General features: G+C 45.7%; 20 protein-coding genes across 20 annotated transcripts; 5 read left to right on the top strand and 15 right to left on the bottom strand.

The window, feature by feature from the left end:
* Nucleotides 1-763: 763 nt before the first annotated feature.
* On the bottom strand, nucleotides 764-1,216 carry JR316_0001260 (uncharacterized protein; the record flags this gene model as incomplete). The annotated part of the gene is made up of 1 exon (XM_047887070.1): nucleotides 764-1,216. The coding sequence occupies one exon, from the start codon at nucleotides 1,214-1,216 to the stop codon at nucleotides 764-766; it is 453 nt and encodes a 150-aa protein (XP_047754816.1).
* Nucleotides 1,217-41,056: 39,840 nt separating this feature from the next.
* Nucleotides 41,057-42,295, top strand: JR316_0001259 (uncharacterized protein; the record flags this gene model as incomplete). Its single annotated transcript, XM_047887069.1, has 1 exon — nucleotides 41,057-42,295. The coding sequence occupies one exon, from the start codon at nucleotides 41,057-41,059 to the stop codon at nucleotides 42,293-42,295; it is 1,239 nt and encodes a 412-aa protein (XP_047754815.1).
* Nucleotides 42,296-60,257: 17,962 nt separating this feature from the next.
* JR316_0001258 (Vacuolar protein sorting-associated protein 27) lies at nucleotides 60,258-62,814 on the bottom strand (the record flags this gene model as incomplete). The annotated part of the gene is made up of 6 exons (XM_047887068.1): nucleotides 60,258-61,231; nucleotides 61,286-61,884; nucleotides 61,935-62,205; nucleotides 62,262-62,481; nucleotides 62,536-62,702; nucleotides 62,760-62,814. 6 exons carry the CDS (start codon nucleotides 62,812-62,814, stop codon nucleotides 60,258-60,260), a joined length of 2,286 nt encoding a protein of 761 aa, XP_047754814.1.
* A 1,745-nt stretch (nucleotides 62,815-64,559) lies between these two features.
* JR316_0001257 (Putative multidrug export ATP-binding/permease protein YgaD) lies at nucleotides 64,560-67,153 on the bottom strand (the record flags this gene model as incomplete). The annotated part of the gene is made up of 9 exons (XM_047887067.1): nucleotides 64,560-64,668; nucleotides 64,744-64,840; nucleotides 64,895-64,992; nucleotides 65,049-65,350; nucleotides 65,406-65,585; nucleotides 65,637-66,035; nucleotides 66,093-66,223; nucleotides 66,275-66,848; nucleotides 66,905-67,153. The coding sequence occupies 9 exons, from the start codon at nucleotides 67,151-67,153 to the stop codon at nucleotides 64,560-64,562; spliced, it is 2,139 nt and encodes a 712-aa protein (XP_047754813.1).
* Nucleotides 67,154-67,379: 226 nt separating this feature from the next.
* JR316_0001256 (Mitosis inhibitor nif1) lies at nucleotides 67,380-69,179 on the bottom strand (the record flags this gene model as incomplete). The annotated part of the gene is made up of 1 exon (XM_047887066.1): nucleotides 67,380-69,179. One exon carries the CDS (start codon nucleotides 69,177-69,179, stop codon nucleotides 67,380-67,382), a length of 1,800 nt encoding a protein of 599 aa, XP_047754812.1.
* A 562-nt stretch (nucleotides 69,180-69,741) lies between these two features.
* On the bottom strand, nucleotides 69,742-71,179 carry JR316_0001255 (Pre-mRNA-splicing factor ATP-dependent RNA helicase PRP16; the record flags this gene model as incomplete). The annotated part of the gene is made up of 7 exons (XM_047887065.1): nucleotides 69,742-69,892; nucleotides 69,964-70,093; nucleotides 70,148-70,237; nucleotides 70,290-70,414; nucleotides 70,468-70,611; nucleotides 70,670-70,983; nucleotides 71,042-71,179. 7 exons carry the CDS (start codon nucleotides 71,177-71,179, stop codon nucleotides 69,742-69,744), a joined length of 1,092 nt encoding a protein of 363 aa, XP_047754811.1.
* A 69-nt stretch (nucleotides 71,180-71,248) lies between these two features.
* On the bottom strand, nucleotides 71,249-74,690 carry JR316_0001254 (Pre-mRNA-splicing factor ATP-dependent RNA helicase PRP16; the record flags this gene model as incomplete). Its single annotated transcript, XM_047887064.1, has 14 exons — nucleotides 71,249-71,610; nucleotides 71,662-71,872; nucleotides 71,922-71,983; nucleotides 72,036-72,167; nucleotides 72,213-72,285; nucleotides 72,339-72,496; nucleotides 72,550-72,750; nucleotides 72,837-73,194; nucleotides 73,253-73,282; nucleotides 73,332-73,837; nucleotides 73,898-74,032; nucleotides 74,082-74,253; nucleotides 74,301-74,485; nucleotides 74,540-74,690. The coding sequence occupies 14 exons, from the start codon at nucleotides 74,688-74,690 to the stop codon at nucleotides 71,249-71,251; spliced, it is 2,736 nt and encodes a 911-aa protein (XP_047754810.1).
* Nucleotides 74,691-80,650: 5,960 nt separating this feature from the next.
* Nucleotides 80,651-82,588, bottom strand: JR316_0001253 (54S ribosomal protein L35, mitochondrial; the record flags this gene model as incomplete). Its single annotated transcript, XM_047887063.1, has 7 exons — nucleotides 80,651-80,733; nucleotides 80,816-81,186; nucleotides 81,300-81,351; nucleotides 81,506-81,584; nucleotides 81,700-81,861; nucleotides 81,922-81,995; nucleotides 82,054-82,588. 7 exons carry the CDS (start codon nucleotides 82,586-82,588, stop codon nucleotides 80,651-80,653), a joined length of 1,356 nt encoding a protein of 451 aa, XP_047754809.1.
* Nucleotides 82,589-83,422: 834 nt separating this feature from the next.
* Nucleotides 83,423-84,560, bottom strand: JR316_0001252 (Lateral signaling target protein 2-like protein; the record flags this gene model as incomplete). The annotated part of the gene is made up of 3 exons (XM_047887062.1): nucleotides 83,423-84,238; nucleotides 84,288-84,359; nucleotides 84,414-84,560. 3 exons carry the CDS (start codon nucleotides 84,558-84,560, stop codon nucleotides 83,423-83,425), a joined length of 1,035 nt encoding a protein of 344 aa, XP_047754808.1.
* A 6,396-nt stretch (nucleotides 84,561-90,956) lies between these two features.
* On the bottom strand, nucleotides 90,957-93,100 carry JR316_0001251 (uncharacterized protein; the record flags this gene model as incomplete). The annotated part of the gene is made up of 5 exons (XM_047887061.1): nucleotides 90,957-92,380; nucleotides 92,442-92,636; nucleotides 92,721-92,882; nucleotides 92,951-92,996; nucleotides 93,056-93,100. The coding sequence occupies 5 exons, from the start codon at nucleotides 93,098-93,100 to the stop codon at nucleotides 90,957-90,959; spliced, it is 1,872 nt and encodes a 623-aa protein (XP_047754807.1).
* Nucleotides 93,101-93,914: 814 nt separating this feature from the next.
* JR316_0001250 (Transcription initiation factor TFIID subunit 3) lies at nucleotides 93,915-97,289 on the bottom strand (the record flags this gene model as incomplete). Its single annotated transcript, XM_047887060.1, has 6 exons — nucleotides 93,915-95,687; nucleotides 95,822-96,464; nucleotides 96,772-96,895; nucleotides 96,937-97,008; nucleotides 97,062-97,127; nucleotides 97,178-97,289. The coding sequence occupies 6 exons, from the start codon at nucleotides 97,287-97,289 to the stop codon at nucleotides 93,915-93,917; spliced, it is 2,790 nt and encodes a 929-aa protein (XP_047754806.1).
* A 435-nt stretch (nucleotides 97,290-97,724) lies between these two features.
* Nucleotides 97,725-98,607, top strand: JR316_0001249 (protein CWC16; the record flags this gene model as incomplete). The annotated part of the gene is made up of 2 exons (XM_047887059.1): nucleotides 97,725-97,740; nucleotides 97,799-98,607. 2 exons carry the CDS (start codon nucleotides 97,725-97,727, stop codon nucleotides 98,605-98,607), a joined length of 825 nt encoding a protein of 274 aa, XP_047754805.1.
* Nucleotides 98,608-98,846: 239 nt separating this feature from the next.
* On the bottom strand, nucleotides 98,847-101,011 carry JR316_0001248 (Histone-lysine N-methyltransferase, H3 lysine-79 specific; the record flags this gene model as incomplete). The annotated part of the gene is made up of 7 exons (XM_047887058.1): nucleotides 98,847-99,041; nucleotides 99,091-99,197; nucleotides 99,247-99,929; nucleotides 99,984-100,092; nucleotides 100,149-100,231; nucleotides 100,334-100,436; nucleotides 100,489-101,011. The coding sequence occupies 7 exons, from the start codon at nucleotides 101,009-101,011 to the stop codon at nucleotides 98,847-98,849; spliced, it is 1,803 nt and encodes a 600-aa protein (XP_047754804.1).
* Nucleotides 101,012-101,132: 121 nt separating this feature from the next.
* Nucleotides 101,133-105,189, top strand: JR316_0001247 (DNA polymerase gamma, mitochondrial; the record flags this gene model as incomplete). Its single annotated transcript, XM_047887057.1, has 3 exons — nucleotides 101,133-101,199; nucleotides 101,244-102,715; nucleotides 102,766-105,189. The coding sequence occupies 3 exons, from the start codon at nucleotides 101,133-101,135 to the stop codon at nucleotides 105,187-105,189; spliced, it is 3,963 nt and encodes a 1,320-aa protein (XP_047754803.1).
* A 209-nt stretch (nucleotides 105,190-105,398) lies between these two features.
* Nucleotides 105,399-106,825, bottom strand: JR316_0001246 (Golgi to ER traffic- protein; the record flags this gene model as incomplete). The annotated part of the gene is made up of 9 exons (XM_047887056.1): nucleotides 105,399-105,589; nucleotides 105,644-105,782; nucleotides 105,844-105,951; nucleotides 106,002-106,152; nucleotides 106,205-106,298; nucleotides 106,354-106,492; nucleotides 106,555-106,622; nucleotides 106,677-106,694; nucleotides 106,753-106,825. The coding sequence occupies 9 exons, from the start codon at nucleotides 106,823-106,825 to the stop codon at nucleotides 105,399-105,401; spliced, it is 981 nt and encodes a 326-aa protein (XP_047754802.1).
* Nucleotides 106,826-106,963: 138 nt separating this feature from the next.
* JR316_0001245 (Signal recognition particle subunit SRP68) lies at nucleotides 106,964-109,084 on the top strand (the record flags this gene model as incomplete). The annotated part of the gene is made up of 5 exons (XM_047887055.1): nucleotides 106,964-106,991; nucleotides 107,045-107,111; nucleotides 107,165-107,281; nucleotides 107,334-108,105; nucleotides 108,164-109,084. The coding sequence occupies 5 exons, from the start codon at nucleotides 106,964-106,966 to the stop codon at nucleotides 109,082-109,084; spliced, it is 1,905 nt and encodes a 634-aa protein (XP_047754801.1).
* Nucleotides 109,085-109,768: 684 nt separating this feature from the next.
* JR316_0001244 (ATP-dependent DNA helicase II subunit 2) lies at nucleotides 109,769-112,983 on the bottom strand (the record flags this gene model as incomplete). The annotated part of the gene is made up of 14 exons (XM_047887054.1): nucleotides 109,769-109,792; nucleotides 109,826-109,985; nucleotides 110,059-110,084; nucleotides 110,140-110,678; nucleotides 110,743-110,963; nucleotides 111,025-111,203; nucleotides 111,264-111,479; nucleotides 111,531-112,103; nucleotides 112,150-112,210; nucleotides 112,261-112,432; nucleotides 112,481-112,612; nucleotides 112,660-112,714; nucleotides 112,764-112,916; nucleotides 112,963-112,983. 14 exons carry the CDS (start codon nucleotides 112,981-112,983, stop codon nucleotides 109,769-109,771), a joined length of 2,532 nt encoding a protein of 843 aa, XP_047754800.1.
* Nucleotides 112,984-113,228: 245 nt separating this feature from the next.
* JR316_0001243 (Chromatin structure-remodeling complex subunit snf21) lies at nucleotides 113,229-118,318 on the top strand (the record flags this gene model as incomplete). The annotated part of the gene is made up of 12 exons (XM_047887053.1): nucleotides 113,229-113,333; nucleotides 113,391-113,484; nucleotides 113,552-115,215; nucleotides 115,270-115,567; nucleotides 115,635-116,073; nucleotides 116,134-116,317; nucleotides 116,376-116,599; nucleotides 116,671-116,893; nucleotides 116,957-117,298; nucleotides 117,353-117,631; nucleotides 117,686-117,856; nucleotides 117,914-118,318. The coding sequence occupies 12 exons, from the start codon at nucleotides 113,229-113,231 to the stop codon at nucleotides 118,316-118,318; spliced, it is 4,428 nt and encodes a 1,475-aa protein (XP_047754799.1).
* A 3,269-nt stretch (nucleotides 118,319-121,587) lies between these two features.
* Nucleotides 121,588-123,574, bottom strand: JR316_0001242 (AP-1-like transcription factor yap1; the record flags this gene model as incomplete). Its single annotated transcript, XM_047887052.1, has 5 exons — nucleotides 121,588-121,710; nucleotides 121,767-122,885; nucleotides 122,951-123,043; nucleotides 123,106-123,167; nucleotides 123,229-123,574. 5 exons carry the CDS (start codon nucleotides 123,572-123,574, stop codon nucleotides 121,588-121,590), a joined length of 1,743 nt encoding a protein of 580 aa, XP_047754798.1.
* Nucleotides 123,575-125,279: 1,705 nt separating this feature from the next.
* On the bottom strand, nucleotides 125,280-126,783 carry JR316_0001241 (uncharacterized protein; the record flags this gene model as incomplete). Its single annotated transcript, XM_047887051.1, has 3 exons — nucleotides 125,280-125,456; nucleotides 125,670-125,865; nucleotides 125,993-126,783. The coding sequence occupies 3 exons, from the start codon at nucleotides 126,781-126,783 to the stop codon at nucleotides 125,280-125,282; spliced, it is 1,164 nt and encodes a 387-aa protein (XP_047754797.1).
* Nucleotides 126,784-134,064: the final 7,281 nt, after the last annotated feature.

Raw genomic sequence — 134,064 nt, 5'->3', positions numbered from 1 at the left:
GCAATATAATGGAGGTATTGTTGTTATTGAATAAGTTGGTATTAATCAATAGTGGCTCTTACATGACACTAGTATTACTTTCTATTGGTATGAGTAGGTGTGATCTAAATACTATATTAAGTATTCCTAACTCCATCCTCTTTTAATATTACATCCCATGCAAATAGAGATGATTAAAAACATCCAATAATTTTTTTTAAAGAATTGATAGGATTTTAGTTATTTGATACTCCAAGCTTCTACTATCCTACATGTTGTTGAGAATATAGACAAAATTATGAATCAAAGAAATTAGGTTTGGTTAAAGCATATCTTATTATTTGGAATATATAGTATGCAGTCAAAAATAAATAACAAAAAGAATATAATTCTTATCAAAAAAGCATGCCCAAGACTAATACTATAGGGTTACATATGCTGTGTATGATTTGCACGTAATCTGGCCACTATTTGGTATTAGTCTTAGGAGCATAATACTCTTGTTTTCCATACAAGTACAACTTTATACACCAAAATTAACTTTGGTTTGAGGGGGAGTGTTGAATTACACACCTTGTCATTATTGTGGTGGCAAGACCACCACAGATATTTTTTATACATACAGCACAAGGAAGAGTAGGAAAAAGAGGAATGGGGTCTACATGACATTGGGTAGAAGGAATAGGAAGGTTTATCTTAGAGGGTAATGTGGTTTGATGGTGAGGAAACCATTGTATTGTGGCATGACATACAGACAGGAACTCATTAACTGTCAAAAACATATCTAACACTCGGCAGCTTGTACAAAATCCTTGGGAGTGACCTCCTTCTCCTCATCCTTGACGGCTTTAAAAATCTCCTCTCTCTCCTTGTCTGGGAGTGAAGCAAACTCTTCAATGAGGTTGCGGGCTTGCAAGAGACGGTTGCAGGCGTTGCGATAAAATTGGGCATTGTAAAGGCGGGGGCAGTTACGAGCAAAGTGGCACTGGGTGCCACAGTTGTGGCAGTTGACAGTTGCCGGGTCAACGTGGAGGCGCAAGGTGTTAGTGGCGGTGGTTGGTTGAGGTAGAGTTGCATGTGGGGTTAGGATAGGATTGTTGGTAATAACAGATGGTTTAGCTGGGGCAAAGGAGGGTGGGGTGGTGTTGGTGAGGGTGGAAGTTGTGGAGGCATTTCTGAGATGTGGAGGGCGGTACGTGTTGCGTTGTGCATGTGCAAGGGTTGCATCAACTTCCATTCCAACAAGCGATAAGATTGTTTAAGAGCAACCCTGTGCCATTCCGCCCAGATTGTGGGGGCAGGAAAGACTCAAGTGCACTCCCTTAGCAAGTCAGGGCGTAGAGCTTGCTTGAAATGGAAGATAAAAACTGTTCGAATGACTTAGCAAACTGTATATGCTCCTGTTTGGTCAATTCTTGGAAAAATCACATGATCAGTGTGCCATCCTTTAGCTAATACCATATAGTATATCTGTGAATAATCTCATATTTTTAACATTTTTAATTTCAAAGTTATAAATTAATCTTTTCATATGTGACCAACACTCAAACAGTTTTTTTGCCCACTGTATCTTAGATTATCTATCAGATAATGATTATCTAACAAGCTATCTTATTAGATAGTACCTAGTTATTTTTATAAAGATCTGATCTAGGCATCTATATCAATGACATCACTGCTTAGCCTTCTCTTTTGCCTCAGCCCCTGGCTCTATAAATAGAGCTCATCCTATGCTACTTTTGGGCATTGCTGGCAATGGATTGGGCGCTTTTGGGAGCATTTCTAGACCGTTTCCCTTGGTTTTCTTTGGTAGACCTATAGTTTTAAAGTGTCCCAATCCAATTCTGAAATTAGAATTACAATATCTTTGCTTATTACTGTGCAATTAAGCGTACAATATTTTGTTCAAAAAGCGCACTTTGAATAGCACCCTCCAGGGGCTGGCATGTACCCTTTTGACTATGCCATTATTTATTATTTATGTTGGACGGAGTACATGCCAAGTTACAGCTCAATTGGAGCACTAGAACCTATTGAACTAGAATATGCACCCTACCCCTCCTCCTACTCCTTGTATGAATGCCTTCCTGATTAGATAAATTCAAGCCCAGCTAGTATTGGTTATGAGCCTATTATACTAATTTTTAGAGCCTAAAACCTTGGTGCAACTCTAAGATTTACGGGTACTACTCCCCACTCCCTCCAGAACTTGTGTATTTTATTATGGGATAGGATAGACTCTTAGACCATTGAAAGACATGTAGATCTACTACTAACAGTATATAAAATACAGAATTTAGCCTTGAAAGCCATCTTCAACAAGGAAACATACTGATTTAAGAGAGGGTATGAGAAGAAGTATGGTAGGTTATTGATCAGGCCATATTTCTATAAATACTTCATCATAAATTATATTCTTGATGTCTACATATACCTATAAACGCCTCCTAAATATCATTCTTAGTGCTCAAAAAGATCCATCCATCAGATGAGATACTGTAGAGAGAATATCATTCTTTATTAAAATGCACAGTATTTTTGCATTTACCATAAATAAATGTTTATGATTAGGAAATATAAAAGCAGAATAGTATAGCCTCAAATTGTAGCTATCTAAAACATCAAGGATGTTGTGCATCGGACCAGTGGTTGTTGAAATATGGAAAGAAAGGTATTGAAGAACCCATCAGAGACCCAGATGGATATTGGCCTTTATTTATGCTTTGTTTGTGATCACCTCTTTGGCCTTTCTCCGAGATACATTTTGATATATCTCAGCTTATACTCATTGGATTTCCATGAGTCTATATACCACAGATAGGCGTAATTTAGGGCTACACAGCTGTATAGTTTATGTATTTTATAAATGTTATTTTTTACATCAATTTTGCTTTTTCTCCATTTTTGAACAATAATGCTTATTCTTCTTGTACCATCTTGTTAAGCGTTCTGGCCATTTAACAGGATGAATATAATATGTAGGGAACCTTAGTAGCTATCTGTGAATGTAAGATATGTGCATTTTGGTGAAGTATAAGCAGTGATATGGTCATATTATGTTGCATATCCAATACTATCTTATTAGCCTTATCACCAAGGTGTTCTCCTTCATTCTGAATGTTTCAAAGATATGTATTACGTCTGTGGTACTATATAGAGCAGATTTACATACCTATATGTGCTAGAAATGGCCATTCTATCCCATAATAAAACATACAAATTCTAGAGAGGATAGGGGATAGTACTCTTAAATTTTGGAATTGCACCAAGATTTTAGACTCTAAAAATTGGTATAATGGACGCCTACCCAGCCCTGGTTGGGCATAAATTTATCTGATCAGGAAGGCATTTGTACAAGGGGTAGGAGGAGGGGTAGGGTGCATATCTTAGTTCAATAGGTTTCAGTGCTCCAATTGAGCTGTAACTTGGCATGTACTCCGTCCAACATAAATAATAAATAATGGCATAGTCAAAAAGGTACATGCCAGCCCTTGGAGGGTGCTATTCAAAGTGCGCTTTTTGAATAAAACATTGTACGCTTAATTACATAGTAATGAGCAAAGATATTGCAATTCTAATTTCAGAATTGGATTGGAACACTTTAAAACTATAGGTCTACCAAAAAAAACCAAGGAAAATGGTCCAGAAATGCTCCCAAAAGCGCCCAATCTATTGCCAGCAATGCCCAAAAGTAGCATAGGATGAGCTCTATTTATAGAGCCAGGGGCTGGAGCAAAAGAGAAGGCTAAGCAGTGATGTCATTGATATAGATGCCTAGATCAGATCTTTATAAAAATAACTAGGTACTATCTAATAAGATAGCCTGTTAGATAATCATTATCTGATAGATAATCTAAGATAAGATAAGTATAATTTAGCTAATATTGGCTATATCATTTGCTAATGATATATTTTATGGCAAATAATGATAAATCTGTCTAATAGACCCTATATCATAATTTTCATATCATTCTATATCATAATATTGCCATGTGTTTAATGATATATATCATTAATTTCCATATCTAATATCTATCTATATATGATAAATTTATGGCAAGTTATGATAGATTTATAGCAAAATATGATAAATCTGTCTGACAAGAATGAAAAGAAAAATTTAATTCATATCATAACTTGTTATTAGAATTTTATATTAATTAACCCTTGGCTAGAAAAATAAATATGAGGGTGCTAGCATCTGCTTATATTTTATCATAAAAAGTGGTAGGTACTAGTGGCTTAACAGCAGTGCTTCTGGCTGCTACATTGATTCCAAATTTGCTGCTCACCTCAATACTGAACTCACGCCCCTGCCTCACCCCATCACAGTCTATAATGTTGATGGTTCACACAATAGTGCAGGTTCAATCACGCATACAGTTACACTCCAAATCACTATTGGAGACCATGTCAAGAATCTGTGCCTCTCTATCACCAATACAGGCTCTTCCAATGTCATTCTCGGCCTCTTGTGGCTCCGCTTCCACAACCCAAACATTGACTGGAAGCTTGCCAGACTGTATTTCTCCCACTGTCCCCTGTCCTGTGGCTCTGATATTGTTTGTCAGGCCCATCCTGATGCTAACGTGCAGTGTTGCATTGCCTCCTGTGCGGAGCATGATGACGGCTGTGATGACGATGATAAGGCTGCCCCCAAGGAAGATGCGCCAACCGTGGAGGAATGGGCAAGAGCTATCTGTGAGTGAGTCCATTGACCCTAGCAACAAGTTGCTTTGTGTCAACATTAATGAGCTAACAAAACTACACACACTTTGCCCCAGTGTTTGAGAAGTCCGAATTTGATAGACTGCCACCCCAATGTCCCTGAGACCATACCATCAACCTCCAACCGGATGCCCAGACCATCAAGGCTAAAATCTACCCCCTTTTTCCAGTTGAATCCACCGCTACCAATGAGTTTCTTAACAAAGAGTTATGCATAGGTAGAATCCGGCCGTCAATATTACCCTTTGCTTTGCCCTTCTTCTTTGTCAAGAAGAAAGACGGTTCCCTGCGCTCTTTCCAAGATTATTGCAAGCTTAACGAGATGACCATCCGTAATTGCTATCTGCTGCCTCTCATCTTGGAGCTAATAGACAAGCTCAAGGGGGCAAAGTACTTTACTAAGCTTGACATCAGATGGGGCTACAACAATGTTTGCATTTGCAAGGGCAATGAACATAACGTGGCCTTTATTACCAACTGCGGTCTTTTTGAACCCTTGGTTATATATTTTGGACTGTGCAACTCTCCGGCCACATTTCAAAACATGATAAATGATCTCTTTAAAACACTCATCAACAAAGGGCATGTCATAATCTACATGAATGACATCTTAATTTTCTCTAACGACCTAGTGGAACATTGATGTCTGGTCAACAAAGTGCTGCAGATACTGAAAGACAACAACCTCTATCTAAAGCCAGAAAAATGCAAGTTTGAGAAGTCGGAAGTAGAGTTTTTGTGCATTATTGTCTCTGAAGGCTGCCTTTACATGGACCTAAAGAAGGTTGTTGCAATCAAAGAGTAGCCGGTCTCCAAGTCAAAGAAGGATGTCCAACAATTCCTTGGATTTTGCAACTTTTATTGCCAATTCATCTGCTTGTTTGCAAAGCTGGCGGCTCTCCTCAACTGTCTCTGTTGGAAATCAACTTGGGAGTAGTCCAACTCACACAACCTTGCCTTTGACCAGCTACGTTCCGCAGCCACTTCGAGTCCTGTACTTGCCCTCCCCCTCAACCATACCCATTCTGCATCGAGGCAGATAGTTCTGAGTTTGCAATAGGTACGGTCCTTTTCCAACTGCAAGATTCTATATGGCGCTCCGTTGTTTTCTCCTTTAAGTCGCTTTCAGAAGTTAAACACAACTACAACATTCACAATTGTGAACTGCTATCCATTATGCGCTTGTTGGAAAATTGGCGTTATTATTTGCATAGCTCACTTACTCCTATTGAAATCTTGTCTGACCACTGCAACCTGCAATATTTCATGACCAACCAGAAGCTCAACCATTGTCAGGCCCGTTGGTTCCTCAAACTTTTGGAATACAACTTCATTCTTGTCCACAAACCTGGTGCCAGGATGATGTGCGCCAACGCCCTATCTTATTGTCCTAACTATGAGAAGGGTCACGATGACAATGCTGATGTGACCCTTTTAAAAGTGCACCTCATCTGCCAGACCCATGTTGACCTATCCGATTCCCCATTCCTGACCAAGATCAAACAGCACAAACACCAGCTCTCTAAGATGTACAATTGTCACTATAATTCCAACGGCTGGGCATTTGTCAATGGTGTCATTATCTGGCACAACAGGATCTATGTGCCGGACAAAGGCAATCTCCATCAACGTGTTCTCCAGGCTAACCACAATGCCATCTCTGCAGGTCATCCTGGTTGTGCAAAGACAGTCAAATTAGTGCTCCGGAACTACTAGTGGCCGACTCTTGTTGTAAACTGTGTATTATGAGCAATCTGAATGAATGATCAAGCATAAAGTACGAGAGCTATGTTTGAAGAGTTTGAGTAGTTTGTTCCCTCTGAGAGCAAAATAGGCTGCCTAATAGGATATATGGAGTGCTTCAACCGTAGTGTTTCTAGTGCAAAGCAGTAGAAAGACTATCGGGTTTATAGTAGTTTTGACTTAGCACGAAGCAGTAAGTTACAAAAATATACTAAAGGTTTTATTGGTGATCGACTTGTTTTGAGTTGTGAAAAGATGTATTCTCTAACTAGATACATGCTCTGTATTTAAGCAGATTGGGGATGTATAGCTACATTTACTGCCCTTTGTCTTAGACTTACTCGGCCATTGGGGATGGAGTCATAAGTGCTAGTAGCTTTTGACTTGAGTAGAGCGCCTTACGCAAGCTTGAGGATAGAATTATGGCCAAGTTTGTGTTTGTATGTGCAAGTTCAGTGCTTGTGGGAATAAAGCTTTTCAATTTCCAAGTCCGCCGCTAATGTCCGATCTTTGGCTTGGTAATCTGATGTTGATTAGTGCGTGTATGTCTTGATTCGTATACGTGTGATCTAAACCGCATGCATGTTTTGTGTGCACGTATTTTGAGTCGCATTGACTAGATTGAGAAAGATGGTGACATGGGTAGTACTCGGATTACTCGTAGAAGGGTAGTTAAAGATTAAATGAGTGGTAAAATAAACAAAAATATATAGATATTTTTATGAAGGTGGTTTTATATATATTAAAGGAGTTGTCAAAGGCTTGTTTAAAAGGGTGTAGGAAGTGTAGGAAATTTATTAATGAAGTGGGAATGAAAAGGATTTATGGGTTTCAAAAAAAAAGCATTATGAACGGGTTTAGGGGCCTTGGTACTTGAAGTAGCTGTGATAGTATCGCCCACTGCTATGTAGACAGCTGTGTAGCCTATCAATGTTGCAAGCCACTTTGTCAAAAACCCCACAGCTTCCTAATACCAAACACCATTTTGGATTGAAACTGGGATGTTATCTTGGTCAACCTCATTGTTGACTTTCCCAGATTATCAGGCTATATAGCAATCTTTGTTGTAGTGGACAGACTTAGTAAGATGGTTTGTATTATCCCTTGCCGTAAAACCATTACAGCTGAGGGTCTGGCTAGGCTCTACCAGGACAATGACACATATTAGTAATCTCCTGCTTAGTGCTTAGTGAACACAATAGAAATACTTATAAACAACTACCCAATGCTTATGCACTCTGCCAAAATTAGCCAGAACAATAGAAATGGATTGGTAATGAGGTTTAGAGTTTAGTCAGCCTATCCCTATATAGAAATTGCTATTATAATTATGTAAGCATAGGAAAAGGTATATAAAGGCTCAGAAATTTTTGGGCAGTAGTGAAGTTTCCCTTTTTAATAGCACCCCAAACTTGCTCAAACCCTGTAATTGCTAGTTATTTTTTGCAATATACTTATACTACCTAAACTCTGCTTGTCTGTTATAAAGAGTATTGAATCATTATAAATACAGTATTTCTTTCTAAAGCAATCAGCTTGTTTAAACTTTCAGTCAGTTCAGTCTAACCATCTGTCTGTCCGTCAATTCCGTCTGTCAGTTCCATTCAATAGTCTAAACCGCCCGTCAAATTGCTACTCTAAATACAAGCTTTAGGTGTGTAACTCAAACATATAAATTACTAATAAATATTTTTTTCAGATTAACTTCTTCAAAACACATTTCCAATATTCCCAAACATACCTGCCTCTATTTGCACTTGAGGAAACTTGTGGAAAACATAACAAATTGATTAAAATCTTGAATTCATTGAATAACTAGAATAACTCAATATTTGACTATCTGGTGAAACCCAAGTGAACTTAAAATTCATGTTAAAAGCAGCCAATTATTCCACATTATTTTGCTCTAACTTTTGCTATATTTTTTATAACAAGCAAACCTGGATTGGATACATACATGTTACATCAAACAGCCTCTATTGCGTGGATCACAAAGAGTCCGTTTCCAGTGCCATTACACTAACCACAAAGTTATTTTGATATAAATGTATTGCAGGATGGATCACATCTTGCAGAACACCATGAAGAGGCTGGTGAAGGAAAAGCAATTTATAGGGGTAGAATTGGTAGATGAGGAGAATATAAAGATGTGTGATTTGTGCAAGTATACAAAAACAACATGGAAGACAATTAGAAAGGCAAGGGTGGAGAAACAGGCAAAGAAATTTAGAGATGAGATCCACTTGGACATATAAAGACCGGTTGAAATACAGACCATCAAGCACAAAAAATATTATGTCTCATTTACCAATGATAGCACCCAATACACCCAACTTGTGCTGCTTGCTGGAAAAAATGATACTTTTCAGGCGTACAAAGATTTCAAAGCATAAGCGGCAACTCAATATAGCACAAAAATCAAACAATTACATAGCAATTGTGGAGGAGAATATCTCAGCAGCAAATTTTGCAACCATCTTAAGTCAAAAGAGACCAAGCACCAATTTACTACTCACAATACTCCTGAGCACAATAGTATTGCGGAGTCCTTAAACTGTCAACTCTTCAAATGTGTGCATGCCATGCTCTACCAGAGTGGTCTCCCTAAAAATCTATGGGGAAAAGCTATCATGCATGCCATCTGGTTAAAAAATCAAACATTAATACAAGCTCTCAAAGATTTGACACCATTTGAGGCATTTAATGGTTGCAAACCCAACTTGGCCAACCTACTGGAGTGGAGAAAGAAAGTATGGGTACACAAGAAGAATAACGGAAAATTGGAGGGGCAGTTGGATGTTAGAAAATGTGTAGGATTTGATGAAGAAAATACATATGCGCATTGCATATACTGGCCATCTTAGCATACTGTTTCTATTGAATACAACATCAAATTTGACATGAACAAAGCCATCATTTCTAATACTAATAACACTCTGTTTGAGGGGGGATTGATGAAAATTCAAACTCTCCTGTCATAAAACCATCACCAGAATCTGCATCACAATCTCCATTACCTATATCACTACCTGTTACACTATTATCTGCCAAACCTCATTGTTCTGGACACATTCAAAGTGACCCCAATTATCAAAACGGCTGAGTCAGCTACAAGGAAAATAGACACAAGAATTACAAAGTTGCAGCCACCTTGGATGACAAAAAAGACTTAGAGTTAGAGGGAGCATAATTTGCTATGAGAATAGCAATGATGGGGGCAGAAAAATTGGATTCAAGGACTGTGGAAAAAGCAAGGGAAAGATTAGACTGGCCAATGTGGGAGGAGGCAATGAAAAAGGAATTGGATTCTTTCAGTGCTATCAACACCTAGACCATTGTTTCACACCCAAATAGCAAGAACATTGTTGGGTGCAAGTAAATTTTTTGCATCAAGAAGGACTCAGCTGGCTGTATCAAAAAATATAAAGCATGACTTGTTGCTTGTGGCTTTACTCAAGTCTATGGAGTCAATTACATAGAAACCTTTGCACTAGTTGCCAAAAGGGCAAGTTTACACACTATCTTTACCATTGCCGCTTGCAAAAACTGGCCTATCAAGATCTTTGACTTTAACAGTGCTTTTTTCAACAGAGAACTTGGGGAGGAAATATACATGGCTTTACTATCTGGTTTTGACTTCAATACTTAAAAACATATTGCTTAACTCAAGAAAGCATTATATGGCCTCAAACAAAGAGGCTATACTTAGTACAAATCTTCATATACTGCACTTAACAATCTTGGGTTTCAATGAACTGAATATGACAATAGGATTTTTTTGGCAAAAAGACCACAAGATTCTGTCATTTTTGCCATCCATATCAATGACTGCACAATCATGGAAGCATCTCAAAAACTATTTGACACTTACAAGGTTTACATCAATGACAAGTACACTATGATGGACTTAGGACCCATCAGCTGGATTCTTGGTATTCAAATCACACAAGATTGCAAAAACCAAACCATTAGTCTCTTGCAAAGCAGCTATGTATCTTATCAGATTAGATTACTTTCTTCTTATCTTCATTTGCTCTCCAGACCATTCTAGACACATGATATTTATCAGTCCATAGACTGGTCTGGACCGGACCAAAGTAGACCTAGGTAGACCAGAGTACTTGAGTCTACATAGTATATAGTCACTCTAGTTTACATCCTGAAGTCCCCAGTTACTCACTTCGGACTTCAGGTTAGTTTGTTAGCACTTTGCTCAATTCACTTAGTTACTCACTTCGGACTTCAGACGCTTCGTGCTCGCTTATCCCTGCGCCCTACGTTCTATAACTAGGTCTCCGAGTAGCTCACACTGCCCCGAGCTTGCCTGCTTCAACATATGGGCCCCGTGCTCTAAGCACTCCAATTCCGTGTTTTGCGAACCAAGTTGCTTTCTGCATAGTTTTCACAAAACGGTCATTTTAGTCTTTTTTGCTTTTTATCCTCTACCAGGCCCGGCCATACATTGCCGCTGCTAGTAGGGTTGAACGAGCACGCCTTACGCGACTTGTTAACCTCAGTTGAGCGGGCCCCCGTTGCCTAATCCCTGAGTTATTTCTAGTTAAAAGTACACCTTTTAAATTAGGCTAGTTTAACTTTGTTTTTTCAACTTGCGCTCACATCACACCCCAAGCTCCGAGTAATGCCTAGTTTGTTTCCACACATTATTACACATTTGTACACATTACTACCAACACTTGTATCCATCTACTTATGTGTTCCTTTGCAATTCACAATAATGACTTCTGATTCCCAAATTACTCCTTTGAATACAACCAACTACAACACATGGGCAGGCCAGATGACCGCCTATCTCCAGTCTAAAGGGATATGGTGCATTGTCAGCGGTGCTAAAGTACAGCCAATGCTCTCAGACAAGCCCACTGCTTAGGAGGAAGCTTTTTTTGAAACCTACTTTGAGCAGAGAGACAAAGCATGTGGTTTAATCTATTTCAGTTTGGAGAATGATCAGAGGGTTCATGTGGAAACCATCAATCCTGGATGAATGATTCTATCATGATGTGGAATAGCCTCACCACTTTACACTAGCAGAAGCGCCCTGGCAACCGCTTTAATGCATATAATGATCTGTTGGAGGAAGATAAAAACCTTCAAATCCTGATCAATAGAATTGAGCAAGCCATGTTGCTAAGCTTTTCACCAAGGGGTTTGATTTGGCTAAGCCTGATAAAGAGCTTGCTTTGCTTGCTCTAGTCAGGGCACTCCTAGAAGAGTACAGTTCATTTGCATCCTCACTTCTTCTTTTGGACAAGTTGGACAAGGCTACAATGCATCAAGCCTTTGTCACAGAGGACATACAGCAACATCGCCGCGCTTTGGAGTTGTCTATATTTGCCGCTGCATTCCAGACTGCTCCAGCCCCTTTTGCATCCAAGCCCAAGTGCGCATTTTGTGATATGACCAACCATGCAATAGACAAGTGTCACAAGTTTATTGCTGCGCAAAAGGATGCAAAGGAGCGTGTCAAAGCGGCTCGCAAAGGCAATAGAGCGCACAAGGCCTCAGAGGCATCCAGTAAGGAAAAAGAGTCCAAGGACATGGAATTTGCTGGAAATGCAAGTGCTCTTAATACCGATGTTCCCTCTTCCATTTCACCCCAAACTAATGACGATTGGATTGCAGACACAGGGGCAACTTCTCATATGACGCCCCATCGCAATTGGGTTAGAAATTATACCCCCCTTCGCATTCCAATCCGATTAGCAGATGAACGAGTTATTTATTCTGCAGGGGTAGCACTGTGTTCTTTGAACCAGTTGTAAATGGAATAAAGTCAAGAGGCGTCGAGTTAACTAGAGTTTTACATGTACCAGATCTCCGAAACAATCTACTGTCTGTTCTATACCTCACAAAGCACAAAGGCTTCAAAATCACCATTGATGCTAATCTGATGGAGTTTCATCGCAAAGGAGCTTGTCTCTTCTCTGCAGATGTTAGTACATCAAACTGCGCTTTATTGAACGGTTATACAGTTCCTATTTCAGAGTCTGCCTTCATTTCCTCCAATTCCACTCTACCCCTTGATATCAGTCTCTGGCATCGTCGCTTTGCTCATCATAGCTACACTGACATCCAGAAGATGATTAGAGAGGGTATGGTCACCGGACTCAAGCTGAATTCACAGCAACAGCCTGACCCCATTTGTGAACCTTGCCTTGCAGGCAAGATGCATTCCAACCCATTTCCTTCTTCACCCAGCATGTCAGATGTTCCGCTTGCGCTTATCTTCTCAGATCTGAAAGGTCCTATCTCGCCCCCTACTCCTGAAGGCTATTGCTACTGGATAACCTTTATTGATGACCATACAAAGAGTAGAGCTGCTGTGCTTCTTAAACGCAAAAGCGATGCATTCAGTGCGTTCCAAACGTACAAAGCATGGGCTGAGAACAAATTAGGCTTTAAGATCAAAGCGCTGCAGGATGACAAAGCTGGTGAATACATGTCAAATGCTTTCATCAAATTCACTGACCAGTGTGGCATTGAGCGTTGTCATACAACGCGAAATCGCCCACAACAGAACAGAGTTGCAGAGCGTGCAAATCGCACCATGGCAGAACATGTTACTTCCATGCTCAATGAGGCTCGTATTCCACCTTCGTTTTGGGGTCGCTGTGTTGCAGCATACATGCATATATGGAATCGTTGTCCTACAGCTCCTCTACCGGACAAGACTCCGTATGAAAGCTGGAACAAGCGCAAACCTGATGTTAGTCATTTGAGGGTTTGGGGTTGCCTTGCATATGTTTATGTTGAAGCAGGCGAGCTCTGGGCAGTGTGAGCCACTCGGCGACCTAGTTATAGAACGCAGGGCGCAGGAATAAGCGAGCACGAAGCGTCTGAAGTCCGAAGTGAGTAACTGGATGAATTGAGCAAAGTGCTAACAAACTAACCTGAAGTCCGAAGTGAGTAACTGGGGACTTCAGAATGTAAACTAGAGTGACTATATACTGTGTAGACTCAAGTACTCTGGTCTACCTAGGTCTACTCTGGTCCGGTCCAGACCAGTCTATGGACTGATAAATATCATGTATCTAGAATGGTCTGGAGAGCAAATGAAGATAAGAAGAAAGTAATCTAATCTGATAAGATAGCAAAGTGAGGGAGACATAGAGAGCAGTTTTAACACTCCCCCCTGTTCTGACAAGTCTCCAGAACAAAGAAAAATAAAGCAAAACAGAGAAAGAAAGATTAAAGTTTGAGACCCATTTTATCTCTACAAAAGTCCACTTTAGGAGGTGAGAGGGGTTTGGTAAGAATATCAGCAGCTTGCTGATCAGTAGGAATATAAGAAGGAGAAATCTTTCCAACACCAACAGCATCCCTAAGCCAATAATAGCGCAAATCAAGGTGCTTCATCCGTCCATGGTGCTCTGGATTCTTGGAAACACTAATAGATGACTGGTTGTCCATATGCAGCACAGAGGGCTCAGTGACTGTGTAGCCAAACTCCTCAAGGATATTGCGCATCCACACAATTTCCTTGGCTGCCTCCACCGCAGCAATGTACTCTGCCTCAGTAGTAGACAGAGTTACAACAGTTTGGAGTTTGCTTGCCCAGCCAATAGCACCTCCAGCTAGAACGGTCAAATAACCACTCGTAGAGCGTCCAGTATCTACACAATCACCATGTGCAGCATCAGTGTAGGTGACAAAGTTATCATGGCCCACAGCGCCAGAATAAGTCAACTTGTAATCCAGAGTGCCTCTGAGGTAGCGGAACAAATGTTTAATTGCAGCCCAATGCTTAGGCCCAGGATTGGAGTTGAAGCGTGCCAGATAGGACACAGTAAAAGCAATGTCAGGACGGGTCATGGTGGCTAGATACTGCAAGGAGCCAACTGCATTGAGGTAAGGAACATTTCGCATAAATTCCACCTCATCTCCATTCTGAGGTCCATCTGCCTTGGACAGAACAGTGCCCACAGCCATAGGTGTTTTGACCGGATTAGAATCAGTCATGCCATATGTATCAAGCATATCAAGGATATACTGACGCTGATGCAAGGAAATGGTTTTAGCAGCCATATCTCGCTTAATGGCAACACCAAGTAAATACTGTGTAGGACCCAGATCACGGAGTTCAAAACGCGCAGCTAGCTGCTTAACAGCTCTATCTATGGCAGCGTCCGATTTGGAGGCAAAGGTAATGTCATCAATGTAAATGGGAACAATAATCTTCACATCTCCATCTGAATAGATGTAGACAGAGCGATCTGATTCTATACGCTTGAACCCCATATCTGACAATGCCTCATGCAACTTGAGGTTCCATTGACGTGCAGACTGCTTAAGACCATAGAGCGACTTTTTGAGTTTCAAAACCATGTTAGGACCACCTTGGTGAAATCCTTCAGGTTGTAACATGTAAATCTCCTCGTCAAGGTCACCTTTAGTGAAAGCAGCTGTAATATCAACAGAGCGCAACTTCAAGTCTCCAATGGCGGCCAGAGCCACAATCAAGCGGAAAGTAGCAGGGCGGAAAGTAGGAGCAAAGACCTCATGGTAATCAATGCCAGGGCGCTGACTGTAGCCCTTGGCAACAATACGAGCCTTGTAGCGCTCTATACTGCCATCTGCATTTCGCTTGATTTTAAAGACCCAACCACAGCCAATTGCCTTTTGACCCGGAGGGAGCTCAACTCGCTCCCAAGTTTGATTGTGCTGCAACAGATTGAATTCTGTGTTAGCAGCCTCTTCCCACATGTGCGCATCAGGCGCTTTCATTGCCTGTTTGAATGTGCGCGGATCTGCGCTTGAAACAAGCCCAGCAAACTCCACCTCTTCAAATCCAGGATCATTGGCTTCAGGTGGTTCAGGATCATGTGAGACCTTCCACCATTCACCAGGCTGCTTAGGAACGCGAGTAGTGCGTCTCAACGTTGCAGGATCAACTGGAGCACGCTGGCGGCGTGCAGGCTTAGGAGGAGGTGCAGGAACGGCCTCAGGCTGTGGCGGTTCAGCTGGCTGTTCAGGAGGCGCAATAGGCACTTCTGGCTCAATGACAGGACTTCGAGTAGAGTCATCCTCATCATCATCAAAATTGAAGCCATTAGAGTCCCCCCCTGAATTGGGAGGTGGTGCACTTGCAGAAGAAGTGGGAAGAAGGTCAAACTTTGGCATAGGGCCAGTGGACACCCCAGGGAAGCACCTTTCGTCGAAATCAGCTCTCTCAGAGATAATGAACCTTTTGGTGACTGGGTTGTAAAACTCCCAGCCCTTGTACCCAGTAGGATACCCAACAAAGATACACTTCTCTATATGAGGCTGCAACGATTTGCGCTTATCTCCCTGAACATAAACATATGCAAGGCAACCCCAAACCCTCAAATGACTAACATCAGGTTTGCGCTTGTTCCAGCTTTCATACGGAGTCTTGTCCGGTAGAGGAGCTGTAGGAACACGATTCCATACATGCATGTATGCTGCAACACAGCGACCCCAAAACGAAGGTGGAACACGAGCCTCATTGAGCATGGAAGTAACATGTTCTGCCATGGTGCGATTTGCACGCTCTGCAACTCCGTTCTGTTGTGGGCGATTTCGCGTTGTATGACGACGCTCAATGCCACACTGGTCAGTGAATTTGATGAAAGCATTTGACATGTATTCACCAGCTTTGTCATCCTGCAGTGCTTTGATCTTAAAGCCTAATTTGTTCTCAGCCCATGCTTTGTACGTTTGAAACGCACTGAATGCATCGCTTTTGCGCTTAAGAAGCACAGCAGCTCTACTCTTTGTATGGTCATCAATAAAGGTTATCCAGTAGCGATAGCCTTCAGGAGTAGGGGGCGAGATAGGACCTTTCAGATCTGAGAAGATAAGCGCAAGCGGAACATCTGACATGCTGGGTGAAGAAGGAAATGGGTTGGAATGCATCTTGCCTGCAAGGCAAGGTTCACAAATGGGGTCAGGCTGTTGCTGTGAATTCAGCTTGAGTCCGGTGACCATACCCTCTCTAATCATCTTCTGGATGTCAGTGTAGCTATGATGAGCAAAGCGACGATGCCAGAGACTGATATCAAGGGGTAGAGTGGAATTGGAGGAAATGAAGGCAGATTCCGAAATAGGAACTGTATAACCGTTCAATAAAGCGCAGTTTGATGTACTAACATCTGCAGAGAAGAGACAAGCTCCTTTGCGATAAAACTCCATCAGATTAGCATCAATGGTGATTTTGAAGCCTTTGTGCTTTGTGAGGTATAGAACAGACAGTAGATTGTTTCGGAGATCTGGTACATGTAAAACTCTAGTTAACTCGACGCCTCTTGACTTTATTCCATTTACAACTGGTTCAAAGAACACAGTGCCCACCCCTGCAGAATAAATAACTCGTTCATCTGCTAATCGGATTGGAATGCGAAGGGGGGTGTAATTTCTAACCCAATTGCGATGGGGCGTCATATGAGAAGTCGCCCCTGTGTCTGCAATCCAATCGTCATTAGTTTGGGGTGAAATGGAAGAGGGAACATCGGTATTAAGAGCACTTGCATTTCCAGCAAATTCCATGTCCTTGGACTCTTTTTCCTCACTGGATGCCTCTGAGGCCTTGTGCGCTCTATTGCCTTTGCGAGCCGCTTTGACACGCTCCTTCACATCCTTTTGCGCAGCAATGAACTTGTGACACTTGTCCATTGCATGATTGGTCATATCACAAAATGCGCACTTGGACTTGGATGCAGAAGGGGCTGGAGCGGTCTGGAACGCGGTGGCAAGTGCAGGCAACTCCGAAGCGCGGCGACGTCGCTGTATGTCCTCTGTGACAAAGGCTTGATGAATTGTAGCCTTGTCCAACTTGTCCAAAAGGAGAAGTGAGGATGCAAATTGTTAAAACTGCTCTCTATGTCTCCCTCACTTTGCTATCTTATCAGATTAGATTACTTTCTTCTTATCTTCATTTGCTCTCCAGACCATTCTAGATACATGATATTTATCAGTCCATAGACTGGTCTGGACCGGACCAGAGTAGACCTAGGTAGACCAGAGTACTTGAGTCTACACAGTATATAGTCACTCTAGTTTACATTCTGAAGTCCCCAGTTACTCACTTCGGACTTCAGGTTAGTTTGTTAGCACTTTGCTCAATTCATCCAGTTACTCACTTCGGACTTCAGACGCTTCGTGCTCGCTTATTCCTGCGCCCTGCGTTCTATAACTAGGTCGCCGAGTGGCTCACACTGCCCAGAGCTCGCCTGCTTCAACATAAACATATGCAAGGCAACCCCAAACCCTCAAATGACTAACATCAGGTTTGCGCTTGTTCCAGCTTTCATACGGAGTCTTGTCCGGTAGAGGAGCTGTAGGAACACGATTCCATACATGCATGTATGCTGCAACACAGCGACCCCAAAACGAAGGTGGAACACGAGCCTCATTGAGCATGGAAGTAACATGTTCTGCCATGGTGCGATTTGCACGCTCTGCAACTCCGTTCTGTTGTGGGCGATTTCGCGTTGTATGACGACGCTCAATGCCACACTGGTCAGTGAATTTGATGAAAGCATTTGACATGTATTCACCAGCTTTGTCATCCTGCAGTGCTTTGATCTTAAAGCCTAATTTGTTCTCAGCCCATGCTTTGTACGTTTGAAACGCACTGAATGCATCGCTTTTGCGCTTAAGAAGCACAGCAGCTCTACTCTTTGTATGGTCATCAATAAAGGTTATCCAGTAGCGATAGCCTTCAGGAGTAGGGGGCGAGATAGGACCTTTCAGATCTGAGAAGATAAGCGCAAGCGGAACATCTGACATGCTGGGTGAAGAAGGAAATGGGTTGGAATGCATCTTGCCTGCAAGGCAAGGTTCACAAATGGGGTCAGGCTGTTGCTGTGAATTCAGCTTGAGTCCGGTGACCATACCCTCTCTAATCATCTTCTGGATGTCAGTGTAGCTATGATGAGCAAAGCGACGATGCCAGAGACTGATATCAAGGGGTAGAGTGGAATTGGAGGAAATGAAGGCAGATTCCGAAATAGGAACTGTATAACCGTTCAATAAAGCGCAGTTTGATGTACTAACATCTGCAGAGAAGAGACAAGCTCCTTTGCGATAAAACTCCATCAGATTAGCATCAATGGTGATTTTGAAGCCTTTGTGCTTTGTGAGGTATAGAACAGACAGTAGATTGTTTCGGAGATCTGGTACATGTAAAACTCTAGTTAACTCGACGCCTCTTGACTTTATTCCATTTACAACTGGTTCAAAGAACACAGTGCCCACCCCTGCAGAATAAATAACTCGTTCATCTGCTAATCGGATTGGAATGCGAAGGGGGGTGTAATTTCTAACCCAATTGCGATGGGGCGTCATATGAGAAGTCGCCCCTGTGTCTGCAATCCAATCGTCATTAGTTTGGGGTGAAATGGAAGAGGGAACATCGGTATTAAGAGCACTTGCATTTCCAGCAAATTCCATGTCCTTGGACTCTTTTTCCTCACTGGATGCCTCTGAGGCCTTGTGCGCTCTATTGCCTTTGCGAGCCGCTTTGACACGCTCCTTCACATCCTTTTGCGCAGCAATGAACTTGTGACACTTGTCCATTGCATGATTGGTCATATCACAAAATGCGCACTTGGACTTGGATGCAGAAGGGGCTGGAGCGGTCTGGAACGCGGTGGCAAGTGCAGGCAACTCCGAAGCGCGGCGACGTCGCTGTATGTCCTCTGTGACAAAGGCTTGATGAATTGTAGCCTTGTCCAACTTGTCCAAAAGGAGAAGTGAGGATGCAAATTGTTAAAACTGCTCTCTATGTCTCCCTCACTTTGCTATCTTATCAGATTAGATTACTTTCTTCTTATCTTCATTTGCTCTCCAGACCATTCTAGATACATGATATTTATCAGTCCATAGACTGGTCTGGACCGGACCAGAGTAGACCTAGGTAGACCAGAGTACTTGAGTCTACACAGTATATAGTCACTCTAGTTTACATTCTGAAGTCCCCAGTTACTCACTTCGGACTTCAGGTTAGTTTGTTAGCACTTTGCTCAATTCATCCAGTTACTCACTTCGGACTTCAGACGCTTCGTGCTCGCTTATTCCTGCGCCCTGCGTTCTATAACTAGGTCGCCGAGTGGCTCACACTGCCCAGAGCTCGCCTGCTTCAACAGGTTATGGGCCCCGCGCTCTAAGCGCTCCAATTCCGTGTTTTGCGAACCAAGTTGCTTTCTGCATAGTTTTCACAAAACGGTCATTTTAGTCTTTTTTGCTTTTTATCCTCTACCAGGCCCGGCCATACATTGCCGCTGCTAGTAGGGTTGAACGAGCACGCCTTACGCGACTTGTTAACCTCGGTTGAGCGGGCCCCCGTCGCCTAATCCCCGAGTTATTTCTAGTTAAAAGTAACCCTTTTAAATTAGGCTAGTTTAACTTCGTCTTTTCCACTTGCGTTCGCATCGCACCCCGAGCTCCGGGTAACGCCTAGTTCGTTTCCACACATCATTACACATCCCCACATATTACTACCAACACTCGTATCCATCCGCTTACGCGTTCCTTCGCAATTCGCAATAATGACTTCTGATCCCCAAATCACTCCATTGAACTCAACCAACTACAACACCTGGGCAGGCCAGATGACCGCCTATCTCCAGTCTAAAGGGATATGGCGCATTGTCAGCGGTGCTAGAGCACAGCCAACGCTCTCAGACAAGCCTACTGCTCAGGAGGAAGCTTTGCTTGAAACCTACTTTGAGCAGAGAGACAAAGCATGTGGTTTGATCTATCTCAGTTTGGAGAATGATCAGAGGGTTCATGTGGAAGCCATCAAGGATGATCCTATCAAGATGTGGGATGCCCTCGCCGCTGTACATCAGCAAAAGCGCCCTGGCAACCGCTTTAATGCATATGATGATCTGTTCTCCATCCGAAAGGAGGAAGGTGAAAACCTTCAAACCCTGATCAATAGAGTTGAGCAAGCCATGTTGCTAATTCAGCAGCTTCGCCCTAAGGGGTTTGATCTGGCTAAGCTTGATGAAGAGCTTGCTTCGCTTGCTCTGGTCAGGGCACTCCCAGAAGAGTACAGTTCATTTGCATCCTCACTTCTCCTTTTGGACAAGTTGGACAAGGCTACAATTCATCAAGCCTTTGTCACAGAGGACATACAGCGACGTCGCCGCGCTTCGGAGTTGCCTGCACTCGCCACCGCGTTCCAGACCGCTCCAGCCCCTTCTGCATCCAAGCCCAAGTGCGCATTTTGTGATATGACCAATCATGCAATGGACAAGTGTCACAAGTTCATTGCTGCGCAAAAGGATGTGAAGGAGCGTGTCAAAGCGGCTCGCAAAGGCAATAGAGCGCACAAGGCCTCAGAGGCATCCAGTGAGGAAAAAGAGTCCAAGGACATGGAATTTGCTGGAAATGCAAGTGCTCTTAATACCGATGTTCCCTCTTCCATTTCACCCCAAACTAATGACGATTGGATTGCAGACACAGGGGCGACTTCTCATATGACGCCCCATCGCAATTGGGTTAGAAATTACACCCCCCTTCGCATTCCAATCCGATTAGCAGATGAACGAGTTATTTATTCTGCAGGGGTGGGCACTGTGTTCTTTGAACCAGTTGTAAATGGAATAAAGTCAAGAGGCGTCGAGTTAACTAGAGTTTTACATGTACCAGATCTCCGAAACAATCTACTGTCTGTTCTATACCTCACAAAGCACAAAGGCTTCAAAATCACCATTGATGCTAATCTGATGGAGTTTTATCGCAAAGGAGCTTGTCTCTTCTCTGCAGATGTTAGTACATCAAACTGCGCTTTATTGAACGGTTATACAGTTCCTATTTCGGAATCTGCCTTCATTTCCTCCAATTCCACTCTACCCCTTGATATCAGTCTCTGGCATCGTCGCTTTGCTCATCATAGCTACACTGACATCCAGAAGATGATTAGAGAGGGTATGGTCACCGGACTCAAGCTGAATTCACAGCAACAGCCTGACCCCATTTGTGAACCTTGCCTTGCAGGCAAGATGCATTCCAACCCATTTCCTTCTTCACCCAGCATGTCAGATGTTCCGCTTGCGCTTATCTTCTCAGATCTGAAAGATCCTATCTCGCCCCCTACTCCTGAAGGCTATCGCTACTGGATAACCTTTATTGATGACCATACAAAGAGTAGAGCTGCTGTGCTTCTTAAGCGCAAAAGCGATGCATTCAGTGCGTTTCAAACGTACAAAGCATGGGCTGAGAACAAATTAGGCTTTAAGATCAAAGCACTGCAGGATGACAAAGCTGGTGAATACATGTCAAATGCTTTCATCAAATTCACTGACCAGTGTGGCATTGAGCGTCGTCATACAACGCGAAATCGCCCACAACAGAACGGAGTTGCAGAGCGTGCAAATCGCACCATGGCAGAACATGTTACTTCCATGCTCAATGAGGCTCGTGTTCCACCTTCGTTTTGGGGTCGCTGTGTTGCAGCATACATGCATGTATGGAATCGTGTTCCTACAGCTCCTCTACCGGACAAGACTCCGTATGAAAGCTGGAACAAGCGCAAACCTGATGTTAGTCATTTGAGGGTTTGGGGTTGCCTTGCATATGTTTATGTTCAGGGAGATAAGCGCAAATCGTTGCAGCCTCATATAGAGAAGTGTATCTTTGTTGGGTATCCTACTGGGTACAAGGGCTGGGAGTTTTACAACCCAGTCACCAAAAGGTTCATTATCTCTGAGAGAGCTGATTTCGACGAAAGGTGCTTCCCTGGGGTGTCCACTGGCCCTATGCCAAAGTTTGACCTTCTTCCCACTTCTTCTGCAAGTGCACCACCTCCCAATTCAGGGGGGGACTCTAATGGCTTCAATTTTGATGATGATGAGGATGACTCTACTCGAAGTCCTGTCATTGAGCCAGAAGTGCCTATTGCGCCTCCTGAACAGCCAGCTGAACCGCCACAGCCTGAGGCCGTTCCTGCACCTCCTCCTAAGCCTGCACGCCGCCAGCGTGCTCCAGTTGATCCTGCAACGTTGAGACGCACTACTCGCGTTCCTAAGCAGCCTGGTGAATGGTGGAAGGTCTCACATGATCCTGAACCACCTGAAGCCAATGATCCTGGATTTGAAGAGGTGGAGTTTGCTGGGCTTGTTTCAAGCGCAGATCCGCGCACATTCAAACAGGCAATGAAAGCGCCTGATGCGCACATGTGGGAAGAGGCTGCTAACACAGAATTCAATCTGTTGCAGCACAATCAAACTTGGGAGCGAGTTGAGCTCCCTCCGGGTCAAAAGGCAATTGGCTGTGGTTGGGTCTTTAAAATCAAGCGAAATGCAGATGGCAGTATAGAGCGCTACAAGGCTCGTATCGTCGCCAAGGGCTACAGTCAGCGCCCTGGCATTGATTACCATGAGGTCTTTGCTCCTACTTTCCGCCCTGCTACTTTCCGCTTGATTGTGGCTCTGGCCGCCATTGGAGACTTGAAGTTGCGCTCTGTTGATATTACAGCTGCTTTCACTAAAGGTGACCTTGACGAGGAGATTTACATGTTACAACCTGAAGGATTTCACCAAGGTGGTCCTAACATGGTTTTGAAACTCAAAAAGTCGCTCTATGGTCTTAAGCAGTCTGCACGTCAATGGAACCTCAAGTTGCATGAGGCATTGTCAGATATGGGGTTCAAGCGTATAGAATCAGATCGCTCTGTCTACATCTATTCAGATGGAGATGTGAAGATTATTGTTCCCATTTACATTGATGACATTACCTTTGCCTCCAAATCGGACGCTGCCATAGATAGAGCTGTTAAGCAGCTAGCTGCGCGTTTTGAACTCCGTGATCTGGGTCCTACACAGTATTTACTTGGTGTTGCCATTAAGCGAGATATGGCTGCTAAAACCATTTCCTTGCATCAGCGTCAGTATATCCTTGATATGCTTGATACATATGGCATGACTGATTCTAATCCGGTCAAAACACCTATGGCTGTGGGCACTGTTCTGTCCAAGGCAGATGGACCTCAGAATGGAGATGAGGTGGAATTTATGCGAAATGTTCCTTACCTCAATGCAGTTGGCTCCTTGCAGTATCTAGCCACCATGACCCGTCCTGACATTGCTTTTACTGTGTCCTATCTGGCACGCTTCAACTCTAATCCTGGGCCTAAGCATTGGGCTGCAATTAAACATTTGTTCCGCTACCTCAGAGGCACTCTGGATTACAAGTTGACTTATTCTGGCGCTGTGGGCCATGATAACTTTGTCACCTACACTGATGCTGCACATGGTGATTGTGTAGATACTGGACGCTCTACGAGTGGTTATTTGACCGTTCTAGCTGGAGGTGCTATTGGCTGGGCAAGCAAACTCCAAACTGTTGTAACTCTGTCTACTACTGAGGCAGAGTACATTGCTGCGGTGGAGGCAGCCAAGGAAATTGTGTGGATGCGCAATATCCTTGAGGAGTTTGGCTACACAGTCACTGAGCCCTCTGTGCTGCATATGGACAACCAGTCATCTATTAGTGTTTCCAAGAATCCAGAGCACCATGGACGGATGAAGCACCTTGATTTGCGCTATTATTGGCTTAGGGATGCTGTTGGTGTTGGAAAGATTTCTCCTTCTTATATTCCTACTGATCAGCAAGCTGCTGATATTCTTACCAAACCCCTCTCACCTCCTAAAGTGGACTTTTGTAGAGATAAAATGGGTCTCAAACTTTAATCTTTCTTTCTCTGTTTTGCTTTATTTTTCTTTGTTCTGGAGACTTGTCAGAACAGGGGGGAGTGTTAAAACTGCTCTCTATGTCTCCCTCACTTTGCTATCTTATCAGATTAGATTACTTTCTTCTTATCTTCATTTGCTCTCCAGACCATTCTAGATACATGATATTTATCAGTCCATAGACTGGTCTGGACCGGACCAGAGTAGACCTAGGTAGACCAGAGTACTTGAGTCTACACAGTATATAGTCACTCTAGTTTACATTCTGAAGTCCCCAGTTACTCACTTCGGACTTCAGGTTAGTTTGTTAGCACTTTGCTCAATTCATCCAGTTACTCACTTCGGACTTCAGACGCTTCGTGCTCGCTTATTCCTGCGCCCTGCGTTCTATAACTAGGTCGCCGAGTGGCTCACACTGCCCAGAGCTCGCCTGCTTCAACACAAATGAACTGTACTCTTCTGGGAGTGCCCTGACCAGAGCAAGCGAAGCAAGCTCTTCATCAAGCTTAGCCAGATCAAACCCCTTAGGGCGAAGCTGCTGAATTAGCAATATGGCTTGCTCAACTCTATTGATCAGGGTTTGAAGGTTTTCACCTTCCTCCTTTCGGATGGAGAACAGATCATCATATGCATTAAAGCGGTTGCCAGGGCGCTTTTGCTGATGTACAGCGGCGAGGGCATCCCACATCTTGATAGGATCATCCTTGATGGCTTCCACATGAACCCTCTGATCATTCTCCAAACTGAGATAGATCAAACCACATGCTTTGTCTCTCTGCTCAAAGTAGGTTTCAAGCAAAGCTTCCTCCTGAGCAGTAGGCTTGTCTGAGAGCGTTGGCTGTGCTCTAGCACCGCTGACAATGCGCCATATCCCTTTAGACTGGAGATAGGCGGTCATCTGGCCTGCCCAGGTGTTGTAGTTGGTTGAGTTCAATGGAGTGATTTGGGGATCAGAAGTCATTATTGCGAATTGCGAAGGAACGCGTAAGCGGATGGATACGAGTGTTGGTAGTAATATGTGGGGATGTGTAATGATGTGTGGAAACGAACTAGGCGTTACCCGGAGCTCGGGGTGCGATGCGAACGCAAGTGGAAAAGACGAAGTTAAACTAGCCTAATTTAAAAGGGTTACTTTTAACTAGAAATAACTCGGGGATTAGGCGACGGGGGCCCGCTCAACCGAGGTTAACAAGTCGCGTAAGGCGTGCTCGTTCAACCCTACTAGCAGCGGCAATGTATGGCCGGGCCTGGTAGAGGATAAAAAGCAAAAAAGACTAAAATGACCGTTTTGTGAAAACTATGCAGAAAGCAACTTGGTTCGCAAAACACGGAATTGGAGCGCTTAGAGCGCGGGGCCCATAACCTGTTGAAGCAGGCGAGCTCTGGGCAGTGTGAGCCACTCGGCGACCTAGTTATAGAACGCAGGGCGCAGGAATAAGCGAGCACGAAGCGTCTGAAGTCCGAAGTGAGTAACTGGATGAATTGAGCAAAGTGCTAACAAACTAACCTGAAGTCCGAAGTGAGTAACTGGGGACTTCAGAATGTAAACTAGAGTGACTATATACTGTGTAGACTCAAGTACTCTGGTCTACCTAGGTCTACTCTGGTCCGGTCCAGACCAGTCTATGGACTGATAAATATCATGTATCTAGAATGGTCTGGAGAGCAAATGAAGATAAGAAGAAAGTAATCTAATCTGATAAGATAGCAAAGTGAGGGAGACATAGAGAGCAGTTTTAACAGTTTATGCTCAGGGAGATAAGCGCAAATCGTTGTAGCCTCATATGGAAAAGTGTATCTTTGTTGGGTATCCTACTGGGTACAAGGGCTGGGAGTTTTACAACCCAGTCACCAAAAGGTTCATTATCTCTGAGAGAGCTGATTTCGACAAAAGGTGCTTCCCTGGGGTGTCCACTGGCCCTATGCCAAAGTTTGACCTTCTTCCCACTTCTTCTGCAAGTACACCACCTCCCAATTCAGGGGGGGACTCTAATGGCTTCAATTTTGATGATGATGAGGATGACTCTACTCCAAGTCCTGTCATTGAGCCAGAAGTGCCTATTGCGCCTCCTGAACAGCCAGCTGAACCGCCACAGCCTGAGGCCGTTCCTGCACCTCCTCCGAAGCCTGCACGCCGCCAGCGTGCTCCAGTTGATCCTGCAACGTTGAGACGCACTACTCGCGTTCCTAAGCAGCCTGGTGAATGGTGGAAGGTCTCACATGATCCTGAACCACCGGAAGCTAATGATCCTGGATTTGAAGAGGTGGAGTTTGCTGGGCTTGTTTCAAACGCAGATCCGCGCACATTCAAACAGGCAATGAAAGCGCCTGATGCGCACATGTGGGAAGAGGCTGCTAACACAGAATTCAATCTGTTGCAGCACAATCAAACTTGGAAGCGAGTTGAGCTCCCTCCGGGTCAAAAGGCAATTGGCTGTGGTTGGGTCTTTAAAATCAAGCGAAATGCAGATGGCAGTATAGAGCGCTACAAGGCTCGTATCGTCGCCAAGGGCTACAGTCAGCGCCCTGGCATTGATTACCATGAGGTCTTTGCTCCTACTTTCCGCCCTGCTACTTTCCGCTTGATTGTGGCTCTGGCCGCCATTGGAGACTTGAAGTTGCGCTCTGTTGATATTACAGCTGCTTTCACTAAAGGTGACCTAGACGAGGAGATTTACATGTTACAACCTGAAGGATTTCACCAAGGTGGTCCTAACATGGTTTTGAAGCTTAAAAAGTTGCTCTATGGTCTTAAGCAGTCTGCACGTCAATGGAACCTCAAGTTGCATGAGGCATTGTCAGATATGGGGTTCAAGCGTATAGAATCAGATTGCTCTGTCTACATCTATTCAGATGGAGATGTGAAGATTATTGTTCCCATTTACATTGATGACATTACCTTTGCCTCCAAATCGGACGCTGCCATAGATAGAGCTGTTAAGCAGCTAGCTGCGCGTTTTGAACTCCGTGATCTGGGTCCTACACAGTATTTACTTGGTGTTGCCATTGAGCGAGATATGGCTGCTAAAACCATTTCCTTGCATCAGCGTCAGTATATCCTCGATATGCTTGATACATATGGCATGACTGATTCTAATCCGGTCAAAACACCTATGGCTGTGGGCACTGTTCTGTCCAAGGCAGATGGACCTCAGAATGGAGATAAGGTGGAATTTATGCGAAATGTTCCCTACCTCAATGCAGTTGGCTCCTTGCAATATCTAGCCACCATGACCCGTCCTGACATTGCTTTTACTGTGTCCTATCTGGCACGCTTCAACTCCAATCCTGGGCCTAAGCATTGGGCTGCGGTTAAACATTTATTCCGCTACCTCAGAGGCACTCTGGATTACAAGTTGACTTATTCTGGCGCTGTGGGCCATGATAACTTTGTCACCTACACTGATGCTGCACATGGTGATTGTGTAGATACTGGACGCTCTACGAGTGGTTATTTGACCGTTCTAGCTGGAGGTGCTATTGGCTGGGCAAGCAAACTCCAAACTGTTGTAACTCTGTCTACTACTGAGGCAGAGTACATTGCTGCGGTGGAGGCAGCCAAGGAGATTGTGTGGATGCGCAATATCCTTGAGGAGTTTGGCTACACAGTCACTGAGCCCTCTGTGCTGCATATGGACAACCAGTCATCTATCAGTGTTTCCAAGAATCCAGAGCACCATGGACGGATGAAGCACCTTGATTTGCGCTATTATTGGCTGAGGGATGCTGTTGGTGTTGGAAAGATTTCTCCTTCTTATATTCCTACTGATCAGCAAGCTGCTGATATTCTTACCAAACCTCTCTCACCTCCTAAAGTGGACTTTTGTAAAGATAAAATGGGTCTCAAACTTTAATCTTTCTTTCTCTGTTTTGCTTTATTTTTCTTTATTCTGGAGACTTGTCAGAACAGGGGGGAGTGTTAAAACTGCTCTCTATGTCTCCCTCACTTTGCTATCCTATCAGATTAGATTACTTTCTTCTTATCTTCATTTGCTCTCCAGACCATTCTAGACACATGATATTTATCAGTCCATAGACTGGTCTGGACTGGACCAGAGTAAACCTAGGTAGACCAGAGTACTTGAGTTTACACAGTATATAGTCACTCTAGTTTACATCCTGAAGTCCCCAGTTACTCACTTCGGACTTCAGGTTAGTTTGTTAGCACTTTGCTCAATTCACTTAGTTACTCACTTCGGACTTCAGACGCTTCGTGCTCGCTTATCCCTGCGCCCTACGTTCTATAACTAGGTCGCCGAGTAGCTCACACTGCCCGAGCTCGCCTGCTTCAACAAATAGGTATGGCCTTGTCTTGACAATTGTTAATTTATACCCAAGTTTCTATTGCTTTAGAATCTAAAAAGGAACATCCATTTGGTTTAGCCATATATTTTTTTCAAAATAATGCCCTTTTTTTTCATCAACTTGCACATTTTTGTGTATAAGCTGTTAACAGTTTTGCCAATTTTTGTCTGATTTTTCGTGACACTTTGTGAGCTGAGTCATCAATTTTAATTCTATAACTCTTTTTGTTAATACTGAGTGTATCCCCCTTTAATACAAAGCGTCAACGGAGTGTGAGGGATTTAGTAAAAATCCTCAGTGTCACTATTGTCACTTACTATACTGTAAAAAAGGTCATCATATTCTTGCTGAGCCTGGAAATCATCCGATGAGCTTACTATTGTATTTACCCATTGCTTTTTTCTCATTTTTCTTAGCATATTTACATTCAGGATCCCAATGGTTTTCTAATCTGTAATAACGGCATAGGTGTTCTGTGATGATTTGCTTGATTACTGACGACTTATTTTATTTAGTATAGATTCTCATGACTAACTAGTAGATTAGATTATAGACACTCACAGTCACTCTAGATAGGTATTGAAAAGTTTGTATTGGATTCGGGACTGACTATTTGGCTGATATTGTTTGCATTCTGATTTGAGTATCTATATATCTAGTCAGTTCTGTAATTTAGGTAGTATAATAGAGGAAGCATGAGTAGGAAGATGCCTCGTGACCAAACTTCTATTCAACTGCTGAGTGTCTATTTTCTTCTGGATTCCTATTATACCACTTTTTTACTGTACTATTTACCTTTAAACCCTCTTATCACACTCTGCTTCTTCTTAATAAAAGCTTCAATGCCAGAAATCATGTCTAAAGATGGTACAAACATTTTTTTTAATTATAATAAACACCACGTTCATTCCTCAATAGGAGAAGATTTAACCAGCAATGCAAAAGACCTGGAATCAGAGAGACCCATAGTCAGACAAACAAATTTTGCCGGCCTCCTTCTATTACCATCAAATCTTTCAGAAAATTCCTGCCAAGGATTAAAAACAATCAACCTACATCTGTAATTTTTTTAGAATACCTCTAGCTCAAGGTACTGGCTGGAGGACCAATAGCGCTTTATAATCCATATGCCAAATATTCTAATCCCTGTGATTGCTACTGCTACTGTGACTACTATAAAAACTACTGCAATCAAGAACTTATTAGCGACTGCACCTACCGTGATGGCAACAACTACAATGGTGATAGCAGTTCCCACAACCGCAACCAAACAGTCATACCTTGTGGTGGCAGATCTCTTCTTCCCGACAAATAAGCTGTAAATTTTGAGAATGAGTATGACACACTTAAGCCTGGCTTTCCTATGCCTTTCTCACCTCCAAACTCTCCAGAAGAAATAAATTTTAATGGAATTGAGGCTGCTGCTAAGACTGCTAATGCTATTGATGCCGCTGTTGCACTGGTCATGCTCTCTAGGTTGATTTAGCCAGACGGTATATACCAAAACCCCATACATAGAGGCAAGCTTGAAACAGTGGACACCAGATTAAACATAGGTATTACTAATAAGCATCCCTTTGGAAAGTGAGTAATCTTTTAAGTCATATATGTTCTATAGTTTTGACAATCTAGTAAAAGATTATACCAGCAGGAGGTAGATCAGAAGGTGTTTATGCCAGACATTCCTCAAAATTGTAGGCTTTGGCAAAGAAAAACAGGTCCTATGAGAAAACAACATGACACATTCAGCAGCAATGAATTACATACCAAAAGCTTGGACTCCAAGGAGAAAGTGGATGCCTCTTTGGACATGGATGAACAAAAGCTCTCTGAGAAGATTGCGGCTGCAAAAAATTCCCAGGTTGATAACTGGGTATTTTTCTCTGTGAATCTTGAAAAGGAAAAAAGGAATGACTATACCAAGGAGCCTTGAACTAATTGTGTTTGCATAATTTGTTGACATACTTTTGATTTCAGGCATTAAATAAAGCGCAGATTAAAATCAGGGAATTGCAAGTTACTATTTGTAAACTGTATATCAGAAATGTTGAGCTGGCAACCTATGTCATGCGGTTCAAAAAGCAGAAAAAGACCCTGAAATCCAAAACCTCCTAGCTATCCAACAAAGACAAGCATATTGCATAGTTGGGACAATAGTTTGGCATAATAAATGAGCCATTTGTTCTTCCAGCTGTATTTATGACAGAAAAGCCTCCAAACTTTAGCACAGATTTAGGATAATATGAGTCAGAAACTTTGCAGCTAAATAAAATAATCACAGAGTTGTTTGAAGAGATACCAAAGGATCTACACGAAGACTTGAAAGGATTTCCGGATTTCAGAAAGACTATAAGTACCTATCAATATATTTCTGTATCTAATACTAATAAAGGCTGTTTCTACATGGTCTTCATAGTTGCCATTGCAGCATGATTCATTAATTCAGGTCCACCACAGCAAGCCAAATTTTTGGCTTTCCACAGTCCTACTATTATGTTGATTACGACTGTAAAAATCTACAAGAATTTCAAAATTTGTTAAAGTTTCCTAGAAAGACACACTACTCTAAGTTTGCGCCACTGTTGTTCCCAGATAAAAGACATGAAATATATCTTTTGATCTTCTAATTTGGCCAAAGTGAGTTAACTATTTGAGGGTGGATTACTTTTATAAAGAACATTACTTACCAGGTTTCTTCATAAATACTCAAAATAGTCTTATCTGGTCTATCTTTGTTGAATTTAAAAAAAAAAGCCTTTAAGAAGAACGCAAGGAAAAATGTAGGTCTTTCTGTAGTGACGCCAAGCGCTATTGCCCTGATGGCAGTTTGGGTAGATTTTAATATCAAGATTTCAATACAAGTAACTTACAAAAATTAGGCTATATTTTTTCACTCACCTGACAGAGAGTTTGCATCTATTGGAGCAGCATCTGGAATACCATATGAGCGGTGGTACATGTACTTCAAGTCCTTTTTAATAAACTCAGCCAGCAAAAAGCATATCCAAAAGCTATTTGCATGGTGGAATAGATGGGTCTTCTTATTTACAGAATCTAAACATCTTTGCATGGAAGAAGCTGAATTATTTGAAGCAAGTACTAGTTCAGAGGAAAAACTAGATAATCATGGCTACTGGGATAAGCAGACAGAGTTGGACAAAGCCACAGTAACAGTTGTTTTCCAACTTAGGACTCTTCAAGTCTCAGGTCCCAGCCCTTCTAGTATAGAACCAGAGCTCTACCATAGTCTATTTCTAGATTCCTTGCAGTCTAGAAGCGCCAATAACCAGCCACCCCTGCCCCTAGATGGCATTGTTCCAATACTATTGGAACCAATTCTAACACTGTTCCAATGCCAACGTCCAGTTATAATTGAGTTCCAATGCCAATGTCCCGTTCCGACCCATTGTAATGGATTAGGCAAGTGTTACTCTAAGTGTTGCATGCCAACTGATTATTTATAGAAATGCATTGTAACCTTAAGGCAGTGTTACATGTGGTATAATGTATAATAGCGTGTTACAATCTATAAATAGAATGTATGACATAATTTGTGTTGTTCTGCCCCCTTTGACAAACCAGTATTTGTCTTTCCACACTCTTTGCCATGCCCTCATCCTATCCTTCTTGTATTGCTGTCTCTGCATTCTGGTCAACAATCTTATTTTTTTTGTCTGTAGACAGTGAGGTATTAAACTACAAAAGGTAAAATAATCTCACCTTTTTATGCTCCAATATGGTGTAGTTAGAAGCAAGCCAGTCTTCAAAGCGTGATTTGTTATGGAATTCCAAGTTTGAATTGAGAATATGCCATATTTAGGGATGCTTTTATAAGCTAATTTTGATGGAAAATTCAGTTTTTAGTTGTTTTTACTGGTTTCCACCTAAAGTCACTCAATTACAATGGTCCTATTGCCTTGAGCTGCGATGATACCAAACTGTTTGCCACTTTTTGACTTTTTTGGGATAAGGAAGAACAGGCACATTTTCTTGTTGGGAGTACAAAAGCTCCCATCAGAGTCAAGGATCCAGAAAATGTGAGGGGAGTTATTGCTTAGGCTCAAGCTTCCAAGGCCACCAAGGTACACAATATTCATTTACATTTGGCGTGCTTTAAGCTTACAATGATAATTCAGATTTAATTGTATCTTGCCACTTTGCCATACCCTGGTCTAGCCCCAGTTTTGGTTGCTGCTGTACCAATTACCTTGTTGAATGGAACTGAACTTTTGTCCATGTTTAAAAGCATATTGGATGGGTTGATTGACAAGAGAATTTTGATTGTCTCATATGCCTGTGATGGTACCAAGGTGGAACAAGCAGTGCAGCAATTATTTCTCACCCAACTAGAAGACCAACAGATTGAATATACAATTCCAAGTCCTTCTTGTGGACGTGCTGCAACTACTGTGGTCTATGGAGTATATTGAGGTCAACATATCTGTATGGTTCAAGATTCCAAGCATGCATTGAAAACCATGCATAACAATTTGTTTTCAGATGCAAGACTTCTTATCTTTGGGAATTTTGTGGCACTTTTTGTGCACATTGTGACAATTGCCACAGAAAATGGGGCGTCACTATTCAATTGGAATGTCCATAGGACTGATTGCCAGAATAACAATGCAGCTACTCAAATTTTCTCTGCTGACACTCTTAAATACATATTAGATCATCATTCAGAAATGGTTGGCACCGCCATTTATTTCTTCATCTTTAGAAACTTGATCAATGCCTATCAAAATTGTAACATGCCTCACCTTGAATGCATCAAGCTTGCACTTTATACATGCTACTTTCTCGATTCCTGGGAATTGTATCTTTCTGTTTGTGGATATCAAAAAGATCAACATTTTATTTTATGCAAGGCAAACAACATTCTCTGCATCATTATTGAGGGATTGATTTTTCTCATCATCATCCATTGCAATAACTTTTTAGGTCACATCCCATTGCTCCCATGGCTTTATTCTAGCAAAGCCTGTGAGCATATTTTTGGAGAAGCTTGGCAGATTGTAAAAGACTTCACCTTTCTTGACTTCATTTATATGGTTCTAAAACTATGTATCAAGCTACACAAGACTATTCTTTGAGGCAAATCAGCTAATGGAAAGGCAAGGGTCTCAGGCTACTCTCACACATATGTATTTTGACAACAAAGAACTGGGCCTACATGGACTGTTAATGTTCCCTTCTGATTCTGAGCGGATTGCTTGGAGTCAATGCCAACATGCTACATCAATCACAGCCTTATAATTCCAGGCTGGAGCTACCAAGCATTTGATTGTGGTTTGATGATGAGTTGGAAAAGATTGGTAAAGCCAAGGAACTGGAAGCACAATTAGACAATGATGTTAGTGAGGTAGAAGTTTTTCAAGCCCTTATTAATGACTTGGAAGAAGAAAAGTCCGGTCAAAGCAAGATCCTTGAAAAAATTTGTAGCAATCTCACCTCAGCAAGCTATGGCTGTTGCAGCCAAAGAAATTTGTACTGTATAAGTAACATTCATATTGTCTTCTAAAGACACTTTTAGGGCACTGGCTAACTTTACACTTTTTTACAGCAACAAATTTAGTTTAATTGACACCAATGAGCACAAGCATGTTGCCAGTGAAGAATATATGCAGTTACAGAGCACAATGCACATGCTTACATCAGCTCTGTCTCTTACACTCTCTGAAGTAAATGTTGAGCAGCATAATGTGCCCAAGACTACTCTACACAGTCTATGTACGCAGTGGCCAAGGACTTGACTTAATACTTACCCTTTGGGTTGTGTTACTTGAGTTGTAGCTACTTGAGTGGGTTGTGAAAACCGCTTGTCATTTAGAGGGCACTAGCGTCGCCCTTATATACACCTAGAGTGTGTTACATGTGACTAGTGACAGTAACTACTGTATAGTACTTAGTCATCTATTTACTTAGTAATCTATTCACATGACTTATCATATGACTCTGAGAGTCACACGGTCGACAAATGTGATCTTCATTAATAATAGTTGTTCAACACTTCCCCTCAAGTGGTGCGCGCGCCATAAGGTGGGACTCTATTTGTTTTCATAAACGGACTAATCTAGCGGGTAAAACTCAAGGCCAAGAGCAGATCTATGTTTCAAGAATAGATCAGGACCTAGATTCTTGGTAAACATATTGGCAACGTTATCAGCAGTCGGAACTGCATATAACTTGAGTGTGCCTTGCTCTATTTGTTCTTGTATGTAATGATAGCGAATCTCCACGTGCTTGATACCTTTTTGTGTCACGGGATTCTGCGCGTTGAATATTGCACCATGTGAGTCCGCATAGACTGGGACGTGGGAAATTGGTTTTGCCAGTTCTGCAAATAGATTTTTAATCCATGCGCAATCTTTGGCGCAGTCGGAGAGTGCCATGTATTTACTCATAGTAGACAACATTGAGACTAACTTCTGTATCTGTGATTTCCACATGACCGCGGCATTTGCCAAGCTAAAGAAGTAGCCTTGTGCAGACCGACGCTTAAGGTCGAGCTCTGATTGGTCATCTCCATAAGAGGCGTCACAATAGGCATATAGGCCAGCGCGAGACTTCCCATCATAAACTAAGGCATATTTGCGTGTGCCAACAAGATACCGCATAATATATTTAGCCTTGTTCATGTGGTCTTCAGATGGATTGGAAGCAAACTTCGCCATCTGAGTCACTGCATAGGCAATGTCAGGTCTAGTTCCAAGCATTAGGTAAAGCAAGAAACTAATCACTGATTGGTACTGTGAGCAAAGAGATGCCGAACTAGTACCTTTGTACGGCATTGGGTGATAGCCCGTGGGTAAGGGAGTTCTAGCAGCTTTAGCATCGCTCATGCCAAACCGGGTTAGAACCTTTTCCAAATAGTTGGCTTGACTCAAGAGGATTTTGCCATCTTTGTAATCAATAGCTATGCGGAGAAACTCCCGTGATTCTCCAAGATCCCGGCAATCCCACTTCTTCATAAAGAGATCTCTCTTCTGTTGTGAGAGTTCGGAGTTGGGTCCGGTGATCTGGATGTTGTTAACATAGGCAAACATTATTGCTAATGTGCCGTCAGTATGACGTGAGATGAAGATGCCGGCGTCCGAGTATAGTCTAGTGATTCCGAGCTCTTTTAGACTTCTGTCTAGCTCGAACCACCATGCTCGTGCAGCTTGTTTGAGCCCATAAATTGCCTTTTTAAGCCGGAGTACTTTTTTCTCCTGTCCCTTTAGAACAAAGCCTTCAGGCTGTTCTATATATATCTCCTCGTCTAATGGCCTATAAAGGAAGGCCGATATAACGTCAAGGGACCAGACTTTCCACCCTTTGAGTACGGCAAGGGCAAATATTGTGCAAACACTTGGTAGCATGACCACGGGTAAGAATAAATCATCGTAGTCTAGGCCTTCTATCTGTAAAAAGCCTTTGGCTACCAGACAAGCCTTTTTCCAACCATCAGTTTTGATGTCATAGACCCATCTGCATTTGATGGCTTTTCGGCCATTAGGGAGATCAACAAGCTCATAGACCTCTCTTTTGACGAGGACCTCTAACTTGTCTTTTATGGCTTGTCTCTATTCCTTCTGTTGGTCAGCTAGTAATTTCAGCAAATCACGCAGGGTCCAGTCACGGACATCCTTTGTTAGACCATAATCAGTAGCACAGATGATTTTACAAACCCGTTTGGAAAGTAATGTCGCAAAAAGACTGTTTACTACTCCCCCTTCCGTCCCTGAATTAGGGATACCAGATTCAACATTGCGATTGCTACTAGATCGAGTAAGTGGCACGTAATCAGGGACGGATGCCACTCCGTGTGAAACAGTCTGCAACTTTTTACGTTGATCTTTATCGGTTGTTGTTCCGGGTCGGTAAACATTGCCTTCCCGCTCTGGTACTTTCCGAGTTCTATCCGACCTTCTGGGTGGAGGCTTGACAGGTGTATCAGGCATTTTTGGTTTTTGACCTGACGTGGGAGGTGTTACATATCCCTGATCGTCATTCTGATCATTGTCATTGTCACGAGGAGGACGTGAACTAGGCCCTAGCATAGAACTTGGAGGACTGGCGGACCGTGGGCTCGGTTGATCGCCTGTCTCTTTCGGCAGAGGTGGCATTGGAAAGTCGTCATTATCGGAATCAGTCGACTCACTTCCATAGCCGATTTCAAAGGAGGGTCCCTTTGGTTTTGGAGGATTAAAGCGTGTGTTGGGTGGAATCTTCCTCTTAGATTCACACTTTGGGAATAAGGTTTCATCGAATAGGGCCTTGTTCACACGAAAGACCACATTATTTGGAGATCTCATAAAGATCATCACCGAATTAGATTTGTAGCTGAGGAATGTCATCAACTCGGAACGCGGTGATAACTTATTTTTATGCTGCTCCTTGTGTAGGTACACATAAGCTGCGCATCCCAAAGTTTTAATTTTAGACACATCAGGTAACTCCCCCTTAAGGGCCTGATGGGGTGTCTTCCACTCAATGCGTTTTACCGGAGTCCTATTGTATAGGAAAACAGCGTGGGCACAGCAAAATTGCCACCAGCTATCCGGTAGACAGGCGTAATGCCTCATCGCTTCAGACTTTTCCATAATTGTCCTGTTTAGTCTTTCAGCTCGACCATTGCTCTGATGAGCATAAAGAGCTGTAAAGCAGGCACGTGTACCAGCATTTTGTAGCCGTTCCAAGAACTCAATACTAACAAATTCTCTGCCATTATCAAAGAAGTATTCTTTGACGGAGGTACCATACTGTTTTTCCACCATATTCTCAAAAGAATTCACAGCCGCAGCGGCATCACTCTTCTTTTTAAGAAAGTAGAGCCATACGTGTGGGGTGTGATCGTCCAAAAAGGACATGAAGTATTTACACTTCTGGTAGAAATAAACGGAAAACGTCTTGAGATCACAATGGATATAATCAAAAGGCTTCTTTGCGCGTTTGGGGTTTTTGTCATATGACTTATCAGTCATTTTACTCTTCGCGCAGCCTTCACAGACATTTTTGTCCTTGGGTACACTTATTTTGGGAAAGTTTTTAGTGGAGTCCCTAAAATGTCTTAGAACATCGTCAGAGGGATGACCAAGGCGTCGATGCCAAAGGTTACTTGACTCTTGAAGAATTGAAGATAACGTGCTAATGTCTTCTCCAGAAACAATGCGCGTATGCACCCAATATATTGGATGTTTGTTCGATTCAATTAAATCTGCCCTGGCTTGCAGGCCATATGATTTCTCAGGCAAATCAAAGAACCAAAGGACTTTAGCTGTTCCTTCTATAGTCATGCCGGACAACAGGAGTTGTCCCATTGACATTAATTGGACATGTAATTGTTCCATGTATAGAACAGGATGGAGTCGGCGGACTTCATGTCCCGGATCCTTGGAGTGTGAAACCACTTCTACAAAGACTGTTCCAAAACCGGTGATAGGCACCGTGGTAGTGGCAGTTTGCGAAATAGGTCAATTATTCTCAGCAAAGTCTTGGTAACTTGCGAAATCAAACTTATCGCCAGTAAAGTGCACGCTAGTACCACTGTCCATTAACCAAGCCGTTATGGCTTCTTTCCCCTTTTTGGGTTTTTCAGTTCCTTTTCCTTTGCAATCTGGACAACACGCAAAATGAGATAGATATTTTTGGTATACATCATGTACAAATGAGTAGTAAATATCTACAGGGAACTCCTCCTCCTCCGGCCGGTTGACTGTTGAGTCGTTGTCGTCTCTAGATGGGGTAGTCCCTGTGGGAATCTCAGCGTTATTTATGGTCCAATTGCTAGAACTAGAACTTACTTGCCTATCAACAAAATGGTCATCGTAGTAACCGTCATAGAGATCCTCATCGTCTTCTCCGTAATCCACACGTTCCTCAATAGGAACATCAGGAAACCGTTCTCTCTGATCATCAAAGTTTGGGATATCACCCCATTGCTTTGGTTCCGGTCCGAATAGCTCATTATTAAGCTTTTCGATCTCCGGAGATGTGATCTCACCATTAACGACCATGTGATTGTCAATAGTTTCAGAGTTGACGGGCGGAGTCTTCAACCTCTCTGCAAGGGAGACATCCAAAGGAATTTGCAAGCTGCTTGTGGCAACGCTTTCCATAATCTGGAGTGCCTGTGAAGTAGGCTTTACACCAATTCTGGAAGCTAGGCTGCGTGCGGCAGCAGGAGCCGGGTATGGCGCCATACATGTGTCCGGATTTCTCCAGGGCCCAGCCGGAGCAGAGGTACAGGAGGAGATACTTCCTCTACCGTTGATCTCGATGATTCTTGACATGGTGGGAGCTGGAATTGCCGGTTCAAGAACCGTCAATGTTGATGCCATAAAGACATCATCCGCTAAGGCTGTATTGCCTTGTGCACACTGCTTGCCTTTGCCTCGTGGGGCACGCTTACAAATTTTCTTCTCCTGATTATCACCCTGAGACTGTCCCTGATTAGGGGTCTTTGAAGGATGATAGTGGGGGTGTTCCCCTTTTGGTCGGATCGCAGTATTGCATTCAGCCGACTGTTGCGGTGCCCGGGAAGGGCCGGTCTTTGGTGCAGGCTTAGGGTCATATGTCGTACCCTTTTTAGGTTTTTGCCTGTCATCCAGATTACCAAACCGCGCTCCCCAACGATTGCGGATATCAGCGGAAATAGCCTCCAGCTTCATGTCGTCAATCTTGGTCTTGTCTCCATAATTATTAATAAGGTCTTGATATATGGAGGGCGGTTGATTGGGCAATACCGCAAGGGGTAAACGTGAGAATAAGATGAGACATGCCATGGTCTCGGATACTAGATCTGCATTTTCAACCTTTTTGACATGCTCGTAGATGGCTCTGAAACGGGCCAGCTGAGGGGTAGGATCCGAAAGATCAAATTTGAAGGTAGTCAGACGTTTAAAGTCCTCCATTACTTCAACAAATTGAACTTTATTGTATTTTGCTTTCAGATTATCCCATGCCCCCTTCGCGGTCTTTCCCTTGACTGTTTCCCAAATAGATGGGATTAAGGAATTTGCAATGACACCTAGTGCCTTAAAATTCTGCTCCTTAAAATCTTTCATCGCTTTTTTAAACGACGAAGATCTTTGCAACCAGCATTGGAATTGGATTTTCCACAGCTCAATTTGAGCTGCGTTAACAGTTGTTGCCAGAGCAACGGGGGATGGGAATGCAGGCTCTATTTCAATTGAAGAAGGGGCCATGACATCTCCAGAAATAACCCCATCAACGCCAATCAGGAGGAATATGGGAAGCATTTTGTCAGCCCATTTACAATAGTTGGAACCATCGAATTTGGGGAATTTGGAAACGGATACGGTTGCTTTGGAAGACATTCTTAGTGCGCTTAAAGTTTGAGCCTGTGACAAGAATAAGTCAGCAAGGCTTTTCTCACATCCTGAACTTAGAATAGAAAGGAAACAGTTGGGCTGGTCAGGCCCGATCAATCTTAAGATCAGATCTAAGATCCAATCAAGATTAAGATCTTTTGCACACTCATCTAGATTGCTAAAATAAGTGTTATCTTTCAGAGCAGCATAGGGGCAAGTATTGTTCCTAGGCCAGTGCCATCGACAGCAAGGCTAACAAGCCTGCGTCGTTATGGCTACGGGTCCCATAACCTGTTAAGCAGCATAATGTGCCCAAGACTACTCTACACAGTCTATGTACGCAGTGGCCAAGGACTTGACTTAATACTTACCCTTTGGGTTGTGTTACTTGAGTTGTAGCTACTCGAGTGGGTTGTGAAAACCGCTTGTCATTTAGAGGGCACTAGCGTCGCCCTTATATACACCTAGAGTGCGTTACATGTGACTAGTGACAGTAACTACTGTATAGTACTTAGTCATCTATCTACTTAGTAATCTATTCACATGACTTATTATATGACTCTGAGAGTCACACGGTCGACAAACGTGATCTTCATTAATAATAGTCGTTCAACAGTAAATCTTACCACCAGCAAGAGCTGCCTTCTGGGCCGAGGCAATATTTGTTATGACGACCTTGATTTCCACATTTTATGTAAAATGTGTTGGTATATTTTATTCATCTTCATCTTTTCTTCTTTGCTTTTTATTTCACTTATTATCTGGTTATTATCTTATCACTACTCTTCATCCGAAAGCCCCTGTTCTTGTTCAATTTGAGTAGTTGTATTGCTGACCTTGTACAATGCATCACCTTTGTAGTCAGTAGATCAACTTCTTTGCACCTCTTGTAGCTATGAGATTCTTCACTTATACTGGACTTTTTTCTTCCTTGTACCTCAGCCTTTTTCCTCTTCCTGCTGAGGTACATTCATTTGCTTTATTATTGTTTTATAGTGGCTGATTTAACTTACAGACTGATTTGTATACTGTGTATTTAAGGTCCACAAACAGCCTTTTTCCTCTTCCTGCTGAGACTGATTCATATACCGTGTACTTAAGGTTCCTTCAGGTTATGGGCCCCGATTGTGCCTGAAAACAAAAGACACAATATACTCAACAACGCAAAAGGCTCACTAGATCATTTTTATAATTTCTTGATACTCCAGATTCACATATCTCAAATTCAATCAATCCAGAAATCTCTGCATCAAAATGTTGTCCACAATGAGGCAAATTCCAAACCCCACTCATACGACCATTAACAATATAATGATAAGCACAAAAGTCACACCAGCAAATGCCAAGGTAGACCATATTGTCAATCTCAAAGGGACTTCCAATTTCATTGCATGGAGGGACAACATGCAAAACATCTTGAAAGACTGTGGAGTCTACGGACACATTGAAGGATCTGAAAACAGGACTGCAAAATATCCTGTTTTCCCCAAACCCAACAAACCAGCCGTAGACGTGTTTGACAATATTATAGCAGTATATTGCAAATGGTGGAGTGATGACAACAGCATCAAAATTCTAATCACTTGGAAAGTGTCGGCACTTGTCAAGTCAAACCTCAACATTGGTCAAGACATCACCGCACGGATAGTCTGGAATCAAATCCTGACAAGATATGCTTGTGTCAACATTAATGCAAAATTTGCCATTAAAGAAAAGCTTGCGTCAATGAAACTTAAAGACTACACCAAGATTGAGAAATACCTGGGAGAGTTCCGCATGGGCAAAGAACAACTCAAGGACATGGGAGTTAACTACCCCAAGAGTGACATCATACATCACATAATTTACAGCCTTCCTTTTACGGACGCATGGCCAAACTTTAAGCAACTAATGATACAGCTGTATCAAGACACCTTAGATCGCAATAAGATGGCTAAAGATGAAGGACGCACACCCTTTGCTCCAAATACTGCCCTTGAAAGGATCACTTCTTGCCTAACCATTGAATGTCAGTGTCTGGAAGCTGAATCTACTGGCAAGCGTCACCCACCTGGCTCCGAGTATTCCAACTTTTTGAATGACAATAGACCCATTGCAAAATATGCAAATAACCCGAACGGGGTTAGATGCACTAACTGCAAAAATTGGTCACACGACAAGGACCACTGCTGGGCAAAAGGTGGCGGGATGGAAGGTCAAGGCCCTGCTTACCATGTAGCAGTCGCAGCCAAGAGAACAGAGATGGCATCGGTTGCAATGGAGTCAACCTCTTTAGACAGCAGTGAAATATCATGTGTATTAATGGAAGAAATTAATGACAGCGCACCAAACACACCTTTGACCACCACAACCTCTTTGCTATCGACTTCCATCTTACTTGACTTGGGTGCAACTTTGTACATCATCAAATCGCGCGCACTCTTTCATACATACTCTGAGGCTGACACGCAAAACATTACAACGGCCAATCTTAGAACACTTCGCACGCAAGGTGGCGGCACCTGCATCATCAATGTCATGTACAGTATCAAGGAAAATCAATCCATTTAAAACTCAACAATTGTCTTCACGCTCCCAGCACCGCAGTCAATCTACTATTTGTTAGCAGACTCTTTATTGCTGGAATTGGCTGCAACTTTGTACCTGGTGTTGGGGTACTACTCTCTAAAGAAGACATTATCTTTGCATCTATATTGTTGATCAACGGCCTATTTGCTATGGACAACACCATATTTGTACCAAGAGTAAAGGGAGCGCCCGTACTCAATGAATGTATCATGTTTGTCAAAGTGCCGGAAACAATGTACCTCCACCACCTTTGTTTGGGACATCCAGGAAAGCAGACAACATGTATTCTGGTAAAGCAAGTCATGAAAGCCCATATCAAAGATGATAATATAAAATGCAAACCTTGCATTGTTGCCAAGCATACTGCTACCCCACATCCACCAAGCTTGCTTGGCCAGCGTGCCTATCAACCACTGGAACTTGTTGTCGCTGATACGTGCGGTCCGTTTCCTGTCAAAACTTCTCATCACAAGGAGTACTTTGTTGCATTTTGCTGTGCTAGTATGAAGGTTAGCAATGTACAGCTTACCGTAGATAAAACTGCTAAAACAATGTTTGAGGCTTTTAAGATTGTACAGGCTCAATAGAAAACACACACTGGTTGCAAGATTCAACACTTTTGCTGTAATAGGGGACCCAAGTGGAAAGGTGTCTTCTCTGCTTACCTACTCACCCAAGGTATAGAACAAGAAGTAATACCAGCGCAGGAACACTGGATGAATAGGGAAATCAAGCGATTCATGCGTACCATTCAGGGCCGGATGTTGGCAATGATTACCATGGCCCAGCTTCCTCTAACTTATTGGATGAGGCTGCACTCACTGCTTCATATCTGCTTAACATCACCAGTACCAACGAGGAAGGAATAATCCCTTTTGAGAACATGTACCATTGTCCGCCAAACTTATCCCACCTTTGTGTTTGGGGTTGTCAAGTCTTTGTCCACATACCAGAAGAGTAGCAATCAAAAATGGGAGCAAAATCTGTTCAGTGCAGATTTATGGGCTACTCACCCAGTGGAAAAGGATATCGTTTCTGACATATTGAGACTGGACACTTTTTTGACTCTTCTAATGCCATATTTGATGAAAACATGCCCTCTATTTCTACAATTCATTTCTCTTCCACTCCATTAGATTACTCTTCTCTTATTTTTTTCCCCAATGTTTTTAACCCATTTTATTCCTCTGATTCTTCTTGTTCCAACATTTCTTCTAACAATTTGTCTTCTGCTTTTTCCAATTCAAATTTTGTACAAAATCTTGTTGCTACTCCTTCTGACTTAGATGCTCCCAAACTTTTGAATTCCTTTTTTTCATCATCTTTCGTTCCTTCCGTAGATATCAACATTATTCCTCCTTCAACACCCGTTCAACAATTCACCTCTTCTAATCCACCACCCACACCCATTGCTTGACATACTCTACTGCCTCCTCAATCTTTATTGCGTGAACGTCATCCTTTTGCCTGCGGTTTTCTCTATAATCAACTCCATGATGTGGAAAAGGCCAAAAGTCAATCAATCATCAAATCACGCAAAGCCAATAGCAAACAAGCATCCTCAATATTGTCACATTCTAACGACTAAGGGGGTGACAAAAATCCTTTCATTTCATTATGCTCTGTTGGAATGTTAGATGACTTTTGCTCTCCATTGACTTTTTCCAACAATGCCAAAACATCTTTTGTGTTGCTAGACATTAAGGATTACCTTGCCAGGGATACAGAGGCAATATTTGAGGCAATGCTACTCTCAGTACAAAGTGATCATAGGAGGAATCCTCTTGCCCCCAACTATGACCTCAAAATTCCTCCGGCCACATACCAAAAAGCAGTGCAACGCTCAAATGCTGAACAGTGGAAGATTGTCATTGAAAAAAAACTCAACATGCTGAAATCAATGAAGATTTACATTGACAAGGAACTTCCAGATGGCGCACACATCATTGGTTGTCGATGGGTATTTGAATTCAAAGTATTAGAAGATGGTAGAGAACTTGTATACAAAGCAAGGCTTGTAGCGCAAGAATTTTCTCAAAAATACCTTGTCAACTACCACAATACATTTGCTCCTGTCTCAAAATTGGTCAGCACTCGCGCCATTGTAATTCACGCCACTCTCAATGGATGGCACATTGAATGTTTTGACGCCACACGAGCCTTTCTATGTTTATTAGAAGTGATCTATATGAGATGCCCTCCGGGATACTCTTCGCCATTTACAAAGGGAATATGGAGATTGGTAAAGTCACTATATGGCCTTAAACAAGCTAGCAGCGTATGGTACATTCTTATTCATTCTATCCTCCAAGATTTAGGTTTCAAATGGTCGAAGAAAGATTATGCAACCTTTGTATTTGAAGGAGTATGGAATGGCAAAGACGTACAGTACTGGCTTTGCATTCATGTTGACAATGGCTTAGGTTCTTTGAACTCCAAATCTTTCCTCAATTACACCAAGGCAGAAGTCAATAAAAGGTTCGGAATCAAGAACCTTAGGCCCCTACAATCATACTTGGGTGTATAGTACAAAAGGAATCTTAAGACTCAAGAATTATGGATCCATCAAGAACCATACATTGCAAATGTTCTTGACAAGTACAATCTTCTCAATTACAGCCCTGTTTTCACTCCAATCAACACTACCTATCTTTTTGGCCATGACACCGACACATTTCTAGAAATTCCCAACATCAAATCTACTTTCTAACGTCTCATTAGTTTTCTTTTATTCATTCAATGACACTTGCGGCTGGATATCTCAATTGCTATCCTGCTACTCTCACAGCATGCTTCTAACCCTCAACCTTGACACTATGCTACTGCAAAGTGTGTTCTACACTATCTAAGTAGCACTTGCAATTATTGTTTGCACTACGGCGGCAATAAAAAATCAAAAGTCTTGCAAGGATACTCCGACGCAGACTGGGCCAGGAATAAAGAGTCATGTGCCTCTATATTGGGTTTTCTCTAGATGGTGGCTAGAGGCCCTTTGAGCTGGTTGGCCAAAACACAAACATGCATCTCTATGAGTTCTACTGAATCCAAATATATTGCACTAACCCACACTGTGCAAGAAGGCCTGTAGTTGAGCTCTTCTCTATCCCATCTCCACATTTGCTGCCCACATCCTCTTATTGTTGCAACCAACAACGAGGGGGCCAAATCACTATGTGAGAATGATTCCTCTTATTTGAAAGTGAAACACATAGATATCCGGTACCATTTCATCTGCTCTCACATTGAAAACAAAACCTTTGTCATCCTCCACATTCCTGGGAAGGACAACCCTGCCAACATCCTTACCAAACCTCTACAATGCGTCAAATTTGTTGAAGCGGTTGAGCGTCTTGGACTAATTGCACCCAAAGTTGTTACAAAGGTGAAGCATTGAGGGGATGTGTTGGTATATTTTATTTATCTTCATCTTTTCTTCTTTGCTTTTCATTTCACTCGTTATCTAGTTATTATCTTATCACCACTCTTTATCCAAAAGCCCCTGTTCTTGTTCAATTCAAGTAGTTGTACTGCTGACCTTGTATAATGCATCACCTTTGTAGTCAATAGATCAACTTCTTTGCACCTCTTGTAGCTATGAGACTCTTCACTTATACTGGAATTTTTTTTTTCTCGTACCTCAGCCTTTTTCCTCTTTCTGCTGAGGTACATTCATTTGCTTTATTGTTATTTTACAGAGGCTGATTTAACTTACAGACTGATTTGTATACTGTGTACTTAAGGTTCCTTCAGTGGGTTGATAGTGAAGGGCACAAAAATTGTCAAAACACAATAGGGCATCTGCAACAATATTTTGTTTGCCAAAAATATGGACCAAGTGTAGCTGACAATTGAAATACATTAATAAATTTGCACAAAATAGAACAATAAGGTTCAAATCTGGCAAAGCCCAAAAAGACTAAAGGACCATGGCATTGGCATTGTTACAGTAAATGACAATGCACTTTGGAGGAGGGGCGACTAAGTGAAACAACCAGTTGAGCACACAGTAAATGGTGTAAGCCTATTAATGTAGATCTCACGGGAGGCCTGAGTTTTTTTTTTGAATCCTTTTATTGCTCTGTATGCTTTGCAGAATTTCAGAAAGTAAATCACAGTTTTGGATGTGTTGTCTGCACACTGCTTGCAGTTTAGATTGTCTTTTGCCTTGATTCTGTTCAGGTGCACGTTCAGCGGTATGTGTTCTGCTCTTAGTTGGGTTACTAAGCTTGCACTCATTCTTACTAGCTGATTGCATATCCTCCTATATATGTTTAATGAGGCTGATGGGTCTATCCTTTCCATTTTGTTGTATCTTAGGCCCTGCTAGAATTCTTTCTGAGTTCTCCTCTTTGATCTTGCCTTCAGCTTCTGCTTCATTGCTGCTGTCAGGATACGTAATGGTGCCACCCCTATCTGTTATTATTATTTGTTACGGTCTCACGCTGTCATGCCTTATTTTATCTTTATGTTTAGTCCCACGTCTATTTTTCTCCTATTTCATCTATTGATACTTGTCATATATCAAGTACACTGGTCCGGAACATAGTTACTCTGGTTTCCATGTATATATGGGGTCTTGGGTTAGTAGTCAGACCCTAGCTTTGATATCAACTTGGTCTTTAGGCATTCTTCTCTCTTAACTTAAGTCAATTCCTAACAGCTGCTTTGCTGCATGGTAGTATCTTCTTCAGATACCCTTTTTTCACTCCTTTGTTTTCTTGCTTCCCTGCTGCTGCCCTTTTTGTCTCTCTGTCTGCTCTCTTGCTGCTCTCCAGACCTTTACAGTGGGCAAAAAAACCGTTTGAGTGTTGGTCACATATGAAAAGATTAATTTATAACTTTGAAATTAAAAATGTTAAAAATATGAGATTATTCACAGATATACTATATGGTGTTAGCTAAAGGATGACACACTGATCATGTGATTTGTCCAAGAATTGACCAAACAGCAGCATACACAATTTGCTAAGTCATTCGAACAGTTTTTTTGCTAGTAATTTAAATGCTATAAACTATGTATTATCACATGACTTTGTTGATATACCAAACAACTATCAATAAAATCATGTGACTACATGTTGAATAGGTATATAATAGCTACAATCAACCTCTTTATCCCCCCAATCAAGCATGAAACCCCTCTCTAAAGCAATCATTGCTACTATTGTCTCTCTTCTTACTTCTGGTCACTCTTATGCCTCTATCAAGGCCCAAACTGGAGCTAGTGCTGGTTCTATCACCAAGATTTGCCAAGACTACTGTCCTGAAGCAGTGGTTTCCCATGGAGGACACCCAAAGAAGCTGACTGGTGCCAATATCACCTATACCAAGCGTGGAATTCGAACTGGACAAATCAAGAATGCTGTGCAAGCTGCCAAGTCTCTGGCTACTATTAATGGCCAGAATATCAGTCCTCAAACAGTTAGGAATGCACTCAAATCAACTGGCATGGTCTCAGTGGCAAAACAAAAGAAGCCTTTGTTATCAAAAAAACATAGGAGGGCTAGATTGGAGTTTGCAAAAAGGCATTTGGAGTGGACTGTGGATGACTGGGCAAGGGTCTGGTGGTCAGATGAGACCAAAATCAACAGATTGGGTTCAGATGGCAGAGATCAGATATGGATAGACAAGGAAAACAGACAGGACCCCAGGAGGATCAAGCAAACTGTGAAGTTTGGAGGGGGAAACTTAATGATGTGGGGTTGTATGGGATGGGAAGGAATTGGATTTGCCACTAGAATTGATGGGAAGATGGATGCTCAGTTATACACTGAGATCCTAGGTGATGAGCTCCTAAAATCCTTGGAGTGGTATGGTCAATAGGTAGAAGATATCCACTTTCAGCAAGACAATGACCCCAAGCACACCTCAAAATTGGCCAAGAAATGGTTTGAAGAGCAGAATTTTAGGGTCCTCATATGGCCTGCACAATCTCCAGATCTCAACCCCATTGAACATCTATGGGAATACCTCAAAAGAAGACTTAATGAACATGAAGTCCCACCAAAGGGTATCCATGAACTTTGGGAGAGGGTTGAGAAGGAATGGAATGGAATACCCAAGGAAGTGGTGCAGAATTTGATTGCTAGCATGCCTAGAAGGTGTGCAGCGAGTGATTAAGGCCAAGGGTAGACATACAAAGTACTAGTAGATATGATTTATTGATACTCAAGTGTTTAGCAAAAAAACTGTTCGAATGACTTAGCAAACTGTATATGCTCCTGTTTGGTCAATTCTTGGAAAAATCACATGATCAGTGTGCCATCCTTTAGCTAATACCCTCTAGTATACCTATGAATAATCTCATATTTTTAATATTTTTAATTTCAAAGTTATAAATTAATCTTTTCATATGTGACCAACACTTGAACGGTTTTTTTGCCTACTGTATCATCTAATTCATTCTGTGGTATCTACAGTAGTAGTTGCATCAATTTGGTGGATAAAATCAATGTTAAATTTGACTGTTCTTTTTTATTCCACCAAATATTCCTCATATATGATGGTCTGAAAAGGATATAGTATAGTGACAAAACCTTCTGACTCACATCCATAACCACTACTTCTACCCTACTTTGTGCACTTCTTAGCAGTGTGTCTGATACCCCTACACTTTAAGCAAATGTGGAAGTAGTTGCAGCTTGACTAATTGTTGGGGCAGACTCCTGCGTTAAAACAGCGATAGGACTCTCTGTGGGCCAAGCGTGAACCTGACAGGCCTCTGTGCCCATCCATGGCTCTGACTTGAGAATTTGTACTGTCTCTATTACCACCATTTTGCAACTAAAGAAGGGTAAAGTAGGCAAATTCATTGGTGTTGGTAAGTAACAGATTTTGTTATTGAGCCACTTAGTATCTGACTGCTTTGTTGTAGCTAATAATGTATAAGTATTTGTTAATGGGAAACATAGTGAAAAGTTGTTTGATGTATCAATCATAGGCTTGCAGCTTATTCCCTTGGTACAGTTGAACAAATATGGCAGTATTGTAGTACTGATTCCAAGCAATTGTCTAGTCTGAATGGGTTCTGATAACTTTTGTAAGAGGGGTAGACCCAACAATGACTTTAAATTCTCCAAGCCTTTTTCTGTGTCACTCATCTGGTATGCCTGAATATGAACCTGATAACAAATAGTCAAGTTCAATGCTTTTTCCTGCAAGAATCTTGAGGTACTAAGCTTGGAGAAAATCTGGGAGTTTGGAGGTGTTAAACAAGGTATTTTTAACTTGTTTTGGATTTTCCACATATGCCTTATAAAGAACATTTGACTAGCAATTGGACTCTTCAAATGTCAAACCCAATGCTTGCTTTCTCCAGACAAAAACACTTTTATTGATAACTTTGCTTTCAGAACCTGAATCACCGTCCTTATCATCAATATTGGGAGACTGCTTTTACTTACACTTCAAAGATTGCTTGAATTTAGGCTCTTTTTTTTTGGCATCCATGAATCCTTCAACCTCTCCAATAATATCAGCTTCCTTTTGGTTAGCTGCTTTAAAAAAGGCATTTCCTTGATCTTCTGCAACCTCATTTTGCCAATCAACATTGTCCAAGATAGCAAAATACAACTTAAAAGTGCTCAGAACAAGATCTATTTGTTTGTGGTTTGTGTGGTCAGCAATAACCTTCTGAATGTCAAAAACAGCCATGAACTTGTCAACCTCCTCTTCACAAATTTTTTTATAATGAGGTTGCAGGCATCTAAATTGTGAACAAGATTGAGATTGTGATGTTCTTCTGAATCAGATTGAGTTTGAATTATGTTTTGCTGTATCTTGGATTGTGCATTTTTTATTTTTTCTGCAGAAAACATTAGCAATTGAGGGTTCTGAAACGCAATGTCAAAACAAAGTGAGATAAAAATTTTGCTAAACATTTGTAGGGCCCAAAATGTCTAGCTAAATAGCAGAGAGAAAAAACAAGTATCAGTATAGAAAGCAACAGAGAGAGTGTGAGGAGTAGAGAGTAAATATACACCACAAAGATTAATAGATAAACCAGAGTCCATCAATTCTTTGGAAGTAGTCTTATAGAGTAAAAAAACAATAGCAAAGATGCAAAGGCTAGCAGGTAGTCTAAGCATATAGAGGTCTGGAACTAAATGAGGATGGAAGTGGAGACTCAATTTGTGCAGAGCATACTTATCCTAAAACAGTCATTAGTCATATAGTGTGACCTTGATATGCTATGCAGAGAGCAGACAGGAAAGGAGATGTGTATGTGGTTGCTTTCTGTGCAATCAGCAATTAGACTTGAATAAATAAGTTTAATTTTAATTAAATTACATGCATCATGCACAGCCATTTGATGGAGTTGATGGTATTACAAAATATTGATGGCATCAGTATTTGTGATATTGTCACAGTTTAGAACTCAGATGTAACAAGCAACTACATCTAGAATACTGTCTTTGCATCTATCTTTAAATATAACTTTTTTGACTAAATAAATTTATAAGAGAATAATAATACCTAGCATTTATCCAACAAAAAAAATGAAATGATTTGAGCAAGATTTGAAAGAAATATACAACCTTTAAGAGGAATAAAATACTAATATAGTAAGTCACTTGATGGCATCATCAAAATATTCTTATAGTGTCAACAGAGGTTAAACTTTTTGGAAACAGGCTCATTCCAGTAAAAAAAACAAACTTTTACTTTGTAAAAGCCTTGTAACCTTTCTTAAAAAAGAAGTAATATCATGACATGATCTTTTTTTTACAGTAGCCCTCCATATTAGATAGTTGCATATACCATATTAGGCTTAACCTTTCTTTCTTTATAAAAGTCAAGCCTTTGCATTCTTGCATCTTAGTCTTGATCTTGTTAATCCAACTCATTCTCTTTCTAGTGTTTTGTCTTATGTTTCTAAGTCTTTGCCTGATACTTGGCTCCTAGTTTTATAAATAGTGCTCATTCTATGCTACTTTTATATATTGCTAGTAATAAATTGGGTACTTTTAGGGGTATTTCTAAACTATTTTCTTTGTTTTTTTGGTAGTCCTATAGTTTTAATGCTGCCACAATCCAAATTTAAAATTAAAATTGCAATATTTATACTCAATATTTCTTGTAATAGCCCTGATGGGCACACCTAGACTCTGTAACTTTATAATATTATTATAATGACAGTATCACAACTAAAATAAAGCATTTTTATGAAGACAATATTATTACCACATTTATTTTTTTTCTTACTAGCAATTGTGTATACAGAAGAAAAAAAAAAAATTCTAGTATGCAGCTCAAAAAATGATACTACAATAAGTTTGAGTAGGTTCATTGAAACCCACTTTAAAAAAATAAATTGAATCAAAAGTAAGAATTAAAATTAATTACTTATTTTATTTAGGAATGTCTATTCTTTTTGTTAATAGCTAATTTTTATTTTTAAAAAATTGTCTACTGCAACGCGGGCAACATGTGCAAATACATGCAAACACAACTAATATCTTCATTTTTTTTTCCTATTGCAATACTCGCTACTTGGCCTTTTTTTTAATATTGGGTGGTAGCATTTATTAATTTAGAAATATAATAAATTTATTTAGGTTTCTAGATAAGTCATTCATTATAATTTATAACTATTAAATATTACATTAACATTACTAGACAAGGTCTAAAAAGTTGCAGAGTAGTCAGTGACTATTGGATCAGTTCACTCTAAAAGATTATACTTCCTCGCTTATTTTTTGTTTTTTGTTTTAAACCAAAAAGAGTATTTAAACTAATTAAAGTATTATGAATATCATTATCATCACAAATGTATGCATTTAAATTGTCCAAAACTCAATATTTTTCTATTTTTTTATAGTTAATTATTTATTAAAATGTCTGATTTAACTTGTCAATAACAAAAGATATGTAAGACATGTAAAGTACGCCAATTTTTTAGAGTAAGCCTTTGCAGAAATAATAATAAAAATATAAAAATCAATAATAATAAACATATAGATTATCATTATATATACAACAGAGTTATCCAGAAATAGGCATTTAAGATACAGATATTAGATAGTATTGAGGATATAGTTGTAGATATAACACTGCTGGCACTGATATGTACATATTTGATAGAAAAATATATCTTGGTTATTATGTTTTCTGTTGGTTTTTAATATATTTTTCTCATATATAGAGTCCAGGGTTACCTAATTAGGGAAGCCTGAAGCCTATATTCCAATAAAATATATCAAAAAAATTTAGGAAACATAATTACTAGGTCTTATTTTTCTTAAAAATATGTATGAGCGCCAGTGGTGTAAAATATAAAGTAGATAAGAAATTCCATTAATACTGCAAAGCAGTATACTTGGTGTGACAAAAAGTGACCGGGCACCACATGATTAGTGCGCCTGCGTTTCTTCGAGGTGTGTTGCTTTTCTTGAATTGTGGTGGAACAACAAGACATTAGGCTTAGAAATGGATATATACAAACAAACTGTAGTCCATGTGTATGTAGTACAAATTAAAATGAAGTATGCCTGCCCTTTGCTGCAAAACTGCCTTTACTCTTTTATCCATAGTATCAATATGTTTATCAATGTCTGAAATCGGTAACTCCTCCCAGATGTCTTTAACAGTCTGGATAAGTTGTGGAACAGTGGTTGGGAGATGTGGCAGGGTCCGTAAACACTTTTTGAGCTCAAGCCAGACTGGCTCAATGGGGCTGAAATCTGGAGAACATGGTGGGTGGTAGAATAATGGGATTTGATTTTGATGGAACCATTGCATTGTTGATTTGCTGTGATGATTTGCTGCGCCGTCCTATTGAAATTCAATTCCGGACTCCTCCTTTGATACTTGATGATAGAAATCCTTCAGAACACCTTCAAGAATCTGTTTTTGGTACCATATTGAGTTCATTCCTCCTCCTTTGCCTTTTGGATATTCCAACACAACCAATGGTTCTTTTCTCCCTTTCATAATGCATGCCCATACCATAGCATGCACAGAAGATTGTGAAAACTTTGGAATACAACATTCATCATAAAATTCCTCTCCAGGACAACAGATGACAAAGATTCTTCCACGATTGTTTCTGAGATAAATATAGCACTTATCTGACCAGATTTTCTTCTTTCAAATTCTGAGCGTATAAGCCTTGCAAATTTGTGCCCATGCTAATCTTACCCATTTATGAGCCCATGTAAGATATGGAACCTTCTTTGCAATACAACAGTGGTATCCTTTTTGAGCAAGAATGTTTTGAACAGTGCTAGTGCTAATTCTAGAGTATGCATTATTTGCAATCTCACAGAATGGTTTTTGGTGGTTTCTGAGTGCCTCACAAATGATAAAGCGTTCTGTGCGTTCTGTAGTCTTTGTTGGGCGGCTAGTACGTGGAAGGTTTTCAGTAGATCCAGTTTTTTTCCACTTTGTCCAGATATCTTGGGCTGTAGACTTGCAAATATTATACTTCTTTGCAGCAGAACGCACTGATTGCCGCAAGACACTGCTCTAATAAATTGGTTTTTTTATAGATTCATTAAGCTGGACTCGTGAGGTCTTTGGAGACATGGATTCAGTGTAAAATAAAAGTTTGCGAGTGAGTTATGGGTACAGTTACAAATTATAAACCACCACAACACAACACAATTAGTCATGTGTGCCCGGTTACTTTTTGTCACACCAAGTATATAGATGTCAAAAATTGTGGAATACAACTAGACAGGCTAGAAAAAAACATTGTTTCAATATTTTTGTCTTTGACATCAATAGGTATTAAATACTAAAAATATATCAAATTATTTGAGAACTTTATACCAAAACAAGTTCTACTAATACTAGCATACATATATACAGACTATAAAGAGTACAGACACACTCTTGATAGGGTAATTATTAACTTACTAATAAAAAGAGGTCAAGGTACATATATAATGTTCTCCAGAGTAAAGTTGTTTCCTAAGAATAAATTATTGAATTGGTTACCTGCACAACAAGCTGAATAACAACATTGCATCAAAGTCTAGACCACTCTAGACTGAATGAGGCAAACTATTTTCTTTTTTAAAAAAATGCTACTACTCTAAACCTAGACTTAAGAGTCTAGGCATTACACCATTAAGTATATAATATTTTGGTCAAAAAGTGCACCTTGAATAGCACCCTCCAGGGTTGTTAACTGTTCACAATTCTATTATCTGTATTCTATTGTTCATCAAATAATAACCTATTATTGTGGAAGTTTCCAAAAATAGCATGGCATGGCATGCTTTTTGTGCTTTTGGTGATGAGGGAGTATGGGGATTATTGGAACTCTGTCTGTCACAAGGCTATACTGTTGAAGCAGGCGAGCTCGGGGCAGTGTGAGCTACTCGGCAACCTAGTTATAGAACGTAGGGCGCAGGGATAAGCGAGCACAAAGCGTCTGAAGTCCAAAGTGAGTAACTGGGGACTTCAGGATGTAAACTAGAGTGACTATATACTGTGTAGACTCAAGTACTCTGGTCTACCTAGGTCTACTCTGGTCTGGTCCAGACTAGTCTATGGACTGATAAATATCATGTGTCTAGAATGGTCTGGAGAGCAAATGAAGATAAGAAGAAAGTAATCTAATCTGATAAGATAGCAAAGTGAGGGAGACATAGAGAGCAGTTTTAACACTCCCCCCTGTTCTGACAAGTCTCCAGAACAAAGAAAAATAAAGCAAAACAGAAAAAGAAAGATTAAAGTTTGAGACCCATTTTATCTCTACAAAAGTCCACTTTAGGAGGTGAGAGGGGTTTGGTAAGAATATCAGCAGCTTGCTGATCAGTAGGAATATAAGAAGGAGAAATCTTTCCAACACCAACAGCATCCCTAAGCCAATAATAGCGCAAATCAAGGTGCTTCATCCGTCCATGGTGCTCTGGATTCTTGGAAACACTGATAGATGACTGGTTGTCCATATGCAGCACAGAGGGCTCAGTGACTGTGTAGCCAAACTCCTCAAGGATATTGCGCATCCACACAATTTCCTTGGCTGCCTCCACCGCAGCAATGTACTCTGCCTCAGTAGTAGACAGAGTTACAACAGTTTGGAGTTTGCTTGCCCAGCCAATAGCACCTCCAGCTAGAACGGTCAAATAACCACTCGTAGAGCGTCCAGTATCTACACAATCACCATGTGCAGCATCAGTGTAGGTGACAAAGTTATCATGGCCCACAGCGCCAGAATAAGTCAACTTGTAATCCAGAGTGCCTCTGAGGTAGCGGAATAAATGTTTAACCGCAGCCCAATGCTTAGGCCCAGGATTGGAGTTGAAGCGTGCCAGACAGGACACAGTAAAAGCAATGTCAGGACGGGTCATGGTGGCTAGATACTGCAAGGAGCCAACTGCATTGAGGTAGGGAACATTTCGCTTAAATTCCACCTTATCTCCATTCTGAGGTCCATCTGCCTTGGACAGAACAGTGCCCACAGCCATAGGTGTTTTGACCAGATTAGAATCAGTCATGCCATATGTATCAAGCATATCGAGGATATACTGACGCTGATGCAAGGAAATGGTTTTAGCAGCCATATCTCGCTCAATGGCAACACCAAGTAAATACTGTGTAGGACCCAGATTACGGAGTTCAAAACGCGCAGCTAGCTGCTTAACAGCTCTATCTATGGCAGCATCCGATTTGGAGGCAAAGGTAATGTCATCAATGTAAATGGGAATAATAATCTTCACATCTCCATCTGAATAGATGTAGACAGAGCGATCTGATTCTATACACTTGAACCCCATATCTGACAATGCCTCATGCAACTTGAGGTTCCATTGACGTGCAGACTGCTTAAGACCATAGAGCGACTTTTTGAGTTTCAAAACCATGTTAGGACCACCTTGGTGAAATCCTTCAGGTTGTAACATGTAAATCTCCTCGTCTAGGTCACCTTTAGTGAAAGCAGCTGTAATATCAACAGAGCGCAACTTCAAGTCTCCAATGGCGGCCAGAGCCACAATCAAGCGGAAAGTAGCTGGGCGGAAAGTAGGAGCAAAGACCTCATGGTAATCAATGCCAGGGCGCTGACTGTAGCCCTTGGTAACAATACGAGCCTTGTAGCGCTCTATACTGCCATCTGCATTTCGCTTGATTTTAAAGACCCAACCACAGCCAATTGCCTTTTGACCCGGAGGGAGCTCAACTCGCTCCCAAGTTTGATTGTGCTGTAACAGATTGAATTCTGTATTAGCAGCCTCTTCCCACATGTGCACATCAGGCGCTTTCATTGCCTGTTTGAATGTGCGCGGATCTGCGCTTGAAACAAGCCCAGCAAACTCCACCTCTTCAAATCCAGGATCATTGGCTTCAGGTGGTTCAGGATCATGTGAGACCTTTCACCATTCACCAGGCTGCTTAGGAACGTGAGTAGTGCATCTTAACATTGCAGGATCAACTGGAGCACGCTGGCGGCGTGCAGGCTTAGGAAGAGGTGCAGGAATGGCCTCAGGCTGTGGCGGTTCAGCTGGCTGTTCAAGAGGCGCAATAGGCACTTCTGGCTCAATGACAGGACTTGGAGTAGAGTCATCCTCATCATCATCAAAATTGAAGCTAGTAAAGTGCCCCCTGAATTAGAAGGTGGTGCACTTGCAGAAGAAGTGGAAAAAAGGTCAAACTTTGGCATAGGGCCAGTGGACACCCCAGGGAGCACCTTTCGTCAAAATCAGCTCTCTCAGAGATAATGAAGCTTTTGGTGACTGGGTTGTAAAACTCCCAGCCCTTGTACCCAGTAGGATACCCAACAAAGATACACTTTTCCATATGAGGCTGCAACGATTTGCACTTATCTCCCTGAACATAAACATATGCAAGGCAACCCCAAACCCTCAAATGACTAACATCAGGTTTGCGCTTGTTCCAGCTTTCATACGGAGTCTTGTCCGGTAGAGGAGCTGTAGGAACACGATTCCATACATGCATGTATGCTGCAACACAGTGACCCCAAAACGAAGGTGGTACACAAGCCTCATTGAGCATGGAAGTAACATGTTCTGCCATGGTGCGATTTGCACGCTCTGCAACTCCGTTCTGTTGTGGGCGATTTCGCGTTGTATGACGACGCTCAATGCCACACTGTTCAGTGAATTTGATGAAAGCATTTGACATGTATTCACCAGCTTTGTCATCCTGCAGCGCTTTGATCTTAAAGCCTAATTTGTTCTTAGCCCATGCTTTGTACATTTGAAACGCACTGAATGCATTGCTTTTGCGCTTAAGAAGCACAGCAGCTCTACTCTTTGTATGGTCATCAATAAAGGTTATCCAGTAGCAATAGCCTTCAGGAGTAGGGGGCAAGATAGGACCTTTCAGATCTGAGAAGATAAGCGCAAGCGGAACATCTGACATGCTGGGTGAAGAAAGAAATGGGTTGGAATGCATCTTGCCTGCAAGGCAAGGTTCACAAATGGGGTCAGGCTGTTGCTGTGAATTCAGCTTGAGTCCGGTGACCATACCCTCTCTAATCATCTTCTGGATGTCAGTGTAGCTATGATGAGCAAAGCGACAATGCTAGAGACTGATATCAAGGGGTAGAGTGGAATTGGAGGAAATGAAGGCAGACTCCGAAATAGGAACTGTATAACCGTTCAATAAAGCGCAGTTTGATGTACTAACATCTGCAGAGAAGAGACAAGCTCCTTTGCAATGAAACTCCATCAGATTAGCATCAATAGTGATTTTGAAGCCTTTGTGCTTTGTGAGGTATAGAACAGACAGTAGATTGTTTCGGAGATCTGGTACATGTAAAACTCTAGTTAACTCGACGCCTCTTGACTTTATTCCATTTACAACTGGTTCAAAGAACACAGTGCCCACCCCTGCAGAATAAATAACTCGTTCATCTGCTAATCGGATTGGAATGCGAAGAGGGGTGTAATTTCTAACCCAATTGCGATGGGGCGTCATATGAGAAGTTGCCCCTGTGTCTGCAATCCAATCGTCATTAGTTTGGGGTGAAATGGAAGAGGGAACATTGGTATTAAGAGCACTTGCATTTCCAGCAAATTCCATGTCCTTGGACTCTTTTTCCTCACTGGATGCCTCTGAGGCCTTGTGCGCTCTATTGCCTTTGCGAGCCGCTTTGACACGCTCTTTCGCATCCTTTTGCGCAGCAATGAACTTGTGACACTTGTCCATTGCATGATTGGTCATATCACAAAATGCGCACTTGGGCTTGGATGCAGAAGGGGCTAGAGCGGTCTGGAACGCGGTGGCGAGTGCAGGCAACTCCGAAGCGCGGCAACGTCGCTGTATGTCCTCTGTGACAAAGGCTTGATGAATTGTAGCCTTGTCCAACTTGTCCAAAAGGAGAAGTGAGGATGCAAATGAACTGTATTCTTCTGGGAGTGCCCTGACCAGAGCAAGCGAAGCAAGCTCTTCATCAAGCTTAGCCAGATCAAACCCCTTAGGGCAAGCTGCTGAATTAGCAACATGGCTTGCTCAATTCTATTGATCAGTGTTTGAAGGTTTTCACCTTCCTCCTTTTGGATGGAGAACAGATCATCATATGCATTAAAGCGGTTGCCAGGGCGCTTTTGCTAATGTACAGCAGCAAAGGCATCCCACATCTTGATAGGATCATCCTTGATGGCTTCCACATGAACCCTCTGATCATTCTCCAAACTGAGATAGATCAAACCACATGCTTTGTCTCTCTGCTCAAAGTAGGTTTCAAGCAAAGCTTCCTCCTGAGCAGTAGGCTTGTCTGAGAGCGTTGGCTGTGCTCTAGCACCGCTGACAATGCGCCATATCCCTTTAGACTGGAGATAGGCGGTCATCTGGCCTGCTCAGGTGTTGTAGTTGGTTGAGTTCAATGGAGTGATTTGGGGATCAGAAGTCATTATTGCGAATTGCAAAGGAACGCGTAAGCGGATGGATACGAGTGTTGGTAGTAATGTGTGGGGATGTGTAATGATGTGTGGAAATGAACTAGGTGTTACCCGGAGCTCGGGGTGCGATGCGAACGCAAGTGGAAAAGACGAAGTTAAACTAGCCTAATTTAAAAGGGTTACTTTTAACTAGAAATAACTCGGGGATTAGGCGACGGGGGCCCGCTCAACCAAGGTTAACAAGTCGCGTAAGGCGTGCTCGTTCAACCCTACTAGCAGCGGCAATGTATGGCCGGGCCTGGTAGAGGATAAAAAGCAAAAAAGACTAAAATGACCGTTTTGTGAAAACTATGCAGAAAGCAACTTGGTTCGCAAAACACGGAATTGGAGTGCTTAGAGCGCGGGGCCCATAACCTGTTGAAGCAGGCGAGCTCGGGGCAGTGTGAGCTACTCGGCGACCTAGTTATAGAACGTAGGGCGCAGGGATAAGCAAGCACAAAGCGTCTGAAGTCCGAAGTGAGTAACTGGGGACTTCAGGATGTAAACTAGAATGACTATATACTGTATAGACTCAAGTACTCTGGTCTACCTAGGTCTACTCTGGTCTGGTCCAGACCAGTCTATGGACTGATAAATATCATGTGTCTAGAATGGTCTGGAGAGCAAATGAAGATAAGAAGAAAGTAATCTAATCTGATAAGATAGCAAAGTGAGGGAGACATAGAGAGCAGTTTTAACATATACTATGTCTAGTAAAAAGATGCATAGGATATAACATTAAAAGAGGATGGAGTCTGAAATACTTAATGTAGTATTTAGGTCATACCCACATGTACCAATAGAAGATAATACTAGCATCATGTAAGAGCCACTATTAATCAATACCAACTCATTCAACAACAACAATTTTTATAAGGAACAGACTACAGGATCATGAGATCCAAATTAGTGTCCAATCCAAACAACTGATCACCCATAGTAGTATTATAAGTATCAGTAGCAGGATTAGCCACATGCACTAGTAGCAAGCCCACTCAATGAACATAAGAGTTGTGAGACCAAATGTCTGGTTGATTATACTACTCCTCAAATTACACATCACATATCAAACAAAGCAAACTACAAAGAATAGATTATAGGTCAATCAATAGTGCCTCCTTTCTCTCTTCCTTGTGTTCATATTCAGAAGGCTTTAACGGATTATAGGCAGGGAATGCAGGCTGTGGTACGTCCGTCGGAGCAGTGGGGAATTGCATTAGAGAAACAGGGGCTGGGGGAGGGGATGAAACCTGATACGCGTGCTGGTGTTGTTGAGGGGGTGCAGGTGTTTGATATTGTTGTCGCTGGTATTGGGTCGGCGCCTGGGAAGCTACCGTGTTGCTTCTCGTAATGTTAGAAGGCGGGCTGAGGGCTGCTGGTGCATAAGCGACTGAGTTTTGCCGGTTCAACGACGTAGTGAAGGAAGACTGAGATTCTGGAGCTTGAGGGGTGGGTTGTTGATAGAGAGATGGTGGAGGTGATTGTGGGACGGCGGACGGTGTGGATGATATAGAAGATGTAGTGGGAGGCGATTGAGCAAATCCTGCATGACTTGAGGTTTGACCTGCAGTGCTTATAGAGACCGGATACTGCTGATACTGCTGCGGTTGGGTGTATTGAGTGGAATGCAAGGGTGGGGCGGAACCAGGAGATATTTGGGGCGGAGGTGGTGCTGATAAGGGCGCAGTCGTGTACTGCGGTTGGTATGATGTTTGTTGCCGTACCTGTTCATGCTGTTGGCTCGTCTGTTGTTGAGATAGTTCCGGACGAGAGGTTAGGCCGTATCTTGGTTCTTGTACCAAGGATGCGGAAAAAGACATAGTCGGTGACAATGGCTCCCTTCGAGGCTCCGGTTGACTCTGCTGTTGTTGCGGTGCCCACTGAGCAACATATCCGTTAGCAGCATAGTTTGAACCGTAGGATTGCTGCATTTGCTGCTGATATGGCGTCGGGCTCACCGAAGCCGCCGCTGGAGCTCGCCAACGAGGCTGGGCTACTTGCTGTGAAAGAATCTGATCGTAAAGCTTGACCGCCTGTGAGAGCTGTTCGTGCATTTCTGAAAGCATTTCTAAAATAACATTTTGTCAGCCTTATTCCAATAGCAATGCATTGTATCACTAACGTTCTTTCCTTCCCGTGTCATCTAAGCTAAGAGCCAGCTTCGGCCTTAACCCACTAGCTTTCTCGTAAAGCTCCGATACCGCTGGATATCTGGACAGGTCCCTACCACCTTGCGCTTGAACTTGCTCCACCGTTTGATTAAAAGTCAAAATTACATCAGCTTCAAGAGGTTCGAGGTCGTAATTAGGAATTTGAGGAAGAGTGGACTGGTTGACTGACGGAGGATACGATTGTGAATAGCCTGGCCCCGCATAAGATGGTTCTTCTAAACGCGGCGTCTCGATGACAACTGGAGCACTTGGTTTTGGGGCATTGGCTTCTCGCAAGCTCGCCTCGATAGCTGCCCGTAAATCGGGGTCATCATCATCGTCAACCACAGCAGCCTTTCGGCCAGGGTATGTACCTCGGTCAACGATAGGCGGTTCTGAGTACCCCCATTTTGTTGGTGAGGGTTGAGATGGTGCATAACCGGCATGACTGGAACCATGAACTTCCTGTAGTGAAAGCTGAATAGCTCTTTGGAGCTCGGCATCTGCTAATTCACGTGCACTCTTGTGACGATGGCCATGGAGGCTAGTAGAGTGGCGATGTCCCTTGTCGCTATGGACGTGTTTAGTATCTGCGTAGAATGAAATCTAGGAATCACCTACGCTCGTTCGGCCTTCTTCGTAAGTTTGGAATGACATCCGTCGCACACTCTCACTTCTTGTGCAATACCAAAATGAGGTAACGCCATAGTCTTTGAGGAACATGCTTGATCAAAAACCTGACCGCAGTTTCTACAGTGATGTTTACGATTGGTGAAGCTGAAAGGGGTGCGACAACGAAGGCACAGATCGGAGTCAATCCATTCGGGAGCAGTCTGTGTATCGACCATAGCAGAGTTGGCGACTGCCATATCCTTCGGGGGGAATTTATACCCTGAAAATCATGTAGTGTCATGAGCTTGAGAGCTGAGTTACGCACTGACAACTCACCTTCATTGGTCAATGTCTTATACACCTGACCGACGTAGCTCAAAGTGGGCTTTCCTTCAAAAGCGACACTCCAGTTTTGTACAAGGCGCAGTATCATCTCCTTAACGTCGTGATTAAGCGCTGGCATCTTCAAGATGGAAACGAGGTTGTCCATAAACTCCCTTGAAGCGACTTCAGTCAAGAATAGATCCCCGCCATTCTTTATGCAGATATCTGTCAACTGAAATGTGCCAATAAGCTGTGGAACGAGGGAAAGTTTGTGCATGTAACCTACACTTAGCGCCAGCAATTGCACATTTGGGTTCTTGTGGTTTAGTCTCCGCTTCAGGGCGCGCATAGCATCCTTGGCTGGCACGGATTTCGAGCGAATTTGATCACATATCTCGAGGTTGAGTGCAATATCCTCTCCGCCTGCTGGTAAGAGTTCGGAAGTTGCTTTGTCTGGATGGTGCACATCGGTTATACGACGGTCGGGTCCACAAGTACACTTGAACTTACCAATTGCATCATCAAGCTGGGAGCTCCCCCATAACCAGGCCCCTAGAGTTGACATTGGTAAAGGGAGATACGAATGTTATGATCCGTAAAGTCAAGTCGTTTAACGAATGAAGCTAGATCTCGTTTGAGGATTATTGTTGAGTTCTGTTCTGGTGCAGATGAAGGTGTAGTACCGCTGCACTTCGCAGGTGCTGGTATATAGATGACTACGTAATCATCCCCATATATAGTACCTGTCCTGACTCAACAAATTAGTAAACCTGTAGTAAACAGCTCGTTCGATACTCGTGTTGCTTATAGTCTGTAGCTCGCTCGTATGGGTATTTTGTACAAAAGCAGCCAAGGGAAACCACATCCCGGAGGGCTAATGTCGCTAAAGGAGAAAAATATGATTTCCCCTCATCAACCTTCATCAACTGTACCAGCATGCGCGATACAGGCCCATCTTCAGGCAATTACCAACAATGCGTAGGTATTGTACAGGTATTGTGAACGTTTGTAGTCGTTGATATATTTGAATGCCTTTACAAACCCGAAAATCACTACACTACCAAAGTTGTGCTTCGCTGCAGCATGTATGAATCGATCGGGATTTGCCACAGAGCGGGCCTGCATTCATTGGGTGTCAATCAACACGGTCAACATACCAAATCCACTTCACATTGAGATTTTTGGAGATGCGTTAGAATGAATGAAAGACGCAAAGACTCCAAGCGAGCCACCTGCTTCAAACTCTGTGAAACTACCTTCAGATGGCAATAAGGAACTCAAATGTCATCGTCCACGGCATACAAGGCTATAAGCACAATTCATCTACAGACCAGAAAACATGTTGGGCAAGGGGTAATCTCTATATACCAAGAAAGTGCCGGAAATACATGTACATCACACTCAAACTACCGGCCGCTCAGCCATATTGTAGTTGGCGTTATTCACCCTACCCAAGCAAAAGTTGTGCTGCCGTCGGGGGCAGATTTGAAAAAAAATCCGGATATGAAGTTGGCGTTCGCAGCACAACAATGTTAAAGCTGAATTTGAAGTGTTTTGAAGTATATCCCGAGTGAGCCACATCAAACCGGTTCTTTAAGTACATGGTTTGTTTAGGATGCAGAATTCAAACTAGTCAATACAATGTCACTTGCAATGACTAACAGAGGAAAGACTCTTTGGCAACAGGGAATTGAGCAAACGAATAGATTCGCAAGAGGAGCATGTAACGATTACTGCGGAGCAGAGGTAGGTAATTTTTGTTTCAAGCCTGACACAAATTGCATTAATATCTCCAGGGAAGCATCTACAAGGGGTCGGCGGGGTCGATATCTTTATGAAGAGGTATCAATCAAGTTTCTGAAGGAACCATTTCTGGCACCATCACTACAAACCTTGCCAATTCATCGACTTACATGCCCTGCTTGCGTACATTTTCCGTCATTTTCCGCTTCCCAAATACTTCTGTCTTGGCTCCTCCACACTCAAGTACATTGGCCGTTTGCCTGATAGTTTGCTTGTTCAATGTGAAAGATAACTCCGGTTTGACTCATGCGCATATATTTGTTTGAAAAAAATTTCAGCGATGGTCAAATAATTTTTGCGTTGACACGAGTGAAAATGGTGTTGCTGAAAGTAGAGATCGTCATGTGGGTCATTCGATATCTGAAATGTGTTGTGGCATTCAATGTGGGACTATGTTCAGTTGGTATTCTGAGTATCCTGACATGATATAGGTTTATGTAGTTTCCCTGACTGTCGAATCAATGGCCATACCTCATTCTTCTGCCCCACAGTTGAATCATTATATTGTTAGAGAAAGGCTTGAGCCTGGAGCATCCATATCCGGGCATATTCTCCATCTTGCTGAATGAGCTGGTCATGGGTACCTTCCTCCAAAACTATCGAATCATTCATATACCTAGAGCAGCGGATAAGAGATATAAGCAAGGCTGGTAAAACAAACACGATCATAGTGCTTAATTTCGAGGCTTACAATATAAGATCGGCATGTCTAGTTAGGTTTCCAAACCGATGAGAGGAGAAAATCATTGTTTTGTTTCCCCTTAGCCTGCGCAAACGCTCGAAAAGATCTGAAGACAATAATATAAGACCACGAATAAAGCGCATCCAGTATTGACTCTCACCATGTTCGGCTGTTGGATCCAAGCTTGCAGATGGCTCATCAAAGAGCAGAAGTCCAACGCTATGCTCTGATGCAACAGAGCGCATGAACGTCCTTGCTCTTGAGTGTCCTTATCAGCTATATACATTTTACAGCTAGTCACAGCAAATACTCACAATGCAATTCTTTGCATCTGCCCTCCACTGAGCCCTCGGTTACCAGCACTACCACCGCCATCTACACTGGTGATATTGCCGGCTTCTCGGACGCGACTGTAATCGACCAAATTGCCGAATGGATTTTCTGTCCCTTCCGGCAATTCGGAATAATAGTCTTGTACAGGCCGTTCAAGATATGTTTCATATTTTTCTGGCAAACGATCGATGAACGTATGTGCACCACCCAGCTCAGCTGCGTGCTGTATTTTAGAGAGGTCGTTGGAGTGATATGGATCACCCAGACCAATGTTCTCTCGTATCTGTCGAAAATATCATGTTCTGTGGGGTAAGGTTAAAAATTGCTCTGAGGCTTACGGAAAGAGGGAAGAGTGTGTAATCTTGAAAAAGGACCGATATAGCGCGTCTAAGGTCGGCAATACGGAGAGTCTTGACGTCTATCCCATCAATAAGGATCCTGCCTTCAGATGGGTCATATAATCGAGCTATGAGTTTGAGAATGGTGCTCTTTCCGGAACCATTAGTGCCTACAATTACCTATAAACATAATCAGATAATGAGTATCGAAATTGTAGGTACAAAACGTACGCAAAGTTGGCCTCGCTCGATCTTGAAGCTGGTGTTGCGAAGTGCATAGGTGTCGCTGCCCGGGTACTTGAAACTAACTTGACAAAACTCGACACTGATACCCAACCGCAGGGTTTGGTCATTTTCTGGAAAGGGGACACCGAAATTTGGATCGTCCTGATCAAGTTTTTGCTGTTCTTTCGTTTTCTCCGTTGGGACGACTTTGACGCGATTGGGTATTCTGGCGACCTCGTATAATTGAATTACTCTAGCAAATGTTGTTGTGATAGATTGCGTGTCATTCATAAGTGAAAATGCGGTACTCGTGAAAGATGTCGTAGTTTGTTTGATGAGATTGAGAGAAGCAAGGGACAATGGAATGGATTCTGGTTGTCGAAGTGCCCGAACGGCAAAGACAATCTTGCGAAATAAACGTCAGGACAATGATCAAGGAAAAATTTTCAATAGCTTACCGACCTCTGGTAATGCTCGAAGAATTTCGGGAAAGAAAATGAAATTGAAGATGACATAGGTATCAGAGTTGTCCATAACAGCAGCGTAGAAATCAGTTGCACGCGTCGAAACGCGGTAAACAGCCTTTCGATACTCTTGGAGTAGAGTTAGGCGCCCGTGTATGATTCAGAATGGATAGGACGCACCTGACAGAAGATATGGCGCGATTCCAGAGGCCACAATTTCTTTCCTATGGGTGGCATCGGTCACCGTCTGCTTCAAGCCCTCTGACTTTATGTAGTCTGCGTCATTCGTGGTAGCTACCCATACAGAATTGCTCTTGAGATTTCCCAGGTGAAACTTGGGGCGTTGATGGAATCCAAGGAGGGAGCATAGGAAAGCCAACAGCAGCCCATCCGGCTGGTCCCTCAGTAGATTGAAGAGAACAAGGGATTGTGTGACGAGTTGGATAGCGGTAGAAATGGATCTAAGGGTGACGCTAATAACGGTGAATGCTAGGGGCTCGATGGACATATGCGAAAATGGTTGCTGAAGTTGACGTTGAACCGCGGGGTCATCGAAAGTAGGGACGTCGAGTCGAGAGTAGGCGTGAAAGGTGTGGACAGAGTAATAGATCCTGATGTGGGTTCTAATGGGCTTCGCGATCCTTTGAATAGCATATCTTAATACCCGAGTGGCAGAAGAGGACACGAAGGCGCCAATGATGATGTTGCTGAGGAGGGCAGGGTCAATAGTTTTATGTTGAACGGCAGAATCAACCTGTTGCGATTGAGCTGAAAAGAAGGAGGGTAATTGAAAAAGAAGATGAAACATACAACTGTCAGTAATTGTCCAGAGTAAGAGAGGGCAATGGCGGGCACGATAGATGAAAGCAGGAGAAGAGACAGGTAGACAGCCAACAGCAACCAACATTCACGAATGGAGGCGACCTCCTTGATCATACGCCACACATAAGGTAGAGCCTGGATAATAACACTCCATGACTGATGTCCTGGCGTAGTAGGCAGGCCTTTGAGATCTTCGTATACATCCCAAACGCCGTACTTGGAGTGCCTTATGGTCATGGCATGAGCAAAAGTCTAGTCTATTGATATTTATCTTTGTATATCCACGCTAAACCGACATCACTTTGCCCCTGTGCTACAGCTTCTCGATACCACCGCGCCGCCTCTTTCTTGTTTTTCTTACACCCTTTACCATTAGCTAGACAAAACGCAAGGTCGGCTTGAGCATCTCCGTCTCCCAGACGTGCCGCTACTGCATAATAGCTCTGCATCTATAATTAGCACCTTACATGCACCACTTCAGAGGTGGGAGACGCACCACGGCCATCTTCTGGTCCTTACCCACACCCCATCCATGAAAAAAGCACTGTCCGACTTCGTAGATCGCCAATACAAGCTCTGTCTGCACAGCGCCAACCTCAATCGTTCTTCCACCGGTCCTCACATTCTCCAGATCGCCTATGGCACTCTCAGCCGCTTTCATTAGCCACTTAAATCCAAGCCTCTCATTCTTCGCGCATCCCCACCCATGTCTAAGCGTCAGTCCGTACATTAGCATCCCTACACCACATCCTCCGCCTTCATTTGCTGACCGTTCGAAGCACCGAGCTGACTCGCCCAGTCGATTTGCTTCGTGGTGTTGGATACCGAGCTGCAGATAATCCTGAGGCGTTCGCGGTCCTGTGACCTTCTCTGCATCTGCAGCTTTAAGAGAGGATTGAGGTCTGTTTCCAGAATTCGTCGATTGCCCGAACCCCGCTCCAACAGGCGATGGCACAGGGCTTTCATATTGATAAAATGAATAATTGCTTGAATAAAGGCTCGAAGGCGAGGGAAGCGGTTGCTCGACTGCTCTCATAGGTTGCGGATTTGTCGGGACCGCATTATTCTTCTCTGTTATTGTTGCCGCCGACCGGACGCTCTCTAGAGACTGCCTCGAGTTTGCCGATGATTGGATCGTAGACGGCGGGTGTGTTCCAGTTGGCGTCGGTGCACGTCGCGCGTTCCTCTCCAACACCTTCAACTTCTGGTCTCTCATCTCTTGCGGGACCTGAACTTTAACCCTTTCCCCCTGTGCATGCCCTGGGTGCGAGCTTTCCCGCACTGGTCTCGAGAAATTCGCAGTGACAGGCTGGACAATCGGTGCTCGTCCCGGACCAGGTCTCAGCACAGATGAACTGCGCTCAACTACCCTCTCTGCCCCATCTATCCCCTCCTCCGTAACGACCACCGTCGGTGTTGGACCAGATGACCCTGTCAACTGGTTCTCTCCACGAATGTCTGCATTAGGAATGTAATAGTCAGGCCTGCGTACGGTCGCTCCTGTCGCCGTTGAATTCCATGAGTCTCTTAGCGCAGGCCCCTGAGACGGGCTTGAGGAGTACATGCTGGAAGAGTCGTCCACAAAGTAATCGTAACGACCATAATCACTTCGCTCATCATCAAAATCACCCTCTCCTTCCCGTGTAGCCCTCCTCGATGACTGTTTATAGTTACTGGACTGTGTTGAAGATCGCGTGCCGGAAGTATCTGGGTCCCAGTACGAATGTTGATCAGATATTGATGCAGTAGCGTATGAATCCCGAGCAAAGTGACTGTGAAGCAACGGTGATGGCAGTCCATTGGATGCAAGCAAGTTGTCCCCTGAAGTATCGACTTTTAAACTGAGGTTGGCCATTTGTCGGCGCGGCGGCGAATCGTGAGGCTCATAGTAGTAGTTATCCACCACATTATTGGAGTCTGATTGAACATAAGCATATTGAGAACCAGAGCTTGAAGGCTCTGGCTGGTACGCATACGCGTAAACCTCGTCGTGAGAGGGCGACGAGGACCGAGGTGAATGGTTATAATTATAGTTGGCAGTTGATTCATTGATATAGGGATCCTCGCGCGTCTCTTGAATGGGTGGCGTATGCAAATCCTGCTTGTGCTGCTGGTCGAGGGCCGAAGCAGTCTGGCGTGCTCTTCGCGAAGAGGTCCGGCGCACAAGGTTTGTCAACGGGGACTCTGCATGGTTTAACGATATAGGGCCAGAATCGGACGAATTAGAGGCTAATTTAGGGCGAGAAGAGGAGCTTGGAGGCATGTAAGATGAGGGTGGTGCCATTAGATTCATCGCGGAAGAAATGGAAGAAACAGAAAGAGAGAGGAAGTGGCAAGAAGAAAGATTCAAAGTGGAACTAGCAGCAAACATCATCCCGTCGCTGATCACAGAGCCATCTCCAATTGCTAATTTTTCCATAGACGGTCGGCTGGCTTGGCCTGCGCTGCGCATCCATTCATTCACTAGCATTGACAATCCTCTCCTTTACTTTTCATTTATGTTAGGACGGTTTCCACATACCAGATCATTCTACTTCCATATACCCCTGTCTTTATGCTTCTGGTTGTCATTGATACCAACCAACACGAATACGTTTACAGCCGTTGACGGGAAGACATCACCTTTGCACGTATTCCGCGCCACAAGTCATCTTTCGGCACATCTAACACCCAACTGCCGTTCTGATCTTATCGGACAAAATTACAGTGATTAGTGAATGCAGAACGACGAACTGAACTCTCGAAGCTCTCTATCGTAGCAAAAAAATACAGGTGTTATCAGTGTACATGGGGTATCTGCAACTATGCAATTCGTTGGTCTACATCTAAATGCCCGTTCGTCTTCTCGGTGTCTGCGTCACTCGAGCTCCAGCACCAATTCCAGTATGCCGAGGTGTACCGGGAACGATGATTTTGGATTTACTTCCGCTCGCCGTCTTTGCCGCCAAAATCGCTTCTGCCTGTTTCTTCGCAGTCCTGAATGGATTAAAAAAGGGGAAAAAAGCGTCAATGTCGATGCAGCAGGAAAAGTTGACACCGATACTAACTCTTCTCGTTGACGCGCCATTTCCGTCTCTATCTCCGCCTTCTTTGAGAATTCTCGATCCGCTGTACGCCTATTCCCTCTCTCGTCAAAGTGCTTCTCCTTTACCGAGTAAAACACGGAGCCCAATTCAGCTACAAAAACCATGAGAACCATGTGCCTCGGAGTTGAATGTAGTATAAACTTACCAAGCCAGAGGGGATCAATGGCTGTTACTTGCGTCATATATTCTTTTGAGGTTAAGATAAGCTCATGGTACACGATATGGGATGGTGTATCTGCCATTTCTGATGAACAACACCGGCTCCTAGATTTTGATCAAAAACTCACATCCTAATCCATACAAAGCACTCGTAGGATGAAGGTGTGTAGGGAGACCAGAACGGATGTTGACAAATTCTCCGATACCCTTGACTCGAGCTGCTTGATGGAAGTAACCAGCTGTGATAGCTTTTCTATAATATCGCTGTGAGAGCGGCTCGTTAATTATACGCAAATGGGCGCTCACCTCACTGAGTCAAAGTCTGTCCCAGTAGATATGATCTCCATCTTCTGGAACTTCATGATATCTTCCAATTGTACCCGTACTTCGCGTGCTTTACGGAGCAACTTTGGATGCAGGAAATGACGCATTGCCCACTCATCACGATGCCTGAAATGTATTGACAGTCAGTGACAAATGCAATCTTTGTTTATACACCATCTCGTACCCATGGCTCTTCCATTGATTAAAGACGTTCAACAATGTCAAATGGTCGCTTTCCGGAACATTGAACTTTTCTCGAGCCGCGTCCGCCTCTTCCATTCTTTCCTTTGGTCTGTAAAAGACACTTGGTACAGACAGCATAGACACGATCGTCAGCATCTCGGCAGAACACTTATAATCCACCGAGGCGATCAGCATCTTTGCCATTGAAGGTTCCATTGGGAACTCTGACATCTTGCGGCCGTCTTGGGTTAAATCACCTACATTGTCCAGGGCGCCGAGGACCCAAAGTTGATACATTGAATTTAAGATGTTCGCCTATAATGGTTGTCAGTAGAATGTAATAAAAAATATGTAAAAATGATCAAATCTTTACCTGAGGTGGCGGGTCCATGAAGTCAAATTCAAGTAGGTTTTTCACACCCAATGACTTCAGTAGCAGAACCGTATTTGCAAGATTGGTCCGTTGGATTTCGGGGATGGTATTTTCAAACAGCTCGTTGCGGTAAGCCATTTCAGTATACAATCGATAGCAAAACCTAATAACGTCAAATGAGAAGGAGACGGAGATAATCATAAAGCCTTAGACTTGCCCACTTCCTGTTCTACCAGCCCGTCCTGTACGCTGATTTGCATTTGCTTGACTAATAGGAGTGATTTGGAGGGCGTCCATGCCGACTTTGGGGTTGTATACTTTGAGTTTTGAATATCCAGCATCAACAACGTACAAGATGCCATCAACTGCACTAGTATAAGCTAGGAGCGTCTGATAGAGGGGATGTTTCCTACCAGTCAATGATGTTTCAGCAATATTCGTTGCTACAATGACTTTGCGGCTGCCGTCACTTGTAGCTTCAAATATTTTGGCCTGCAAATCAGCAGGCATTTGCGAATAGATAGGAAGGATTGAGAGTGGCGCAGGTTCATCGAGTTGAGAAAGCCGTTCTGTCAATGTATTTGATGATTTGTACACTTTGAAGTTAGAATAACACAAACCTTGCACGACCTGACATGTAATCTCGATATCCTCTTGACCAGTCATAAAAACGAGGATGTCGCCAGGAGGGTGAGATAGATGGATCTGTAAGACTTGCTTTACCGCACTATCAACATAATCTTCACAAGGCGACTTGGAATGGGTGATTTCGACGGGGAATGTACGTCCTGGAATAGTGTATGTAGGAGCATTACCATAAAATGCCGAAAACTAGGCCGATTTATCAGCACAGGTGTAAATGGATAAACAAGAAACGAACCTTGTCTGCATTCATTGTTGCAGAAGTCACAATAAGTTTGAGATCACGCCGCCGGGTGAGAACTAGTAGGAGTTTCGTCAATAAGCTAAAATGCATGGATGTAAGGAACCATACTTTTACGAAGCAGTCCCATAAGCACGTCAGTGCTAAGTGAACGTTCGTGAGCTTCATCCAGAATGATGACCGAATATCTATCAAGGTCTCCTTCATTCAAGGACTCCCGTAGAAGGACACCATCGGTCATATCTAGTAAAAATTTAGTATAGAAAATTATCTCAAGAAAAAAATTACATTTTATCTTGGTGTCAGCAGAAGTGCAGTCCTCAAACCGGATGGCGTATCCAACGGTTCCACCTAATTTACACTGCGAAATTGGATTTTAAGTAGAGAAAGCAGAAAAAAGGAGAAAGGATGTACCTCCATTTCCTCGCTGACTCGCTTGGCGACTGACATCGCGGCTACACGTCGAGGTTGAGTACAACCTACAAGACCATGTTGACAATACCCATCCTCGTATAAAAACTGAGCGAGCTGCGTTGTTTTTCCTGATCCAGTTTCTCCAACGACGATGATAACTGCAAATCAATTTCATCAATGACATGCAGTTTATTCGAATCATGAGCATTACCTTGATTTTCTCGGATAACCTTCATCAATTCTTCTCGGCAGGCAAAAGCAGGAAGATACTCTCTCTGTTCTTTTAATGTCCTGGTTTTGGAGAACGAACTTGCACCGGTACTTGACTTCAGATGACTAGCAAATTTGGAATCGCCCTTGTAATCTTCCTGGCCTTTTGCTTTTGCTTCCTTCTCCTTCCTTTCAGCTTCAGCTGTACGATATATAAATGAAAAATAATAGCTATGTGAATGTCCAAATCTGACAAGTAGACCAGAACACCAAACGATATGGACGTACCTTCGGCTTCGGCTTCCTCATCCTTAACACCTAAGACATTTCCCAGTGCTGTTCCTCCAAGGGCAGCCAGTTTTGCGGCAGCCTTGGCCCTCTCCGCTTGCTCTCTCTTTTCTTTTACAAGGGCACTACCCTTCTTCGAGAAAACAGCCATGTCGCTTGATGGATCACGTATGGGATTGATAGGTTCTAGTTGTTTTGTATAAACTGTGCGGCCATCAAGGAAGGGCGGCTTGAGGTCGTGTACCATGACGTGTACCGTCGATTCAGAATCGTCTTCAAAGTCAAGATCCAGTGCTTTGCGCGTGGCAACACCCGATGTAACCATCCTGTTAGCTTCCCACAAATCGTTGTCGGCATTCTAACATATGTAAGGTATAAAATTTTGAGGTGATCAAGTTAAAGATTGAAAGCCTTACATATTGTGCTTGACGAGCAGAAATCTTTTTCTGGTTGGAGCGTCAGTAAGTGTGAAACAAAAAATGGGGGATAACTTACGACTTGTTTAGTCGCAATCTCTGCCTCCTTCAATGCACTAAGGTCCTCATATTGTGCAAGTGGATTATGTTCTTCATCCCCAGCCATACCGCCATCCTCGGCGCCCGTATACCAATCACGGTCCAATTTTACTTGCTCTTCTTCCCACTCGCGCGAATCCAATCCGAAAGCTCCCTCGTCTCCATCTGGACTTCCTCCTCGAGCAACTCTCGGTGTAGGTGCATCCCAACGACGATTTTGCGCGCTCCCCCATCCACCTCCATCCTCTCCTCTTGACCCACGAGGCGTAGAATCCCAAGGAACATTTGGCACGCGAACGCTGGGAGCGTCCCTGGAGGAAGGTCCTCGCTCGTTGGGTGTTGCATCCCATCCACGACTTTCCCTGTCATCTCTACGATCTCGTCTGTTGCTCCATCCTCGATCTCGGTCCCGATTAGACCTGCGTTGAAAATCTCCCAAGCCTTTGGGTGCATCATGGCGCGTCTCCTGGGGGGCAGGTATTCCTTCTACATAGATAGTGCATATCTTAACACAAAACACCTCAAATGTCATGTAAAGCCTCATACCTCTTTGCCTTTCCCGATTACGACGATATTCTTCGAGTCTTTGTCTGCCCGTTTCGGAAAGGCCACCAGGATGAGAAGGTGTTTCTTCGCCCCGTTGTCTTATATTATTAGACCGAGAAGCAGGAAGACTTGGAACTATAGTCGCAAGTTAGATGAATCACGAAAGTTGAAACGAATTGCGGACCTTTGAAAAAAGGTTCATCTCCATCATCATCTAGCTTTTGCTTCTTCCTGCCATTTATTTTCTCGTCAGCAGCTGCTGCCCTTTTTTCCTTTGCCAGCCGGTCAAGGCCTAGAAGCGATGTTCTTGGAGTTGGTGGTTCGAGGGGTTTAGCAGGTTGCCGGAACGTATGTCGCTAGGGCCAGGTTAGAACTTCTTAAATTAAAATTTTGGCGTACGTACCGTATCTGCCCTTTGAAGACCACCTGGACGGATTGGCTCTGGTTCCAGGACATCACTGTCGATTACAGTGATCCCTTCAACTGGATGTGGTGCGACACCTGTAGCCTCCTGCTTTGCATGCGACAAGATTTCTGCATGCAGTTCTGAGAGAAATGAATCTTTGAACTTGCCAAAGGTTTTTGCAGCTGAATGAAATCGTTATTGAGCGAAACTTGATGCAACACCATGTATAAACTCACCTGTGATGAATCCAGCGGTTGAATTAGTTTTCGCAATGTCGATCACACGCTGGGCCAGCAAATCATTTGGATTTAAGGTATTAAGGGCCCTTGATAATTTTATTGCGATATTGTGGTTGAATTCCTCATGAGCATTAGTTGGAGAGGACATTGGGATGACTCCGAGCTCGTCGTTGAGATTCAAGTTTGGCCGCGCTGAAGCGCTTTCTCTTTCGGAGTAATTATGTCACCTTTGATAGGCACTGCCACTGATGCTCAGCACAGTGTTTTCACACTTCCTTTCAGTTCACCACCCAATGATCGATAAATTTTCACCTTTTCATTCACCTTCTTTATCTGCTTTTTAATAACCACGATACCGAACGCTGCGTACATGCCTACTGACAAGTGACAACTTACACAGCTGCCCACAAGAAATTATTTCGACATAAGCTCACAATTCTCTCTTTTATCCAACAGATAATCAAGCCCAAGCCCACCCAAGCACCGAATTCCATAGTCTGGGTGGAAAATAAAGTCAGCTTTGGAACCTGCGATGTTGTATATGTAGATGCAAACCATTTGATACCTCGAGTCTTCAACAGGACAACAAATTACCGATACTCTTCCTGCATGACGCAGTGCAAATGAACTTATTGCTTCCCTTCCATCAAATATCACTATATCCACCTTTTGGCTTTGACCTACAAGCAATTGTTGTGAAATTTCAACCCGCCCGCCGTTTATCCGAGTTGATATCGTCAACCTCGTTGCCTCACCTAGACAAAAATATCCCGAACATAATGCGCGCGCATGTGTGTGTAAGTTTAAGTTCCTTTAATGGCTATTTGGTTGGAAATGTTGGGCATGGAAAGAGCGAGAAAGGTCGCAATACATGTTGTAGCAAGGCCAGACGATCAATCGTAAGCAATCATACCCCATGCATACTCAAAAAAGCCGCACAAGATTCTCTCACTGGCAAATTTACTTTTTTCCCTCAGAATTTATGATCATTGCTTTTGCGAATCAGTTTTTCTTAAAAGCTTCAACTCCTACCTCCGCAAATTATCCGCCCACAAAGTCAAATCATAGGCGTATACTCGAGATAGCATCGGTCAATGAAAAGAACCCATTCGATCAGCTACAAGACAGGCACTGAAGCTCTGCGCCGGGCCATTTCAAGTGTCCTTGTATAAGGAAGCGGGAATTATCCGTGTATCTTTCCATATCTTGTTACAAGCTCAAGCCTATATTGTGGCGATTTGTCGCTGCCGCATCCGCTGAAAGGTGCCTATGTTATTTTGTGACATTCCGATCCGAAAGTGAGGACAGAAGCCGTTCTTAAACGAACCCCAGCCTCTACCGCAATCGAAGCTACTTTCCCCGCATTTGAGCCGGCAGGCTCTATCTGCAAGCTCCAGGGGAACCAGTCAGGTGAACCCGTACCAAAAGACTGGCCATGGTATTCAGTGTTTTCGGTGAGCTCGTCACAATACTTTATCCTTCAAAACTATCTATTTATGAAAACCTCAAAGTTTTTAATTTTGAGCACCTTTCTTAGGTAGAGGAAATCCGACCCACCAAATACAAATCATCATGACCAACTTTCCAATAAACCTGCGCATTCTATCCATTCAAATAAATTTATGTTTCATACCTGACTGAAACTGTCCATCTGAATATTACACAAAACTCTTGACATCGCTATCTTGGCTCTGTTATACGGCACGGGATTTAACGTATGTATTTTATCACGGTCTATCAGTCGGATATAATGCAACAAGGCTCGACACTCGCATCGATTAGGGGTCAATGCTATATCGAGGTGGATATTATTGCCCGCCATCATATTGCCGGTGAGATGATCATCATCATGCGTCTCGAGAGCAAAATGCGGCAACAAAGGGCATTAAGTCCGGATGCCCTTTAATACCTCCACCTGCATGTGCCAGCACACTGCTCCAACATACTTTCAACATAGAGCAGCCCCGGATCCAAAAATGAACTTTCAATCTGATGGTGGTTTGAATTTTGGTGCATGGAACGATTCCATGCTACTACGGAATCAAACGAGAACGGATTCATTCCACTTTTTCCAACGCAGTGACCTTTTCCAAATTCATACAATCTCTTCAGTAACCCGGTTCATCACAGTTCACAACTCTCCCAGTGACCGACTGCTCTATAGACTCCATGGTCCTCAACATAAATCCAAACCCCTATCCTTACATCTCGACCTCTACTTTTTTCCTATAAACAGCACCGAAGTTTCTGCGGCCCAGAGGTACGATTAGCAAGAAAAACTCAGTTACATTGCTTCCTCTGTGAAAAACATATCGCATTCACCAACATGATATTCTCACCATCACTGGTCAATGAACATCACAGATCCTGGTGGCGGCTGCGGCGCCAGCAAAATTGAAAGAGTTGTTCATGGCAGCGACATCGACCGCTAAACTCACGGTCCACACGCGCACTGCGAGGCACTGCGACCGAGGGAAAATTACGCCGCGCGACTCTCACCCTCATCTTCACACATGGCACCCGCCAGCAACCGTCAACGGGCCAACTGCACAACCAAGCCCATACCCGTGACGCTCGGGGGTTCAATCCAAAAATAAGAAAGCCCATTTGTCGCCTTGGTTCGTTACTTTTACTGCTAAAAGCGATGGCTCGGCACCGAGATCACAAGGATAAACGGAAGAGAACCGCTTTCTCCTGCCAATGGACACCACTGCATTTTTAACACAATGTTCTTTTACGATTTTCCACTCTAGCAAGAATATCTACCGTGACTTCCTTCGTCAACATTCGCAATCAGCAGCAATCAGCTGAACGGATCTTCAACACTGCCCGAAAGTTCACCTAGCATGTTTATCACCGAGACGGACCGCTATGGATATAACGTAGCAAAACATATGCTCGCGTATACCCGCAAGGCCAAGATCCCTGAAAAACGTGGTCCTACATGACCGACGGAACATGGGAACAGAGGAGCACTTCACAAATGCCTCCATAAGTTAAATTCCTTTCACATTCCATCTGTAACGAAACGCATTTCTTGGATAAAATATTTACCCATTTACATCGCATATAGGAAACCGAACTACGTACGACTATATTGAAATTGCATGACTTGCGTAAACCTTTGCGCGTACCCAGGTATAACACCGACTGGTTAATGCAAAAGAACCGCAGGCATCTCAATGATACCTTGATACATCACCTCGCGCTAAACAGGCAAACTCACAAACTCATCACCGAGTCGACACGTCGATGGTCAAATTAAAAGGTGAACATCATGATCAAAGCATTCGTTCAGCGAAACTCAAAAGAGCAGTTTGAAGTCACAAGCTGCACTGATATCACTCACCAAAAATGCCGCACGGTTGTCCAACGCATCGACAGGCGTGGAACGCAACTTATCACCGTAAGCATTCGAACCCCGCGCGAAGGTGACGCGAACTATGTATAACACAGCTAGGTATGATGTATGTATATGCGCTTGCTGTCAAGCCCGTCAGGTCAAACGAGATAGGCGCACAGGGGCCCCTGGAGCCGTTCCGACATGTCGCCCTTTTTTAACCACAAAAAGTCCCCAGCCCTACGCCACATCCCCAGCCGCCTTCTTTAACCGCTTGATAAAGCACTCGTCTACCCACGCCTAAACACGAGCCAAGGGGGCCAGGGTCACTCGCCCGCCCAAATATACGACGCGCGAGCAAACTCTATCCCATTCTCCGAGGAGTTCCTCAATACTGTCTGGCACACTGTCAATGAATTCAAAAGAGACGGTTTGAAACGCAAAACCGCTTCAGAAAACAAAAAGGAAAAAAATACAGGGAGTAAACGCAGAGTGCCGGTGTACATACTTTAGTTACTTGCCTACTTCGCGCATTGCAAACCTTAAAGATGCTTGGTTTCACTTGATACTTTACAAGTAACCGTTATCATATCTATGAACAAATGAATGAAATCAGTTTCGGGGTAGAAGGCAAGTCGCATTCAGCTTTAATGTCCCCAGCGTACGGATACAGCGCCCCATGCCCCATCTCAAAACTCCTACAATAGACAACCCAAACGCTCGCTCAAAACCCCCGGCCAAATATGTTCCTCTCCAACCCCCTAAGTAAAGTCCACCCAACCCCACCCCACCAAATATGCAGGGGGCAACACCTATCTTCACATCTCAATACACGTCTCAGAGAACCTCGCCCTAAGCAAGTTAGTAATAACCAAGTAAGGCATCGATGTCTGATGAGCCTTTCAAAAGCCCCCACCCAAATACCCAAGCTCACAAAAGAGACCGACGCTTCAACCGCAGAGACCCACTCATCAGAACGTCAATTAAATAAATGTAACTTTTTTACCATTCCCCACCCCACCGACAACCCCCATCTCCAGCACCGATTCTCGGATACAAATCATATGCAAAAGTTTTTGTTTTCCCCATTCACCCGGCTACCCATCATCCATCTATGACGAAACCCATCACCCCTCCGCTCAATCAAACGCAAGAAACGCAAAACCACACGGGTGCGGGTGATTATTTGCCTCGAGGCAGACCCCATCCGCTGGGTATTCACTGCTCAAGCACCAACCCAGAGGCCTAAGTATATCTCTTTGGGAGCGAAGCGCAAGACACACTTGAGTCATTGACAAACCGCGAAGGGATCGGCAGGATTAGCCAACATAGCACCGCTCGGCGGTTCCCTTTTCGTTCCAGTCCCGTTGATGATTGATACAAGTAAGTAAATTCGAAAAGGGACCAAAAAAAGATCACAGATTGGATCAATCATTTTTGTTACTTCACTGAATGTAAAAAGAGTCAAGACCATCCATCCACATCAGATCACGAATTAGAATCACAATCACAATCGGAGCGCGCGCCCAACTCTACAGCAAAAGAAGAGAGAACGCAAAATCCAGCAAGGGTGAGAAAATGAGCGACAAAAAATAAAAGAGAGAAAACAGCGGAGGCGGACCGTAAAGAAGCACGAGCCACACAGCAAAAGCAACAACACCGGAAGGAATAAAAAACGAGGCAAAAAGCGAAGGAAGGGAAAGGCTAAGACAAACGGTCGATTTTAGGTGAGAAATTAGGAAAACCTGTACAATGCAAGAAAACAAAACCACGGATGCCCAAGCCCATTTTTTTCTTACAAAACCTGGCCAAAAAGAATAAATCCCCATCCCGTTCCCGTTCCCGTCCTCTTCCCATCCGGCCAAATTCCAGCGAATAGACGAGCGTGGGTGTATTCATTTCCAAAGCACCGCGAACCACGAATCACCACGAAGTAGCGGTCTCCTAAAAAAAAACAGCGCACCGTAACATACCTACAAAGACAGGTGGTACTTTCCCGTCGAAGCTCAAGTGCCGTCCGGAGCAGAAGAATCTTCGTCGGAATACTCGAATTTAGGGTAATATTGATTGAACGGGGACAGAGAAATATCCAAGCAAAGGTTTAGAAAATCCGTCAAAATAAGATTACAGTGAGAAAATAAAGAAAAGAGGTCAAGCGAAGCTTTTAAGACGAAAGTTACGCCGACGAATCATAAAGCAGGAAAGAGCGGGGATGAAGAAAAAGGGAGACCCTGTGCTTACCTTGCTAATTGATATTACTTGTCAAAAAAATTGGCACGCGACAACGCGAGGCAGAGTCGAGACCCATTCCTAGTCCCTAACTCCCCACAGCGAAGTCGAATGAATACAACGAAGCCAGATAAAAGGGACAGATAATCATCGATAATCACTCACGCGACAACGCAAGGGAGCGGTGATGAAAAAACGAAGTCGAGCAGGAGACAAGGGGGGGAAGAAAGAGCCTTATCGCTCACGCGACAAAGCAAGCTAGCGGTGATGAAAAGCAACACGATGTGTCGGAAAAAAAACAAAGAGAAGGGGCTGAACCCTTCTATACAGATTATACCTGATAACGTCGCCATATGCATTCCAACATATGAGACCGCGAACCTAATGTCAAAGAACAAAGTTCAAGACGAACAAGAAAAAGGATAGTCCGTTCGCTCCTTAATACCAATTGGCGTTTATAATAGAAAGGTGTGTGTATATTAGCGTGAGCGATTTGCACCCCAAAGTTTAATAGATGCGGGGTGGGGAGTGGGGAATCCCTACAAATGATACTTTTTCTGCTGTTTGATCTGCGCATAAGGATCTCTCTTCGGTGGCTGGCCATAATGAGGTTCAGGTTGTTCTAAAGCGAAAAGAAAGGAAGAGAAAAGAAGGAGAGAAAACAGTCAAACGCGCGCGACGAACAGAAAAATTCAACAACTCACTGAGAACATCCTTATAGATAGCCGACACATCCTCATCCCAAACCTCTCTAAACATATGCGCACCACCACCCCTCCTGCCCTCGAAGCCCCACTTTTCCATAAACGCCCGAACATCGAACCCCCTTCTTTCTTCCTCCGGCACAACAGGGATATCGAGCCTCTGCGAGGTCGGCTGCTCATTGCCCTGGCGCGCCGCGAGCACGCTACCCACGCGCGTATAGCCCTCCGGCGCAAGTGCTGGCTGGGGCAACAAAAGGCAGACGTATCGGTGGTATGGGCTACCGCGCTGTGGGTGAGGCGGGACATACGCCGTATGGTCGTTCAGATCGGGAATAAGGTGAGGAGATGTCGCCGAGAGGGGAATGTTGGGCCTAAAGTTAATGTCCAGTAAGTAAAAAAAACCAAAACAGACACGAAAAGGATAAGGAATGAGCCACAGTGACATAGACATCCCTTGTCAAACAAACAGTCGGAGAAGACTTACTTCATCCAATGCAAATAGGTGGTATAGCTAGCCGTTTCAGGACTGGGCACGTCTATTCATTCATTCCAATTATCAGTAAATCACAATCATAGTCACCATTTCACAAAAGTATAAATAGTCCTCTCCAAGTGCACGCGTTCATATGCAAGAGAGAAAAATAGAACAGACAACCCAGATCAAATTAAAAAACAGAGATTGACACGTACCGGGGTCAACGAGAATCATCGTATACAGACGCACATCCGTGTGGAACACAGTCGCATATAGCTTGGGCGGGACAAGGGTCTAAGATACATATCATATCAGTCAACATCAGTATTGTCTCCTCCCAGCCTCATTTTTTTAATAGAACGGGAATTGAATAGCTATGTAGATTGGATTCCGCGAAAGAGGGACTGACCTGCTTTGGCCTGATGAATTCTCCAGGGACAACGGTCGTTTGCAACTTGCCAATCTTGAGATACTCTGTCGGACGCGCCTTGGCTACGAGGTGCAGGTCCACTGTTGGCTCAAGAATAGGTAGAACATCCGGAATGACATTCATCTGGTATAGACGTTCCATCTACCACCAACAAAAAAAAGTAAGTAAACCAAGTATTACGAAAAGAAAAAAAATACGCACCAGCAAGTCAAGGTCACCATCCTTCCTCCACTTTTGCTCAATCAAATGCCGATGCGAAAGCTTGTTCATATCCGCTAAAACACCAAGTATTAACAACACATAAATTTTTTTAAAAAAACAGAACCAACTCACCCAACGCATTTTTCACAGCCCACCTAACCTGCGGCAAGTTCACCTCGCTCTGCACCTCGACCACATCCGCCTTTTCCAACAGCGCCTCAAGCTCTCTCTTCAAGCTCTCCACCTCGCCCTCGCCCTCACCCTTCGCCAACAGCTTCTCCAGCGCCTGGAGCTTCCCCTCAATAGCCTTCCTCTTCACCAACACCTCCGCCTTGAGCTTCCGGCTGTCCTCCTCCAACACACCGAGCGCCAGGTCGTACGCGGGTATAACATGCCTCGGAAGTGCCCTGTTCCATTTTTTCACAGTAAGGATATCCTCCCCCTTCAAATCCAAACCAGAGAGCGCAGCGGCTCGACGACGTCTAGCTGAGAGACCCGTGCGTCCATTCGTCGTCTTCGCAGCAGGAACAGCATCATCGTAAGTCGGAGGCGGTACGGTGGAAGAAGCAGAAGTCGACGCCTCGGGAACAGCAGTCGCCAGGCCCCTACTCACAACACGCACGCGCAGCGCACTGGCAACACCGCTCCGACAGCGCAGCGCAAACATGTCTCTTTAAAGGTTGAAAGAAACCCGACAGTGACCGCGGCGCATATTTTTCCCCAAACCGCGACGGTGTTTGTCTTTGCTTGTCGTTACCCTTAACAGCACAGCCACGCAAGCCAGTTAAGGAATTGATCATAAGTAAAAGAGGATTGTAGCTTGAAATCGGACAGGGTTCTTCGAAGTCTATACAAGTAGACAGGACAAGACATGCATTTCGCTTCCATAAAGTAACTACATGTACACCTCAACTTGTCAAACAAAGTTCAAGCATAAAAAGAGTCAAGAACACGTCTATTCATTTGCACCAGCCCAAAGGCTCGTAAGGAGATCAAGATAGTACTATAGCATAAAAAGACGGGCAGACGGGTACGTAGAATAATTATAGTAATTATGACAACAAACAACATAGAAAAATGAACTACACCCAAGTGAGAGAAAAAAAGGCGGAGAGAGAGACAAGCTAAAAGTACGTATGTAATAGTAACAGAGGGCGGGGAAATAGTGTAGGGAAGACAAAGGGGAGCATAATGTGGACACAACAAGAAAAGAAGGGGATCCCATTATGAGATCGTGGGGAGTGGGTAACGCATGTATTGGTATACGCAGAAACAAGGCAAGAAGAGTAATGGCAGAGGCCAGCCTGGGATGGAAAGTAGGGAAGATGCATGGGATATGGTTACAGTGGGTGCAGGAGTCGGAGGCCGAAAGAGGCGAGCAATATACAAGTAATAACGATATGCAGAGGACAGCAAGGAAGCAGCGAAGAGCGAATAGTGTAGGAAATGGTGATGAGGGGGAGGTAGAGGTGACGCGGAAGGGGAGTATTACTTTTGGCAATTAGAATGTGGAGAGGTTAAAGGGACTTCTTGAGAGCACAACTGGCTCTGGTTCCTTGGGGAAGCGATACTGGAAGGCGCCATCCTTGACGATTGGATTCTGCTTCCTGAGGCGTTCAAGCTGTTCCTCCTGCTCCATCATGGTTTCAAAGGGGGCCTTGCCACCAGGAATAGGTATCCGGTAGCCGGCAAGAACAGGACTCTGCTTTGGCTCCCAGCGACCACCACCGGAAGCCTTGCAAAGGACGCTAGAGCGTCTGAGCGGGTACGCGTCGAGCTCGCCATATGAGCGCTCCAAGTCCTGAGGAAGAGGTCGTTGGGAAGCGCGACAAGAGACGCGTCTTGATAAAGAAGAACGGACAGGTGCATCTCCCTGGCTGTTATTGGAAGACGAGGAACTGTTCAAGCTGGAGGTGCTGGGTGTTTGCTGGAGAGACATGGCTGTTTTCCTCTTGAAAGATGGGGCGACAAAGCCATCCGGAGGAGAGACAGAAGAAGAACGCTCTGCGGCAGATGAGGTGGAAGCCGGAGAAGCAGGTGATCTGGGGAAGGAGAGAATGGACATGGGATTGGAGAGGGCGCGCTTGAAAGATGGGCGGGTGACCTCTGGAGTATGTGGGGTAGTGGGGCAGCCATGGATCTGGTCCCAGCAGTCGTCGCAGACACGAGAGTCAAGAATGGGGGAAATGGGAGACTCGAAGGCTGTAAGTGGGACATTGCGGGGTGGCTGGAGGAAAGAGAGATTGGAGGTGTCGAGAAGTGGGGTTGTGCGGGAAGTGCACGCGCCACAAAAGATGCCACCGCACTTGCGACAATGCTACAAAGGCGATGAGGACGAGGAGAGCAGAGCAGAGAAATAAACGGACATGTTTGCGCTCAAAGAGCGAAAAGGGGACGCGACAGTAGAAATTGTCGCAGGTGTTGGTAGAAGAGTCGGGCTGTAGAAAGAGAATGAGCATGGGCGTATAGGGAAGACATGGAGATATACTGACCTTCCAGAGATGTTTCTGGAGGAGGACAGCAAGGTGCTGGTTGGGGCGGTCTACGGGAGAGTGTATGGGGACATCGAGGAGACTGGAGGAGGAGGAAGAGGCCGAGTCGGTGGACTGTTCGAGAGCAGGGAGGTCTGAGGGACGCATCGTTGAACTGGGAATCGCCATGGATGGGCCGTGGTTAAGTACCATATCCACTCATTTCCTTTCCTGGCTCATCTCAGATCCATCCCAGATCGATGTTTCATCGGAAGAATCAACGGCATCCCCCAGTCACTAGTCACTCTGTCACAACTCCGATATTTTTACGCCGCGGACCAATTTTCTTTTCTGCTTTGCGTGCAAATCCGGGCAAAAATCCCGTGCGTCTGCGCGCCTCTGTGGCTGACATAGCGACTCTGCCGGCCCCTCGCTTCAGGGTCGTCGCCCAGCCGCCATCTCGCCATCTCCACCACACCCACCGACGGCAATCCCTGCCAACCAACTAGTACATCCATAGCCATCCCCGATGCCCATCAAAACATATCCCCTCCTCTCTCGTGCCTTGGAGTACATATATCCTAAAGGTCAAACTCGAATAAAGTAGCTCGCACGTCCGTCTTATCTCTGTCATATGCACGGAGGCAAGGGGCAATTTCAATGCACGAATGCCACGGCCACAAGTCCACTTGGTCCCCATCTAATCATATGGATAACTACTAGTTACTTGTGAACGAGGTACATGCATATCACTACGTTACTGTAGTCTACTCAATTTCAACTGTAGCCACTGCTACCTAATCAACGCAATTCCGATATCCACAAGGCTCCTCTCTTTTCACAGCGTGCCCGAGAATACTACAAACGCCGTTGGCGTAAAGTGTGCATATCAATGATCGCCCACCGGCGTTATGCACAGACGCGCGTCGCTCCCTCAAGTACACGTAGCCTCATTTAATCCATCATTCCACCTGGCTCTCATATTATCGCGAGTTGCATTCGACGGTTTATCAACACAACCGCCTTTGATCCAGCCGTATGCGCACACGTACGGTGTACGGACAATCCATTTCGCCCTCTCCTCCTGTCCGCACACACCCGCACCATATGCGCATTGCATGCGTAATCCCTCTGTATTTCACGAGTTCCATTCCATTTCTCAATCCACACTCCCTATGCTTATTCACCAGGCTGCGCTGGGTAAAAGTATACCACCGCGTCACGTTGCACGAGCCAATTCCCGCCCAGCGGTATACCGACTTCACAAACAACTCCCACCGCTCCCATGCATCCACAACCCGTAATAATCTCAACACACAGGTATAAACCATCTCCTAGCTCAAGCCCATTACGCGTACACCCTTAATGCACACCCACAGACAAAACACAACTGTCATACCACACATCGTAAGTATCCTACCCAGCATTTCCATTGGCCAACTCCCCCACCCGAGCCGCGCGGCGCACGCGGGTATCACTCCGCCTAACGTATTTAGTAATAGTAAATCCTGTAATAGTAACTCGCCCTCACTCTCCCTCCGGGTCAATCATCAAGGTCGCGTTTGTTGCGTTCGATCACTTCCGTTTTTTTAGGTTGAAATTATGAAAAAAAGGTCCATGTTGGTGATCGACTGGCAGGTGGAATGACGACCGTGAAGGTGGAATGTGGAATAAAAAGTTTACATGTAAAAAAGAAGAAAAAAAGAAAGCAGGGTGCCCTTCATGTGTGTTGTTTTTCTTTCTGCCAAAATGTCGAAGCAGGGTGGAAAAGAACATACCACCACCGTTGGCACTTGAAGCTGCACTAACCCATATACGTAAATTAAAAATCGAAGCAAGTGAACTTTTTTGAAAACACAACATACTTACCTGCCTGAGAAAAACATTAGCTCCAAAGAAACAAACATCAAGACGAGGGGACGAAACCCAAAAAGAAAGAAAAAAAACATATCATAATGACCTCAATTAAGTTGAATTAACCCACTCCGACGTCGAGAACATCCTTTACCCGCCCGCAGGCTTCATCCAATCCTGGGCCCCCATTCCTGCTGACTACACAACGTCACGCACCCGCTTTAACAATCAAGGCTCGGAATCGAAATTTACAATTAAACTAACCAACGTCCATCTGCCAACTGTCCTCGTCCTAGCCAATCCCGCGGCGCCTCTGCGCTGGACGCCAGCCAATCCCCATCGCGGGTATTCGTTGTCCTTGCCCCCCAATCGCGCTGCGCGCTGATGCGGGTGAGCGCGCGCGTCCATATGCTACCTACATACTACCTCCTCTTTTCCTCTCCCCTCTCCGGGCTCAGCCTCGGGCATGGGTATGGGTGCCTGTCTGCCCAATCACGTTCTCCATTACTTTAATTTCCCCCCATAATCCATAGAATGCAGTATCATACCATAGTTCCATAAACCATTAGCCAGTGCGCTGTGATAAAAAAAATTAAACACACAGAATCAACCCATAATCCCAGCCCAATCTAAGATACAATTCAACGCACGATGCGTCGCATGCATTCACTCGACAAAACCATATACCATAAACCATGGCATGACCAAGGGTTCCCATCCAACCCAACCTAATTCCCCGGTCCCTCCTTCCCATTCGAGCTGGGGCAGAAGGCACGCTGCAAGTGGACACCTGTGGACACATCAGGGTTCCCCGTTTGCATACACACACCAGCCGTGCTGTGCTGGCCCCAGGACAATATTAAACCCCTACCTACGCACGACGCGCGCCGGGGGTGCGTTGGCTCTCATCGTCTATTCCTGGCCATGGGCTGGGCCGTGCGGCTCCTATTTTACCCCATACCCAAAGAAGCGCACACGGGCGGAGAGGCTGCCACTGGCCACCCGTTCGACGAGGGTGTGGGGACCGGAGACATGTATATGGATACATGGCGTGCACCTACCTCGGAATAGAACAGCAGATATGATCATATCATGATGCGATAAGTACGATATGATAGGGATGCGATGCGATTATCTATGCAAGCAAGGTTTATGAATTCAACGATAAAAATTAGAACATGTACATTGACAGCGAACTGTGACGACCGCATTCGAGAAAAATCGAACACTTTCTGAGAAAGTGGTTTTTTGTAAATTGACACTCCTCGCCAGCGCGCGCATATACCCCACCCAGTGCAGTGGGTTGAACCCACAGTGCAGCCACCAGCGTCATATTCTGTCATCTCATTTTCCCTGTGGATGCCCATAAAGTCGATCTTTACATACACGCCGCCTCAGGGATAGGGGGGCCTCCCTGCGCACGAACCAAAAGCGTCAGTTCGCCGTGTACACGCTGCACGCACTCCGTCCCGAGGTCCCGCTATTAACGTACACACAATTGATGTTGATCAACTTATTCAACATTCGACTATCGATGGTCGTCTGGGCCCTTGAGCTAGCGCATTACTATACTTGCGCTATTCTTTTTTACCCCGGGCGCAGGTAAATGAATTGATATTGATGTTCCTTCGCGCTTGACACACCGTCTTAATCCCCGCGTCTAAAGTATGTTGACAGCGCATCGTGTCTCCATTCGACCCGTCAGGCAGCGCTAACGTTAGAGAGGAACATGCGAGCGAAATGTTCTCATGGCGTTCGCACTTGTGGATCTTACAAGTAGTATTATAGCGCGCTAGCGTCTAAATCAAGGCTCGCGCGTCTTGGTGAATCACCGGGCGCACCGGCGGCACATCCAAAGCGACCCTTGTTTCCCTTTCTTTCCTATTCCATCCTTACTTCCCCATTTCAGTCCTTTTCCATCCCAAATCCGGTCCATTCCCTCCTCGCCACATCCCTCTCCCCCAAAAATAAAGCCAATAAAGGGAAATTATACCGTTTTGGAACACACATCCCGCCCCGCGTTCCGATCGATCACTTGCACTGCTGGTTGCCAGCCGCCACCGCCGCCCTCCCCCGACCATTTCTTCGATCGTCCTTTCTTGGGCACCTTTGCCGTACTCAAGCCGTACGGTTTTTCCCGTCGCGGCATGGCGGCGAGTGCGGTTTTTAACGCGGAAGGCGGAAGGAGGAAACCTGCAGACCGATGCAGTGCCGCACTGCGGCACTGTACCGGCTATAGCAAGCTGTGAGGTAGGCTGTTGTAAACCAAGCCCCGGAGGTGGGTTTTGGGGCTGAGATCTTGGAAACTTGGTTAGAGGAGCGGGAAGAGGGCATGTGGAGGGACCGGGGATGTGCATGAGGGTACGCCGCACCAGAGCCTGAAATGCGACGACCCTCGGAGGCGCGCGTCGCGTCGCGGACGCCTCATTCGCTGATATACAGTTCGCATTCAACAACGCGCTTCGCGTTAGAGGAAGAGGCGTCATCAGCACTCTCGTCAGCAAGCTGCTCTCAAAGTTCTTTGTTCATTAATTAGCCACAGATCTTGAATATGAATTTCAATTCCCATTTCGAAATCCATCTACGACCACCTGGCTTCCCAAATGATTTATCATATAATGATTTTCTGTTTATTGAAGTCGTGTGGTCAACAATTCACCCTCCGTTCTGCGTTCTCTTCGATCTTTTCTATCGATGGCCCACCTAATCAGATAACATATATTATATGAGGTGGTTCCTGTGCGAATGCCCATTGCCCAACTCCTTCATCCCCTCCAAGGTCAACAATTTCATATATCGGCCATTGCAAATTCGCCAGGGCTAGGATGACATAGCACGACCATGCGCTACAATGCGCTTACCCGTTCTCAACAAACCCTTGTAGCAGCTCATAACTCCGCAAAGTCTGGTAAGTGTCGAACGTTCGTCGCGCGTCGCGCCGCGCTCGTACCGTATCCCGTTGCCCACCACTATTATCAGGCGCGAGTGCAACCCCCACGTCCGCTTTCTTTTCACGTGGTCGCGATGTCAATCCTTTCATATTTTGTTTTCTGTGTGCCGCGCGTGTACTTCTCTTCAGTTCGACTTGCATTCTCCATACGTACGCACACAGGAGGACGATCGATACGACCAACGATCCAAGCTGTTGGGTACACTCGACGTCAATTTCACTATCCATATTATTGACCCACGCCGACGTGGAGTGACATGGAGTCCTCCTTCCTTGTAAAATGGTACTTCTGATACATCTGATTCTGTTCGAAAACTCCATGAAAAATACAAGTTCCCCGTTTTTCTCACGTCCGAGTCGAAAACTCGACGACATGACCATCAGACGACAAACGGCAACGTTATTTAGACGTTAACGTTAAGCAACAGCACCAAGAGCACAATCTCCCCATACCCCCGATTGGTTCTGTAAACCCCGCAACGGCGCTAAACTAACTTGGGTATCCAGAGTCGCGTCGTCTTGACAGGGTATGAACAATCTGAACAACGCGAAATGATAGTACACTATCCATCTTATCCATTTCAAAATTAACCCTCCCGCTCCCTGGGAGCACGGAGCTCCAAATTTACATTGAATTCACTCACCAGCAAACCTTATCGAAGTTAACATTTCATTTCTTCTTCTTGTCAGTACAACTTTATTGAATGCGATATTACATACGACTACGCAATACGCTCCAAACTTACTTTTCGCCCAAGATAACGAGCTCAGGTTTCCTAGCTAGCGCATATAGGCACTCCAAATTAATCACACTAAAGTCATAGCTTATATTCATTCTCCTCGTTCGATGTACCATCTCCAGCCCCACCAACCATCGTTCCCTCGTCTCCAAAAATCAATAAGCATCAACTCGTATTAATTTCCACTCAGAAAGTATCAAAATTTTGAGCAAAAAAAAAAGTCACTCAATTATGGACCAATAAACTGACAAACGAGAAAAAGAATGCTGGACGGACATGGAAACTTGTTCAGGGTCGTCGCCCATATGCACATACGCGTCTATCCCTCAGAAAATGTCAACGATCCATTAATGCTTCATCCTAACGAGTAGTCTGAAGAAGCTGGCTCACAAACCAAAAAGCACCCTCGATTTTCTAGTACAAGTGCCTCGAGGCTGAAAACCTCACAGCCTCTTGACCAAAAAGTCAAAATTGCGTGCATACATAACAAATTCAGGCATCCCGAACTCGCTTGCGCTAGCGCTTTGCCCGAGCAAGTCTAATTCCAAAAATTCTAAGTCCTCTTTAAGCCTTTTAGCTCACAATCCCACGTTTTTGTATTTTTCGAAATGATCGCAGGGCCATCAAGCTTTGATGTCTCTTAATCTCTCTTAATCGTTTTTCTCAATTGTGCTCGCAAGGTGTAAACCAATAACGTCTAAAGTGACAGTGCCAAGAGACGCATCTGTACCCCGCGACGTCAGCCCCAATTCTTCCAGGCCAAATATAGCGGACGACATTAATGCTTGAAGCCAAAATCAGTCATATGCTTTACAACATACTCATGATCAGCAAAGGAATCCATACCATAATGTTTTTTGAAGTTTGACACGGCCTGACGTGACTTACGAACGAACGAACCCCGAAGCAAGAGCCCTCAAACCTCAGGATGGCAGCATCAACGAATGAATGCAATCTCGGAAAAGCAAAAAAAAAGAAAGAAAAGAAAAAGACTCGGAAATATGTCAACCTACAATTATGTTATATGATATTAAAAAAACTTTCCACGACGCGTAGAATCATCCTGCGTTCCACGTCATCGAGCAAGACAGGCGTTCGAGCAGCGGGGACAGGGATTGAACCAATCCCGGACCCCGAGCCAGAGCTAGAGCAGGCAGCAGCATCCTCATCTTTCTGTCCAGCTCCCCGATTATTTTCCAGATATGATGACGATGGCCCAGATCCAGAGTCATGCATGTTGCCAGTACCGTCCCTAGCACCCCCACCCTGAATCCGATCCTTATCTAGCATACGCAGTGGGGCACCGTGCAACTCGTTATCAATACATTCACCACCTCCACATCCACCGGTAGGTGCTTCCCCCGAATGCATATCTGAAGTCATGGCATGCCATCCTCCAGTCCGAGATTCATGGCAAAGATCCTGCAGAGCAACGAGCCCCAAAAAGCTCTCCAAGGTTGTTTTTTTCCGTATGCGAAGCCGAGCCGTGGGCAAATCTGCTAATTGAGAATTGTGAGAATTCACAGAACACTGAGGAGCAAAGTTGTCCGAGTCGAGGAGTCGTGAGACGCCGGCCTCAGCGTTGATGACAGCATGCATGACGCTACAGAGATACCAAATTGTATCTTTGATTACAAGTCGCAGAACCCGACTGCGTTTCGAAGGATTACTGCCAAAATCTTTAGTTCCTGATTTTGTCGTCGCATTCGCTGCATTTTCGACAAACATTCGGTCCAAAAATCGAATTGCTTCAAACAATAAATCGTGGTGCAGGAGGGACAATTCCACCAGGCTATTTCTGGCAAGAGCTTTCTGTGTCCTAGCTTTTTCTCTAGTTTTTGCACTTGCCTTCGCCGAGAGCTTAGTTCCAGCATGGGCCTGCGCTAATGAGGACACAGTGGTGCACGTCGTATTAAGTGCACCATGAAAGAATGCCAGTAGCGCCGGCCTTCCATCCGCATTTTTAGCGCCATTGCCAGTTAATTCTTTGTCGGCGCTGGATTTCGAGCGACGTCCGTTGTGCCCCTTCTCCAGTAGCACCGTCGCCAGAAGTCGTTCGGATAGCATATAAAATGAGCGAAGTATAGGCATCAGAACCGTAGTCGAGAGTTGGCTCAGAAATGCGGCCAGGGGAGTGATGTCATCGCCTGCATCAGAAGCTGCAGTCTTGCGAGACGCGTCCGAGGTGAACATTATTATTGGAAGCGACTTCTCGATGACGACGCCTAATAAGCTATCCAGCATCTGAATACGATCAAGACTCATATTGTCCTTGACAGTGCAGTCCAAAGAAACAGAGATGGCATCAATAGCGCGACGAGTAGCGGATAGGAACGCGTTCTGTGGAAACTCGGGCCCACCATGGTGTGCCAACAAGGCAAAGAGTGTATCGAGAAGCTCCAAAAGTCGCGTTTTACTAGAAAAAATCTTACTAGCTTCTCCACCTCCATGATTGGACACAATAAACTAGAGGAAAGATATGGCCAGAAGATTGTACGGGCTTACCGTTCTCGATACTTTTGAGCACACTCTTTAAATCGGAAGAAACTTGCGACCGACGAATATTTTCCTCTGGTGCTGAAGCTGCTACCTGTTTTTGCTTTCCCTTCTTCTGGTTTTCAGGTGCAGTGCTCGGAGTCTCCATAGTCTGCGGGGTAGCTTCTCGCGCTTCTTTAGCCTGATTTTTGGCCAGGAACATTTCTAAAGGGCAAAAAAAATATCAAGCAAACAGACACACCAATAAAATCCACAGCAAAAAAAAAAGTCATAGGAAAGAAAACATACGAATTTCCATAGCCTCCAGCTCCTGTTTCAACCTTTCGCATTCCTTCTCCAGTTTAGACGCGTGTTCTTTCCAGTTAGTCTCAGATCCACCATCATCCCCATTTCCGTTCAAGCTTTGGGACTGGCTCCGGGGGAACGACTCCCTCAAACTTTGAATATAAGCTAAATGCAGTCCAAAAGCAGTTCATGCGCGTTCATAGCAGAAATTCTGAGATCAGCCATCGCCTCACCGAAACAAGTCATATTAACGGGTTTGCATCTCAAAACCGCTAGTGCCTAGAGAATAGGGGGTGAATCAATCGTGTTTCTCTTTTCAAAGCAAAGCGCAGACCTACCACGGCAATCCGTAGACGCTCTGATTCCTTTGGCGGCGACAACATCGCACAAGAAAAAGAATAGCCCTTGATCACCTACTATCAACGCGGTTTAGAAACATGAAAATTTTTTGAATCGTGGGAGGGTTGTCGTGGACTTCGCGTCTAGGCCTCACCTTTATTTCTTTCACAAACAAAAAGTCACGAAATACGCGTTTCTTGTCGCTCAAAACGCGTAAGAAAACGACAAGGAGGAAAGCTAGTTGTGGTTCGGGACAAAAGACGCGTTACCAACAAAAAAAATATGTATGGTGTGGCGCGCCCTCCATCGTCCAGCGCCACATCGTGACTTGGTGCGGCAACACGCAATGCGATGCAATTCTTTGCGAAAACTGTAGAACCAAACCAAAAAAAAAATTCTAAACCACTTCAGCCCGACTACCGACATCCCCAGCAAAAATGAACATCAAATTTGACATACTATAGCACAAAGGTCTCATAACTAATAAAACAAAAAGAAAACGGCTACATAAAGTACTTGAACCTTTATAAGACAGCAGAAACGAGGCCATTCATGGAGCATATCATATCATCAAAAAAAAAAAATACGAGGACAAAAGGAAAAGCCAGCACAAACAAGAAAGAAGACGTCGCTTTCATGCGGAATCGTAAGTGCATGTGGGAGCCGGGAGGTGAGGATGGGACGGGGGATTCACAAATACACCACGTACAGTATACTGGAAAAACAACGGAGCACACAAAAAAAGATACACGAGTTTGTTTTTCCAGTGAAAAATCGCAAAGCGACAAGAACAGCGAAGCAAGAAAAACAAAGACGAACCCCAAGCAAGTCGAAAAGCGTTGGTCTATGTGTGAAGTTCTAGGTATCATGCGCATACGCCTGAGGTTCCCGGTTCAACCTCGATCCCAGCGAACGCATAACAGGTGATTCTTCAAGGTACGAACCAATCCCAGGGCTCGGGCCTGCCGCGTACTGGCTCCTTGACCTGCCATGCCCAGGGCCGCTCGAAGAAGGCGGAGGCGAATGCAGCGTCCGCCGCTGGAAAGTCGGTACCGACGAAGCAGAGGAAGAATACACATGCCCCCTTCTCACAGGCGACTCGTCATAGCTCTGTCGCGCGTAATAATCTTGACCGTGCGCACCACTGCCAGACGAGGGGTAGTTCGAATGCGAAGTGCCATCCGAAAGCGGGGTCCGACTGCTGCTGCTATTGCCATTGTTGTAACCCTGACCAAACCCGTTGCCCGAGCCTCTCTGCGATCCACGCGTCGGACTCTGGAAAATGGCGCGCGCAGGCCACGCGCTCTTCGGTGTCGTAAATGGCGCATTGAACTTGATACCTCTCGAAGGAGTCGACGTCGGGTCGAACGGCGAGTCGTCTGAATTCATATACCCGCCATACGGACTGCTATAAATCCTCACCGACGCCGCAGAGTGCTGCGGCGTCGACGGACCAGGCCTCGACGACTCCAACCACGACGAATGCCCATCCGACAACCCACCGCCATCGCGTCCATACTGCCTCGGCGGCGTCCTCGGCGTCTTCATCGCAGCCCAACTCGGCGAATCATGCGGCCCAGGCTGAAAAAACGGCGTGTCCGAGGAACGACGAAACGTGTGCTCCTCGTCAGTCGGCACAAACGTCGGCTCGCCCGTCGCAACTTCAGGCTCCGTCGACGGCGAGCGGCTGCGCGACACACACCTTCTGCAGAACCACGGGTCCTCCTCCTTGCCCAGCTCCGCGATGCTACGGATACCGATGCACTCGAGGTGGTACCACATCTGGCACGCGTCGCACTGCACCAGCTCGCGCCCGTCGTCGCGCCCATTGCAAATACACACCACCTCATCATCATCCTCATCATCCATCTCACGCTGCTTCCGCTGCTGCCTATACACGAGCGCACGCACACTCCGCTTCGCCAAGAGCGCGGCACGCGCGTCGGCGGGGTCGGTCGGGTAGCGCGCAATCATCTCATCTTTACGCGTCGGGTGCGGGTACGCGGTCAGCGGGACCATCTTCCCGCGCCCAGGACGCGCTACACCATCATGGTCCCCGTCCACTCCAAGCGCACCCTCCTGCTCGTCCTCCTCATCCGAATCACCATCCAAAAACCGCTCAATCCAATGCAACCGCTCCTCCTCCTCCGCCTTGGCCATCTCCAGCCTCTCCTCCGTCCTCAACCTCCACGGGAACTCACTATCCGGCCAGTTGGGCTTATCCACCTGGCTCAGCACGTCCCCAGCAGACGCAGCCGCGTCGCCCGCATCAAGTTTCTTATTCGCCGCCGCCAACTCGGCCGCCTTCTTCTTCCTACGACTCGGCGTCTTCTTCTTCCCGCCGGTGGCATGCACCACTGGCTCAGGGCTGCCAGGCGTGACGTGCTCTTCAGCCGACCCGTCGATGATCACGCGCCCTTTGCCTTCGAGCTCGACGGCGCATAGTTTGGAGTTACCCTGGGTAGGCTCGGCGCGGAAAGCAGCCAGACGTTTACGCTTCTTCAGCTCTTTCTCAGATGGAGGAGCCTCCTGTGCCTCTTCGAGAATCGCCACGATCGACGTTGACGATCCCGCAACGGCGGAGGGAGGGAGGGATATAGGCTGTGGCTGGCGCACCCAATCGGCAGTCCGCTATGAATTGAACGAACCATGTCAGCAAGCCACGAAGTAGGAAGAAAGAGAGAGAGAGTAATGAAAACATTCAATTCATGCCACCACCCAAAGAGAAAAATGCCAACGTCAAAAAAAAGTGCAAGCAAACATACATATCGGCCATATCCACCCGCCATCAGACTCTCCTCAAAGCTCTCCTCCGAAGTTTCCTGGAACAGCTTCAGTCGGCGTCCTTTATGCGGTGACTCCATAATGCCAACAGGCAAGACGCGCTCAGACGCGCCGTCATCTTCCAACAAATACATAGGGTCCGCTTCCGCGAGAGTGCGCTTGGACCGCTTAAGATACTCTGGGCGGTACTTTTCCGCCTGTTGGATGTGCGCAAGCCTGTCAGCTATAATCGACTGCCGGATCCTCTCCATCTCTCCCCCGGCGGTGACTGTAGGTGCCGTCGTTGTCGTAGGGTTGGGGTTCGGGTTGGGCGCGACACCAAGCACAGGAGAAATAGGAGGAGGCGTAGACGCCGCAGACGTCGACGTCGCCGCCTGCAAGGACGACTGCGACGATGCGAATACGTCATCTACATGTACGGGGAGGGACGACGACGAGGACGACGGGGGCACAGTCCCCCTCGACGCCTTGTCCTTCTCCCCAATGGACAATTTCGCCATGAACGGCGAGGAGAGCGCGGACGAATGTGCAGGCGGTGGGTCCAGCGGGGGAGAGGACGGCGTGGCCATTTGCATATTAGATGTAGAGTGGTTAATAGATTTGCGAGAAGCAGCCTCCTTTGACCTGGAGTGGAAAAGGTCAATTGATCATATTGAGACGAGCGAGCGAGCGAGAAATACGCACGTATTCTGCTTTGGGGTTGTAAAATCAGTCGAGGTAGATGGTATACTACCCCCTCAAAATCAGCACAAGACCACCAATATCAACACATCAAAAACCTACAAGTATCGCGGCGTAGTAGTAGTAGAGCTGCTATTTTCAGCAGGAGATATATGTGAGAAATGCGGACTGCAAAGCACCCAAACATCAGCATCCCTCCACACACAAAGAGAGAGAGGGAAAGAGACAAAAGCACGCAAAAGTCACTCACCTCGATTCCGGGGTAGCGCATTGTTGCAAAGCAGCAGAAGAGCCGTACTGCGCGCGCAGAGGGTGCCCACCATCGTCCACCGCCGAGCTACGAAGGATACATAAATGCATGTTCAGGACAAGCGCTAACATTCATAAAGCACTCAAAAAAAAAGGAAAGGCAAACGCACAAGGCTCTGTTCCCTTGTCGCCTGTTCTGAAAGGCGGTTGAGGATGTAGCGTTCAAGCTGGTGCGATTCTGTGAGCAAGAGAAAGAGAAGGGAGGGGGGAGGGATAAGAAGTGTGGCGCACCCGTTGGCGATAGGCGACTCTGGGGAGTGTGGCCGGTCATATCCGTACCGCGGATCGCTGGTGGGACTAACGAGCGGCGTTCAGTAAGCCCACAAGCAAACAAGGTAACGACGTACCTCTGCGGCGTCGGGAGATGGGAGTACTGTTTCGCAGAGAAGGCGGGGAGGAGGCCTTCAGAAATGGAATGGTCCTCGCTGTATTCGCAACCAAGAAAAAAAGAGGGTTCATGAGCCACTGCACGAGATGGAGAGTCAGCGATACTAACGGGGTCGGGGTGGTGTTTTCGTTGTGCGTAGACATCGTGTCCAGCTATCTGGAGCGACAAAGGGGAGTATATGTAACGATATTTCGTGTCGGGGGTGTTGTGTTCGTTATTTCCCAAGGGGCAAAAGCAGCCTGAGAATCTGATAAATGGTTATGTATCGCGGAAAGAGTGCAGTGGGATTGTCGTTAATCGGGAGGGGGGCGTATGTGTGTGTATGTGGAGGTGTATCGCAGAAAATGAGGAGAAAGGAAAGAAGGTAGTGGCGAAAAAAGAGAAAGAGCGAGAGTGAGACTGATTAGCCATGTTCATTCCAATGTTCATTTGCTGACATAATCCCCTAATTACCCTTTCCACTTTGAGCACTTGCGCATCTTCACTCAACCCTTACCTTATCCACCATGTCAGAACGCAAAGGTACGTCGTCCCTCCTCCTCTCCTCCTCAACGACTCCAACTGATAACGGTCCATGCAGTACTCAACAAATACTTCCCACCGGACTTTGACCCCGAGCTCATCTCGCGGCGCAAGCACCCCAAAAACTCGCAACAAGTAGTGCGCCTAATGGCGCCCTTCTCCATGCGGTGCAACACCTGCGGGGAATACATCTACAAAGGCAAAAAGTTCAACGCGCGCAAGGAGACCGTCGAGGGCGAAGACTACCTCGGCATCAAAATCTTCCGCTTCTACATCAAATGCACGCTGTGTTCCGCAGAGATCACGTTCAAGACCGACCCGCGCAACACCGACTACACCGCTGAGCACGGCGCCTCGCGCAACTTTGAGCCGTGGCGCGATGAAAAGGCCGAGGAGGAGGACCGCCTCGCGAAGCTAGAGGAGGAGGAGAACAATCCCATGAAGGTGCTCGAGAACAAGACGATCGACTCGAAGCGCGAGATGGACATTCTCGATGCGCTGCAGGACATCCGCGCGCGGAATGCGCGGAACGAGCGCGTCGGTGCGTCGGACGACTTGCTCTCGCGGCTGGCGATGCGCGAGGTGGAGGATGAGGAGGATAAGGAGAAGAAGAGGCTGGAGGAGGAGGATGAAAAGTTGGTTGAGCAGGTGTTTTCAAAGGTGCCGGCGTCGGGGTCGACGACGGTGACGGTGAAGCGGAAAGCAGACGACTACGAGCCGCCGGCACATACCCTCCTCTCGGACTCGGCGCGTTCGCTCATCGCCTCTACAGCAACACTACAGGCAGCAAAGAAGCAGAAAACCAACGCCAAAAACTCACTAGGGATCAAAGTGTTGAAGAAGCCTGCCAAAGCCAAGCCGACATGAGAGTCGATTCATTGTATTCATCTGCACCTCTTCATTACGAAAAAGGGTATGTACACTACTGTACCTCTGTTATACATAAATAAGCACAGCAGGATGTTCGTTTGTCGGGGGGATATATATTAATTAGTCATTGTCTCGTCTCTGTTACAGTAAGTACAGTCCTCAACATACACACACTCTTATCCATCCTCAAGCCAATCAAGAAACCACAAATAATAAATCCACCATGGAAAAAGAACTCATCTACGCGAGCGAGAGCTCCTGGCCGGTCTGACGCTGCTACCGTGCATCGTCTCGAATTTCTCTTTGATGCGGGAGTACCCTTCGCGGTCTACTTTGTGCAGATAGTATGTGCCTCCATTGTTGCCCCATGAAACGCTTCCCGAGTGGTATGGGCGCTCTTTAACATCGAATATAGCGCTGATGTCGTCAACCTGTTTGTGGATCAATAAAGAAAGAGGAAAAGAAAGGGTTTTGACGCACGTTACGTTTCGTCAACCGCGCATTTATCGAGCTGACAAAGGGCGCTAAGGAAATAACCGTCGCGCCCTCTTTAAGATCTAAAAACTTGGGCCGCAGAGCCTCATTTACTAAACAAGTATAAATCCTCAATCAACTTGCAAGAAAATATAAACTCACAACTAGTCTCGAAAACCTTGTTATCCACCAAAACGACGTCGGCCTTTGCAATCAACTCGTCCACACGCTTGCTCTCCAACATATTCCCTTCTTCCAATTCCATCTCGCCAACAACCACCCCCCACATCCTACACCGCACCTTCATCTGATCGACCACATCCCTCGCAACCCTCGCGGGGTGTGGCATGAGCTCAATCCCATAACTCGTACACCCCGTCTGCAAACTAGCCTGGACAACGACATTGCCCACACCGCTGCCCAGATCCAAAAACAGCGAATCTTCTTTGAGCTCTGTAATCCTAATCATCTCTTGTGCAAGGGACGGCATAAGCTCGCCATACACTGTGCTGGAAAAGGCCTCGTAGTGCTTTAAACTCGGGACGTTCGGACCTACGGTCCGCTGGTAGTTTTCCTCGATGATGCGCATGAGGACGGGCTCGGGCAGGCCAGTTTGCGTCCACCCTTCGACGGTCTGCATAAGGGCATTGCGGGGCGCGGGGGCGTAGGGATCGGTGATTGAGAGGGCAGGGTACTTGAGGGCTTGCAAGGCAGAGTTGACGCGTTTCATGGCCATGAGGAAGAGAGGACCATCTTGGAGGTGGATTGCGCGCTGAACGGCGCGCAAAAGTGGGAGACGGTCTGCTGCGGAGGAGACGGAAGAAGATAGAGAAGTAAGGGACGAGCTGGAGGTGGAAAGGGAGCTTAGGCTGGAACTAGAGGAAGAGCTCGCGTTTGACCGGGGCGGAGAAGGGGACGGAGACGGGGACGGGGGAGGGGATACGGCCTCGGTTAGTGTGTCAGTAGGGATAGGGCCGAATGTGGCCTGGTGTTCCTTGGGAACGTAACCTGAGAGAGAGAGACAATGAAAACCATGTGTGAAAAGGATGGAAAGGGACACGGACATTCTACAATGGTGTACAAGGTCCTTTCAAGGTCCATGATGGGGTTGTAATGATCTTTGTCCTTTGGAGCGAGGAGTATGAATCTAGTATAAAATATAAGCAATGTGGGGAAAAGAGGGGCATGTACTCGGGTGATCGAGTGGCACTGAAACATGGCACACGGCAGGGGAAAAAAAAGAAGATACCTTTCTGCAGCAAACGAGTTGGGATACTCGAGTTCGACGACAGGATAGTTGGTAGGATGTGGCTCGAAAGACTTGTCATTGGGGTCATTTGGATTCTTGAAATCTGGAGTACCGGGTGAGGTCTCATCTGACGGAAAAAAAGAAAAGCGACATACAAGACTTGTATTTTTTCATGAGGCGCTTTACGACGGCCTCTGAGCTGAGATGATGATCTCCTGGGTCACCGTTCTCGTCGGTTATCCAGCGGCGCTCGCGGACGGGGTTGGGGAGGGGGTCGAGGGTTGGAGGGAAGAGAGAGGTTGAGCGGGAGCGACTGCTGCAGTAGAGAGGCTCTGGAGAGGGTGGCGCGGTCTCATTGCGACTGGTAGCACGCGAGCTTGCCTTTGAGGACGCGGCCTTTGGTTTCTTCTTTGGCTTTTGCTTCGCAGCTGGGGCTGCAGACGTGGTGCGGAGACGCTTTACAGGGCGCGGGGGCTCCGAGGGGCCAGGAGCGGGGGGCGCAGCGGCAGGGAGAGACTTGCGCTTCTTCTGGGGACTTGGAGAGGCAGAGAGGGAGGAGGAGACGGGTGACTGGGAAGAGTGGGTAGACGTGGCACTGCTGCTGCGGGGAGGAGGAGGATTGCGGGGAAGGCGCGTAGAGAGAGGGGCAGACACGAGAGGCTTTGAGGAGGAGATCATCTTGCAGAGAACACAACCATTCACCGCAATTTCTGCTGCTACCGTGGCTGTGCTCTTCTCATGATCATGCCTCTCTCTTCTAGGTCGCCCACGAACAGTCACGCACACATGGACTGTGACCATGTTCTTCAGGTCTCTTTCCACTCGGACACGCCATCTCGACCCAGACATCCTCCGCCAGCGTGCCAGTAAGTTTCTAGCTATCAACTCTCCCCAGGCTAACATTTTTCAGTTAAGCGCAACGAGGTCGGCGTACAGCTGCTCTCTCCCAGTCTACATCGCCAGGTCTTTAAAAATGTCACCTTTCCCCCTCCTCCCAAAGAACACATCCGTATATCTCGCGAGCATCTCCTCGCACACGGCCTCGACCCAACAAAGACCGCTGCTCTCCCAGAAACATCCTTCAATCTGCCCCCGCTCCAGGGCAATAACATCTCAGAGCATTTTCACCGCATCGGCGCACACGCTGCCCAGCCATGGCTCGCCCTCTCCCAGCGCTTCGCAGCTGCACAGCTGCCTCCAAAGCCAGACGACTGGCACATCCAGAGCGGCTGGACAAAGTATTACTACCTCCCCGATGGATCCAGCTACTCTGAGCACGTCCCATATCCCATCCACGACGGCGTACCAGAGTCCCAGCTCGATTTCGACGTAGAGACCATGCCCAAGTACCACCCATACGCCGTCATGGCCTGCGCCGCCTCACCGAACGCATGGTACGCCTGGATCTCCCCCTGGCTTCTCGGCGAAACAGACGACCCCGCCCAGCTCATTCCCCTCGGAGCAGGTTCCAAAACACCCCAGATCATCGTCGGCCACAACGTCTCCTACGACCGCATCCGCATTCTCGACGAGTACGACGCCCGCGGCACCGCTACCCGCTTCGTCGATACCATGTCCCTCCACATCGCCGTCCACGGTATATCCGCCCACCAGCGCCCCGCATGGATGAAGTACCGCAAGGCTCGCGACGAGGAAGAGGAGCGCCATGCCGAAAGCGTGCAGGCTGTCGTCGGTCTCATCGCAGAGGTCCGCGAGCGCGAAACCCTCGAGCAGGATCCAGACAAACAGGCAGACCTCCGCCGTCTCATCGCAGACATGGAAGAAAGCCTCGTCCAACTCCGCCAAAAATCCTCATCTCCACCCCTACCCAACAACGACACGCCCTCAGACGACGTCCCCGACGCAGAGGAAGACGAGTCCTCCCAGGCTAAAAAATGGGAAGACATCACCTCTGCCAACTCCCTCGCGGACGTCGCAAAGCTGCACTGCGGCATCGTGCTCGACAAGGCCGCCCGCAACGACCTCATGGAGCTCGAGCCCTCCCAGATCCGCGAAAATATCACCGATTATCTCGATTACTGCGCGAGCGACGTCGCTGTCACCCACGCCGTGTTCGCTGTGACACTACCCGCCTTTCTGCGCGCGTGCCCGCACCCCGTCTCGTTTGCCGGAATTCTCACCATGGGCTCCTCATTCCTGCCCGTTGACGAGAACTGGGAAACGTACCTCAAGAACGCAGAGGGCATATGCAAGGATATGGAAGACAAGGTCCAAAACAAGCTCAAGGCGCTCGCGGAAGAGGCAAAAAGTCTAATGGACCGAGGCGAAGAGGAGACCTGGAAAAATGACCCGTGGTTGTCACAGCTGGACTGGACCCCAAAAGTCGCAGGCAAATCGCGCGGCATATATCCCCCGGAAGATGTTCGTACTTCTCTCAAAATTCTGCACGCTTTATACTGACTGCCACATAGTTCAAGGAATACCCAGACGAACCTGATCCAGCGTTGTACAACCGCGACGCGCACGCGCCGAAATGGTACCTCCGCCTCCTGGCCGACCCGCTCGCCGCACTGAAAACAGACCCCACCACCCTCCCGATGCTGCTCAAACTCTCTTTTACCGGCCATCCTGTCCGGTTCTCAGAGGACGAAGGCTGGCATTACCTGCTCGACGACGACGAAATCAAACCCATCCTGCTCCGCGCTACCCAAAAATCTAAAACAAAATCAATCCTCGTCAAAGCAGCCGCCAAACTATTTGATTCAGGACAGTTGACATCAACCGATGCGGATCTTGCAAAGGCACTGTGCGAGGCTATCGACGACGAAGACGATATCCACCACCGGATCACCTCACTCGCCAACTCTCTCGTGTCCACTCCCCCAGAAACGCGCGAGACCGACCCATGGCTCTCCCAGCTCGACTGGACAATCCTCCCCAAACAATACACCAACGACGGCACCCTCATCGCCCCTTCGAAGCGCAGCAAACTCCCCAAACCCAAACCCCTCAAACCCCCACCCGTCATCTGGCCCAAATGGTACTGGGAGGCCAAAAAACCGAGAAAGGACATGGCGCCCGGCACACTCGAGGTGACCGTGCGCAACCGCATCGCGCCGATCCTCCTCCGCCTCTCGTGGAGCGGCTACCCGCTCTTCCACTCGCGCGAGCACGGGTGGACGTTCCGTGTGCCCGGCGCGGACGGGTTCAAGACGCGCTATGCGCCGATGTCGTTCTACGCCCCGGAGGACGAGGCGCTGCAGCAGGCCGCGCTGACGAAGGGGTATCTGTTCTACAAGCTCCCGCACAAGGACGGCGATGCGGCGAATGTGGCGAATCCACTTGGCAAGACGTTCCTCAAGTACGCTGTGAACGGGACGCTGAGGAGTCCCGGCGACGAGGCGAAGGAGGCGCTCGATCTGAACGCGATGTGCAGCTACTGGATCTCGGCGCGCGATCGCGTCATGAACCAGCTCGTCATCTGGCAGCAGCCCCAGCAGTGCACGTTGGGGCTGCCGCAACCGAGCGAGCCGGGGGGGAAGTACGGCATCATTCTCCCGCAGATGACGACGATGGGCACCGTCACGCGGCGCGCGATCGAGAAGACGTGGTTGACGGCGAGCAACGCGAAGAAGACGCGGGTCGGGAGCGAGCTCAAGGCGATGGTGCGCGCGCCGCGCGGGTACGCGATCGTCGGCGCCGACGTGGACAGCGAGGAGCTCTGGATCGCGAGCTGCATGGGCGACGCGCAGTTTGGGTTCCACGGCGCGAGCGCGATTGGGTGGATGACGCTCGAGGGCACCAAGGCCGCCGGCACGGACTTGCACTCCAAGACCGCGAGCATCCTCGGGATCTCGCGCGACCAGGCCAAGGTGTTCAACTACTCGCGCATCTACGGCGCGGGCATGCGGCATGCGATGCTCCTCCTGCTCCAGTCGAACGCGAGCATGCTGCCGGAGGAGGCGCAGAAGCTCGCGGACAACCTGTACGCGTCGACCAAAGGAAAGAACACGCACCGCACGGACATCTTTGACCGCAAATTCTGGTTCGGGGGCACGGAGAGCTACCTGTTCAACAAGCTCGAGGAGATCGCGACGTCGGACAAGCCGCAGACGCCCGCGCTCGGGTGCGGCGTCACGTACGCGCTGTCAAAGGAGTACCTCCCCGAGGGCTTCGGCACGGACTACATGCCCTCGCGCATCAACTGGGCCGTGCAGTCCTCCGGCGTCGACTACCTCCACCTGCTCATCGTGTCCATGGACCACCTCATCGCGAAATACGGCATCAACGCGCGGTACATGCTCTCCGTGCACGACGAGCTGCGCTACCTCGTCGCCGAAGAGGACAGGTACCGCGCGGCGCTGGCGATGCAGATCGCGAACCTGTGGACCCGCGCGCTGTTCGCGTACAAGTTGGGCATGGACGATCTCCCGCAGGGCGTTGCGTTCTTCTCCGCGGTCGACGTTGACCATGTGTTGAGGAAGGAGGTGGACATGCCGTGTGTGACGCCTTCGCAGCCCGTCCCGATCCCGCCAGGCGAGAGCTTGGACATCGTCAAGGTCCTCGAAAAGACCAACGGCGGCTCGCTGATGAAGGACGGGGCGCCGATGCCAGACGAGCGCGGGAAGCCGTTCGAGGGCACATTGGAGGGATACCAGGAGACGAACTGCCTCAGGCACCGCGCGAGCAGCCCCGCGTTCCTCAAGGCCCAGGCGACAAAAGATTTCGGCGAAGTCAAAGGCCTCGCGCAGCAAGCTACCGGGAAACGCTTCGAGGGCGGCAACCAGCGCGCGTTCAAGCAGCGCCCTAAAACGCCGCGTCGAAAGCCGCGTCCTATCGGCAACGGCGAAGGATTCGACTGGTCAGAAGAAGTAGAACGTGTTCTTGCATCATGATAATCTCACATTCTAATCCTTACACTAACTCCATCCCTCCCCTAACAAACTGTAAATTATTCTCGCATTACTTATCTTGTGTACCTGTAGACCACACTTATTGCTCTTTGTAGTTGTAGGCACTTTTAATCACTATGGAACTTGGTATGAATTACTCGTGCATATTAATTTGACAGAGCAAGGGTAAGTGTTATATGGTGGGAAACAGGTTAATCCTGTGGAGGAACGTAGGGCTCAACGAGCATCTGGCTGAAAGCCTTCAGCTTCTCCGGCCCACGAACTTCCTCTGTAAGTAATGGAAGTTGGACGATGTGGAAAAACTCGTCGTATAATTCATGAGCTTCGCCAAGGTATTTTTGCTGCATCTTCTGACGGACAGAGCAGTGTTCACAGTTCGAAGCTAGATGCCAGATATTTTCAGTATAGAAAACCCAATAGTCAGATTTGAGCGTACATTTCTTAGGGAACAGCAGCTGATTCACGACGATGTTGTGGGTATCGATCTCGTACGCGGTAAGCTCCTGAATCAGACGTTCTGTCTCGTACAGAGACAAGAATTCCGAGATGCAAACACAGACGAAAGTGGTCTTTTCCTGTAAATTTTAAGTCACGATTAGCATCGTCCTGGATCTTTTCTGAATAAAGATTCCTCACTGGGTCTTTGAATTGGGTGTTGACCTCAGTAATAACGGCACGCATGTTCTCCAATTTGGCAAACATATCCTCTTGGGTGCCAGCTTCTCCCCCCATCATCGCTGACATCTGTTTATCGCATTAAATGAAGTTAACCTTGCAAGGCAAACTTGATGTACCTGACTGATCATAGGCCCAAACCGAGATCCGAGGCTGCTGAGCTTTCCCAATGCTTTCTCGAGGACGGTAGGGAACGACAAGAAACGAAGGGTATGACCTGTTGGTGCGGTATCGAAGACGATCACAGAGTACTCCATAGATTTGACGTGTCTGTAAACCAGTGCCTCAGCATGTATTCGCAATGCAGAGGTGTATAACTCACTTCATGATCTCTGCAAAACTCATAGCTTCATCTACACCAGGGATAGCAAAGGCCAGATCTTGCATCATGGAGCCCATCATGCCGTTTGAATCAGCTATAGTACTATGGATCAGCAAACGCCATTCCTCAAGGTTGACAAGACGGCCTACACTGCTCGACCATCTCTTGAATAGAGCTCGTAGGGTCAATCTCCATGGCGAAAAGGTTATCGAACCCATTGACTTTCGTGGCGTCCTTGGAGAACTTTTGTCCAAAGGCATCCGACAAGTTGTGAGCAGGATCTGTGGACTGCAATGAACCGATGGTGAGCGAACGAATGTCAGGGGAAGAGCCATCGCGACTGCGCGTACAATCAACAGCACCGATTTGCGGCATTTGGCAAGCTGAATAGCGAGAGAGCACGAAGTAGTCGTTTTGCCTATTACAATGCGTTAGAAGAGATGTAAAAGACAGTACAGGATCGAACACATACCAACACCTCCCTTTCCTCCTGTAATTAGATGACGAACCGTTAATTTCAATTTGAAGATTCAATCAATAGATCTGACCACAGAAAATCCACTTCAGCGAAGTCTGATCGAGGATATTTTGAAGAGTTGGTGGCAGCTGTTCACCTTCCATTGCAAAGTAAGTGGTAGATGAGGAATGAGCGTGAAATGAATTTATGATAAGCTTATGAGTTTGATCGGTTTTGATGCGCTGCTCATCCTTTCTCAATCCATCACCTATCCACCCGAACGTCCTAGAATTTTCACACTCATGACAGACAAAGTCGTTGTATTCAGAGGTGAGTACGTGTCACTCAATGAGGGGATACTAGTGTTCAATCAACGATCGCAGCCCTTCAGCTTGCAAATGAGCAGAGAAATGCATATGGCTTGCGTTATAATGACCTGACACGCTATCGGTGGGTCTTATGTAGAATTTACTACAAGGGTGGCTAATTAGACTGTGATACAGTAAGCACTGTGCTAATAGGACGCATCGTCTGCGTTCTAGCCTAAAGATGACGCATGGCAGAGGAAGGGATTTCAAAAAACTGCCCCCTTTGACGGCCGATATTGTAAAGGACGGACAGTGCGTAACCACTACATTTCCACCTGAAGCTGTTCCAATCTATCGCAATTAGTCTTCAACTCTTGTTATTCGAGGCAGAACGCGCATGGGCATACTCTCAAGAGCTCACCAGCTCATCTCTTTTACCGGCCAACAAGGACCAAGCAAGCTCTCTACGACACAGTGCAACAGGTCGATTCCGACGAGCAGTACACTGGTCTACCCAGCTTCTTTCTCTTTGCCAGAGTCTGTATGCCTCCTCTCGCCTCTCTGCTGAAAACTTGGTCGAGGCCAGTATTTATACAATCATTCTCAACGGTCGATTCCTCCGCTACCGAGATGACTTTGAAGATGCACTTATTCAGCTCAGCGTAGCTAGGTCTCTGCTAGATGACCTCGCAGAGACGTCTTCGACCAGCCGTGATCAAGCTTTAGCAATTCTATTCTCCGATGAAATCAGCCCAGAAATTCGTTATTGCGCCCACGAACTGGGTCGAGCCAAAGCCTACGATGTCAACGGAATTGTAGCTGAAATCGCCCCCAAATATCGCAACGAGCTTGTAGAGAACTGCGATGCGCTTTTGGCTAAGCTCCAGAAAGAAGAAAAGTCTTCCTCCTCCGCATCTAATCTCAAACCCATCACCTGGGAGGACCAACCAGTTCCCGTCCGCTATCCCGAGCTAGTCGATGTTCTTTTGCGCGTTCAAAAGGCTGAAGCTGGAATCAGAGACGATAACCGCAACCCAGCCAAGAAAACCAAGCTGGGTGTCACTGCTTATGACGCTGTTCTGTCAGCTCTAAGTGACGCAGAAGAAGTTGCTAGGAAATTACAGGAAACCCAACAAGTGTGTTCAGATCTTTTGTATTTTTCAACTGCTCTCGATTTCTTATCTTTGATCTTAGCTTAGCGGCACTTCTGCAAATACTTCGACAAGCGGAGGAAGAGACATCCATTTCGTACACGCTTATATTGTCTTCCAGCTTCTCTCTCGTCGCATACAGCGCGACTTACTTCTTATGGACACCCTTTTAAGCACTGGAAGCAGTGAGAAATCCAAGATTCCTGTCCAGAAAAAGCCTACCTCGACCATCAAAGGAAACTCTGCACCTGTTGACAGTAGACTCTACCCAGCTATCGTGAAGCTGCTTGACACCGTCCTACAGAGTCTGACCCAGATGCGCACCCTCAGCCTCGTTGACGACAACGCAGATCTTACATCAGCCGTGGAAGCCAGGATATCTTTCACAAACGCTCGCCGGTGCGTATACCTCGCACAGTGCTATGGCGCCGTGAAGAAATATGCCGAGGCCCTCACTCTCCTCCAACACGCCTCTATTCATCTGCGCGAAACAGGATCCAGTCTCTCGCTATCAGAGACCGATCCCATCAATACCTCTGTGCCCCCTTTCTTCTCACTCAAGGCCGAGGATATCAAAGAGCTGGAGGGCACGATAGCAGTTGATGGCACTCAATTCAAGCGCGACTGGTTCGCATACAACGGTGGGTCTATCAAAGCCGATCCAGCGACGTATAAGAAACCTCTATTCTTTAACATTGCGCTCAACTACGTCGAGCTGGACATGGATCGGCTGCAACATCGTGCCGGCAAGCAGCCCGTCCCCCCTCCTCCTGTTGCTGCCCAGTCGTCTGCTCAACTTACCAAGAAGGTAGAACCTGCGCCCGCTCCTGAGAAGAAGCAGCTCCCCAAGGCAAAGGTGGAGGAGCCCATCCAGCCGGTTCCAGAACCTCAGCCACAGCAGCAGCCTTCCCGTGGCGGGATTAGCAGCTTGTTGGGAGGCTGGTGGAGTAAAAGTTCTCAGTAGTCGGAATTACTATTTGTATTTATTCTGTCCTCTTTGAATTTCTGCAATGAATATGGTAGAAAGTGCTTCTTTCCACCTGTTAGCTCTACGAAAAGGAAGCGAATATGTTGCATTATGTTGGTCGATAGTAGACTCGAGCATCATCATTTTTCTACCCCTCTATAATGTTTGAAATTTGAAACCTAGTCAGTGAAGAAATGAGACAATAACCTTGGGACGACTTCAAGTATCACCATCAAATTCCTCGCAATCACAGAGACACTAATCCGCAACTGTAAACTCAATGACCATGTTTTATAAGGGGCTCTAGATAAACCATGAATAAAGACCTTCGCCCTCAACTAACGCTAGATCGAGGTTTACCATTAGCAACGGAAAATTATCATTTCAAGACAGTCACACAAAAGATGGTCCAAGAAAGAAACATTTATTTATTTCATATACAGCAACTAGAAAGAAAGCAATAGCAATAATAATGGGTATGGTACATGTGGTCGTGGAATACGGAATACGGCGCAATATGTGCGTATAAATGTTCAAAATGAAATGCCTGATGTGTGCTTTGGGTCGCCTCCTACTACCCGCACCGTGGCAGAAATATAAGGATTATGTATACATGTTCAATTACATATCGAGAAAAAATCATTCATTCGACGAACTGGAAAAGCACGATAAAAACATCAATCAACCTTTGTACCCTCCCGGAAGCTTAATGATAAAGCATGAAAGAAACAAACTTACCTCCTCGGCCTCATCTCCAGTAACGTCAGAAATTCCTCCCAGCTTCTTCGCCTCGTGTTTGCTGATCAGACTTAGCCTCCTGCCGACATCTCTGATCTTATCCCAGAAATTAGGATTGCCGGGCTTGGTCAAGCACTTTTCCTTCAAATCACGAAGAAAACTAGAACACATTAAGAACACGTTCACAGTTAGAACTTCCAACTGTAGAGCCAATGAACTCAGAAGAAACTTACGCATTCCAAGCGTCAATCTCATCCTCCTAAAACGATCCAAATGATGAGCACAGACATTTATCCAAATATAACAAACCCGACCTCAAGGCAAGTCTTCCTCAATACAACCATACACTCCACCATCTCATCCGCCCTCCGTGTCGCAAATGGCTTAAGCACTTCCTCAACAACCACTTCCGCCAAATCTTTCACCGCCTTGCTTACCACATCCCCCTGTGCAATGTTCTCCTTAAAGTCCTCCAATGGGCGAGCGTTGCTGATGATTCTTGCTGGACTGTTGTCCTCGGCGTTGGGTGACATGGACCGCGCGGGTGTTGGTAAAGGCGGCCGGGAAGACGAGGACGCTTCAGGTAGAGGTGTGGCTGGTTTCTTCATGTCGACAGCCATGGCTGACTCTTCATCCTCGTCTTCGGTTTCGCTGGCCTCTGCGTCATCACTTCTTACAGACAATTGGGGATGCGAAGGTTCTGCCTCTACGACGTTCATTTGCGACTGTGCCTGGGTCTCCTTATCTCGAGATGACGCAGGTCCCAGAAATTTAGCAAGCAACGCCGCCTCTTCATTACCATCGGCAGCACGGGAAAATTCGTCCTTCTTAGTCCTCGCCGTTCTTTTTGGGACTAATCCCCAGAAAAAACAATCAATTAAAATGAACAAAACAAAAACATGGAAATTTGCGCCAACCTTGTTTGACATTGAATGCATTTTTACACTCCTCAATAGCTTCTTTAGCCCTCCGTAGTACCCTCTTAGGTGGTTCAAAGTACTTGGTTGTTTCAGGATGAGGAGGTGGGACAGGGTATTCCACAACATCTTTGACAACAGCACTGTGAAACATTGCCTGCTTGACACGGTGTATAGCAGGGTTATAAGACTCTCGAGTATCGAACCAAGGCTCCCGAACACTGAACAGGACAGAGACATCAAGTTCGTCAAAGGCCACAGACAATAAGACAACACACTCACCCATCCTCGTTCTTCTCTCCGGCGTCCATGAGATCCAAAGCATCCACAAAATCATCCATGGCGGAAAGTTGCTCCTCGGTGGGTAGATATGGATGTTCCGTCAAAACCTCTCCCTTCTTATTGATAAGTGTATCCAATGACCCAAACGTGTACTTGCGTACATCGTCCGCAAAAGGTGTCTAAAGTCCAGTCCGACACAATATGTCAGATACCGTTGCGGAGAAAAACAAAATACTGACCGGAATCCATAACAGACAGTCAACATCTTCGAATAAGATGGGGGCTAAAACGCCCATCTTCGGGTCCATACCATCTCTTGAGACGAAACGACCAATGGCCATTAACTTGCGTTCATTCATAGCTTGAACGATCGACGACAGTGCGACTTGCTCAACCGGACGACTGGTGTCGGCCCAAATGTAGTATATCTCGCCCATGGCCAATTCGCGACGGAACTGCACCAAGAAATGTCAGAATATTGTAATTACGATAGAAACCGCACTTACAGTGTCAGCAGCAAAAAAGCTGATGAGATCTATCCCTTTATGCGTTGTCAATCTCATAAACTGGCCCTCTCCTTCTGGAACCGGCACGAATGTTGTTCCATATTTGAAGCCTTTAGTAAGTTCTTCCTTTTCCACCTGCAGACCTTTTGTTTTGGGAGGAACCTGAGCCTCATCGTTTTCTTCCATCTTCACATCTTCCTGCTTCACTTTTTCTTTTTCTTTCTCCTCGTCCTCATCTTCTTGTACGGCAAATTGTGTCTGTCCAGTGACCTGCGAGTACACAGACACGTCGTTGTCCACCTCCATCGCATCCTTCTCTTTCTGCATCAGAACAAACTTTTTCCAGGACTTGGGCCGTGCAAGCGCAGTGCATTTGCTCATCTTAACCGGAACCTCAATAGCTTCGTCTGAGCGCGCCGCAAAGTCGCCGATGCGCAGCTGGGTGCCCACCAGAACGGATTTGGTTTGTTTGACTTCTGGAGCGGTCGTCTCGCGGAGGGCATATGCGCATGTACCCACTACGCCGGAGTTCATGCTCGAAGTTAATTGGTGATAGAAACTTTCATTGACGCGCTGAAATGTCTTTAGTTCAATTGAAACGCGCATACTTTTGGCAAACCTTTATATTGCTCTTGTCTGCTTCTGCGTATGGTAGTTCCTCGTCGTCGAAGTCAACTCCACTGCAAAACACGAGGTAAGAATTGGTGTGTAATAGGCAAAGGAAACTCACACTACGGTCAATTTCACTTCCAGTTCGTCCATTTTTGCAACGGTCGCTTCCCAGTCTTCGACTTCAATTGGACTTTCACCATCAGTAACAATAACAATTTTGCGCGTCCATGTTTTTTTAGTCCCAAGATATCTGCTCTGAGTATCAATGCCCACAATCAGCGCGTCAATTGCTAAAAGAACGTGTCAGCAGCATTACTTGGTCAAAAAATGTAACTCACGATCACCAGAGGTATCGGAAGGCTGAAGGGCGTCAATTCTGGCCAGAGTTTTGGCATTCGGCTTTCCAATTGGAATATATTCAACTACATTTTCATAACCTCCTTTTGTTTTGTTGAGATGGTTGTTGGTGTCTGGCGCTGGGTTAGCACGCAGACATAAAAGGGGAAAATGCAGATACTTTTGGAGCCAAAAACAATGACGCCACATTGGTCCGTCTTTCGTCCATTGAAAATCTACGCTGGCTATGAGCACAAATCGATGAGAGCACCAGCAGATATGTACCATTTCCTGTACTTTGAGCTTGACGTATTGCAGACCCCACTGGAGGTTGGTCATTTCGACAGTGCGAGTTGAGCCGTCTGCATTTTCAACCTCAACTTCCCTGACATTGCCCATCGACGACGACGCGTCGACGAGGAACATAGTAACAGTGTACTGAAACACAGTTAGCATTGTAGAGCAATACAAAGAAGACACTAACCCCCGCTCTGTCTGCAGGCATGGTGGTGGTGAATAGGAAAGAGTCATGGCTCGGACGCGACGTTCACTCATTAGGAGCACGTGACTGTGTTTGTTAATGAGTGGCTGTGTGACACGATGTGTGGTAACGGATGTGTGACACTGTCTCCGTTGTTTGCACAGCACATTCGACTTGAATTCATCACGCGGCTTCGTGACCTTTGAAAGCCCAGCTTAACGTTCTCTAGCCCTCAACTCCGGTGGACGCGACTGTATTCCCTTGCCCCAATGTCTGCTCCCATGCTGGGAAACGGCATGGTTGCCCCCAACATCGCCCAGCCGCAGCAACAGCTTCAGGTTGGCCAGTCCAATGAACTCCAGCGGATGATGATGGTATGTCTTCCAACCCACCCATCACTTACACCTGCGCTAATTCCATCTCCCCGCAAGCGCGCCAGCTATCTGCGCAAAAATCCATCAGACCAAAAGTACCCCAATGAGCTCGAGAATCTCATGAAGTATATCAATAATCTGAATCAACAATGTGCGTTTTACCTTCACGACTGCATTCTTCTTGCCATTGTTCGTCTTCTAAACCTAAGTCATTCCAGTTCGCAATCAAATGGCGCCCACAAACGGCATACAGTCACAGCAAGCCCCCATGGCAAATGGCCATGCCCAGCTTACTAATGGCGCAGCCCCCCCAGCGTCTGTCGCCTCTGGTGGATCCATGCCTAACCAATCCATACCTTCCACTTCCCAGACTCCAGTCTCCTTCACCGCAGAGCAGATCAATGCTCTTCGCGCCCAGATCCATGCCTACAAGCTCCTCACCCGTGGGCAGCCCATCCCAGACTACTTACTGCAGTCTATGCGAGTACCCAACACAACAATTCCGGACCTCGAAAAGTTGACTCAAGGTCCTGACGTTCAGTCGAAAATTGTAGATGCTGCAGTAAAGGCTTCGAAGGGAGAATCTGGCTCTGTTCCACCCCCTTCAATTTCGGCTGTTGTTGGTCGCGAGAGTTCGGTCAAGGCTGAGGAATCTGAACCTACGCCCATCGACCCCGCCGATTATCCCAAGGGACCCTTCCTCGAGGACGACACAAACTCGCCCATATATCCATACAATGCCTATAGACACCCCTTTTCTCATCTCAAGCGCCCTGCAGATATGGATCCCAAGCTTTTTGCCACTCGTCTCCAAAGGCTGATTGTGCCCACAATCATGCCAGCAGGCCTTGATGCCCACCAAATCATCGACGAGCGTGAGCGATTTATCGAGGCTCGCATCCAGCAACGGATCAGAGAGCTCGAAGCTATGCCTTCAACCATGGGCGACGGCACTTTCGATGCCAACATTGATGTCACCCAGGACGACAAAGTGAAAGAAGATAAGGAAAACGAAAGCAGTACAGCCACACCCCTCGATTCCCTCAGGCCCTATAGTGCTCTTGTGCACCCTAGTCCAACAGCACACGGTAAACTTCGTGCTCTCATTGAGCTCAAGTCTCTCCGAGTGCTCGACAAGCAGCGAGCTATGCGAGCTCAAGTTGCCGAAAAACTCATGCACGGCTCCCTACTCCCCCTCAACCGTCTCGACTACCGCCGCATCCGCAAGCCCACCATTCGCGATGCCCGCATGGTCGAGAGCGCCGAGCGCAAACAGCGCCTTGAGCGCGAACGCCGTGCAAAGCACAAGCACGTCGAGCAGCTCGGTATCATTTGTGCCCACGGCAGGGATGTCATCAATGCCAACCGTTCTGCACAAGACAGGATCGCTCGCCTTGGACGCGCCGTGCTCAGCTTCCACGCCCACACTGAGAGGGAGGAGCAAAAGCGCATCGAGCGCATCGCAAAAGAACGTCTTAGGGCCCTTAAAGCTGATGATGAAGAGGCGTATATTAAGCTGCTTGACTCCGCGAAGGATACCCGTATTACGCACTTGCTCAAACAGACAGATGCCTACCTCGACTCACTGGCGCAAGCCGTCGTCGCCCAGCAGAACGAAGGAGGTCCCATGAGCGAGCTTGGCTTCGAGCAAGAAGATGGACCCGCCACAGAAGCTACTTTCGGTGCCCAGATCAACGCTGAAGATGCTGCGGAGAATAAGAAGGTGGATTACTACGCTGTTGCCCACAGAATATCAGAGAAGATCGTCAAGCAACCTGACATTCTCGTCGGTGGTAAACTCAAGGAATACCAGATTAAAGGATTGCAGTGGATGGTTAGTTTGTATAACAACAGACTTAACGGTATTTTGGCCGATGAGATGGTAAGTTTCGTATACTAGTCGTCCGTCATTCATTTTGCTGGAGCCTTTTTACAGGGTCTCGGAAAGACCATCCAAACGATTTCCCTGATCACCTTCCTAATCGAATCCAAGAGGCAAAGAGGGCCGTACCTCGTCATTGTCCCGCTATCAACCATGACGAATTGGTCTGGAGAGTTCGCCAAGTGGGCTCCCAACGTAAAAGTTGTAGCCTACAAAGGCAATCCTGCACAACGTCGCGCATTGCAAGGAGATCTCCGTGTCGGACATTTCCAGGTTTTGTTAACAACCTACGAGTACATCATCAAGGATCGGCCTCATCTCAGTAAGATAAAATGGTTGCATATGATAGTCGGTTCGTATAATGTGCATCATCGTTTCATCGTACTTGTACTTACCTGTGGACACGCACATCTTAACAGACGAAGGTCATCGTATGAAGAATACCCAGAGTAAACTCACACAAACTCTTACAACGTATTACCACTCGCGCTACCGCCTTCTCCTGACCGGTACCCCTCTGCAGAACAACCTTCCTGAATTGTGGGCACTGCTCAATTTCGTGTTACCCAAGATCTTCAACTCGGTCAAGTCGTTCGACGAATGGTTCAACACTCCTTTCGCCAACTCGGGCACGGGCGACAAGATCGAGCTAAACGAAGAAGAGGCCCTGCTTATCATCAGGCGTCTGCATAAAGTGCTCCGGCCTTTCCTGCTGCGTCGTCTGAAGAAAGATGTGGAGAGCGAGCTGCCGGATAAGGTGGAAAAGGTGATCAAGATCAGAATGTCTGCTTTGCAAAGCCAGCTGTACAAGCAGATGAAGAAACACAAGATGATCGCCGATGGCAAAGATTCGAAAGGGTTTGTGCTTTGGATATTTTTATCCACATGTATTATTGTCGTGCTGACGTTTTGCCTTAGTGTCAAAGGTCTGAGCAATGAGCTCATGCAACTGCGCAAAATTTGTCAACATCCATTCTTGTTTGAGAGTGTGGAAGATAAAATTAGTCCCGGTGGTTATATCGACGACAAGCTTATCAGAACATCGGGCAAGATCGAACTGCTGAATCGTATCCTACCTAAATTCTTTGCTACGAATCACAGAGTGCGTGTTCATACTTATGCTGCACAAAAGCATAAATAATTAAGTTTTTATCCTGCAGGTCCTTATCTTCTTCCAGATGACAAAAGTAATGGACATAATGGAGGACTTTTTGAAGATGATGGGTTGGAAGTATCTCCGTCTCGACGGTGGAACCAAAACCGAAGAACGTGCCTCCTTTGTGCAGCTGTTTAACGCTAAGGACTCCGAGTACAAAGTCTTCATTCTCTCAACCAGAGCCGGAGGTCTCGGTCTGAATCTTCAGACAGCTGATACCGTCATCATGTTAGTATATCTAACTTTCACATATGCACCTACAACTCGCAGTCTATCTAATTTGTCTATTTTTATAACAGCTTCGACAGTGATTGGAACCCACACGCCGATCTCCAGGCTCAGGATCGTGCGCATCGTATCGGTCAGACCCAGGTTGTGCTCATCCTGAGGTTCATCACAGAGAAGAGTGTTGAAGAAGCTATGTATCAACGTGCACGGTACAAGCTCGATATCGACGACAAAGTCATCCAGGCCGGTCGCTTCGATAACAAGTCAACGCAAGAAGAACAGGAAGAATTCTTGGTGCGCTTCTGTCCCTTTTCATCTTGCTTTTACCCTCGTTAACCCAGTCATTTATTTTTTTAGCGATCCATTTTGGAAGCCGATCAAGAAGAAGAAAATGAAGAAGCAGGTGATATGAATGATGAAGAGTTGAACGAGATCATCGCGCGTAATGAAGAGGAGAACGCCATTTTCCGTGAGATGGATGCCAAGCGCGAGCGAGATATCATCGAGAACTGGCGCGCGGCCGGCAACCGAGGCAAGCCACCCCAACCACTCATCCAGTTGGAGGAACTACCGGAATGCTATCAGACCGACCAACCGTTCGAGGTCAAGGAGGCGGACGAGATCAATGAAGGACGTGGACAGCGTCGTAGGAACGTTGTTAGTTATAACGATGGGCTCAGTGATGACGCTTGGGCGATGGTACGTTTTTTATTCAACTTGTTTAAATTTTGATTTGCTAAATGTATCCTCAAGGCTCTTGAAGAGGGCGAGGATATTCAAGAACTCACAGAACGTGCTCGCGATAAAAAGGAGCGTCGCGCCCAGAACAAGCTCCTGAAGGAGGACGTTTCTGGTCGGAATACCCCATCCTCAGATGTTCTCGATGGACGTGGTCGCAAACCCAAGAAGGGCAAGAACAAAGCCAACGATTATGAGCCTGGCACTGGCTCTAAACGTAAACGTGGTGTCAAATCGATGTCTGTCACCCCTGAAATTGACGATGACGACGACGATGACCATGAGATCGTAAGAGTAGCGGATTCATTTTCCCAGTATGGTACTAAATACTGACTGTCTATCTTTCAGAAACGACGCAAGACGAAGACGAATGGCAAGGATAACGGTCCAGAAGTGCCTCCAGCCATGCGCGAGAAGATGAAGAAGGCGTTTATGGAATGCTACCGTGCTGTTCAAGCCTGTGAAGACGAGACTGGTCGAAAACGCTGCGAACTCTTCCGCGAACCTCCTGATCGTCGAGTAAGTTTGCTTCTTCGATTACAATCAACCCCTACTCCCTCTAACCAACACCACTAGGACTATCCTGATTACTACCAGCTCATCAAAGTTCCCATGGCCTTGTCCATTCTCCGAAAACGCGCTAGCTCAAACTATTACAAATCCGTGATGACTTTCCGAGACGACTTCCATTTGATGTTCAACAACGCGAGGACGTACAACCAGGAAGGATCGTGGGTCTACATTGACGCCGAAGAGATGGAGAAGGTCTTCAACGCTGCTTGGGACAGGATCATTGTAGGCAGTGACCTTCCCGGTGCGCCCCCCGCACCAGGTACAGGCTCTGCGACAGGCTCGTATGCTTCGGCCTTGACTCCCATGGACGACGACGAGCGCCCACCGCCGCCCACTCGCGGTCGAAGCACTGGTAGGAAACAAGTCCTCAGCGACGAGGAATACCTCACACCCAGCGACGAAGAGTGAAATGTTTCTTGACAACTCATGAATTTTTTTGGATTCTTGGCTGGTTGCTGTTTCTTCTACCTTCATTCGGTATAATCTCATCCTTGTTTCTTCTGTCCTTTCGAAGGCTGTCGCTGTTGTCTTCTTTGGAACTCCGTATCGTATATATTATGCTTTTCTCTCCATTACAATCTCTCTGTAAACCTGCTTCGAATATGTATTTTAAAGGCCCTTTTGGTTTTTTCTTTTTTCTGCTTTTGTACGTAGGACAAGAACTGAATGATCAACGCTTGTTTCATTGGTCACCAATACACTCTAAAAATGCAGTTACCGAGCATGGCCGCCACCACACTACGCCGCTGCCATTGCCAAAAAAATATGTAAGGAACCTTGAAGGCTTGAACCTAACTTGATTTATGTACATTGCGATACCGGCGGAAGAGAGTTCGCCAACGTCTGTCGTAGAAAGCTGGCGATCTGACCGATTGTGACGTTTGGATCGCTTGAAGGACAATCCTTATTCCAAGCGCGCCACACCGACGTGCACATGCACACACTTGTTACGCACCTAGCACGAACCTGAGCTGTTCACATTAATCGTTCACGGTAAGTACATATCAACATTGACTCTGTGAACCTGAGTGATGATTGCCAGTTTGTAACGTTATTGAGTTATTGAACTGCAATGGAGTGGAGTGGGCATGGATGGACAAGGACATGGACATGTCAAGCTCGAAGCGCCCCGGTAAATTGGCACGGTGAAGGGTGGCCGGTGAAAGTGAACCATTGAACTCAACATTTTTGACATTTTTGAATATGCTAATGAGTGTACGAAAGCAGACAGTAGTCATCATGGGTAATTTGAAGCCGGATCCACTTTTTCACGTAGAAGAATCCCATCTCTTGTATCTATTCAGTATACGCAGTACTGGCCAAGGACCGGAATTCAATTGGCCTAGACAACAGAAAAAAATCACAAGAGATAGAAGGCCATAGGCAGTAGGTTGAGCCTCGCCTTATCAGGCACAAAGTAAGCGCAGGTGCAGGGTAAAGCTCATCCAAAGCAAGAAAAGAAAAAAATGGAACCCCAAGGGAAAAGCATCTCTAAGGAGCAAAATGAATGGTTTCGAAACAACAAGACACCAACAATCAGCGCACAATAATATTAAGAAGCCAGAAGCGAGCGACAGAGTTCTAGAGGGATACAGATAGGCAGGAGCCCCTTCCGTCGTTCTCAGGTGGAGAAGAGGGTCCAAGGGTCCAGGTAGTCTCAGGAAGAAGCTACGAGCTTAAAGAAGCGTACAACCGTGTTCAATTGATTATATTGTCAGAATCGAAGCCTCTTCAACAGGATCAGGAAGGACTGAACTCTACCAACACGCAGAAATAGAAATAAAATCGCAAAATCCCAGGACCCATGCGTTCTTTAAACGGCCAATAGGGACTCAAGGAAGGCATCCACGAGTACTAGGAAGGAAAGCCAATGAAAAGACATTGAACACGACACCACGGAGCCAAACATCCGTGCCTTGCCTAAAGCTTCGCTTCCCCCCAAAGAAATCCTAGATTGCCAAAGATGTATAAAAAAGGTTCCCATAATGCTCCGCTGTCGGACTAGTCTTGCAAAATCATCCACAGAAATCATTACCCCAGTACCCAAACATGTAAAAGTATACTGTCATAGATGTGTGTTGTGCCTCGAACCTTATGAGTAAGAAGCCAGGGCATTTACAAGCTCCGAGCACGACCTGACAGCGGGCGAAAATTGGATGCCCGACGGCCAACCCAAAATCTCCAATGACAGACAAAGTTATCAGACATTTGGCAGAAAAATAGACATGAGACCAGGGGCCAATGAGAAGAAAATGCAGTAAGCCAGACACAGGAGAAGTTAAGAAAAAGCAGACTCGAGACATGCAGAAGAGGAGATGAATTTAGGCAGAACAACGTCAACCCAGCGTCGCTGTCAACACCACCAACGTCATCATTGTCGCAAAGTATCACTTCAGAAAATGAAATCGTGTAGTGGGGTCATAGTGGGGTCGCAAACTTAGAATGCAAGTGCATGACAAAAGAGAACTAGTACTTGCGGTCATCAATTACTGCAACAACACAAGGACAAATGATGATACAAGCCTGACGCAATCTGAACAAGACTTCAACCTTGAAAGATTCGTTATCTTTTGAACTTGTAAAATAGTACAGAAAACAAATGGCCAGTGTAATACCAATGTAGCCAATTTTCTCGATACCAACGCGCCGGCATCGTCCATGTTGTGTTTCGAACGCTAGTAAAGAGAGGGATCTGAGACGGTGTCAAAGAAAAAGAGATATCGAAGAACCGGACACAGAACAAAGGATACAACAAGGGCAGAACAGGACAGGAGAGTGGGGGCAAAGTGATAAAAAGTATCTTGTTATATACGATATGGTAAGTAATTTGTAGACACACAAGGCGGGCAAACGCGCGTACGTAGTTGATACAAAGAGTATTGAGATTTCAGACAATCAGTCAGTCAAGTTTTGAGAAAGAAAAGTGAACCGTGAGGTGAAAACAAACAACGAGATATCAATGCTAAGTAAAAACGAAAGGAAAAGAACGCACACAATAAGAACAGGGTAAGACGAATCAGAGGAACGGAGAAGAGATAGAAGAGAAAGAAAATGAGGAAAGAAGATATCCTCAGCATAGATATCTTGAGGAAGGAGCAAGAGAGCGGAGCCGAAAAAAAGATCGAGAGAGCCAAAGGCACACAGTTTCAGGTGCCTGCATGCACCAGCTACAACAAGCTGGTTGCCGTCGCGCCTGATTGAGAGGCGCCAATGCTGCCCTTTCGTCTCTCGCTTTCATTCCCCATTCCGTCATTCCCAAACCATACTTCCTACCCCATAACTCTTTGTCGTCTTGGGTATTGAAGAGCTCTATAAGTGGTCCGACGCCCTAGCTCCTTTCCTTCTCGTCCTGCACAGCCGCGAGGCTTTGACTAGATTGCGAGCACATTGGAGTGCAACGTCCTGAATCCACAGACGAGACGAGACGAGACAAGACGGAGAAGATTGAGGGTAAAGCATAAACCATCCTCTTTCTCTCCGGAGAGGTCGTAAACCATGAACCATTTCTTTTTGTTTTGAGGGGACCGACAGGTGTAAAAAAAAGAAACAAAAAACACCATCGCAGCAGTTGTGAGGGACCTTAACCATTGATCTTGAAGAAAGCAACGAAAATAAAGATACTGGAATCCTGCAACCCGATATCGTCGAAGTCGACGAAGCAGGAAGGTCTAGGTCGGCTACTGCTTCTTAGATAGATTTTCTAATATTGAATGCACCCCTTGCGGTTCGAGCACAACCTTGGTGCCATCGCATCGTGCCTTGCTCGTGAACTCTGAACATAGCGCATTGATGTCGGCATCCTGAAGGGAGAAAAAAGTCAGCGAAATGATTCTCAAAAAATGAAAGAAAAACAAACCTTGAACTTGGGATCTGCTCTAATACTCCTCCAGGCGCTTAACACTTCAATATTCTTATCGCTTTTGGCTGTCGTGGGGAAACTCGACCCCGAGCACGCAATCATGGTGCCCAATACGGAATCCGAGCTCTTACGCACATTTACAGGCGGCGCAAACGGCGACGCACCCTCGCTTGCAATCCGTTTCTCTAGCTCCTTTCTCGTCCGCGGACATGTATCCTCGCTGTGAATCGGCAAACTGCTCGTCTTGTTAGTGTCCGAGGCGGGTGTGGATGCCGATGAAGCAGGCGAGTCGCGCGGTGTAAATACCAGCGAAGAAGTACCTAAAACAGACGGTGACGATGAGGATGAAGAAGATGAAGCAACAGGAGATCGAGCATTGTTCAATGTGTTGTTATTGCTGCTGCTGGTTGAGTTTGCATTCGGCGGTGAAACATGATGGGCTACAGGGCTGAGCGACGACGCCGGCGACTGGCCGAGCAGCGACATATCCATCTGTCCCGTCGAGGACAAATAGCCCGAGAACAGATCATCAAGAATCGTGTCCTGGGAGTTCGAAGGAGTGCTCCATGTGGAAAGATTGTTCATATCAAAGTTCATATTCATCTGATTGAAATTGGTCGTCGTGCCAGATGCAGAGGGTGTAGGGCTCGCTGGGTTATCAAAGGTAGATGCAAAGGACATAAACATGGGGTTGCTGGCAATGGAAGTATATGGAGCATTAGAGGCAAGGCCGGTGCCCGAGGTCGCACCGAAGCCAAAGTCCATCTGCATGGCACCCTCCGTAGCCGTCGGCTGAGGAACACTGTCGTCCAAAAGATTGAGAACAGCAGGATCAAAGGTGGTCAAGGAACTCCAATCGATAGGATTAGTGTTCTTGGACGATCCCGCCAACGGGGATGCTGCGGACTGAGGTGAGGAAATCGAAGAGAAGGTGGACTGTGGAGTATTTGACGAGTCCCCATTAGTACTTGCGGCCTTGGGCATAGTGAAGGTGAACGAGCTCTGCTTGAGAGCTACGTTTTCGGTTTGCAGTCGGGTCAGCAAATCTCTGAGGTTCTCATTCTCGTGCAGTGCCTGCTCGTTCTTTGCTTCAAGGTCGGCAACCTTGTCTTCGAGCTGAAAATGATCAAAAATGATAAGAATTGATAAAATCCCGACTTTCCCATGAAAGAAGAACGTACATCCTTGACATGCTTTTCCTTTCTCTCTCTGAACGCCCGCTGTGCTGCCCGATTCTGCTCTTTGCGCTTCATAAGACGGCCCTCATCCTTGTTCTAGACATCGAATTGATTTTTCAATCTCTTTATCACCTTTTCAGATGGCCCAGGGCACTCACGTTGCCATTTCCGCCCGTAGACTTGCGCCTGGAGTTACCTGAACTCGATTTCTTGTCGTTGCCTGTGCCAAAATATGGATTAATAAGCAGACTGATAACGCAGAATAGCGCAGTGGCACTCACCTGTGTGCTGAGATTTGGTGGTAGGGCCGTCGTCTGAGAAGTCCTCATCGCTGGCCTTGCGTTTGAGGGCTGTTTCTGGGACATCGTCGTTGCCGCCGCCGTCCTGATTGGAGTTGGGTGGACTTGGACTACTGTCCTCTGAAGGGGGAGTGAGACTGGGAAGTTCGAAGGGGGTGATGCTCTGTGGGTTAATGCCGTCTGTGAAGGGCGCCATGAAGTTGTAGCCACTGTTGTCGGTTGGGAACTGCTTCTGGAGAAGGGCGAGGAAATCGTTGTCGGGAAGCTGATTAATGTCCACGCTCTGGGAAAGATCCCACAGAGGAGTAACTTCAGGGAAGGCGTCCATGGCTTGGGTGGTGTAGGGAGGGTCGGCGGGGAGAGAAATGGGGAAGGAGAATGGAGTTGACGATGAGCAGAGCAAAAGAAATGGCGACGAGCAGAGGGCGAGTGGGTAAGAAACTGTGAAACAATCACAAACCAATTATATTACCAAGCACAAATGAAAGAGATCACGTGAATGGGACCGTTTTGGCCGAAGTACGCGTTGCCCTGTTAAGTAACCCGGCGAATGCGCATGACACCGCCCATCGATTTAATGCAGACCCTCATACCCGGAATTTATATAACATTCCGCTCCATCACCAACACGCAGCTCCTCGTTCATGGCCATGCTTTGGCCAGGGATACGAAGGGTGTCTGGCTGTGAAGAGGAAAGAAACCCCCCGGCTCGTGCGTTCCGCTGGCGGTTAGATAGGGTCCCCGTCAGTGACCGCAAACAAGCCTAATAATACAATGTACATCAGCTTGATTATGTCTTGGCCTTTCCGCCATTCACGGCGCCTGTCTCTGTCTCCCCCACTGATCGGCATACTTAACTCTGACTCGAGCACCAATGGTCAAACCACCACCCATCAAGGAGCCGACAACAGAAACAGCCAGTCTCCAGTCGTGCGTTCATAGTGGATTCACCGCGCTTAAAACATACTCCCCCCCGAGCTATCTCCGCCACATACGCGGTCTCAAAAATACACAAACACTCTAATGTTTCTATGTATCAATCTCCCCTGCGTATGTCAGTTGACGTTCGAGAATCACTCGAGTCGGAGCACCGGTCTCTATCTCACCAAGTACCTGCCAATCACTTATGTATGTCTGTGTTTCCTTGGTGCCTGCGCTTTCGAAAACATATATACCGCGTCTGCTCCGCATCCCTAACCATTATAATATTACACCATAAGAGTAAAACAATCACTTATCAGATAATACGAAAGACCATAACAATGCATGCAATCATCCCAAAAAAGAGCGCCTCTCCATTACACCCACTCTCCCACACCAAGTACCTCCGACTTCCGAGGGGAAATCCAGGAGTCCAATTCATGGATCGACATTCTCCCCCAAACCACAATCATTGATTCCTAGCATTCCAACCTCGGCAGTCGTCCCCAAATACAGAAACACAATTGTGAGAGTTCGAATCGCCTACAATCTCCGACCCTGGGTTTCCCCCAAAGCTTCTGCACGAAACGTTGTTCGGTCCATCGGCACGAAAACAGAAAACAAATCCATCAACAAAACAACGGACATTCACTGTACGCGAAACCATGATTGATCCATCAATACACCATGCAACAAGAGAGAGGAAAGGAAAGGAAACACTGACGTAGTACTCGATCTCCAACTGCATAAAATTCAAAACCGCAACAACGGAGACACGAGAGACAAAAAACACGAATCCACGATCAGCAACGATGGACAAAGCACGATCGAAAGGTAAATAAATTTGGGAATTGAGCCACGTACATATAGAAACGCCACGTTTTGTGGCCACAAGATATTGAGCCCCACGGGATTATACAGCTCGGCATTTAATTGGTCTATCAGTGCCCGAAGCCTTATCATCTCCTGGACATATAAGTAAACTCGTTAGCATATCGCACTCTTTTTGGTCGTAAACTCCACACGAAATTGAAAATAACATCCTCAGCAGACTGATAACGGAGAAATAGGATATTGGCCACAACAAGAGAAACAGGGCACAAAGAAATAATCTAGACATAGATAAAGGAAACACCCACCTTTTCAAAATGAGACTTGACAAACAGCTTCGAGATCTGCAGACTGAAAATCGCTAGCATATTATCCACAAGAGAGTGCCGCAGACTATGCGCCGATATCAGCAACTCGTTGATCGCGTTGATCGACTCCAGGAAGTGCGTCGGCGTTATCTACAAGGGGGAATCGCAAGTATGTAAGTTGGCGGTCGTTCGGTCAAGTTAGATGGACAGATAGATAGACACAAGCGTTTAGTTGCCGTGCCGAGAAGTTCAAAGTCAAAAAGCAAAACCAGTAGAGATAAAATTGAAAAATCAAACAGCAAGCCAAATCGTAATTCGGGAAAAGCAAAACAGAACGAAAAGAAACGAAAGACACAAACTCACCCTGCCTTCCAGCTCTAGAGGATAGATTGGCGCGAATTGTATCACCTCCCCGCCCGTATAATCTCTTTCAACTCTCAGAATTTCTCGAGGATGGTGCACTCCAATCTGTCCTACCGGGGCCGTGCCATAGGCAGAGTCTGGCGCAGGAGGTCCAAAATAATATGACGATTTGGGTATCAGCGAACGCGGGCCACCACTAAATGCAAAAAATAAAAACAACAGCATAAGTCAGTCAGTCAGTCAGTCTTCTTCCGCCCATTTAATCATCCACAAATCGTGTCAAAACGCTCATAGACTGTAAATTAATTTACAAGAACACTCACCCAGAACTCTGTAAGGTCCTAAACTTCTGGGAGGCAGCTGGTGAATAGTATCCTGCAATGGATTTGGAATTATTATCTGGCGGCGGGTCGATCTGCTCCCAGGGCAATGGCGACGACGGCGTAGGCTTCAGATCTAAACGGAGGTGCGACGCTCGTCGTGCAATCGCAGATGCCGGCGCTATGCCTCCTACACCCACACCTCCCTCTCTCTTCTCCTCGTCGTCGTCCTCAGCAAAAAGCAACTTCCCCTTCGAATCCACCACATCCTCCCCTTCGTCTTCCACCACTACCGTATCGTCCTGTGTAGCCCGCCGTCGGTGTGTCTTCTCCCCGTCGTGCCCATCATCCGTCCCGTTGGCCTTCAGAGGATCCCACGTAACCGCCGTCGTCGCTGTCCGCGGCTGGTCCTCACTCTGCCGCTGACTGTGACCGTCCGCCCTATCCACTGATTTCTGAGGCACATGCATAGGCTGATACACGAACGTCCGCGACGGGCCTTCGCCTGCGCCCTCATCGGGGCCGACAGGCAGCGATATACTGCTCGAAGAGGGCCCTTTTACATGGGTATGTGCCCTTGTCGTCGTGGTTGTTGTTGGATCGTCGACTAGTGTCCGCTCGGCCAGCCCTACATCTACATCCTCCTCCTCTCCCTCTCCCGCCCCATCTGAGCCCTGAGTCCGTGTCCAATTCCCTACATTCGCGTTTTCCACTTGAGCTTGGTTCGTTCCAGCACCCGAAGACGATGATGGTACACCTGCGTCTTTCAGCTCCTGCATTGACACGCCTTCCATCTTCGCCGTAGTTCTAAATTTCTAGTGGTGATAATAAGAGTTTCCCCGGGAGTCACTGGGCTACGGCTCGAGGCTATCCTTCGAGATACAATCAAAATTTAAAGCAGAAGAGGACTACAAGTCGTTTGCGTCGTGTGCACTTGCAGGTCCTGTTGATGTTTGCAGACACCCAGAAGTGGCTCGTGTATCGTTTATTCAAGTCTATATGTACTATACCAGTGGTACCGACGAACCGCCACAGACCCGTAAGACCGGAATATGAAGGAAAGCAGCAAGGTGCTACGTCTAGTGTAGGCGAAGCAGACAAAGAGCTAGTAGTTCGTCCGATGTCACGATGCATCAGCCATCATTTGCATCACTCTCAGGGCTTTTTTGTCAAATTTGGCAAATCCAAAGAAGACTGCTGCAGTGCCGACTTCTTATCGATCATAATTACGAACACACAAAAATTTTTCAGTAGAGCTGCTGTATCGACAGTTGAGAGCGAGAAGTCAAGAGGTGAGTAACAGAAATTTACCGCGAAAAATACAAGTCCAAAAAGAAAAATCCCTCATCGCGAAAGGAACTCAGGAACGAGAGTTTGGATTAGTCAGCAGCTACAGTTTAACCTCTGAAATCAACTTGAATTTGGTTGACCAACACTCTCGACTTGACCCACCACTCATTCTAGGATGTTTGTTTTTCAGTGCCACTTCTGATACATCATCTGGCTTCAGAATGATACCCAAAATGGCAGTGTCATCTAGTTCAATTGGCCTTCAACTGCTAGTAAGCGTTGACTCCGTTCAAGATTGCATTCGATTTGATCACACAGCATCATTGCGGGTTAACATTTACTATCTACCGGTTACACTAGTTTCTCCTTGATGAAATTTTCAAAATCGCACCCTCTGGGATCATGGGTATTCACGGTACCATCAACATCAACATCATACGTTTTCGCTCGTATCTGCTACTTGTTTACTCTGAGTCTGTCATCGGGATCCTTGTTGGCACAGTGTTTATCAGCACCAACCATCCCAAAATTAACGCAATGCAAAGCAAAGTGAAATGATCATGATCATGATCATTTTCGCAATAAACAACGCCCATAGCTATTAGCTGTCGATCTTCCCTCGACCACGCCACCATCGGCATCACTATTACCTTGACCGTTCTTTCATTCGCAACACTGCCAATAATAACTCCTGAGGCGTGTCCGTGCTCTATGGCTACCTACCCCACACCCTGGCAATCCTCTAGTATATCCGAGCCCTGCGCTCACTACCACACTCATGTTGTCGCTTAGCCAATGGTGGACGACGCTTTCTCTCACTGACGAGTGCGTTCACCTTTCACCACGTTTTCATATCCATGTGTACCCTGGTTGCCTGTATCTGTCAACCTTTACGCGGTTCTATCTCTATCTGATTCATATCTTGCAAGAAAAAAATTCTTGTTCACGAAGAATAGTCATTGGCAAACGGCCCAAATATCGCAATGATCTCCCACAGCCAAAGGCATCCCGCTTCTCCCCGTCCGGAATCGCGATGCTGGGACTCTCTATCTACCCTTCTTCAGTGGATGATGTCTCATCCGTCTCAATAGTCTCTTTATTTCTCCGGGCTAAATACAGGCAACCTTCTACTGGCTGGGCATTGCGCCATTGAGGTAAGGATTAGCAGGGAACCCACCCAAAAATAAACTTCGCAGTCCTGCGTGCGCTGAGCATTTATATCCTATTTTTGGTTTCCCTGGACAATCGGTGCAACAATGCTATCGTCTTCCTTCTTCTCTTGGGATGGCTACAAATAGCACAGCAAGGAAAAAGATGACATAGCTTCCATTCCACATCTGATTCCCAGCGACGAATGTCCAGACGACCACGGAACCCATGTCCAAATGCCCACGCGCAGCCAATACTCAAGGCACATCCGAATCTGTCTATGTAATCCTATTCCCTGGTTGATTCTCTCGCCTCTCATTTCCCATCGCCTGGAACATCCACCCACGTCATGCATAATTACTTATCTCCAAAAACTGTCACCAGTTATCCAACTTCCCTCTTCAATTCAATAGACTTTGCATTCAATTCCATCTTGGGTCTCGGGGCAACTCACGGTGATTGATTCAAGATTGGCTGATCAACGATGACCATAGCCAAAGACTGGGTTCCAAACGTACATTCCAACTTATTCGATGCATGCGTTCTTTTTACCTTTCCCATTCCTTTTTCACGACGGTGCTATTTCAACATTGATCATGCCATATCACTCCTAGAGCCTACCTCAGCCACAGAATTAGCTTGCCAAACTAAACGCCCGAATCCCACGTCGTGCGGAGGTCCCCCCATCCGCCCCCCTGAGCGGCTTGTGGTATATTGGCATTAGCTTTTTCTCTTTCCCGAGATCCTACTATATTCGTGCGCACATCATTCCTTCAACGCGAATAAGGAGACGCGTGACGACGATACATGTAAAACTCATATACATTCGCCACAGTCAAAAATACCCATGTAATTGTAAATGAAACCTTTTGCCATTCTGTTATTCAGATAATCATCACAAACACGTCCAACTTTAAATTCTCCACACGCCGACACTACCCGCGTTTTAACAGATAACATAAGGCTTACTTGAACGACGACAGCGTCAGTCCATAACCATCCATATCTACAATACACTTGGTCGAATCTTGCCGTGCAATGTGCCGCTTCCCCGATTCAGCAGCTGGTTTCCAACGAGCCGGGAACTCGGTATTTACTCTAATACTTACCCTACTGCTTTACGCTGATGCCCTAAAATACACCTTGACTGGATGAGCTAGACAGGCCCACCCGAGGACATTGGCAAATTCACACCATCCGTTCATTTAATGTGATGTATATACTAACTTTACAGGATGCTAAGCTTGTGATCAACTCCTTCGCTCTCATCGGATGGGGTATACATATGTCGCGTAACAGATTAGCAGGTGGGGATTGGATTACCTATGTAATATAAAGTTACTTATATGATATAATTTGATAGTGTATCAACACTGCCAATGACTTTCGTCCACCAAGCTAACGTACGGGTATCACTAGGGTATATGATCAAACTAACGCTTACAACAGGCTGATATACTTTCCGCCTAGGTTCATCACGCGAACGCAACTCACAAGCACGCTAGCACTGACACCCTGTACGACGGAGCCACCTGCATCGAGCCCGTCAAATAACGCAACATACGACATCGTCATTTGGGCTAGGTAGACAGGTCGACACTAACTCACGTCTACATCCCGAGCCTATCGTGCATCATTTAATTGGAGAAAGTAATCTTCCTATGGACGATGTTACATGCCCCGATCCATGTCTTCTCAACAGCTTTATTATCACGGAGAACGGAAGGAAGGAAAATGTCAATTGACAATACGCCATACATAGTATACCCCTTTCTATTTATCTGCCATACGTGAAGTTCGTAATACTGGGACCACGCCGCCCTCGAACCAGCTTGAACCCTGAGTACAAATTGTTGTCACTACGTCTATCTGATACGTATATACGACTAAGGAACGAAGCAATCATCTCCCCGGTATCTGTATGTACCGCCTTCCATCCCTGGCATGTAGGAAAGGAAACTCTGTCCAAAGAGGAGTGTTGCAGCATGGTTTCCCCTAACACCTATTCATAAGTCGACCAAATGTATTTCCCCCAGACTCAGCCTCCCCTGCGCCTTAAGTACACAGCAGGCTATTTTTATCATCAGGGCCAGAGGTAATTCCGCGTTCTCGCAGGTACTTGTTATGGTTAGACAGCCACTGACCAGGGAAATCGCCGTGGAACCGTACTTGTTCGCTTTGAAATTCCCAATCGGAAAGCATCAAAGACCCCGGCCGTTGGGCTCCTTATAGCCGTTTTGAATTTGGTGTGAGCGCATCGTTCAGTGATTGACAGGCTGGCGGCCCTCCGAGGTGGGACAGGTGTGTGAGCGGTGAGGTCAGCAATACATAATCCATAGTTACTTTACTCGTGCTCTTCATTAATGTCCTGTATAGTACTACTTTAAGATACACAAGTCTACTCCGGTTGATTCCGGCCACACCGTCAATAGTCGACGCATCTCTCCTCTCAATTTAGCCGCTTGACCTGACTGACTGACTGACTGCGGAGCACAGGAGTCTATTTCTAGCCGATTGACTGACGAAACGATGATGGGTTTGTTTTTTCTTTCTCTTCTTTTCTTTTGATGGGATGGTGGTGCTGATTTATTACATGATGCTGATTCCCTTCCTTCTCTTCATCTTCTCGCTTCCTTCTGCGCCGCTCGGGACTCGGGTGTTGTGTAATGTGTGTTTGAACAGTTGGCGAAGTATCACAAGTGACATTGTGGCAACGCTCAATAAGTGATTATGTTCAGAGTTTCCCACAGCATTTTTTTCATCCAGAATGGGCGAAAATCATGTTTAATTTTAGCCAATGGATCTCTCTTTGCTATCTAGTCAGATCTGTCCAGGTTGGAGGGATGAGCGACCGGCGTACGTACTTGCTCTGATTGCGGCTGTTTAACAAATGTATTTATCATATTATTACTGACCCGTACGATTGGATAGCAGGAGAGCTACCAGCCGGTGTGTTGTTGTCAGGTCAAACTGAACACAACACAACAACATCATCCTCGTATGTTGTAAAACCTTAAGTGCACATTATAAACGACCGTCTTAAGTCATCACAAAGGAGCTCTCACGGCTGACATTGACTTTCTGAGCATCCCAACTGGACCCTTCATGACCACCCCGGTAAAAAAATAGAACAGGCTAGGAACAGTAGTGCATATGAACCGTATAAGGGTTGCTAAGGGCAAATCTGATTTAGCATTCAACCTCCTTGTCATGGACCGCCGCCGCGTTCCTCCCTCATTGATCCTAATTTCCTCATGAATGTTCGTGTTACCTTTGCCTGAAGGCTGACATATATACGTAGGACCCTCCTTGCCCCCGATGCCAAAGCATTCCATTTTGTTCCAAGTACTACTCTGCTTACTCTACCCCAAGACTTAATCGGACGTACCCCCCCTAATTACCCGCGAGGCAGGTAGTCGTTGATTCTTGACAGCCATTCTCTTGTCCTTTCTTGGGGTTGGGCTCAAGGGGAGTTTATAAATTACGGGGAAGTCGACCTCCTTTCTGGGTTCCATGCCATACTGTACATTAGATTCTTTTTCGTTATGTTATACATTCTTTTTCACGAACGAGAAGGCGCGAAGGAGCTGAATTCCATATTCTGACGTGATGTGATGAGCCAGACAGTTTTCCATTACTTACTGTATATGCACACACACAAAGCAGGCAGGGACTACCGCCCGACCGCCTCCGACCAGGCCCGCAGAGATGCAGCAATGTATTGGTCGTTCTTCCGAAGTTGCGGAGTTGGGGACTGATCACACAAGCCTGGCAATAAACCCAGCGGGGGCGAAGAGAAAAAAAAACCTAAATAATCCGGACGTAAACGAGCCATTCCGGGACATGTCCTCAGGAGATATTCATGTCCTGGCACGCCACGTTGACTAATCTTGGTATCTAAATTGTCGGTTGTTTTAAAAGACCAAGCAATTTGATCATGGTTGCCGATGGGCTCTTGGACTTATATGCAGGGTCCTATCGCCTCCTGATTTTAGGTCGTTTGACTTCATTTAGAGCCGATTTGGACATGTGTATATATAACCAATGTCATGCTGATCAATGAAAGGTTCTGATGTCCTCTGATATCCCTCCGGCGACGGCAAGCACGGCGGTGTCAAAATGCTTGTCAAGGTATGCTGCGTAACGTATACGCATTCTATCCGATTATCATGATTGGATTGATTCGTACCCTTATGTACATTAATGGACCATCACGACGGCTTGTTCTCTCGCTTGTTCGTATCATGAAATGAGCTTGGTGGATGGTAGTAAAGTAGCATGCAATTTAGTGCACCCTCGATCTAGAATAGACAAGTATTCTGACGATGAGGATAAATCAACGTGGCAGATAGTTGGTGTGGATTGAGGGTAGTTTGGATGTGAAAGTGAGGCCGTTCTTGGGCGTTTAGTAGCCCGCTAAAGAAGGGCGTGATTGTAGGGATTTGAGGCGCCTTGAGAATGGATGAGGCAACTCTGATTATGCTCAGGGTACAAACTACGTGTCTGGTGACCAGGCAATGGGCTTGATCAGTTGATCGCCTCATCTCGGTCCTCGGAGGTGGTTCGAATATGATTGCGATAGGAACGTCAAATCCATCCAATTCAAGTTGCATTATATCTACTCTACATATGTCAGTAGAAGCCCGATAGCGGGATTCCCCAAACTTGTCGCCAAAAAGAAAATGAAAAAGAAAAAACGAAGACTCGTGAAAAGCTCCCAGCCCCATTGCAAACCCCTAATGAGGAACTACCTCATCCGTGTTTCGCGAGGTGTCACCCTTTCGAAGCAGCGGCCGCGGCAGCAGCAGCCTTTTCCTCATCCTTTTTCTGGATTTGGCGGAGAAAAGAATGGTCAGGGGCTGGGCCTAGGTTGGGGGATATAAACGGAGTACCTTTTGCTTTGCGCGAAGAATATCTGCATCACTGAAGAGTGGGGTATCAGAACGGAAGAAAAAGGACCAAGAGAGGGAGGAGCAGGTACTGACGCTTCCTTTCGCTTTGCGAGACTAGTCGCACTTTCCTTTTGTTAGGAGGAGACCCGGAGACGAGGCGGGAGAGAGAGACGAAGGACCAGAACGTGTTGGGTGTGCTAACAAAGAAGGAACTGAGGCTACGTAGCTACGGGTGTGTCTACAAATACTGTGTGATATGTGACTACAGGCACGTGTGTGTGTCTACGTTAGAGGGAACTCTAACATCACCCCCCTCTTAAAGGTGGGCGTCCGGGATGTTGTGGAGGCGTATGTAATTGTTTAGTACTTCAGAGTTAGGGAAGGATGAGTGGCTTGACCACGAAGCGTCTTCCTCTGTGCAGCCATCGAGCAGCACGAGGAACTGTGTTCCACTGCGCAGGGCCCTGTGGCCGAGCACACTTGCAATGTCTGGGGGTGGTAACGCGGGGGGAGGTGTTGGTGTCGCGGGTGAAGTTTGGGAATCGAATTCTGCTGGTATGAAACGGGAGAGTTTAGAGACATGGAAAGTAGGGTGGATCGACCACGAGGCCGGTAGGTCGAGGGTGTAAGACTGGATGCCAACGCGTTTCGTCACAGGAAAAGGTCCGTGACGCTTAACATCGAGCTTTTTAGACGGACGTGAGGACTTGATGTCGGAGGCGCTGAGCATCACCATGTCGCCAA

This window comes from Psilocybe cubensis, chromosome 1, assembly GCF_017499595.1.
Source record: "Psilocybe cubensis strain MGC-MH-2018 chromosome 1, whole genome shotgun sequence".
NCBI lineage: Eukaryota > Fungi > Basidiomycota > Agaricomycetes > Agaricales > Agrocybaceae > Psilocybe > Psilocybe cubensis.
This window is presented reverse-complemented; position numbering and strand designations above follow the sequence as displayed.